We start from the raw sequence: 144,179 nt of genomic DNA, 5'->3' as shown, positions 1-144,179 counted from the left end.
TGTCCGTGAGTAATAAATAGCTTTGGGAGTTACAATAAAAGGTGGTTATTTTCTCTTTTTATTCTTCTGTACACCGATCTTCTCTTGGGGGTTCAGTTGCCAGTTCTTTGCTGACAACTGCAAAACATATCTTGTTCCCTGTCTGCCAACCTCACACAGCCATCCCATATCCTGGTATCTCTTCTAAAAATCTCTTCCAGTGGTTAGAATCCAAGGCAGAAGGGCATTATCTTTGCCTTTCACCATTCCCTGTTTTTTCTTCAGGTGTTGTTGAGCAAGACCTTGAACCATGTAGTTGTGGGCAGCAGAAATCAGAGTTGAATCTGAGTCTTTCAGAGTTTCGACTCATTTTCTGTTGCATTTCTGTACAGTAGGACTTAAAACTGATCCGAAGGTTGTTTGTTTGTAGGAAGGCATAAGAGGAATGGGGATTTTAATCTATTAAGTACAAGATTTAAGCCACTGCTCTTGCTGTACCTCGTTTATTTTCACTTCAAATAAAACACAGCTATGAAAGTAGTTCATGTGAGATTTGCAGATCAGCATCCAGGAGTGAGCTGTGCTTGCTGTGTTCCTGGATCTGTTGGCAGTTGCACCCAATGCCCAGTTGGAAGAATCGATGGGGAGCAGACTTTTATATGTTTTGAGGAAAGGCTGTTATTCAGCGTGACAACAGTGTATCCAGTAATTACCAGAGATTATGCCTGTTCTCAGGGGCTTGGACAAAACCCTTGCTGAAGAACACTGGTGTGATCATGGTAATCCACTTTGTATGCCCATTTCCAGCAGTTTGAAATGCAGATTGAGATGAGTCTTTCTTCTACCCAAACCCCCCACCCCCCACTTCAGTTTCTGAATATAAGTGATTGGTAAATTTTCAGTTTGTTTGCTTTTTGTCCTTATGTCTGTTTCCTTCCTTGGCTCCTTCTCTCTTGCCTTGGGAATGCTGACTAGAATTGCTAAAGAGGGAGGCAACAGTTTTCCAGTTGCAGTTCATAAGCAATGCGCGTATCCACCACAAGAAAACTGCAATGTTTTCAGTCACACAGACTTTGCTATAAATAGCTCTAAGCTCTTCATAAGTACTTCTCTTTAGGTTATCAGGGGATGTATTTCAAACAAGTTCAAAGACAGGGAGGGCAGCAGGAGTCTCTCTGACAATTCAGGGAGAAAAAGATACTTTGGGAAAGTTGTTACCTGCGTGGCTGTTGAATCATATTTCATGAAAATTAGTTGTTCATTTGCATATGCAAAAATATATTAATTTATATTTATCGAAACTGTGTCACCTTTAGTCCATCTGAGTTATGTGAGTAGCGCAGTAAAAATTACTTTGGAAAAAATAGCAATTTTGAAGACAGTCATGCTCCTGTGTAGAGATGCCTAAGGTACCTTTTCAAAAGTATCTTAGGTACCAGGACTAGTATAGTTTTGAAAGCCCATCTGAGCTCTCACACTGTGCCGAGAAGTGTGGTCCTATGTGGTGGCAGGCACTGAAGTCCTCAGTATAGACATCACTGTAGTTTGGGGCTGGCTGTATCAGATCAGATGCTCTCCTGTGGCATGTACTCATCAACATATGGGTTTGCACCATCTGCTAAGAATAAAACAAGCCAGACAAAATCAAAATAAAATCCTTCTGACTGGATTCAGCGGAATGGTGTTGGATCCCAACTAACTGCAATAAAAAATATTAATAGCAATGCATAAGAATGAGCACACCACTTCCCCAAAAGGTTTAATTAGTGTTACAACTGGGAGTGGGAAACTTCAAACTGGGACAAGCTAATAGTGATGCTTAAATAAAAAAAGGATAGTGGTTTGACTAGTTTTAAGAGTATACAGATAGCTTCATTTTTGCTTTCAAAAGAAAGTACAAACTATCTAATTAAACTGATTTTTGTCTGTGAAAATTGTGTGAGTGCTAAAGCCACATTTTTGAGGTTGGCTGTATGCTTGTACATAGAGAGAGGCTGCCAGTAGTTATGGTTAGGGTTGTTGATCCTGTATAATTAGGCCTGGGAGCTGAGTGTTTTGAGGAGAGGAAGCATTTTGGTCTTTCATTGTGTCTCTCCCTAATTTTGACAGAGCCAGAACTTGCCTCTCAGGAGTTTCCTTCCAAGACAAGAAGGCTTAGTTTTGAGGTGCTGGTACTTTCTCATCCTCTTTGAGCAAGATTTCCAGTTCCAGTGTGTCTGTATTATTTGTTTCCATTTCCCTGATGGGATGGGATTGCTGTGTGACGGCAGCTCCATTCTTCTCCCCCACCTAGGCATGGAGAAGGATGAGTGCACCCATGTTGTGCAGTATTTGCCCATCTCCAAAGAGCAAAGAGAAGGTGTTTTTGAGCCAACCGTGATGAGGGACAGGAGAATAAATGGGGAAAGCAGAGCAGGGCAAGGTTAGAAACACAGTTCCCAGGCCTCCTACAGGACCAGTGCAGAGGCCCAGCAGCCTGCTACCAAAATACCTCAGCCCTGGAGGGGCAGAGGCAAAAGGGGAGAGACTCCCCTCTAGAATAGAGTAAGAAAAGGCCTCCGTCCCATGGGCCTTTTGCAGCCACATGTTGGTGCCTTTTGGGTTCTGGTGTTCTAATAGTGTGTGGGGATTGATGTCACCCTTGTTCAGCTCCCTTTTACCATTCGTGTACTCTTCCTAGAATGTCCTTCCTTCTCTTAACCTCCATTGACTCTGTTTTGCCGCATTGCTCCACCCCTGTTATCCCCTTGGTTCTCCCAGCCCTTATCCACTCCCCTGCACCACTTTTCCCTACTGGACCTCAACCCTGAGGTCCACCCCTTTTTCCCCATATTTAACCCTGTGCCCTGAGCCCAACCCTAGGTTCTTGTCCCTGCACCTATTTGAGGCTGTGTTCAATAAAGCAGTTGTTGGACTGCCAGACGAGAACCCATCCCTTCATCTAAAATTGTCAGCATTTCCTACGGTGTGCTTGGGGCTCAGAGACGCAGGTCAATCTCTGGGGTCTCACTGCAGCACTCACTGTAACAGACCAGGGTGTTCATTTTCATATTTAGTATCACGCATTTCAGCTCAAGCTGCATCTGTAATTACATTGCGGTTCATTGGGCATTTAGTTAAGCTCTAAAACATTGTTTCTTCCCTCAGTTACTGCAGAAACCTCATATCCATCACGGTTTTATTCCATGATGTTCAAGTTTCTGGCATTCCCACCACAAATTGTTCAACAATATTGGATTTCAGTCTAATGCTTTGACATTAAAGTTGAAGTCATGTTGATGTCATCTTCCAGATGTTCATGTCTACTGAATAAAAATTTTGTTTGTTTGTTTTATTTCAAATTACAAAAACACATGGGGAATTCTGGATGTGATCCCTCATGCTATACAAAGGCCTGTGTGTGTCCTGTCAGAAATCAAACAAAACTTTTCTTCATGGAGTGGCAGCAGAGACTTCAAAAAGCTGGAAACATAGGTGGATTTCTTCACCCACCCGAACAGAATGGCTTTGTTACGTGCCTGAGCTTTGTTGTTGCAGCTGCAGTAGCTGTGCAGAAATGAGATGTGTGGCTTCTGCCTGAAATGACTTGTGTTTTGCTCTGGTGCCACACCAGTTCTGTGTTGGTGTGTTGTTTTGACTTGATAGTCAGGAGCGCCTCACTTGTAAAATGAACTCATAACAACAACAACAAAAGTCCACACTTTGTCCTCCAGGTATGCAAAGATATATTTTGACGTGTAAAATAGATTCAGGTATACTGTGGGTCTTCTCTACTGGGATGCTTTAGCAGCAAGGTCCATGGCTCACATCTGAGCTGTTGTCTTTGTCTCAGCTTTCTCCCAAAGGCAGGGGTTTGTATTAACCCATGTTTCTTGTGTCAGCATGCTACAGGGGAATTGAAGTTCAAATGCCTCTGAGCTACTGAAGGCTTTGAGAGTGGTTTTAAGTGTTAACATCTTCAGACCCAAGGAATCAGTTCGTACTTATCTAGTAGTGTTTTAGCACAGACAGGAGAGACGTGTTTAAACTCATGGTCCTTGCCAGTGCTTGTGTTTTGAAAATTATCCGCTATTTTTTTGATGAAACTTAATTGACTGTGTTTTGTAGGTGGAAAGCAAAATAAAACTGTATCAAAATAAACTAAGCAGTTACACTGAGAGATTCACTCTTGGGTTGAATGAAAAACTGTTCAGACCTTTCTGCTCTATCCTGTTTCAAAAGTTGAGAATGTGATTGTGATTGTTTAATATTACTGCTAATTGAAACAAATCTGGTCAAAATGGAATTACGGAGTTTCGGCATAAGTGGTGTACACAGGGTGGCATAAAATACACTCCTCTCTGCTGTTTGCCACATCCATATACAAATGCCTTTTATGCAGACTCATTAATGTGGCATTTCTTGCTTTCAGTGTATCAGATTAGAGTTCCTGGATTGTTTCTTCATCTCAGTTCAGTAAAAGTTTGCTTTCATTTCTACTGGAGTTGCAAGAAACTATTTGTTGTTAGTTCACAGTAATCATGGAGGAAATAATTCCTTAGACACTGGATTCACTGAGTCAGAAGACATAAAAAAACTTTTTTCTGCTGATAAATGACAATTATTGTTTCCATTACAAACCAATTTGTTTTCTCTTGAGATGTTTGTTGATTTACACCTTGGGAATAATGGGGTGTTTGTATAATTCACTTTGAGAAAAGTAGCATCCTTTCTTTTGTCTTTTCTTGTTAACCAATTGCATATTCCACCTAGGCGTAGAGGCAGAGAAGGATACGTGGTTTTTCAAGTAAGTCAGGACAAGTTTGATTTCTAGAAAAAAAGACCATCCTCCATCATTGATAACTGTCTGTCTTGCTCGACTTGTATCACACTAACAAGGTAATTGCATATTAAAATAAGGGGAGTATGTGGTTTAATTCTATCATGTTCAGCCATTTCCTCTTGCCCAAATTAAAACTGTTTTGAAATCTTGCCTTCCCACCTGCTACTGTAACTGGAACAGCTCTGCTTCAGCCTCTCCTTACCCTGGTGTCTCTGAATTTCCTGTCCCTGTGGGTTTGTCAGTCCTTAGCACTGCTGTGAATATTCCTATTCCTGTGCAACCCAATATTCGAGTCTGGCCTTGAGCTTGCAGCATATGTTTCCCACACAGTCCAAATTTGGTGCAATATACTGTAAGTTAATCTCCAGTAAAGCACAGCGCAGAGAAAAACCTGGGAAGAAAACAGATGGAGAAAGTAGAGCAAACAATTTGCATATATATGATATGACTCTTAGTTAAGATTAGCATTTCCCACTTTGCCTGAAAAGCCCTTAATAAAAATCCAACTTCATGTTTGCCTCAAGTCAGCAGAACTGGAGGAGATGCCCTAATGGCAGAATGGCCCCTCAGTCCAGGGACAGCCCAGCACAGGGTAGGAGGGAGCTCCAGCCCTGTGTTGCTGATACATTTATGGGATGCTGTAGGCAGAGGGTCAGGGAGGAAACTGCTGTTTGTGGGATATTTGCTCCTCATAGTCTTCATACCTCTGAACCATCACCAGGGTCCTGAGTTACCCTGCATGGGTGGCTGGTGGAGGAATGTGGCCATCTTCCTATTTATTTATAGTCCTTCACGGTTCTTTCTGAGCATGCAGGTACAAGAAGTGCTTGGCAATGGACTCGGTGACTTCTCTGCACTTGAGATGTGTAATACAAACATGTATCTCATAGTAATAATTTCTTTATTTATTTAGAAACAAAAAATCAGTTTCCCATTTGCAAAAATGGGACTCTGAGATTCCTCTGAAATTTCCATACATGTGTAGCTCCATCCTCATATCTGTCCAAACCTGCACAACACTAAGATGTTGAGGTGGTCAGTCGCAGCAGTATGCCACCTTCATAAAAGGGAAGCATTGAAAAATATTTAAATTAAGCTATGCAGTAAATAAATAAATTACAAATCTCTTTTGTTTCAGCAGTTAAAAAGGCATAGAAGTTTTCTCACACCCACAAGCTCAAGAGTGCTGTATTTAGAGTGCTGAAAAGCAAATTCCAGTACTGAAGCTCGCTTCTCTGGCGGGCTACATTTGGGTATAGTGCCTAAGTCCTGGAAGCAGTGACTAAAACATACTTATTTTTGACATGTACTCTGGTACTGCCTGTCTTTCACAGATTGCATATGTGCATATGCACAGATAGTGGAACTAGATCGTGATTCACATTTGTGTTAGTGTAAGAAAGGCTTTACTACTCGTTCAGGTTTCAAACCTGCATGCTGAGTGTAAAGTTTGCTCTTAGTGGACATGGCTTGCTGTTGATAGAAGTTGCTTATAAGGAGATATCTGCTTTCTTTTGACCTTTTAACAGCTAAATAAATAAAATCTCAGATCTTGATATGTGTTTGTCTTTGTGAACTTCTGCAAAGGTGAGAGGTTTCTGGGGTTGTAAAGGCTGCCCAGGTCAGTTGTAGCAATCCTGCAAAGTCACTGCCATGTAGCTGGAAAGATTTCCCTCACTACTCCCAGATGGCTGTGCTGCAATTGCTAAAAAACTCAAGCTTTGAAAAATGGTAGTATGGATGTAAGTTACATTGCTAGATAAGACATTCAGAAGGGTTGTCAGGGTTTTTTTTCTTTACTTGATGATGGCAATCCAACTAGTTACCAAAATAACTTTTCATATGTTTGAGGCAGAGCATCTCCTGAGGCTGGCTGCAGGGGACATCCTGAGGAAAGCCAGTTCCCAGCCGCAGTCTGAATGGCTGTGGGGGTGATTGCAGCTGGGCACGTGGTGGGAATTTGTGATTTATGGAACGGCGGAACCAATTGGAGGTCATTTGCTTCTTTTGCGTCTCTGCTTTAAGAGGGACGCTACAGTAAATAATGTCTGTGAAGAGGAGGGGAAAGCATGCTGTGGTTGGTTTGACCTCCTTCTCCTTTTGCATCCCTTTGAAGCTGGTAAGTAAATAATTTGGGCAACAAAATCAGCACTCCACAGTATTGCTTTGTTTCTTCTGCTGCTCTACCTTCCCTTCCTGCTCTTGGCGCTCCTGCCAGTCACCACTTGGTTAGCTTGGGCAGCAAAATTAGTGTCCTTAGGAACTGCTGGAGCACAAAGGATAAAATGTTTCCTGACTTCCTAATGGAGTTAAATTAAAATGCAAGTCAAAGAAAATATGTACATGGTATTTGTTTTTCCCTTTTGCAACAGGGCATACTGTGATGTGGGAGACCTTTTCCCTTAAAAAGATATTAATACTAATTGGAAGGCCATGGAGGATGACAGTCACTTTTTTTTTTTCTTAGACTTGCCTTAGTTTGTAATGGTTTCTTTCATTTGAAAATAGTTTTTTCTGCATTCACAAAATACCGTGAAGGATATAATGCTGGACTTCTGAAAAAAACCTGGATTTATATACTTTTGAAGCAGGGCTCAACCAGTTGATTGGCTGGTGTAAATGGCATCTGCCTTGAATCCAGGGGCTTGTGAAATCCCCAAATGTGTGTCCATTTCTCCCTCTACCTCTCCCATGGTGACTGTGGCTCTGGAACACCACACTACTTCAGGGGAGGACTGGGGTTCCTCACCTGCCCACCAATGCCTCAGGGCTGTGGTGTTACCCTTTGTTTGAGCTCACTGCCAGGGAAAGCACAAAGCTCTCACCATTCTCTGTAGAAGTGATGGGTTTAGGTCCTGGTTGTGCAGAGGTGCCTCTTCTGTTATAGTTGCACAGCAAAGAGCTGATGCCCTTGACCCAGGTTTGGCAGCAGAGAGGTTAGAGGTGAAGCACTTAACTCTGCATTTTACTCCATCCCCTCAGAAAGCAGTGAAGGCGTGAACCCATTTGTGTTTGCAGCGTGCATGGTTCTGTTAGTGATGAAGGTTAAAGCTGCTGTATGAAAACAAAGTGTTTTCAGACCACACTGGTGGATTTGGATGGCATCTGGCAAGAAAACTTGGATTTTCTCTCTTTTCTCCTATCCCATGTGAGCAGAGAGGGCACAGGTTTGACTGGAAGAAGTTGTTTGTTTGGTTTTTTTTTTAAGATACTTAACTGTTCTTATGCATAACTCAAATCTTATTTCAAGCACAGATGCAAAGCTCCTTGACTCAGTTATTATTGTATCTTTTAATAAGCTGGAGTTATTATTTCAGTGGAAGCAATGTGGAAGATGAGACAAATCTCTTTTTTTCCTTGTGATGCTTCTCATCAGAGCTCTCAGAGCCATAGCCTTGACTCAATGGCATTCTGTTCCCTTTGACTATGTCCATTTGCTGCAGTGGCTCTTCAGAAAATGCTGGGTTTTTTGGCTGAATTCAGTGTTTAGGTATTCAAATCCAGTTTTTTTGGTCTCCTCTTAAAGGAAGGAGTGTAAAGGACAGGCCGTGAGCTCCCAACAGCTCTATTCCCTGTCCTCCATGTGGAGTAGGAGGAGCTTGCCTTCTCCCAAGCACCACTGTGAAGCTGATCTTCAAAAGGATGAAAAAATGGGAGAGAAGAGGCAGGGAGGGAAATAAGCTTGCTTTGGAGGGATCTCCATCCTGGTGGAAAGAGTGGGCAGCCAAGGGACACCAGGTAGCAGTAGTCTGTAACCAGGGAGACCAAGTGGGAAATGTTGGGGCCCCACAGGGCTCATCCAGTGGAATGGAAGAGGGCAGGGTGCCGCAGGCTGAGTGCGTGATCACGCCTAGGTATAACACGTATTTAGCACTGGAGTGAGTCCAAGGCTGTTATGAATTGCTTCGGGAGGGTGAATCAGAAGGATGAAAAAGGCAGCTGTTTGCTGCCAGGATATTGTAGCAATGCTTTTGAAAATGCTTTGATATCATACTCTGTAGCTGTTTTGGAGTTGGCCGAATCAACATGTTTCTGAAAGGTGCAGCACGTGGAAACTTTATATAGCACTGATGTGAAAAACTGTAGCCTTTTCCCTATTCAGAAAGGAATGTGCTGAGTGGTTGGATGAAGGCACTGTGCGCATCCACATGTGTGTGCAGCCAAGGGCTGGAAAAGCCCAGGGAGCAGAGGAGTGACACACCATGCACTTGTGTGCTGGGCCTAGGAGGGGATGGAAGGAAAGAGTCAGTCCAGTCAGGTGGTTGTGGGTGATAGGAGGGTACCTGAAGGAACCAGCATCATCTTGTGTGCTGCTTCTGGCACTACCACCATTTTGCTAAAGCTCAGGGGCTGTGTCCCAGGCAGCCTCGCAGGATGGGGCCAGAACTTGTTTGTGGGCATTGGTTCCATCACCTCTGTCCTTCCTGGCAGGTTAGATCCTGGAGGGGGCCCTCCTCCCTGTGTGCCAGCAGCCATGGTCAGACCTGGCCCAGACACAGGTGCTTGGAGATACTTCTCCACCTTAGCCCATCCATGTGTGTCTGAGGGTGGGGATACCTTCCAGCCCCTTGATATCTCCTCTTGCCCTCTCCACATCCACATGTGCTGGTGTCTTCTGGTGGGCTCCTGGGTTTGGGTTTACAAACATGCACTGACTGCTCTTGGTGAGCACCCTGTGAGAGAGGGCAAGGTGTGAGTGGCGTGCCGGCTGCTGTGGCAGAAGATGCCAATTGTGTTTCTTTCTTCTTGGGGAGTTCTTTCCATCACCTGCCATGGGAGATTATTTTTATCTCTGGTAAACAGCCTTAATTTCAGCGCTGTGTGATCTTTGGTACAACCTACATGTAGGCCAACAGGTGATCGCCCACAATTCGGAGATCGTGATCTTGGTTTTAATTCAAATGCCCATGGGAATGTGCTCTACAAAACATGTTTGATGTGTTTTCAATACCTCCTGGTGCTGGGGGAAGATTTTATTAATCTGAGTAGGTTTAGATTCTGTGGTTGTTTAGTACCTTTGTTCATAAATATGTTGCTTTGCTCCTGTCCAGTGAGAAGTGACAAAACCTGGATGTCTGAGGCAAGGCTGCCAGCTTCTTGCCAAATGGGGTGATAGAAAACAGTTCTCAGAAGTAATGATAAGTGAAAATTTAGTGTCAGCAAGAAAGTCTGTGTCAAACTGACTGGTTAAATAAACATATTTCCATGCAGAAGGGCTGTGCCTATAGAAAAGAGTGTGACATCAGGTGTTGAAACTGTAGGTTTCATAAGGACGAGGAGTTGTGGTTTTGACTCAGTGTATTCTAAGTTTGGCCAAGACATTTCTACTGAAAATCAAAATTTCCTGTGGAAAATAATAACAAAAATAATGACACTATTGTTCACTTTTTACATTTGATAATGTGACTAGGGATATACTTTGAATTCCTTACAACTTGCCTCCATTTCTGAGCCCTTGTTATTCAGTGATATTTGTGAGTTTTTTACTAACATTTAGTCATTAATTCACTCCTTGAATTGTCAGATCCTGAGCTTTATTCTACCTTCCCTCTATACCTTCTGACCCTTTCTTTAGGGTGTGCTTTCCAGCAAATTTCAGTGCACCAGAGCAAAGAAAAATCTTAATCTTGCTGAGAAACTCAGAATTCAGAGCAGCCAGCTTTCTTTGTAAGAAACAATAGTTACTAGGATTTGGTCTGACTTTTTGGACCTTTACTTTGGATCTTGTGGCAAACAAGCTTTTATCATTAGGTTTTGCTTCATGGCAGGCAGGCAGAACTGAGGCAGCAAGGGACATTGCAAGTTGATGCTGAGCCTTCCTCTCCTCAGCTGGAGTGTTTGGATGGCCATGCTCTACCAGTGGAAAGTCAGAAAATAGCATTTATGCTTTCTTAGCACAAAAGACATTCTGGTGTTAATGCTCACACTCAAAGGCAGATTTAACACACACACACAAAAAAAAAAAAAAAAAAAAAAAAAGGAGTTTCCCTAGGAACAAGACCTTGTATAACCTTAACAGAGGAGGATGGCAGGCTGAGGTCTCTCATGCACAGTTTTGCCTGCACACTTTCTGCAGAAATAGAAGGCTCTGTGACACGGACAGTCGTCAGGGTCTTATCATGATAGCAAGGTCTTTACAGTCTTTTGAGCAGCATTTTGCGCCACATAAGATCTTTGGTGTTGTACAAAGGTGACAGAGGCCAGAACATAGCCCAGTAAGATGAAGTCTATGTGAACACTGGACTTTCCATTTTAAGGAACTCATCCCCATGTGGTTCTGTAACTTTCCCTTTGTTTTTCCTTTGCTTCCCTAATAAGGATAAGTTGCAAGCAAAGCTCAATATTGTAGTTTCTTTATTGCAGCTAAAATAAATTCTCACACTTAGAAACATGCAGTTTAAATTAAAGGCCATGGGCAGTTCTTTTTTTACTGCACAGCAAGCAGTTGGCTACATGGGCATCAAGGTTTGTCCTGTGTCCTGCTGGAAGTGATCTGGTTTTGCACTGCCTAGACCTCTATTGACTCACCTCTCTTTGTTCAGAAAGTTGACAGCTCATCTACTATAATATTCTTTATATCTTCATTTCTGTTGCCAAAAATTTCCATTAAAAGGTGCTTTTCTTGTAAGGCCAGCTTGCCTTTCTTTCATCTTGAGTATTTTCCTAGGCATCCTAAAATCAATAGTGCTCGGTTAAAAAAATCTGAACAACAGATGTTTCTAAAGCATGTGAAAAAGTAAATCTGAAAAATACATATTGAATATGTTTTATGGTGATACAATTTTGGATCTGTGTCTTCTATTCACCTCTATTCCCAGCATGAACCCATGACAAAAATAAATAGCAGGCAACAAAGCTAGTAGTAATGCCAAAGCTTCAAAATAAATGTGGTTGCTTGTGAAAAAGCAGTTGAGTGAGTTGGATGAAATGGCAGTGTAATTATACGGTAGCAAGTCAAAGTTTGATAGCTTGGAGCTTATCTTAGCACAGCATGCCACTTTCCCCCCCCCACCCTTGGTATGGCATGTTTCTTTTTCAACACTTCATTCCTAGTTGTTCCTTTCTAAATAATCCTATCAAACCTTAAGTTTGTTGTTCCTAATGATTTTGGAAGGAAATTCAGATAGTAAATAAAATGGCACAGACCAAAACAGTTTAACCAAGATATCCCCAAAAGGAAAATTTGGGGTAGTTAAAGTGAACATTATGAATTCCCAGCTCTGCAGGTTTCTTTATTTTATTAACACTTCTCTGATTAGCTTCAGTTTTGCCAAGATAAAGGATAACAGTATGCAAGACTCCTGTGGAAAGTATGCCTATGCCCTAAATGACCTGAAACTGAGGACTGCCTGTTAAATATCTATGTGTATATGACACTAGTCCACTGTCACAAGTGTTTCCATTATTCGGAAGACTGATCAGAACAAAATGGCTTAAGCTTTGGTAAACAAATTTTAAGTTACTAGTACGCTTTTAAATAGTTCAGTAAAAATTGCTTCCTTTAGTAGTCAAGGTCTCTTATCTGATACCTGCTTCCTTCCCTCTCTGTGGATGCTTCCTGTTTTCCATGTCAGTCCACACATCCCCCTGTGTATTTCCATGTGCCTTTTCCTGTTGTCCTCTGATCTGCTGCAGCTGCTCCTCAGATGCCTCTCCACCAAGGAGAGGTTCCAAAGCTGGGCTGGCTCCCATACAGTGCCGTGAAGACACACTTTGAGGACCCCTACTCTCACCCCTTGAGCAAAGAGGCAGCGGCACATGCATTTCTGGGCATGCTGCTGCAAACTAGCCTGTGTACCATTAACAGTGCACACTCCACGTTGGAGGTCCCTCTTGTGTCTTCACCTGGTCCCCTGTGCTGTTAGTATTGTGTAAGAGGCACGAGAAAAGCAAGAAGAAAATAAGATGTGTCAGGTCTGTGATAGTACGCAGTTAAATCATGTCTGTGCTTTCAGGTATGACTCAGTTAACCTCTCTGTGATGGCTATTACTATGGAAATAAAATGCTGACTGATAAGTGGGAGAAAATTACTTAAGGAAGGATCCTGCTTCTTATAGGTGGAATTGCATCTTCAGGGATTTAGTAGGGTTTGGCTATAAAGCAGAAAGCCAGAGAGATAAATGTCTGTACATTGCTGTCAAGTACACTCTAGTTCATGAGTGTTTCCAACCCCTGTTTCTACTGTTTTACAAGAGGAATCTGACTATATTTATTTCAATTACCTATGTTCCAACAACAGGAAAACTGAGGTGGAATATTGCAAAATACTTACTTAAAAGGGAAGAGCGCACAAGACATTATATAGACAGTATTTTCTTACATTTTTTTAATTGAGAAATTCATTCTGTTTCTCTTCCTTTCTGTTCTCCTTCTGCAGGGGATGGATGTGGGCACACAGTGATGTATCAAGACAGTGGGACACTGGCATCCAAGAACTATCCTGGGACATACCCAAACTACACTCTTTGTGAAAAGAAAATCCAAGTGCCTCCAGGAAAACGCCTGATCTTGAAAATTGGAGACCTGGATATAGAATCACAGAAATGCGAGTCCAGCTACCTTACCATCCAGAGCTCTTCAACATTGCACGGTATGTAAGAGACAAGGCCATGGTCGATGCATGAACTGGTAAAAGTGTGAGTAAAAGGCAGCTTAGCAAAATGCAGGTAATGTCAGCCTTTGTCCTCTCCTTTCTGCATCCAAGTGTTCTGTTCTCTGTGTGGGAAGTCGTTGTCCTGCTGTGTGTAGTTCTGCCAGGGCTGAGGTGCTGCAGAGGGGCTGCTGGGGCTCTGGCACAGCAGTCCTGAGAGCTCTGCCTCCACACCTGTGGGCCATCGCAGTTTTGGTACAGCGAGTCTGTGGATCTGTATCAGCCCTGTTCCCTTCTGTGTAGGGGAAAAGCTTCCTCACAAACTAGCCAAAGATGGGAAATTGTGTGTCTCTATTCCTAGGCAGTCCATGGCTCAGAGAGGAGATAACCTTTACTGTTGCTAGCTGTTAGCCGCCTTACTAATGTACAGGCTTTAATACTTGCAGATATTAAATGCATACAGCCAGACTGCGCTCCTGTAAGAGATTTGCACAGGAAGATAAACAAATAATCTGCTACAGCTGTGCACTTAAAACAATCATAATGGCAACAGGATTCTCCCCAGGGAGAACCTGAGGCCTTCCTCAAAATGGTTTTCCCAGCCAATTGTCACTGAATTTTTTGATCTGCACTTTCTAGAAGAGTCAAACTGATTTTCAAGTCATGCACCCTTTTTCAGAAATCCAATTTAAATTCAAAGCTGCAAGGAGTTCTGCAATGTGGGAATGAACTCCTGAATTGAAAATTCATAAATTTTTTTCCTGCTGGGAGTGGGCTGTGCAGCCCTTCAGTCAGCTGAGGCTAAATGTGCTGTACTGGACTTAGCAAGCAGGATTCAAGGGAAAAATGTGATGAAGATATGAGCTGCACAGAGCCTCTGCAGGTTTTCCACCTCACTGCTTGGCTCAGAAAAGTATGTGGTTCTCCAAAGATGAGATCTCACAGGATATCTTAGTAGTAAGGAGGGTTGATTGCCTTCCATTTATCAGCATGATAGGCTTATCACTCATCTGGCAAGGGAAGATCAAGTGAGGTATTAAAGGCTTGCTCACAAAGGAAGGTAAAGGTAATTATTGTTCTCATGGGGGAGGTATTACAATTTGAAACAACCTTCACTAAGAGTGGGCAGTGACATGCTGATATCTAAGCCTGCACAGAGCTTGATTTGAGGCATAAGGAATATCTCTGTTCATGTGTGCTGGGATTTTTTAATGTTATTTATTTCTTTCTTCACTGTGAGTGCGCTGAGGCACTGGAACAGGCTGCCCAGAGAAGTTGTGGATGCCACATCCCTGGAAGTGTTCAAGGCCAGGTTGGATGGGGACCTGACCAACCTAATCTAATGGAAGGTCCCTGCCCATGTCGGGGAGGGCTGGAATTAGATGCTCTACAAGATACCTTACAATCCAAGCCATTCTATGGTTCTGTGATCAGTTTCATAACTAAGAAATGAGTTGTGTTCACCTGAAGCCGTCTGTCTCTACTTGGCAGTAAGAAATAGGTGGTTATTATTGTTATTATTGCATTAGCATATGTTTGAATAATTTTTATTGATACTGCCTTAACATTTCTAATCTAAGGATCTTCTCAGTAACAGGGAAAAATCAATATATTGTTTTTTGAAGTGAAAAATGAAGCTTGGATGTTGATTGAAATTCTGGCTCCTCACAGATCAGCCTGAAGGCATCATCTTCACATCGTTTATACTGCAGTTATTCAGCCTATAAGCACAGAATAGCTGTGTATTATGCAATCAAGTTCACATAATTAATTTTTTTAAAGTATTCCCACACCCATTTTCAGATCGGACTGGTAATGTCTGATGCATGTGGACTGTCATTTGCATTCTCAGTAGTGAGCAGCACAATTAGCAGATTTTGCTCCTATCTGATTAAACTAGTTTTATAATTTAGGCAGATCTACCATCTGTAATGGTTTTTGTGGTCTCACTGTAGACTTTCCCACCAGCATACCTATAGAGTGTCTATGCTACATTCAGGCAAATCCATGCAGAATGGATGTGGCAATAGTTCTGTAGGCATAAACTCATGATGTTGCTTATGTTTTAAAAGACACGTGAATTCTTAGATGAGATTAGAGCTTCTCTAAGTCATGTTTTTCAACAGTCTTGTTATAGCTTTGGGTTTCAATATGCATATATGCAAGTAAAAGAAGCCCCATGAATAAACACTGCTACATCCATTCAGCCTGTGTCCTTTTAGACAGCTGTTTCTGAACTCAGATCTCTTTGCAGCCCTTCCCTCTTCATGAACATCTACAGGCAGGTCAACATCTTCCCTCTGGCCAAGGAGATACTGACCTTAGACATCAAAATTCTTCCAGGGGATGATGGAGAGTTGAAAATATTTTTCAAGCACTGAAAACATCTGAGCAATTAGAAACTAATCTTTGTGTGTTTTCTGTATTTGACCTGGGTTTAAAAAGGAAAACCTAAAAAGCAAAGTATGAAAGCTGGCAATGTGAATACTGCTTATGTTTCAAATTAGTCTGAGCAGCCTTTGCTCTTTATTTAGGAGGCTCGCAATTACAAGACAATAAGGTCCAAAGGGAAATATGTTTTAAATATCATGCTGATTTCTTCAGCTCCATAGAAGACAACAGGATAAATGTCAGTATGAGTACAAACATCTGTTGAGGAGTATATCTAAAGCTTAGAAAATTGGTCAGAGGCAAAATACTAGATTATGCATACAAATATAAAATTAGTGTGAAGAAGACTCCAGATGATAAAGTATTGTTTTCCTTTCAGATTTCTTCCAGTCTTTACATTTAACTGTGATTCATTCATCATTATAACCATCTGCAGGGGTTCTTGCAATACAGCAAGGAGTAACTCAATTTGTCTTTGGGGTATTTGTGTTCCATTCAGCAAAGGGAATCTTTGAAATACAAGTGAAGGGATTAATTGATTTATATTAGCGGGAACATTGATGCTACTTTTGTAAGTTGGTGACTACAGATTAGAGCACTTGCATGCCAATTTTATAAAAGTTCAGGATATTCCTTGAATTCTGCAGATGGATAGAAGAGTATGATTCATTCCTAGAAAAGCGTGCAGTGTTGTTGTATATGCTGATCTACTGAAGCCCTTCTCAGTCTCAACTAATACACAAATGTGACACTACAGTTCTTCTCACCTTTGGTACTTCTCAGCTGTGATGGACCTGTGAAAGCAGCTATTGAATTTAGATTTCTCCAATATTGCAATTAAAATATGACAGTTAAATAATCATAATGCAGCTCTGAAACCAGAGTCATAAGGCATCTGAACACTGTATCTTATTACTCTGCAAATTATTTTCTTTAGTGTTCACCGAAGAAAGGAACCTGCAGAAAGCCTTTTCTTTCAAGCTGTTAGCTCTGTATCCAGACATAGCTGTGAAAATATTAATCATCAGTCAGCAAAGGGAGTCTAACACCCGTTTTGGTGAAACTGAGTCACCTTTGTCTGACAAACATTTAAATATTAGCACAGCTTTGCACGGGTTGTCTCTAGGAGAAATAAATAGATGATCATGGTCTGTTTCAAAGGCACAGCTTTTGACTGGATTAAAATGTGTTTTTTGTCCCACAGAAAATTAATATGAGCATAATCTCACAGTGCAGACAAGGTGCAGCCTCTACCGAAATGCTTTTCTTCTCGAGTTAATTGCATTATCTGAGCATATTAAAAATACTGAGCTCTGAAGTAGAGCTTCTGATTTTTTAATTAGTTAAAGGGATATGTGAAAACAAGATTAACCATGTCAGCCCTGTAGTTCTCAAGAACAAAATTTGCACTACTTACGAAGGTGGATCATAAATGTTTAAAAAGTTTGACAGGAACTGCTTTTAGTCTGCTTCTTTTCATGTCTCTATCAGATTTCTGTACCTGTTTTGACCCCCTTTTTTTGCTTTTTTCTATCTCTTCCCCCTCTAATGGCTTGGTATTTTTTCCCTTAATTTTGTGAGATGATTATCAGTCTTGACTGGAGAGAAAGCCAAAAGAGGAGATAAGTGCCTACTTACTTCCTCATTCACTTGCAGTCAGTAGGAGGTTGATGTGTTCCTCTGGGGTGGATGTCAGAGCTGCTGAGTGACTAGTAATAATTTGGAGAGTTAGTGCAGTTGACTTGTTCTTGCATAATTTACAGCTGGTAACTAACGTGAAATAGAGGATTTACTGAAAAATGCTTTCTTCTCCCCACACTTCATCACTGAAGGTACAGAGTGCCTTTGGATGCCTACTACCTGTCATTATGACTTGAGGGGATTCATCAAACCAGTCTCTCCTTGTTATGTATTGAAATAAATATCTTGTTTGAATAAAGGGTGTGTCCAGATTTCTTTTTCATCCCTCAAAGGAAACTTGTTATTACTGTATTGTTTCTGGTATTTCAGGAAACCCAGAGAAATGCCCAGACAAGTTCTTGCTGAAGATCAAGTTGAGCAGTTTCTTAACAGTCAAAACACTTTTAACAGTTGGGTTTCACCTGAGTGGTTACAGTAGCCTGAGTTTTTAGCTTTGGAAGGATTGATGCAACAAAGAATGTCAGCGTTTTGTTTTCTCAAATGGACCTTTTTTCCTGATAGCTGCATACATACAGTGAATTAGTCTCTGTTTTTTGTTAAACTACACCCATGATTCCTAGTTGTTGCTGTGTTTCTGCCTTTGGATTTGGCTAAAACCACAGTAAGTGTTAAAAGGAGGGGATCTCACCTGAGGTAAAGCAGGCAGACCAGCCCAGATGCTCCATTTTAAAGTTGTGATTCCTTCCCCAACGTAACTCAGATGCCTTTTTCTTTCCTTTATTGCAGTCTTTGGCAACCCTTTAGAAACGTTGACCGAATGTTATATTTGTGTTTTTCTAAAACAAGAAGTGCTTACCTCTCAGCCGTTGCACAGAGTTAAATGTTGAATAACCAGGCTGTCTCATGCTGACTGCTCTGTCATCTCGTATCTGCAGTGTTAAACACCACCTTCCCTGCATCCTGCAAGGAAGGACATAGAGCAGCACTTTCTGTGTCCTTGCAGGGTCCTGCTGGTTCCCACTCAACATGTGCGTGTCAGGGTTGGAGCAAAGAGGACCTCTCTTGGTAAGGGGGCGAGAAAGAGTGATTGCTTATCGAAGTATTTATGTGAATGTGGGATGGAGATGAGTTTTGAGACTGAAGATGTTTTCATAGATCAACAGATCCTTGCTGGTTTGGTTAACTACTTGTGGAAGACTTGCACTCTGTATGAGTTTCCAGCTCTGAAATGAAACAAGTGTAATCTGTGTTCATTTTATCCCCTGTTCTTCCCCAGATACTGAGGTAATTCCAAATTGATTTAGTTGAGAAAATACTACAGTTTAAAACAGTTTCCCCCAAACAAATGCATTAAGACAAGATAATCCTTTAGAGGCACATCCATGGGTTGTTGCTCGTCTTGCCTGCTAACCACGGCTTACTCTGCAAGACTGAAAAAAAGGGAGAAGATTCTCTGTTGAACAGAGGACATCATTATTTAATATCCAAACCAAGTTTCTTAAAGACCTCTGCAAATGTCAAGCTGCAAATGAAGTCTGCAGCTTCAAATCTCAAATGAAGTTGAGGAATTTGAAAGCAGAATGAGCACAGTGAACCAGCCATTCAATAGCTGAAGAGGGAAATAGTTGCTTCTAAAAGGAAGCAAAAGCCATACAGAAGAGGCAGAAAGTATTAAGAATTAGAGAAACAAGCACCATGTAGGCATTGCCAGCTGGTGTGAAAGAAGAGTCTCCTCTGGGCACAGTACTTCTTAAGGGAAGTAGAAAAAAATAAAGGAACATAATTCAACAAAGAAAGCTCAGGAGCTGTGCCAGATCCTGGTTGACAGTAGAAGTAAACTAGACCTCATAAAACCAGACAATGCTATAAAGATCATCAGATTTGCAAAACAACACTGTTATGAAAAAAGACAAAAGCATTAGGCTATTGCTAACATTTAAAAAATAAACAACATGTAAAATAGTCTCTTCAGTTTCCAGTGGGGGCCAGCCAAAGGATATCCACAAGACAATTTACTGTGTATTTTGCAGGATGTTAATATTGCTTGGAGACAAAAGTGTTTTATTTAAGCCACCTAAACCATACCAATAGATCAAATGTTCTGCATGAAAGGCATTAGAAGTTACTTTAATTATGGAGAATATTAAAATTAGTATACTTGAAGTCCTTAGACCTCTAATATCTCTCCTGCAGAATTTTTATAAATATGTATAAAAGGAATCTGGAGTGAACAGACGGAACCACAGTTGGGTCAACTTCTTAATGAGACACGGAAAGAAGAAAAGGCCCTGGCATCTCGATATAGTCACATTGAAATATGGAGAACACCTACTCAGCTTCATCACATGTAACACATCTGTTTATTAAATCAAACTCTTTCCTTTGTTCTTATAAACAAACCAAATAATCCTGCCTACGTACCCCAGCAGAGCTCCAGCCAAGTCACTTTAACAGGAAGCTGAGAGAGATCAGCATTCATGACTCGTTTTTCAAGCCGAATATGCAAAACAACCCACCTCACAACTAACATTAGAAGATGAAAAACTGATAACGTGATCTGGCAGTTCTCAAAAGGGATCTTAAAAAACTTCTGGCTAAGTCCCAGGTTTAGGAATTAAATATTTATCCAGAGTCAAGTCCAAATGCTGCAGTAAAAATTAACAGGCCCCTATAAGCATGTTTCTCATTTTCATACCGGGGTTTTCTCCATCGTCTCTCATCTTCATTATGGTTGTACAGTATTTGTAGACAGCCCAGGGAAATCCATGAATTTCAGGTGGAATGGACAGTCAAAATGGGGAGCACATATGAGTTTTAAAAGTAAACAGTGAAAGCATTTTTGTCACCTCAGTTGCAAATGGAAACTACTGAGTAGATGAAATACATTTTCAGATGAAGTCTAACGTGTACAGATGCTGGCTGGGTTTAGTCTTCTAATGTCTATAAATTCTCATATTAAATATATGTATTTGAGGTAATTGTGAGTCAATAGAAAGCAAACCTACCAGACACTACACTGGTAGCAAGTGCATCTAACCAGGCACACCACAAGCCAAAATGCAGAGAGCCTGGGACACTGTCCTGTCTCTGGCTTTGCAATGTGAAGGGAAATAAGAGGATTGATGTATGGAGGTGCATGGGAAGAGAGTACATAAAAACAAAGATGCTACTTTCCTAAAGAAAATTTAAAAACAGATGAAAGCATGTCTCTCATCAGTCAAAACTGAACCCAGAGAATTGTCAGAAAGGCCGCTCTGCAAAGACTTGGCAAAATGGGAGAGAGATGCTGCTTAACCAAAACCTGTATTATCAGATAAAGCAAATCTGATGGGTGCTTTTACACTGGTCATTCTAAACACTTTAAGCACTAAAAGAGTGGATTAACACCTTTTCCTAAAAACCAGACTGTACACGTCTCTAGTTCTTTCAGGGAGTAAAGCACCTTGGAGTCAAACTGGTGTCTGATCAGTTTCTGTAAGAGTTGCAGTTTAGGGGTGAGATAATGCTTATACTTTTTCCTGAACCCTCCCTCTCAGCACTTATTTCTGTATTTGATAACATGGAAATAAACTCTGCCAAATCCCAGGCAAATCTGAGGACCTGACAGTGTAGTGCTGATATGGTATTACCTGAATTACTGAGAGTGAATATATTGAAATGTTTTGCAAGGCTTCCTCAGTTTACAACAAACAAACAAGTGAACCCATTTTTTTCTTACAAATTTTTGCAGAAAACTTAGAAACCTTTGGAAAATATTCCTTCCTTGAGTATATACTTTTGCTTCTATATCCTCCAAGGAATCAATCTTAGGCTCCCTTTATTTTGAGCTACCCATGGGAATCTCTTGGTTCACCAGAGCTGCTCTCAGCAGAAGATAACCATAGCCTGGTAACATTTTTGGATTTATTACTTGACAGTAGAAACTTGTCTTTAGACACTGAATGTTGATTTCTTAAACTGATTGCTTCTGAATTTCTTGCTTTAATTTGGATTATACAGTTGTGTGTGAGTCTAGACTATTTCGTATTTTATTTTGTTTTGTTGGTTTTGCTCACGATGTATGATTTGTTCATATAATTATCTGGAACGTATGTAAACTTGCTCCTGGAAGAGACACTCATCCCTGATCCAGCTGATGTGTGGTTGCATGAATCAGCCATCTAAATTATACCTCCAGAGTAGATAGGTCAGTGCCAATTGCTGCAAGGGAGAAAGCCAAAGAACACTTGTGAGAAAATACGTAGAGACCGTCCTTGAGAGAAGCGAAGGACTAAAGCTTTCTCAGGTGTTTTATTTTGAAGACGTGTAATGCTCTCTGTCTTTTCCCCGTTTTTCTCTCTCTCTCTAAAAAATATCTAAGTTAGCACTTCTCCCACTGCAACCTGACACAAAAGACCTTCTCAAATAAATCACTCGTGCAGTTGTCTGGTATGACACGGTGTCAGATGCTGTCTTTTTGATAAGTTCATTTCCTAAGCAATTTGTTTAACCCTTTTTATAGACATTGTTTTCTCTGACTAAGTCGTGAGTCATTTTTCGACACATGAGTACTCCAGGGAAATGTCACACTTGTCGCTTGTTTCTCTGCCTGCCTGGCTTCACCGTTTGATTTTTATAAGCCAAAAGGACAAGAGTTCCTTCTTTTGTTTGACCCATTCTGCTGACAGCTGGCTGTTGTTGGCTCTGATTGGGCTCCTCTATAGGCTGACCTTATAGTTGTTATAAGGCAAATGAAGTATTTGGAAAAGAGCCCCTTCCCTAACCCTGAGTATCAAACAAAATGAAAAAGCTTTTATGAGCCTGTTATGATGGGTATCACTCATCAGATTTGTGTCATGATGTGAATGCAATTTCTGGCGTCTCAGAAGTAGTTCCAAGTTGCCCTAAAGTAGCCACAACCACCAAGATGAGGCTGTTTAGGAAAAATCAAAGTAATCATTTTCCATTCCAAAGACTTGCTTTAGGACACAAAAGCTGTCATTCACCTCAGCAGAACAGATGGGCTGAGGACTTGTAAAGGGTCATTTGGATTTTTTTTTCCTCTGGGGAAAAAAGTCTGTTTGCCATCTTACAAAAACCTCTTCTTTTCAGTTTATGTTGTAAATAGACTCATAAATTTGAACAAGTATATCCAAACTGATTTGAATTTTCTGTATTATCTGTGCCTGAGGGCAGCTAGGGACAAGTGTTTGCACCCAGGTATGGTGACAGAAGGCAAGCGCAAAGACTGTGGCAGTCTCAAAGGAGCACTCCCCTCGGGAACTGATTTTTCTGAGGAAGCAAATGTAATTACTAGGAGTCCTGAGCACGCCTGCTGTCACAAGAAAGGAGTGTCCCAAAGACTGTTCCAAGATACTGCAGCTGATAGCTATAAAACCCTTATCTAATTCACTGTGAGCACGAGGCTGTTGTCGCTCTGTCCCACTCCCTTCATCTTTCCCTTTTTCTCCCTCTCCTTTTTTTGCTTAAAACTCTAGAGACTTGAACCGTATACTTCCATGGTCTAATGGTGTTTTTAAATGGAAAAAGATTAGGAAATGTTCTAAGGGAAACATTACTGCCTGGTTGTACAATTCAGCTTGTGGCATGCGGGTCCTTGAAAAACCAGGTGCTCTGCTTCTGATCTTAATCCTTTCTGACTGGCTGCTGTGCCACTGTGGCATGAGCTGTGTGTGTTTGGAGGGTTTATCTCAGGGACCCTGCCTAGATTCCTTGGATTGCTTCTGAATGTAGTGTCATTTTCTCTAATGAGTTACTGCTGGTTGTAAGCATGCTGTACTTCAAAGGTCGAAGGGCATTAATCTTTCTCTTAAGGCTTATGCGATGAGAAATGTGGATGCTGGAATTGCTGCCATGCAGAGACAACTGGATCCTGGCCACTCCATGTCAGGGTAGCTTTAGAGCTCATACCCATAAAGGACTAAAGCCAAAACCCTTTTGTCAACATTTGGATTGATACTGAAAGAGAATGAGTGTGTTATGAAATTCTTTCCTAATCATGAGACTTTCCCAGCCTAATTATGTCATCTAAGCTTTTGAAATCTTCTTTGTTCTGTCTGTAGGGCCGTACTGTGGTAATGTGATGCCTGTCCCCAAAGAAATCATTCTAGATAGCAATGAGGCAACTATTCACTTTGAGAGTGGATCCCACGTGTCGGGACGAGGCTTTCTGTTGTCCTATGCCAGCAGTGATCATCCAGGTAAGGTGATGTCCAAAAGTAGTAGAAGATGAGTGGCATGGTTCCCCCTATTTAATTATCATCTCTACACACATAGAGCTTTAGCCTAAATGTTTGTTCCTAAATATTTCCAGGTTAGCATGAGCCATGGTATTTTTAATAGCATGTGTGCTATAACAGTTGTAACATTAACCAGAGATAATAGCCGCTGAAAGCCTACCTAGACCATTTGCAATACAGGGCCCATGGAGGGGAAAATAGTGCCCTCTCCTTGAAGCTCCACTGTGTTTTGAGCTCTAGCATCCATCACACTGTGATAGAATGGAGGAGTAGGAGGGATTAAAGTTTTCATTCCCACATTTAATGTTCTAGAGGTCTGTAAAACTTTGAAGAAGGTGTAAAGCATAAGAAGGGTAGAAGAGGGAGTTGAAAAGAATGAAAGAAAACCATAGCTGTTGCTTCCAGTCTAATAAAATTGCTCAAGTATTATACAGAGATGTTTTTAAATGTAATTTCATGTTCTGGGAAATACTTGTCTGTATTTTTACATTATACAATGGGAATTGACATTTGTAAACTTTTCACAGATCTAATCACCTGTTTGGAACGAGCAAACCACTACACAAAGGCTGAATTCAGGTAAAGAGGATTTGCAGCTCTCCATTCTGGCTTGCTTTACAGAATCTGTCAACTTATTAAATTGTTAGAAAATGTTAAACAGTCTTGGTTTTCTGGAGAAGTGAATTTTTTTGAGCTCCAGTGCTCAAATGGTCTAATGCTGGTTGTGAGAAGCAGTAGTGCAGAATGGAAGACTGTGGCCCAGAAAAATGATAGAATGGAGTTGCAGAGCTCTCAGCAATTCTCATTAGGTGCATACATATACATGGTATATGCAAAAAGAGTTTCCACTTTGAAATTCAAAGTAGCCTCAAATTCTAGTGCTTCCTCTGGGAGCAGATCACGTCCCAGCTGATACAAGATTATCTGAGGACAAGCTATAATTTCTCGGTTCCTTGAACTTTGTGATAGGTTTGAAATGGTAATAACTTGTGCTCTTCTGGCTGCTGTCTGGATATGCATATAGGCTTCTTATCTTACTCTGAAGAGTTGTGTGGTAGCATTTCTAGAACAAGAGAATTAAACAGAAATAAATGCCCTTGCTAAAGTGCTTTTCTGGTTCTTTGTTTGCTGCTGTGTTCAGTCCACCTAGGAACTCAAGGGCCCATTTATTTAGCTAACAGAGCATCAGCCAGAAATTACTGCTAAAATACTTATTGTTTTGAGAACATTTCTTTTGTAGGAGTTTGTTTGTGTGTATTGTCACTACAGTTCATGCCTTAAACAAGCCTTTCTTCTCTCACTACAGCAGATACTGTCCTGCTGGCTGCAGAGACATAGCAGGTGACATTTCTGGGAATATTGGAGAAGGATACAGAGATGTAAGTACACAGGATAATGGGGGAAAGATTATAAAGACAAAAGAAACAAGAATAGAAAAACTTGGTTTCAACTTTTGATGCTTGACTTTTGTTAGTTATTCTTCTGGGCTGTTTTGCTATACCTTTATTATCAGTATATAAGTAAGTTATCAGTATATAAGCACACAGAGACACTTTTCAAACAGACAAATCAATTGTGTGAGAACAAAGTCCACTGATTGTCAAATATACCTACTGACTTGTGGTTTCTGACTTTCTGGAAAAAGCCTACCTAGTGTTTGTCCTTCTTGAGGCAGTGTTCATCCATGTATGAAATATTTCTATGATTTTAGCTTTTACTTGTTTGGTGTCCATGTGTGAAAAAGATACATCTCAGTAACATGTGGGTTTTCTCTAAGATTATGCCTGCACTATCCTAGCATGTGCTCTGAGATGAAATAAATATTACACACTGCCTAACCACATCCCACTGGTAAGTACCAAGCTTGTGGGTTGTTTTAACTTCTTGTTCTTTAAACTGAAGAAGTTGAAGTGGTTGCATTTATCCACAGTTCATGTCACTCAGAGCTCTGCCCTCTCTGTGCCCCTCGCCCTGGACTCTCTTCTCCTGTCACGTCTGTGAAATCTTTACCTCTCTCCTGGAGGAGTAAGCCTAATCATACCACTGAAGAAAAATCCCACCCTATCACAGTCACTGAGTTTCCAAAAAGTCAGTGCTCAGGTTTAACCTGTTCATCCGGTTATTCAAGTGTGCTGGCTCCAGCCTGGAAAGTGGCAGTGCTGAAGAAACAAAGAAAAGCCACATTACATTCTCATTAGCTGGAGTTATTCTGCCCTTGGTTCCAATGATTAGGGCAGAAAAGCAGCACATGGCATGACCTCATGCAGATTTTATCTGCACTGAGGAATTTGCAAAAGAAATTTTCCCTCCACCATTAAGGAGGATTTTCTGATGGGAAGAACCTGCAGGGCTCCCCTGGAGATGTGTTGCCTTTGTGCCTCCACTCTCCCCACCCTTCCCTGGAAGGGACAGCTCAGCACTCCAGCTTGTCCAGTAGCACAGCCCAAACTGGGCCAGTGTGAACCTGACCAGCCTCTGCCTGCAGCCCCTAGGAAAATCTCCTTTGTACCTTTCTCTGTCCCTTTCCTGCTTTGCCCTAGTCCTGTTTTTGCCACCTACTTGGCACATGAGGAGTTGTCCTGCCTGTATTTTTCAGCACTATCCCACCTAAGATACTGGGAAAGGGGCTGCACCTAAAACCCAGCAGCAGCTACTCAACACATAGCCAAATCCCCTAATGTACACCATAACTCAGATCCTAAGGTGCAGTAATAGATAGGTCTGCTTTCAGGCAAGAACAGCAAGGAATTATTGATTTATCTTCCCAAGGAAATGTTGCCTTGCCTTTGACTTCTTTTTCCTGATAAGTGACAATCTTACAGCACCTTCTCAGAAGCAGATTATTTGTTTTTTCACTTGAAAAGAAAAATTACTTTGAGAGATGTATATTTTTCAAAGATTACGGTTCTTTCTCCCTCCCTTGCCTCTTATTCCTCTTGAGCTTTTGCTGGATTTTATGAGCTGTAACACCTGTATACCAGTGGCTTGGAAGGGAAGGCATTAGCAGTCTGTCAGATTGATTTCCTGAGCCTTGGCTCCTGCCTTTCAGACGTCTCTGCTGTGCAAATCCGCGATCCATGCTGGCGTGGTGGCGGACGAGCTGGGCGGCCAGATCAGCGTCACCCTGCACAAGGGCATCAGCCGCTACGAGGGCGCCGTCGCCAACGGTGTTCCCTCACTCGAGTGAGTACCACGGGAGGGGCTGGCACCGGGGAACAGGGCTGTGGGAACACCCTTTTGAGGAGGAAAAGATGTTAGGTGTGTTTCTAGGGCTTTATTAAATCAGTATTGGCAGTGGAGATAGAAAGAGGTTCCAGGTTTTCAGTGGCTCCATACCATGTAGGGTGGTATTTTCTTTCTTTTTTTTTTTTTCCCTTCTGTTCCTTCCAAAACATATTTGCAAATTACTTTGTTAGCAGATACATAAGAGTATGATGTTCTGCAACAAACAGCTTTAATCCTTCTGCTAATAAATCATGATAAATTCCCGTTGAAGTTTAAAAGAAGCTAGGAAAAATGAGTAAGTAAAAAGTGCCATTGAGCCATAGGGGACTTAATGAACAACTTCTTAAACATTGTGCTTTTGACATGTTCAGAGTTTTTCTCTTTTAGAATATTTATAGTAAGGGTGTTATATTTACCACTTATCTTCTGACTTTTAATTGTACTGCTGTTGAAGTAGAAATAAATCCTCTAATCTCTAGCCGGCACAGTAAGACCTTCCAGCAACTGCTTCTGTCATTCCTGTTGGTTTATAGTTTTTAATTTTCAAATGTTATCTGGATTTTACATGAGGCTTTCTTTATTCTTTTTTAAGAAGGGAAATTTCCATCCCATAGCCTATGACAGCTAAGGCAATATGTATTTTTTATACTGTTCTCTCCATGATTTCTCACACCCTCCTGAAAATTTTATAATCATGGTTTCATTCATTAAAAAAAAGGCATTCGTGTGCTCTGTTGCTGTGCTTAAACTTAAGCACAGACTGAAATGTTTCAGGTTCAATGGCACCAGAGTATACAAAGCTGGGTAGTGTGTACATCCTGGGTAGAACTGTGCATCCTAAATATTTTTGATTTTTCTTGAAAGTTAGTTGCCAAAAAAAATTAATATAAACTTGTCTCAAGCAAAGCAGGACTGAAAACTGGTCTTGTTTGATGGAGGGCACCAATACCTTCCATAAAACAAATAGTACAAATCCTTTCCATCACAGGTGCCAGCTTAATGAAACCCTAAATTAAATATTTTGTACCTTATCTAAAGATGTTACAGAACCATTCACATACATTCGTATTCTTGTGACCCTTGATAATCCCAGTGGAGTAACTCGGACAGTAGCACATTAAATTTTATAACGAAAGGGAGCTGTGATTCCCATTTGTATTTTTTTGCCCAGTGGGCAAAGAAGTGTATAAAACTGCAAGTGTACACATGCTGGGGGGTTTAGCCCATTTAATGTGAGGCCCCTGAGAGAGCACCCGAAGGAGAAGCAGAGCCCCTGTAGCTCTCCTGCCTACAGGGGCAGACGGAGGCACTGCTTGAGCATGGTGAACATCTCCAAGGAACAGAATTGCCCCCAGGAGAGAACCATACCTTTCTGCAGGTTATACAGGAAGCCACAGGCTCACACTGGTCTGGATGCCTACAAACTAGATGGCACAGGATATGAGAAAAATAGGAGTGTCAGCACAGCGATTTGTGGGATGTGTCTGCCACACCTGGCAGCTGGGACAGTCTCTAGAACAGAACTCTTGCTGTGAGCCCAGGAGAGGGAAACTGGAGTATGTAGGGAAATGCTTTTGTTACAAAACATGAAAAAGCGCTCCTACAAACAGCAGGCCTGTTGACTAAGAAAATGAACCAATGCATTTTGTGCTTTAAAAAATCTTTTATAAGAGGTATCTACAAAGCCGCAGGGCTTCCCAGTTCTGCAGTAACTACATGCTGAAAGAAAATCCTGCAGATGAGCCAGTTCCCACAAGAAAAAATTGGTGCTTGAGCAGCAGTGCCTTAAGAGCTTTTTAGATGCCCTTAAATAAGAGGTTGCTCAAGCTTTTAAAATCTCATTTATAGTGGATTTCAGTATTAAAGGTTCAAATTATTTAGCAACTTTAGCTGAAATTGACCTCATCTAAAGCTGCTACTGGAGTGCATCGAGCTGTTAAGTATCTGTGTTGTTAACGTGAAGTTATGTCTCGCTCACCCACCACCCTGCAAGAGCTGACCTTGGCCTGCCCACTCCATTTCTCAGTGTGTTTGTTAACGTTCCAGCATCTGTGAGGTTTCCACTTCCCATGATCCATGTGCAGACCTGCATCCCCAGATGAGTGGCTGGATTTATTGGGCAGTTCTGATAGCCCACTGCAAATACACAGGGTGTTGTGACATGGCCTGGCCTGTGACTACACATCTGCACACATGAAATCATTTGCCTTTGAAAATGCGAGACATTTGTGTGCTTGTCAACAGTGAGAGATGGGATTCGAGGTTAACCTGCACTGCTTAGGAAAAGTTTGCTTGAGACCAACTCTGGCAAAAAAAAATAAATGGTGGGATCCTGAATGTTGTCAGGCAAATGATGAACATGGGGCGATACCCTTCCTTAAAGGACAAAGTTGAACCTGTGAGACAAATTCCAGCAGTCACATTAGGAAACTGATGAATTACCACTTACTGAATTGGCTTGTTCTCTTTAGTGAATTACAGCAGAAATTTATCAGCTTGATTTCATAGCTTTGTAGACCGTAGAAATGCTAACTTCCTCTATTTGCTAAATTTGCAGCCCTCTATTTGAAAGGGTTCTGGTAGACTTTTTTTTCATTTTAAGTATTCAAGGAGCACTGTGATTGCTGTTTTGGATATGTTTTACTGATGACGTAGGTATTTATTTTCTTCTTTTTCTTTGAAATTAATTGCTTTGCATTCACTAAGAAATCAAAAACCGTTTTGGCTGTGATGTCAAACTGGTTTGAAGTGAGCATAGTGCATCTGATCGCCCCTGAGGATTGCCTGTGGGGAAGATGTGGGAGGGAGGGCTTGTGTTTCCCCTTCTAGCTACTCAGCTGCCTACATGCCCAAATAAATCAGCTCCCACCCAGAGCTCTGAAGGGCTTCGTTTGCCTGTAGTCATTAGTTTTCCCTCAGTGACAAAAAAAGGCAGTGTTTTTATTGACCTTGACATGGGACTACTTTGCTATTCCCCATTTGCAGAGCTCTCAAAACACATAGCTGTGCACACTATGCTAAGGCCAAAGACAGTACCTTGGGGGAAGTTTTCCTGGCCAAAAACAAAAGGCAGCCTGAAAGGGAACTGTCTCCATGCTTAGTGCAGAAGTTGTTTTACTGCTTAGTCACGCTGGCCAAGGCTTTTCAAAAGGGGCCAGTGATGCGTGCAGCTAATCGAAGTGACAGCGGAGGGGGCAGGTTTTCAAGAAATCCAAACTAATTTCACGTTAAAACCCTGGCTCTTCTTTTTATTAGGCAGCCAGTTGGAGTCATTGCTTCTGGAATGAAACCTCAGGGGCATCTCCTTGAGAATTAGAAAGCAGCTCCCTGAGAGGCCAAGGAAAACTCAGCTTTCCCTTAGAGTGGTGATTTTATCTTGTCCTGCATTGTGCAGGGCTGTGTGGAGTGGCCCAAGAAACAGCTTTTCCCCTGAAGCAAAACAGTCCATGTCAGAAGGAGGAAGAAGAAGGGAGCCATAGATGTGGTTAATGGAGCATAAAGAACCATTCCTGATGGGAGATGTTGGCCCTGGTTATAACAGAAGTGCTTCCCACCCAGGTTAAGACAAGGAGTAGTTTTCATCCCATTTTCATCCTATGACACACCTGTAGCCCAAGTATGGCCAGGGCTGGTGTGGTTTAGTCTCCATCAAGTGCAACACTTTCACAAGCAGCAGGAGTTCCATGATGCAATGAGGAGTCACTTTAAAGATTTAAAAAATGCTCAAAACCATAAAAAAATTACCCGAATTCCGTCACAGTAAGAGACACACTTGAGTGCTCTTAAAGGGGTCAGTATCCAGCCAGCAGAGAAAGTGGCTGTCTGGCCAGAGATATTTTACTGGATAAACAGTGATTCTGAAGCTCTACCTTGGCACTCCTGTGAGCACCTTATGAAAAACTGAATTACCTTCTTCTTTTCTTACAGTGGTTCTCTATCAGATAAGCGGTTTACATTTACTTCAAATGGTAAGAATAATTGCTTTCTTTTTAGCTATTCAAATATTTTCTGTGAAAAGTTTTAAAAAATAATCAGGAGAATGTCAGGCTGTGTCTAGGAAGGATATTTTAGGGCAGCAGTTTTTTAAAATTGGCAAGTGGATAAAAAAACTGAAGGGATGTGAAGTGAGCTAGAAAAAAAACAGAATATGTGCGGTCATACGCACATAGATGAGAAACAGAAATAGTATTCTGCTGTTACATTTCTGGTGCCAGCATATGAAAAATGACAATCAGATAATCCCATTTTTATGTACTTTAGGCCATAGAAAATAAAAGCAGTTTTTCTCCAGACATTTGTAATTTCCATCTTCATCATACAAGCGGAGAAAGAAAACATAGGAGAAATGAAAATATATTTATGTTGCAGTGATACAGAAGGAGTTTTTGTTTATGGCTTTCCAAGATGCAAAATCCTCTTTTAATCTGTCAAGCCATTAATTTGCATAAAACACAGCAAAGAGGGGGGAAAAGTTCAAATTCGTTCATTTGAATTATATTTCACTCATTTGAGATAAAATCATTTACTATTCTACTGAAAACTGTAGAGCATGTATAGGCCTTTGAATCTGCCAAGGAATTATTTTTAACTTCATTGAACCATATTCCACTGGCCTGTTTTCTCTGAAGAACCTTGATGTGCAGAGACTTTGTGGGTTCTTTGGTGCAGTTTGTAGTACTTACCCACAGATATTATCTTCATGATATCACATCTTGGCAGCAGTATCAAGGAGTTTCTCTAATGAGTAACTTTCCTAGCCCTAATTGCAGGTGGGAATCATGAAATATTTACAGTAAAGTATTCCTCTCAGTACAGTACCTTTATCTGTGAAATGTTTTTTCAGCAGAATTAGTTAATGCCAATCTCAAAACATAAATATTATGTTTCAGAAGGAAAAATTTAAAAATAAAAAATGTCTTCACAGGAATGAGACAAAAGTGCAGAGATTAAAAAACTAAATGGCAAAAATAGCAGATGTAGTCAGAAGGTGTCATGTATGTAGGAGTTAGACTGGTAAAGGATTGGGACTGCAGCACTCTGGTACTGGATCATACACTACAAATTGACTGGTAAACACCACAGCTAATGGAGAGCATCAGGCTAGCACTAGATTCAGCAACGTCTGACTTTGCTGTTGTGGGTGGTCTTCAAATGTTGCTAGCCTAATATAAAAATATCCTGTGAAAATGCAAAATAACTCCTTCTGCCTGTCTGTGTGGGGACTCCTAGGCTGCAACAAATCTCTCAGCCTGGAAGAGGGATTCCTCTCCAAGAGCCAGGTTACTGCATCTTCCTACTGGGAGGAGACCAATGAGTTTGGGCAACTACTCCTGTGGTCCCCAGACAAGGCTTGGCTACAAGTCCCAGGATGGTCTTGGGCCTCTAACCACAGCAGCAACCGTGAATGGCTGGAGATAGACCTGGGAGAGAAAAAGAGAATAACAGGTATGTCCCTCTCTGGTTATTAGAAATGAGTGTTTCAGCTGGAGAAGAAACTGAATGTATCTGAAAAGCTGATAATGCACTAAGGCAATGTTTCTTTTGTTAAATGTAATGAAATGTTCTGCACTCAGAAATATTATGTTCCTATTTAAAACATCATGGCTATTTACAAGACTGGTCTTTCTATGGGGATATAGGATTGAACTCGACTGTCATGCACATCTGATCTGTAAACATGCTGACAGGACAAAATACTTACACAGGGAGCAGTGGAGTCTGGGTGGATGATCTGGAATCAATAAGAAACATGAAAGTCACAGCCTTTGAAACAAGGCCGAGGTGAAAGAAATTCCTGTTTCCATCTCCTGGCTTAGTTGTAAAAATGTAAATTACAGTTGCTGTAAAAGATGTAAAGATGGCCGATACAGACCATAATATCAAAAAGTAATTTTCATTTTGGAGTCACAGAATCACAGAAGGAGTGAAAATGGAAGGCACCACAGTGGGTCATATGGTCCAGCCTCAAGCAGGGTGATCCTCGAGCACACAGCACAGGATTGTGTCCAGATAGTTCTTGGATATCTCCCATGAGGAACACTCCACACCACTCTGGGCAACCTGTTCAGTGCTTGGCCACCTGCACGGTAGAGGAGTCCTGACTCATGCTCAAGTGGAACTTCCTGTGCATCAGTTTCTGCCCTTTGCCTCTTGTCCTACTGCTGGGCACCACTGAGCACAGCCGGGCTCCATCCCCTTGTCATGCCCCCTTTTAGATACTGATGGACATTGGTGAGGTCCCCTCAGTCATCTCTCCTCAAGGCTGAACAGACCCAGCTCCCTCAGCCTTTTGTGCTCTGTCAAAAATATCTGTTGCTCCAAGTTTACAATTTAAAACAGAATTTTCCATTCTTCATCCAACTTTTAAACTCAATTTCAACAGAGTTTGAAAAATAAACACCTTGAAGACCAAGTTTTCTAAATTGTTTTGGCTTCTGTGTTTGTGTTTGAAAATGTTCCTTTAAAACAGGCACTTAGCTAATGAAAACGTTTCTTGCATTTTCTTAAAAGGGATTAAGACCACTGGTTCTGGATCCATGAATTTTAACTTTTATGTGAAGACATTTACAATGAACTATAAAAATAACAACTCAAAATGGAGAACTTACAAAGGGATTCTGAGCAACGAAGAAAAGGTAAGGGAAAGTGGGAAGGGTAGGAAAACACAAAACGATAATGCATATGCTGCCTTGACATTGAAGGGCAGACTTTCACTGTTAAGAAAGATTAGGAGTTTCAAACTTGTCTAGACTTGGGCTGTCTTCACCAGAGTAATTTATGGCTACAGAGTAGATAGTGAGCTTGTCGAAACAAGGAAGTTATCCAGGGATTGGTGAAGCTGTGGGACACACACAGGGAGGCGTGTGTATGTCTGCACCCATCTTTTAAAAAAGCAGAGTAATTGGAGCTGTACAGCAGCTGTTGGGGCAAGTCCTTAGCTCAGCTCAGTGTTTGTGCCAGGGATGCTGTTGGTATGGCACCAGCAAAGCTGAGCTCCAAATGCATCAGGATAGTCAAACCATCTCCCTCTGCCAAGTGAAGCAACCCCTCAGGTGAAGGGCGGAGCTGCTGGTGGAGTTTGTCTGAAAACATTTTCCCCTAAAAAAACTCATGTTTCCTTCCAAACAAAAGAAATTCCAAAAGCCTTCCTCCCTGACCCCACAGGAGCAAGTTTGATATAGCAAACAGACCATTTTACTAAAATGTCTAGAAGTGGATCACCTCAGTTTTTAGTTTTTATGTTTCTACCCTCATATTTCCAAGAAAGGGTGCTGCAGTGCTCTTAAATAAAAAATGATAGCATTAAACCAGCATACATTAGCTGGAAATTACACAGTATTGAAACGGTGATAATCTTTCTCCACCGAGCTAACAGAAAAATGTGATCATCTGGCACAACTAAAAAGATTATTTCATTCCAGAACTCTCAATTCCTAAAGTCTTGCAGCTGAATCCCAGGTTATCAATGTGTTAGTCTTAGGATGAAAATCTTTGAAATTTGATGTCAGGAGCACTTTGAAGAAAGAGACTTTTAAAACAGGGCAAACAGTATGTGCACTTTTTGTTGCAGGTATTCCAAGGCAACTCCAACTCCGGTGACGTAGTGCGCAACAACTTCATCCCTCCAATAGTGGCTCGCTATGTGCGGATTATCCCTCAGACCTGGAACCAAAGAATAGCACTGAAGCTGGAGCTGATGGGCTGTAGAATAATGCCAGGTATGGGGTAAGCAGTGCATGGTGCCCCTAAAGCCCACTGTGCTGCCCCAGTGCCGCTGACCCCCCCTTCTCTCTTGCAGCTAACAGCTCGTTCACACATTCAATGTGGCAGAAACCGAGTCAGAGCACAGAAACCTCCCTTGGAAAAGAAGACAGGACTGTTACAGAGCCCATCCCCTCCGAAGAAACTAACTTGGGTAATGCTACCTAGTGCTGCATTTTCTGTAGGATGCATCGTGCCTTCAGCCCAGTCTGAGTGAACTTTAAACTTTCTCACAAATCAAAACTTTTATTTTCCCTTCAGACTTTATTAATGACAGAGAGAAGAGGGAGGAGCAATAGGTTCTTTTTGTATTAAGGCACAGAAAGAGATTGAAAGCCTTAATTTTCCTTGATGTGTTAAACATTGGGCTTTGGTTTCCCTGTCATACTGGTTGATGTGCCATGCTTGGTGGGTGGCTCAAGGGAATACAGTGAGCACTCAGCAGCAATTTTTGGGAGAGTTCTTCCTCACTCTCATCCTGTATTTTAGAATTTTTTAGTATGTGAAGTAGTCATCTCACAAAAGTGTTATCATCTCTCCACACAAGCATGACTCCTTCTAGAGTGAGTTCCCAGCTGAAAGCAGCATAGAGTAGTGCCTGATTGTGTAATTAAACACTATTCCATAATGCCTGCATTCATGGGGGCTCAGACGACCTCAGTTTGTGTAATTCTCCCTGATTTTGCAGTCTTCATCCTTTAATGTTGTGGAGCTAACTTCTTAGACTTTAAAAAGCAAACAAAATTTGGTATACTGACTGTTTGGTGGGCTCATAGCCAGGCAGGAATTGCCAGACCCACAAATGCTAGTACCCACTAGGTAGCTGATAGTTGTAGAAATGCCTCTGTGAAAAAACTGGTTGTAAGAAGCAATCCATGGAAGAAAAAACAAAATTCTGAAACTGCTTGCCAAGAGGAAAAAAGCTCAGTTCATCTGTGCAGCAGTATGAGTAAACCATATCCATGTTCACTGAAAATGAAATCTACTGAGATTTCATCTGCTAAACTGTAAATGTCCTGTGGACACTTATACTGCCTTATTCTCACAGCTGGCAAGTGTCTGTAGAAATGGAATGGCACACTCCTGACACAAGAGCTAGCCCACTGCTAATTTTCAAATCCCTGCTCTAAAGCATGTTAGAATTTAAGAGTGGCTAAACAGGTTTTTCCCTAGGTTCCCTCATGGAAATTTTTGAACTATTTTGACTGAAATGTTTCAGCCAGTTCAGCACGAGCCATGAGATACTTGGCATGTAAAACTGCAGTCTCCTCTGGCAGATTTATAAGCAACTGCAAACAGTGTGTATGAGTGGCTTTTTAAAAGTCATCTAGTGTGTAATAAGAAAGAACTGCTCTTTGTAATGATGCATATAGATGCCAAGTCAAGTGTAACCCTTGAGAAAGGACCTTCAATTATTCTGTTTCAACATTGTTCCACACAGGTACATGGCATCCAACCATGGCTGAGGAATGGTCTTTTTGTTTTATAACATTTAAAAAATAAATAAATGTAATATAAAGTACATTTTCATGCTTTCTTCAAGAAGCATTCCTGCAACATTATCTACCTTTTGTTATAGTAAAAATTACCAGCTTTAGAGTACCTTTTAAACTTTTATCCCTTCTTTTTTTCTCATGCAGGTTTAAAGCTTACAGCTATAATTGTCCCCATCCTCATCGTGCTGTTTCTGTTTTTGTTCTCTGGAATTTGTATCTGCGCAGCCCTACGCAAGTAAGATACTGTTTTTGTCAAAGGAGGCATTTGTGGGTACCTAGCTAGCATGTCCAACTCTGTGCCTTCTTTCCAGAGCCTCCTTACCAGGGAGCTGGGAATTGATCCTGTTTTTCCGTATTTCTTTTAAGTAGTCTTTAACCTGTCTTTGTAAATTGTATTTGTAAATTATATTTCTTACTGCATGCCTCCCCTAGTCAGAGAAAAATGAAGGTAAAGCAGGTCAGAACTGTGCATAACCAGCTGTTCTCTTCACCCTACATGTACTCACAAGCACTGAGGTGTAAAGCAATCAAAAACAGGATACTTTCCACACCAAAGCCAAGTAAAAATTCAGTGAAGGGAAGATTTGAGCTATCTATCTGGATAATTTTCTTTAATTTCCCTCCTGTTGTGTTTCTGCTTCCCAGTCCCTTAAGTCAGAGCACTTAACCTAGCAGGCTGAAAGCAGAGCTCAGCTCTGGAGTCACACATATACACTGATGTAAGCAGCTAAAAGTAAGCTATTTTAGCTCAAAAGACTGGAAGAAGCGCTGCTAACTGTGCTTCCTGCTAGATGTCCATTCCTATGAATCTGCACTTTCATGTTGAACCAGGAAATTCTTCTGTCAGCAGATGGGGATTTGGAAGTGTAAGCAATGCTCTGGTGATGCTGCTTCATCACCAGTGATACTCAGCTCTGCCCGGGATTCCCAGTAAATCCATAAAATAGCCAAAGAATTGAGAAGAGCAGACCCAAACATAGCCTGGAGTGACACATGTAGGCATAGACACATCAAACTGATGAGTGCCAGCCCCAGAAATGTGAACCACCAGCATTCACAACCTGCACATGGATGGAGGAAAAGAAAATGTCGAAGTGCTGGTTTGCATGCCTGATGTTCTGGTCAACAGCAACCTCCAGGAATTTGAAGTGAAGTCTTGTCCTCAGCCACTAAGTAAAATGGCTCTGCTGGAGCTAAGGCATGAAGCTGAAATGCTGTAAGCACTGATGTTCATAAATCCTTTCCTCTCCTCGCAGGCGAGAAGCCAAAGGACTTTCCTATGGATTATCCAGTACTCAGAAATCAGGTTAGTGGAGAATCAGGCACTTTGTCCTGTCCTGTCCCCTGGGCCAGTAGGAAGGAGTATATGCAACTAAGTATTTAATGCTTGTGAAATAGAATCCACATTTCCTCATTCAAATTCACCTCTTCATACCAGGGAAACAGCAAATGATAATCCCACTTGTGTCATCCTAGCACAGTGCCCTGAGAAACAATATAATTTAGTTTCTATGACAGAAAGGCAATTAACAAAAGATCTATTATACAGAGTGCATAAGTTAGCATGTAAGAGTGCTCCCAGGTGCCCTCCTTTTCCTTCCCACTTCCAAAATACCTATTTTGCAGAAAATTGCTCGTTTTCTTTTCCCCACAGCAGAGGGGATTGCCTTTCTCTAAGAGAACAAGGGATAATAATTTTTTACAGCTTTAATATTTTCTTCTCACTGCCCTCCCTGGTTGAAACTGTGTTTATAAAGCCTAACAACAGTGAACTGTATTGAATGAGGGATTGGCCTAAGCACACTGCTTTAGGAGATGACTGCAAAACCCCAATAAAATATTTTCTTTGTCTTGCTCAATAACATTTCCTAGAGTGGGGTTCCTGTCAGCTTGGTAGCTGGGGTGTTTTTCTTGGCCAGACAGTTCTGTGAAGGAATATGCTTCTGAAACTCTGTTTTCCATAAAAAAACCAAACCACTAAGCACTTCATATGTCTCTTGACAAGTCTCTTGCTCAGCTCCAAAATTTCATCCCTCAGCAGGTGCTGACGTCAGTGAAAGGAACGCTGTTACCCACTGCAGCTCGCCCTCATTAGAAAATTAATTTGTACTTAACATCATATTTGCTAATATGATTTTTCAAGGTCACATCATAATCCTTTCTCACTTGCTAATGAGGACAAATCCCAAGAAATTGAAGATAGCCTCTTACCCAGTCAGTTCATTTGTTGTATGTCTGCTTCATTATTCAAGCTCCTAAGCCCTTGTGAACCAGGCTTGGGGCTTAGGAAGCTGTGAGTCAAACTCACCTCTCCACAGACCTCCTGGTGCAGGCTCCAGCAAGTCCTTGACACTGTGGATTTTTTTTTCTTTTCTGTCTTACAAGGATGTTGTGAGAACAAGCTAATGGATGAGTGCAGGTGCTCAGATACCAATGAAATGGAAGCCACCCTAATCTACTGAAAAAAGGAGAAATTATAAGCATTATTTTTGCCACATATTCAATGCCAAAACTTAACTGACTTAAAGCTGGTATTTTATCAATATACTTTGTTAAGGCATCACTGTAGGCACCTACAGAGTTTGAGCCCTTCTTGCCAAAAAATCTTATATAAACTTGGAAATCCCAGTTGATGATTCACTTCTTCCTTCACCCTCCATATTTAGGGGGCTTTTTTTAAACAAACAGCCCATTTTAGTCATGTTTTTTAACTATTTCAATATATTGAGAGCAATGAATATACCAAAAATTAAACTTTTTGGTAAGTCTTCTGATTCTAAGCATTTAGCTTGCTGATAAACCTTCTATTTTTACTTCTTTTTCATAGGTTGTTGGAAACAAATCAAGCAGCCCTTTACCAGACATCAGTCAACTGAATTTACCATCAGCTATAACAACGAGAAGGAGACACCACAAAAGCTGGATCTGGTCACCAGTGACATGGCAGGTAACAGCTGCTCCCCCCTAGATGGATCCCTTTTTCTCTGTGTGCAGAGCCAGTAGCAGGGAGAGGGATGGCCCAGCAACGTTCAGCTCTTATGTAAGCTGAGGTCCAGATTTATTCATGGTCATCCCAAACATATAGTGAAGCAGCTTAATATATTAGGAGAAGAAAGACTCACTGTTTTGGATTTTTGTTTTCTTGGAGTTGTTGGAAAAATTTCCTGACTCTGAAATAGTTACAGCTGAAGGTAATGATGGAAGACACTCAGGCGTGGATGAAGTGTAAGAATGTGCCTAGGATAGGATTGGTTCCCTTCGCTGACTAATGCTTGTGCTTCTATTCAAACACAAGTGTCTCTGGAAATGGAAATATGATCAGCCCCTTGCTGCTGATCAAATAGGAAAGTTACTTAGTTGGTTTGTGGTAGGATTTCATGCCTGACTGTAAGATCTATTGTGCTGAGATCCCTGTGCAGCTTTCCTGAACTATCTGGGAGATGAGGCCTCCCAAAGAGGAGGCAGGTGGATGAGAGAGAAGAAAGCCAACCACAGCACTTCTCTCTGTGCTACCTTGGCTCCAGGTCACTGTTTGGATAGAACAAATCCCAATGAAAGAGCATCAGTACTATTTGCATCCCAAAGGGATGATTTTTTTAATTCATCCTCTTAGCACATCTTATCCCCGCCTAGTCTAGTCTGTCTGGTAAGGCCAGTGAGACCAGCCATTTCATGGGATCAGTGATCAGCACTCTTGAAGAAAGATTAGTTTGCTGTTTTCAGCCCCTAGACCTTAGAAATTCCTTAGAATTTCTTCATTGTGTTTGGCAGAGAAATACATTTATAAAACAAATGAATGGTTACTGTAATTCCATATGGTGTTGCTCTCAATATCTTTCAAAGACAGTTTCAATCCTTTATAGAAACTTCCAATATAAATATGCAGAGACCTATAAAGCAGTTTTAAGGAAAAAGAATGAATAAAGGTTCCTCACAAAATATGGTTATTTGGTTCCCTGGCCACATCTGAGCAGTCTTTGCTCTCTCCACCATCCCCTCCTGCTGTGTTGTTGGGAAGTCTGAACTCTCAGCCTGGCTCAGGCATATTCCCAGCCTTAGCATTTCACCTGCAGTCTCCTTAAAAATAAAAAACATGAAATAAGAACGTGAATGCAACCTAGAAGTGTGTCATTTAATAGTTTAACGGTAGGGAGCTCATGATCTGCATATAGGTTATCATGCTATATGAAATTCCCTCACTTGGGACCCCCAGCTGCCTGCTGGTTCCCAAAGGCAGCCAGGAGGAAGTCGAGATGCTCCATCCTATGTGAGAGAGATTTCTGGGGATGGTGGCAGCGATGCTGGGGAGAGCTGCACTACTTACTTAGTGAAATATCATAACACCTTCACCCTACATGCTGAAGTTTGGGACACAGCCAGAAACTGCCAAAAAGATTCACAGGACATATGGGATCGAATTCGACGCTCATGTCAGATGAACCGCGATGCCAGAACAGAAACCGAGCTAACTTCTTCACGCCTGCATGAAAACACGATACTTTAGCAGTGTCATTTACTAGAGCTGTTCAGGCCACTGTATGTATCTGTAAGAGATTGTCACCAGCGCCAAAGCGAGAAAGTTAGAACGTTCACTTTTCTCATAATAGTATTACTGGATTTTTCAGAAAACCTTCTCGTTCAGATCTCCTCACACGACAGCCTGGCACCTACCTTAACTAGAGGTGCAAACATGCACTTCTTGAGGCTCTGTTTCCTCCATCCCACTCCCTGCTCCTGCTCAGGCCGTTTGCCCTAGGCCAGCTCTATCCCTGCCATCCCCCTTGACTGGGTGACTGCCCAGTTCCTCTGGCAGCACCATTCCTGCTTCTCCCCCCAAGCTCATCCCCCCTGGCATGCCTGCAGCCGTGCTGAGCTGGCTTAGCACATTTCACACTTCCATTGACTCTCTTGGCTGCCGTTTTGCCTAACTTCATCCTTCTTGTCAGTCAGCTACTGTGAGATGCCTTTTAAATAAAGCCGGCTCGTTAAGAATCCTCTGGGCATTTTAATTATTCCGAAAGTGGAACACTCATTTTGGAGAACTTCTGGCTTGTGGATCTTCCTGAAGTGTCCTTTGTCCAGTTTGTTGCTAATATTTTGTTGATCTCACTCTTTTTTTTAGGGATTTCAAGTATACTCCAGAAATGTTAGTTGATTTGGGAGAGGGTAGGTAGGGAAAGGGAGGGAGGGAGTAGGAAAAAAGGTGGCAGATTGGAGCTTCTCTGTGGAAGAGTTTCTGCCATGTTGTGCAACTCTTGCTGGCTGAAGGAAGTTGAAGGATTGGTGTTGGGGAAAGGTTTCCTCACGTCCCAAATAACCACGCATTTCATAAAATAACAGTGTAGTTTTTCAACCTAAAATACCTATCTATGCTGAAGTAATATATATATATATATAAGATAACCAATCTATGCCTTATTTCATGCTTTCTTTTAGATTATCAGCAGCCTCTCATGATTGGGACTGGGACGGTAACACGTAAAGGATCTACTTTTCGCCCCATGGACACCAAAGAGGAGGGAAGAAGGGGGAGTTCTGAGTTCGAAAATCACTATCACTGCCCTCACAGAGCTAACAGGCATGAATATGCTCTGCCCCTGACCAGCCAAGAGCCCGAGTACGCCACCCCCATCATAGAGCGGCACATAGCAAGAGAAAGTAATTTCCCCTCTGAGAATGGCTACAACGTTCCCGTCGCCTCCTCTCAGATACATTCCCTTACTGCTGGCAGCTTCTCCAGTTCATGTAAAACCGACACCAGGAACGGAGACTATCAGACACCCCAGAGTGTCATAAACTACGACAAACCCAAAGTTAATGGTGTTCTGACCTCGGTGAGCTACAGCACAGACTACCAGAAGCCCCAGCAAACTGCTCTTGGGGGCGAGGGTTACTCCACGCCCAGGGACTGCCTAAAGCCCATAAGCCAGACAGCAATGACAGCTCTCTTGTGATTTGCCGAGCAGGAGCGGCACGGTGCGCAGGAACGTCACTGCACAGCTTTCTGAAGTGAAAACAGAGTTTGGAGGGACTCTGCTGTGGGAGGCAGAAGGCAAACAAGCCCTGTGTACATAATATTGCTGTCTTGCTGGGTTCTGACATCTGAAGAAAGCATATGCTGTTTATCACTGTTTATAGCAAGAGAGATGTTATCAGTGAAGACTGTACATCTTATTTTCTGTAACTGATCTCAGTGCTCCATTTGCAATGTGTGCAATTTGTACATAGCTTTTATTTAAGGAGAATTTCTTAGGTTTCCTTTTCACCTGGGGGTTTGAAAGGATTGCAGGAATGCCTATTTAAGAAAAACAGTCCTCTTTTTCTGTCTTTATCTTACCTGCTGCTGTGCTGGCAGCTGTAAATGGTGTATCTTACAGTTGTGTTGATTCATCTCCTTTCCTATGATAACTGAAGATAAGGCTGTAATTCTGACTGGGAGGATAGAAGTTAAACTACTTGCTGCATAATGTGCATGAGCAAAGGCAGCTGAGTATTTAAATGCTGTGCTCAAACACAACTTCCCAGCTGCTTTTTTAGCAGCAATTCTCACATGCTTGAATTTGATCTAGCGTACAAGCTGAGCCCATGAAACTTGCAATTCATGTTAGAAAACAGGTATAAAGGCTGAAACTGGTTTTGGGTTCAAGCCATGGTTTTCACTCCACAACAGGAAAAAAAAAAAACCCAGCAAACCTAAACCAGAAAAACAAACAAAACAACATATCCGATACCAGTTAATCTGGGGGAAGTTATTTTAATTTTTTTTTTTATTTAGGAAGTGTGTCTGTAACCAAAATGTGAATTTACAGCTGATAATTCAATGCTGTTCAAGCCCACGTTCATTCTTTTGCTGCTAAACTATAAGGAAATTTGTTCCTTGGCACAAAGCAGCAAACTTCCCGAACTCTTCATTTCTCCACTAGGTATTTTTCTGTCTTACAAATTTAATGTAACGTTTCTGCTAGAAGTATTTCAGCTACCTAAAACACAGTGTGTGTATGGGTTACTGTTGCAGTTAAATCTGCAAGACCAGCAAGATCAGCACTGTTGTTTTCAAATAGTTTTTCTTTTGCAGCTAATGTTTCCCTTAGTTCCGTTTTCAGACAAACTTGAAAAAGCCTGGGGTTGGGTGCAATGTGTCGCACAGTAGCTGGCTCCTCTTTCAGCAGGGGCAGCTTTTGGAGCAGAACAGCTTCTGGTCATGACTGGGACCGTCCACTGCCCTCCTACCTCCAGTGTTTGGGGCATTTCTTTGAATTCAAAAGCTTGTCCTAAAATGTCAAGAAGCTATACACTTCTGTGAAGAAAGAATGGTGCTATACTTAAGGCACAAGGTTGGGAAGCGAGACCAGTGAAACCTGAGCTCTGGGAAAGTCGCTCTGTGAAGGCCCTCGCTTTATTTCCTTGTACATAAACGGGATGATTTGCAAAGGATGCCACGAAGATTGATCAGTCTGTTTGCAGAGTGCTTTCAGATCTCTGGGTGGAAAGTGCTCTCAGAGGACAGAGTGGTTGCAGTGGTACTGCTCACAAATACTGCTGACTCCAGCCAGACCTGAACTTAAGGCAAGCTCTGAGTGGGTTCTTTGCATACCCTTGTTTTGCGGCCTCAGGTGGTGGCATTCCCCCGCGCTGCCGCACCGTGCATGCGATTCCCATGCAAAGAAGAAAGAGTCAAGGTAACCTCGTAGCCTTCCTGTGTTTGCTGTCAATACAGTTTCTGTGAAATGTCTAAAACACCTCAGGTCCCGAAGTGAAACAGCAGCAGCCTGTTTGTTAGACCGAGCTGGGCGGTGTTGTTTACCTTCTGTTGTTTACATGTCTGTGTAAATAAAGAACACTGGTATTTGTAAATCAGCCACACAGCCCTGCCACTTCACTCGGTGACTCGATCATCGCTGCACGCCCACTCCCGCCACATACCCTGCAGGGTGAGAAGGAAGTGTTCCTTACGCCCTGCAAAAGTGCCAGTTGCGCTGCTGCAATTCACGGCCCCAGTGTGACAGGCTAAAAAAAGATTCTCTCAGTGCCCCATTTAGCCCAGATTTTCTGTCCATAAGCTCTAGAGAAGAGCCCACAAACAAACTCCTGTGCCAAACCCCACTGCTGGTGCATATGATTGAGGAAAGGATGAGGATGCCCTCCTGATGAGCTTGAAACCAATCCTCTGCCCACACAACTAATTAGCCTGACTTGTCACTTGACAAACAAGTCAGTAATTAGGCCTACTCCCCACCTAATGAGGCAGCTAAGTAACACAGCAATGCAAGGGGACCAGGCAGCAGATGACAGTACTTGTATTACAGTGAACTTTTTGCATATTTCTGCCACATGCTAGGCACATCTGCAGCAAGTGTCAAAAGCTCCTTGGCAACATCTGTCCATTTCTGCTGTCACTCAAATCCATCTTAACACAGCTGATTTAGCCTAATGGAAAGTTTGATCTCAATTTGCACCTTGCCTTCATCCTTACCCCCCTCAAAAGAAACCCAACAAACCTGCAAAGGTGGCTTAAAATAGATCCCCAAACACCTTCAGCCTCCCTTCACAGCAGCTTAGTGCTGACAGGGACAGAGGCAGCACATCTCCTGGTCACTGCCAGGGTGCTTCATGTTTCACATCTGAGTGACTGCTGAGCCTGGTTTACACTAAGAGCCTCAGGCCTCTCCACCTTGGCCTAGGAAATTTTTAGCAACCCTAGCAGCAGATACACAAGGGAACTTCCTACTCTACGTCTCTGTATCCTAATGTGGTAGAGATACAAAGCTCTGTGTAGGAATGAAAGAGGATTTCCTGAATCTTACCAGTGCCAGTGCCCATCCATCCATCCATCCATCCTCTGAATGGTTTTTTACATACTGTTACATCAAACTCCAGCTTGTCTACATCAGCCTGTCCAAAGCCAGATGCAGATAGAACACAAGCAGACAGCCTTATAAAACATAGATTTAAAAACCTTTGTCCCACAGTGAAGGTTAGAGTATGCACCATTTTGGGATATTACCACATTCAGAAGGCCTGTTAGCTCTGGATCTCTCTCCAGCATCTCTAGAGATTGTATGAGAGCAGGGTCTGATCTGATCCTCTGGTCAATGGAGACTTTCAGTGGTGTTTTGGTACCAAACTTCTTCCCCAAGCAGCCACTCCCAGTGGGTTGGAACAGTAAAGCCAAGTCAGAGTCCACAAAAAGGTTAAATATTAACTGCTCCTGGCACTTAGGACCTGCCTGTCCCATTGACTATTGACAGCAAGTCACTGACTTTGCTGGGAACAGGGACAGCTCTGTAACTGCACGTCTGACCGAGGGAACTGAAGGAGATGGCTCTTGAGGTAGGAAAGTGTAAAACTAAAAATGGTGTCAGCTACCTACAGCTCAAACCAAAAAATGACAGCATGCATTTCCAGCTGGTGCATTATATTTAAAATACAAAAAAATTACAAAAAGCCCCCATCTACAACAAAGGTTCCAAAAATACCACAGCAAAACCACAAATTTTATCTGCCCTGACCTCCTTAGACTGGCAAATAGATCACAAATTCTTATTTCTTCTATCAAGTACCTTTCTAATGCATACAAAAGTATTTTTTCTATCAAGTGTAATCCTAAAGAGTATTTTTCTATTTCTTTTAGTTGCTAAACATCAGATAGTAAACCTTACCTTAGCACTTACCATGATGTTTACTTCCAACAGGCAATAGATTAAAAGTAGCCCTAGACTGGAATTTGGATTTCCTGGCTCAGAGTATGCCCTGGTTAGAACATTACCTGCTCTCTTTTTATGATCTTTGGCTCAACAGCCTGGCCTCACCTCCCTCTCCAGACCTCCCTCACCATCCACAGGATGGGTTCAACCAGCTCAGTAGCCCACTCATTACAGCAGCCTGCAGAGATGGGGCAGGCAGGGAAAGCCCTGAGGCCGATCTGCACCCCAGGCATCTGAGAAGCCTTGTGAGCATGGAGCTAAAATGGCAGCAGACACAGCAGTGCCTCTAGCACCTGTGTGTAATGACAGATCCCTGTCTCCTTATTTTGAAAAAACACAGGAGGTTGGATTCCCATCAGTAGAAGCAGCTTGTGAATCCCATGGCTGGTCTGCACTGTTGGCATGGCTAAAACCTGGGAGGATTAAGTTTTTAATACAGGCTTCCTTCAGATTTTTCCCACTGGCTGCCAGAGAACTGGCAGTCCTTCACTCCATGGGCAGGTTTTAGTGGAACCCTGTCTGAAGTACAAAATATTCTCTACACAGGATGGGAATATCAGGCTATAGGTCCCATTACAGGAGCAGATACATAACGGTGCTTGCCTGTTTGGTAGAACACTATCATTACAACAAAAAGTGAAAAAATGAAGAGAGTTCTAAGATGGGAGCCTGTGGTCTCACAGCAGTCCTGCAGGATCAGATGTCCACTGAAAAGTAACCTTGCAGAAATACATCTGTATTCTTCTCCACCCCCTCTCCAAAATCAGGTTAGCTTTGCTCAGCAAGTGGGCCTCTTAAAGGCTCCCCAGCCTGTAATCAGGCCAGACCGAAAAGGAATGACAAGGTTATGTTGTTGCATTCCTTTTTCCTTATTATTTTCCATAATAAAAATTGTGTACTGCCATTTTCTTTCCAATATCAGCTATGATGTAAGTTTATTCTGACCTCCAGCCTCCACTGTGATTAATACAGCGTGAAAGCAGAATTTGCCATTTCGTTTGAAGCTCATCAGTGTTGTTGATACCTGCACAGAAAATTACCCTGCCATAGCTCTGTGGGGTTAACAGGACTACCATTGCAATGCCTAAGAATTATTGAAGAGAGTTTCACAGAACATACTTATCTAAAAGGAAGGTGCCATTTCTGCACTATCAGTTTCAAACTTAAAATAGAAATCTCTCCTGAGGGCTTCCTTTTTTTGAAGCCCCCTTCCTCCCCCCAGTACAGTCCTACAATCCATTAAGGACACGCGACAAGGAGTCAGATAAAGTATTTCTAAACTAGATAAAGACAAGAGGGAAGACATCCTTAGTTGAGGAAAATTCATGCTACCCGTGATAAAGAGGATGCCTCACATCTGACTTTCTGTGCTATCTCATTGTATAGTCTGGACATGAGAATTTGGAGACTTTCTCATTCAAACGTCACCAATTTGTTTAGGCTTCGCCTCACATTAAGAGGCTGTAAGTCCTAAAAAACCTTTGCCATCTACAGTAGGCAAAGGTTATTCAGTAACCTCTTGTCCTGGGCTGAGTTAATTCATTACTTAGACACTCACAACACAGCTACTGCTCTGCCATGTGACATCCAAGATTATCATCCTGTTTATTTTTATACAGTCACAAGTATAAAAAAGAGAAATCCAGGAAGGAGACAACTTAATCAAGTTAAAACACAACATAATTTTTTACCACAGTAAAAACTAAAAGTCAACAAACATGACAGAGCAGTGTTACTAAGGCATTTGTGCCCTCAATAGTCACCCTGAACAGATCTCAAGAATCCATAATTTTGACTAGACACAAAATTTTTAACAGACTTTACTGGAAAAGCTCCCTTAATGTATTAATAATCTGCATTATTAGCTAACCCAAAGAGTAACAGTACCCTGAATACCCAGCATTTCCTCCTACTAAATCTGAGCTACCAAAAAGAATGAGAAAACTTACAAACATAAATTATTCAAAGCTTGTAACATTCTCTCAGCCAAATCAGATGACAACAGACAATAATAGACTTTAAAAACACATGTATGTTGCCTGCTAGAAGGCAGGCAAAAAGGTAGGGAGGGAGCCAAAATCCTAGGCTTAAAAGAAACACCAAGACCAATTTAAAACAAACAATATAGAAACATACAGCAATGGGTGATGCCTGAGCTGTGACAGGGAGCTTATCAGAAGTCCTCCTCCGTGAGGAGTGGCAGATAGCAGAGAAGATGGGGATGCTTGCCATAAAACAAGAGGAGAAAAGACCCAGAAAGACACCAGTATTACCCACCACCCCACCCCTGGTCTGAACAATTTAACCCCCTGAGCATATACTAGAAATCAGTCTTTACAAATGTGTTTCGTGCATCCTAATTTCTCTGGCCCGGGCAAACACCATTTCACAGATGGGCGAACTGAGATAGACAGATATGCTGCCACCTGTCCAGAGCTGTAGCAACAAATCAAACCTATCCAAAAAATGCAAAGGCCTCTGAAAACACCAGCCGCAAACCTGTGAAAAGTCCTCTGTTGAGGAGGGAAAGAAAGACAGGGGCGATAAAGACTAAGACGAGCTAGCAGACCTCACTTGAAGAGGCAGCTTTTCTTCACATCTATGGCTAAGCTTTTTATCCTTAAGTGACACCATCTGTTCTGACAGACAGTTTTATAAAATTTGAATAAGGTGACCTGGATAAAGCATGCCTGTTATATGGAAATGCCAGTGTCATACATGGATGTGGAAAGGTTGTGGATGGTTCATGCATCAAGCGCTTTCAGCATCTCATCATAAAAGGCCACACAAGCCTTTTCTGACATGCCACAACACAAAGCAAGACTTTTGATAACAATGCTGCAATAAGTTTACTACTATCTTATAAAGACCTTGCAGTTGGCATTCATACTCCTTTAAGGTAAGTATTCATGTATATAGGTAACTTTTTAACATATGAAGTCATGGTCCTTCTTCTCCTTTTTATAATACAACCACATCACTGTACAAGGACCAGCACCAAGGACATAAATATGTCTCTGCTGACAGCTCTATTGATCACCTGGTTAATGACAACAAACAAGGTTTGTGGACTGGACTATCATTTGGTGGTCTCTGGAAAGGAGCACCAGGAGAGAAAAGACAAAGGTGAGTCAACATGAACTGACCTTCCTCTTTCTCCAACCAAGAGGCTTCTGTCTGAACCTGGACTAGAGCAAAACATATCTTTTTTTCCCCACTTCTTCGCATCTGACATGACCATGGGCAGTCTCTGTTCCAGCAAAGATTCCAGGAATGTGACAAGGCTGGTTCTGTATCATGGTTGAAGGGCACCAGTGAAGCACAGGCAGGAGTATTTATGAACCTACCTGGCCATCTCACTTCACATTTTATCAGTGCATTCTGTCCCTTCTTTTGGAAAGCCTTAACCCATCCACAAACAAGAGATAAAACATCTCACTGCTTGTCTCTGAGCTTGTAAGAAAGCAGAGCACTCATTTTTTAAAGTAATTGATGGGGATAATCAAGTGGTTTTTAGCAAGACATGAGTGCAGATCTGTATGTAATTATGTATGTCTGTGTTTATATGTGTTTGGACATATGCTTCACTGATATATAAAGAGGACAATTTTTAACTGTAATATGTGCCATCTGCAAACTACTTGCTACAGGATGTCAATTAGTCTGGATGTCAATTATTTTAAGATTACATGTTTCTAGAAATAGTTCTAATGAATGAAGTTTTTCTATTTTTTTTAATTAAAAACCACAACCAACCAACTAAACCACAAAAAAACCCCAACCCATGAAACAATAGATTCCGTTTCTCAAAGGTACGTTAATGCTGAATATTGGAAGGAAGCTGCTGCCCCCTGTTGGCACCACATAGAAATGCAGATACTTTGCAGGAAAAAGATTCTGGTCACAAATTGCAATTACTAAGTAATAAACAAATTTGGACATGGAAAACTGCATAAAACTGACACGGCCCCAAGTACACTTGCCTACTTACCCAGACCACTAAATCCCAACCCCATTAACTTAGTGAGATGTGGGGGTCGTAATACACAGAATCACCATGTCTTACTTTTTAAAATAAAAGTTAGTTATATGTGACCTGGATTTAAAATAACACTTCAAATAATACTTAAAGGAGCACCCTAATTCTGCTGGCCTCCTGAATTGCCTTAAAACACCTCACATGTCTCACAAATTAGGAGAACACCTAAACTGCCACACTGGATAAAAAAAGGAAGATCAAATAAACAGGAAAGCCTGCAGCAGCACTCAATTCCCAGCTATACAATTTCTCAGTTCCAAGCCCAAACCTGCCACCCTCAGAAGCTGAAGGTAACCACTGCAGGGCTTAAACTGTAGCACCCATAGGGAATCCCTTCTCACAGAACCACAGACTACCATGCAAATTATAAATTGAACCAAGAGGAACTGGTGCCATTTATGGATGTAACTCCAAGGCCTCACTTCTATGAGAGGATCAGCACTGCCAACCTATAGAAACCTTCTTCCCCAGCCTTTAGCAGAAGAAGAGTCAACAGTGGCAAACTCTCTACAGGTTGTTCCAGCAGGGATTGAATAGGGACACTCAATTTATTATTGGAAGGGAAAGCATTCATGTCAAGGACATTCCCAGCAGTGTATGCCCAGGGGACCAAATATGTAAGTATTCCAGTTCAGTAGCATTTTATTGCTTACATTCCCCTGAAGAATTTGATGACAGACAAACACTTGGACAACAGCAAGTAAAGTAATATTAGAAAAAATATTTTCATGGGAATCTGACTTACTTCATTTGACAGAAGTAATAGCTATGCAAATATTTAGACAGTTCATAGGCAAATTAAGATTTAATCAACAGGCTGTACAGAGATTTACAAATATATTTGAAGACTTGCAGTTTCAACAGAAAAATTACCAGCTGTCTCCGAAGCACCCCTGACTTTCAGCACTACAGGCAATCAAAACATATCTGTGAATGCCTGTACTTTCACTTGTATTTACATTTTCCTAACCTCCTGATTGAGACCCAGCCATTGAAAACCAGGCAGCAGAGAGCTGATGACCCCACAACTGATGCAGGGGAAGCTGAGGAGCCAGCTAAGGCTGCAGTGCTTTAGCACTTCAAAAAGGAAATTTTAAGAAATACAGTGTGCCAAAAACTCAGAAGGGAACTATGATCGCAATTCCCAGTAAAAAGTTACAAAGAAAAACCGTAGCCAGATCTCCTGGGATCAAGAGGTGGACTTTTAACATACCTCTCACAGGGGACAGAAGAGCATAGTCCTGCAGAGCCTTCAAAACATTGGCAGCTCCAATGCTTACCTAGGTAGGGCTGGGAAACACAAGCCTTAGCACACGAGGCAGAAGGCTGACAACGAGACACCAAATAACTTGGGCAGCTGATTGAATCAAACACTATTGTACAGAGCATGGAAAATTTACCCAAATGACTTCAAGTTTTCAGCTAGGAATTGAAAATCCTTGAAAAATACTACTTGGTCTTTTTCCATTTGACTCAGAAGCAACACATCCTGCACAGCAGCAGGCATCACAAGCAGATTCCAAAGTACTTCTGAGGGAAGGGAATATCAGGTGAACAGAGTAGCTAGGACAAGGCTACTCTGAAGCATTAAAAGCAACATGAAAACAGAAAATCTATGAGAAAAGAAAATCCAAAGAAATCGAGTATTTCTCTTTCAAAGTCAGCATGTTTTCTGCTTCTCAACTCCTCGGTTCTCTTACAACTGTGAAACTTCTAAAGAACTGGAAACTACATCCTGTTGGAAAAGACACAGTGGACAAGGTGATAATATTTTCCAATTATTGTAGTGTAAGTTCAAGCTTATAAAGGCAAGCTTGAAATATGTTAGCCCATTTTTTTCAGGTCATTAAGCTGAGGTTTTAATCAGCAAAAACAGACTTCTTACACATCCTAAGTCAGGACGTGTTTCTCTTCTGTCACATGGGACTCTGGAAAAAAAACATGCAGAGGACTATTCAATGACCACAGTCACTGGAAGCAGCCTCTGAGCTCCTTCAGCAGGACACTAGAACACGAAGTAATTTTGAATCATCTTCTTTGACCTCAGGTAACAAAGTAATTTTGTTTCTTCTCTTTCTATCATCTTCATTCATAGCTGCCTCTAGTCCTCTGCCTGTTTTACAACTCGAGCTAGATTTCTCTGCTTTCCCTCTTCCTTCCATCTGCTGAAGTCACCCATATCTAAAGCCTCCTAAAAAATTTAGAGCTAAAAAATAAATAGCTAACAGTTTCAGCCCTCACCAATTGTACATTCTACATCTTTTCATCCAACATGACTCAGCCTTGTCTATTGAGACAGTTCCTACGCTCACAGTTTTCTGCCCTCTACTTACACACTCCCAATAAATCCTTAAGCACTACCATAATTATAGTACTACCAGTTACCACACATTGCTTTTCACTTGAGCTCTCTGCTCATTCAGAAGAACTTCATGCTTTAGGGTGAGATGACCACTCAAGTACAGGTGAGAGATTATTTCTTTTAAAATATAATTTAAAACACAAAACAGACATTCGGTCTGAACAAAAGGACTTCAATCAGGACTAAAAGATGTAACTTAAAGGGAAGTGTTTTGTAAATTCAGTGGAAAACTTAGAATATTTCAAAATGCATGGAAAACAAACATCAACCAAAACAAAGAGAGAGAAAGGGAAGTTCCTACACATTTTGCTAAATTACTTAACCCTTTGACAGGTCTGGGTCTTTGTAGCTCTTCCTAGTCAAGGGCTTCAGAATATTTATGGTATTGTTATACAGTCAGATACTGCAAATTTATTTTGTTTCTAACTAAAAAACATTCAGCAGAAAATGCATGTCAACGAAATTTGAGGTATGTCCTGTGTCTTTCAAAAAAATGTATTTTGCTCTTAACTATTGCCAGCCAAGACTAGATTAGAGTCAAACTTCCAATTATGCTGTTTTGGCTTCCCCCATATTAGCTTTTTGGCCAGGTGTGGACTACATGCTCAACAGACAAAAAACACACAGGATTAGGTCTTCTTTAGATATAAAAAGAGAAGAAAATGAAATACAACTCTGAATTAGGTTCAGAAATCAGTGCAATGCAGAAGAGTATATTTATTTACAGGCTAATAAAAATATATTCAGCTTAGGCAGGTGTATACATGTTTTGCAAAATGTTCTATCTGCTACAGAAATGAGAGTAACCCATGATGTAATTATGTTTGGACAAATACAATAAATACCTGTATTTTGTTTGATACAACTGTGGATTAACATATATTGAGATGGATACAAACCCTCTTCACCACCAAGAATACACTTCTACAAAGGAAATACTAGATACAACCTTCAATCAGAGTTAAATTTATTGCCGTAAAACACTTTCCTTATCTTACATGCTTTTAATTAACATTGGTCCCAGATGCCAACAAACACTGTCCACCCTTAGCTTAAAATACAATTGTCTTACTGAAGATTTTAATAGGAAAGGAATTGTATACCAAAAAAATTGCAAAATCATCTTTAGAATATTATTTTATTTTTTTAAGTAAAAATATATATACACACGCAAGTAAACTGTTTTACACTTGAAAAAATAAAAATGAAGTCTGAACACTGACTATCCTTAGAAATTTTTCCAAGTCTAACTCATTCAGCCTCTGGGATTCAGCAGGACTGAGTCTTCCAGTTACTGACAAAGGGGAGAACACACATTTGTCCATTGAATCTGGAAATCTCAACTTGCAAAACTTCTCAGTTTAAATATTAATCTCTAAGCATTTCAGTATGATTGCAAATAAACCAGTATATTAAATCTGTACTGGTAACAAGTACAGTGTACATGGAGACAGACTGCAGTGTCTGAGCAAAATCCTCCCATCCACAGCTTCCTAAGCAAGGACTATAAAAACTGCTGGGAAGAAAATGTGGTGATAATTTACTGCTACCTGATATGTCTACTCCCAGTCATTTTCCTCAGCAATTGTTCCTTCTGTTGATCTCATACAGAGATACAAATAAAGAGAAAAGGTCCAGCAGAGGAAGAAGAGAGCACAGCATCATGTGAAACTGGCAGATTAGGAATGTTAGGAAAATAACTCTAGAAACATTCTTCCACTTCAGGCTAAAACTGATCAAATCCATTGAACAGAAAATACAGTGTGCCATAAAGTAAAGAAGAAAAAATAAATAAAAAATTTCACCTTTCCCTCAAATAAAGGGAAACTATACAGGAAAATTGAAAGTCTTTTTAAAAAGTTACAAGACTAGTTGGACAAATTTCTATGAACTGCAGGAAGATTTCACACAGCAATGATTTTCAAAGGCAAGATGACCACAACTTAGCTTTGAACTGTCCCTTCCTGACAGAGAGGACACTGACTGTTCCAGGCCACAGACAGATTCAGAGGGCACTCTGCTTGAGTAGCTGTGGGAAAAACACAAATCTGGATGCAAAAGTTCTGGCAGTGGATTCATCTGCTAACACAGAGCCAATGTGTCCTCAAGTTTCTGAAGCTTCAGAAAAAGAAACATGCCTGGGGACCTGTTTCTTCTTCACACAGCTTTATTTTTAAATACTAGTTTCTGTTCGGTGAAAACTGTACAGCCTTGACTATTTTAAAAACCTTCAACAGTATGCTGTACGACAAACACTAGTATAAAAAATGAACCAAATAATGTTACTCCACTGAGTAAGTGGAACTCATACACGCACGCACACACACACACACACACACACAAAATGATCGTGTAAATAGCAAAGTTAAGGGATTCATAAATAGCAAAATCTTTGAATAAAGTATATACATTTTTAGGCTTTTTCTATAAACATATATATATATAGTGCTCCTAGGAGAGACAAGGTAACTGTGTTCTACATCACAACTTAGAACATAAGATTAATTGATGTTACTCTAAAGGCCTTTGAGGTTTTTTCTTATGTATTTATACCCTACAATTAACACTTGCAAAGATGTCTTTTCACATTAGTTCCTCTTTCAATGTACAAAACCATTTTACATTACAGTTCAACAGCCTGCAGTAAACAGGAGAGATGGCACTGCATGCTGAAATAGTAAGTGCGAAGACAATGTAGAGTTTGTCTGTGGAGTGTGCTGCACTTCACCAAGAGAGCTACAAATGGAGCATGAGAAACTGTTCAAGACACCATCCTCAACTTCCCCATCTGCAGCCATGCCAGGGGCCTTTAGATGTACACCAATAAAAAACTATTTTAAGATACACTGCTCTCACAAAGGGAGTAACATTTTGCTTCAACAGTAAGACAATTATAGGTTAACAGGACTGCCATAACATAACACAGATAGGGCCAGGCACCGTATGATTCTGAGAACCTCCTGTAAAGTATTGTGCACTCAACTTCTACTTCTTTAAGGATTATTTTAAAGTGAAATGAGTATGTTCAGTACGCATCAAAAGCACTCATCATTTCATAAGGTCAAGCTAATGATGACCAACTCAAACAACTCTACGTTAGCAGTAACCATATCCATTCAAAAACAAATGCTAAATTGATGATGCTCAGAAAAAAATACCAAAGGGCTCACATTAATTGTGAGTAATTTTTCCACTAATTTCACTTTTAAAACCCCATACTACTCTGTTTAACTACTTTTGCAGCAAGTTTTAAATGGAACAAATGGTGGTGAATTTAAATAAAAACAGAAAATCAAAAAACTTCACTCATAAAATTACCATGGGCTGAATGATCATGATTAGCAAGCACACCACTGCTTATGTGGGTTTTGATAGTCTTTGCTCAAATAAAAGCTCTCATCTTTACTATTCCAAGAAAAAAAAAAAAAAAGTGTTTTTTAAAGTTATAGTTCAAAAATCCTAAATACAAAACAAATGGATGCAATGGAACAAGTGTCCATCCCCCCACCCCCATCTGTCTAGGGTTAAAGCATGTTTCACACCAAAGTGAACATAAGTTGTCCCTTTAAAACATCCAAGGGTCAAAATGAGGCTGGTCACACGTTATTCTGCTTCCTTAGGGACATCAATGAGATTAAAAGTGGAAGTACTGAGGTTATCCACTTTAAAAATCCCACGCTTTGGTGGGACTACTCTTTTATTACTAAAAGAAATTCATTTTACATGCTGTGTGTTCAATAACTACTGTGTGTCACGCAAAAGACAGTTTTCCACATTTAGAATTGCTCACAATGAAGCCCTGAGGTAACCGCCTTTTTTCCAGGCAACAGTAATACAGTTCCTTTTGACATTTAATCATCCTTTTACAACCTACACTAGTATATGCAACTTTAAGCAGTCAATATTGATTATCAATTGTTCCCAAAGATGGGATCTGTCCAGGTTTTGTTTTTGTTTTTTTTTTTTTTGATTGTTTGTTTTTAGGATAAAGACTCAGCAGAACGGGCTAATTTGGGTGCAGTGTCTTCTAATGAAGCTTCCACTGAATTCCCCAGGTCTCCATTTTCATGTCCATCAATACTTGGCTTCTTATCAAACACTGCAAGTTAAAAAGAAAATCGATTTAAGGAAAGAAGCAATCTTGGGAAGGACAGATCAGTGATCCTTGTTTCAAAAGCTGGAATGTTTGCTCAAATGACTACTAAAATTAAAGCTGACAGGTTTTTAGCAAAACACAGTATGGCAGGAAAATAGGAACTGTTTCTTTGCTTTTCTGATTTAAAAAATGTATCTGAAAAAGCCACCAACATGCAGTGTTGAGGGGAATTAACAACTCCGAGTCAGAGGTAGGAGAAGATAAGAATAAATTTGAATTTCAACCTTTGGGAAAAGATGCCCATGAAAAAAGTTCATAAGTTAATTCAGTTAATTCAGCTGTATCTAAGTAAACCAGGCCAAACAGTGAGGGACCAACCAGATGAATTGACAGTCTATTAGTAGGTTAATTGAATTGACAGCAGATTAATTTTAAAATGAATATAAAACCAGTATTTTTCCAGATATTGGTTTACATATTGAGACTTCAGAATTAAACTGCATTTTAACACATTTTAGAAGGTTTACCTTGTGAGGGTTTGATATCCACATTTGCATCTTTCCTATTAGAACTTGAATTTGCACCTTCTTCCAATTCATCAAGATATAAACGGTAACGGTGCCCACTCTCATCCTCATATTCTACATTTTCATCATCTGAATCAACTTCTGGAGCAACGTACACTACTTCAAATTCAATTTCACCTCTCTAAAATACAGCCAAAAATACAAATTTACTTACTACTGCACAGCTATCCAGCATGATTACCAAGACGAGCTAGGTTAGTAAAACAAATACATCTTACTGTTGTAAACACATATTGTAAACAGTTGTGTTGAATATTTTGGATAGGAATTTGAATTTTTACCAACCAAAGTAGAACAGCTCTATAGCTAAGCTTTACCAAAACTACCCATCTTTCTTATCTGCCAATACATTTCAAACAGTGATTTCTAAAGAGGAAGTTTTCTGATCATTTAAACACACCTGTTAACTGTCTGAAAATGGGAAGCAAATCAGGAAGTTTCTAGACCACAAAGCATATGAGAAACATAGTTTGGCTGGAGTTCTTCAGTCATAAGAGTAAAATACATGTCACTAAATAAGTTATTTCTGTTGTGCAATGTAATAAATTGATTTTCATCAGCCTTATGGAATAATGATTAGCCAATACATGCTTAACTGAACCACTACTGACCTAGCTTTTTTCTCCTTAAATTGTAAAACATAAGAGAATTAAGTGTAAGGTGATAGAGCCTCAAGAATCACTGTAGGTTAAGATTACACTGTACTTAACAGGAAACATTAAAATTTGAGGTAATTCAGCAGGCAGAACACATGAAGCACCTAAACATGCCTATGAATAAGAGGTCCAAACTGACCTGCTGGGAAAGAATAGTTACAGCTTCTTTATGTTTGGCATCTCTTAGATTAACTCCATTTACTGCCAGAATAGCATCACCAACATGCAGTCCTCCACATCGATCAGCAGGCTGCCCAGGATGGATTTCAGAGATCAGTATTGGAACACCATGCTCCTTCCCACCCTATTAAAAAAAAAAGCAAATTTTAATTAACTGAGACGCCTTTTAACATAAAATTGACATTCAGATATAGTTCCTAAAGTGCTTATTTCAATTTCTATTTTAGAAAATTAGAAATCATTCTTCAAACAAAGAATGTTTAAGAATGTGTGAGCTGCTTCCCTTAATTCTTCTCCCCATAGAAGAATGGAAAATTTCAAATATGTACTCAAAGTCAAAGCATGCCATTCTGAATTCTAATAAAACTATAAAATCATATATAAACTAATGAAAAGCAGAAAACCTCACTAAAAAAAGCATATCAGGCACCATATTGATTTGCAAGAAACAGTATTCATATTTAGAATAAAAGTATAATAGTAAAAATTTTCCAAATTTGCTGCAAAAAGTTTACATAGCCTTTGTTAGGTGAGAGATGCCAATACAGGTACTTTAAAAAAAGTTATAATCACAACAGCTAAACTTTGGAAGTCAGGTCTCAGATTGCTTCTGCTTTTCTAATACTTACACCTGGAATCACCACTGGCTAATCTGCTAAAGTGTCTATACCTACACATTAAGCCAAAATCCTAAGTTTAACATAAAGTAGCAATTATCTGTTTCCCAATCTATCAAAATGAGTCTTAAAGTTCTGTGATCATAGTTATGGATTTGTGTATGCTTTTTAATTTGTTCTAACCATACATTTACTGATCCATATTTAATAGAAGTAGGAATACAAACTTGAATTGCTGCTTCTGTGTCAAAGAAAATAAATACAAATATTTACTGTGATTGAAATTCCTAGTCCTTCATGGTCTTCTTTAACTAGCAAAACTTTCCTGATTGGACCAACACCTTGACTCTTCTTTAAGGTATCAGGATCCTAATTTGATAAAAAACAAACACAGCACAAACATAAACGTGTGACCCAAAAACTGATGCATTTCAGCGTTTTGGGTTTTTGCAATTACATACAGGCAGTGTTACGAGCAACAGTTTCAGACTAGCTCCAGGCAGAACAAATTTACAGTACCCCTTTACAGAAAGGGAAAGAAATCAGAAAAGATTCCTCATTATGCACCCCTGATGAGAATAATTATTTAAATTACTTCACTGCTGATTAATGCAGAACCCAGAACGTAACTTCAAAAGAAGCAAATCAGCCACATATTAGTAAAGCACTACATGACATGTTATATGATGTAAACTCATCCTAAAAGTAACCAAATGGCAGAAGATGATGTAATATACTCCCAAGGAAGAGGTTGCTTGCTTGAGTTTATTTTTATTGTAATAAAAATAAACCACACCCAAAGCCATTGGACACAAATCCTAAAGAGAGACTAAATAAATCAAGGTTTGTTTTTTCCTTTTGTTAAGTCACTGATGCCATTATGCATACCTTTAAAATCACAAATATATGTATTTGTCCACCAATGTTTTATATGAAATTAGCAACATAAGCAGTAAGACCCATCTGACCAACTAAGGTATTTAGAACACATCAAAGCAAAGCACTTTGCTGAAAATGTCTGGATTTAGGCACTGAACACTGGGAAGATTAACAAGACATGCCAAGTTGGGTGAGTTCTACCAAATATACCTGTAGTGAAATGCTGTTTAAAAGTTTTGTTTCAAAAAGTACCTTTAGGAAGAACAAAAACAAAAGCCTACAAATAATTCTTTTACAGTGTCAATTTATCTGGCCTTTTAAGAAAAGAAATTAAAATCTATTTCAGTTCAATCTAATGCTAAAAACTTTATTCTTGGTTTGCAAATAAGTTAGATCCACCATTTTGAAACCTACTTTACAAAATTCTGCTGTTAATATACACATAAATATAAATATAAATATATATAAATATATAAATATATTTTAAAAAAATAATAATAAAAAATATATATATATATATATCAGAGGCTCAGTTTTCAAAAGGACTGAGTGCTCCTAGTTAAATCAAAGGAATTGTATCATTTTCCGTGGCCATTTAGAGGGATATGCTATTCAGCACAGAACTGTCCTTTAGCATACAAAAGAACAACATATTTACAAGTGACACATGAAAAAAACACAACACTGAAATGAAAGCAATCACAAAGATGAAGAAGTAACTCATGTCTGGAAATCATGGAGGAATGGCTCATCTTTTCAACTCACATGTCCTGGTGGTGCTTGCATTGGTCGTTTGAGATCATTCCGACCTCGACAAGCTCTAATAACAGTTTTGTGGCGGTGAAGGTGTATTTCTGCTTCCAGCTGATTCCACAGCTTGTCGTGAGCAGGTCCTTTCATATCCCGGCCCAGTAACTGAATCTGCTGGACCCTACATAGTGGCAAAGAGAGTAAAACAATGCTGCATTACAGCTGGAAAAGCAAGGCACTGCAGGACTCCTACACCTCAATAAGCCTCATGTGGCTACAGCAGATGGTCATGCAGCAACCTGGTGCAAGAGCCCTGGGGATTTTTTGCTCTTCCTTTTGTTAATTAAGTGGAAACGCGAGGCTTTTCCTACTTAGTACTAACCTTGAATCTGCCTTTGGGGATGCAAAGGAAGGAAACAACAACAACAAACATCTTATGCTAGGGGACATGGATTGACTTCACATACCTTCCAGCTAGCTCCTTATCTAAATACTTGGCTGCCAATCTTGCTCCATAAACCTCAGCCTGGAGCACAGCTATGTGTCTACGAAGGGCTTCATTCTCCTTCCTCAGCAACTTCACCTCAGCTTCCAGCTGAGCTTCTTTCACTTTTTCCTTCTTGTTAGCTTCAAGTTCTCTCTCCTTTACAATGACAAAAAAAACCCCAAAAAACAAACAAACAAGAAAAGAATGTTAAAAAGCTTTTATCCAAGTTAATAATGAAAGAACACTTACTGACACCTACTGTTTCTCCATACACAATCTGAAATTATTTTCCTTTGTACGAGACATGCATGCAGGAAGAGAAATTAAAAAAAAAGGTAAAAGTAAACAGGGACTCTGGCACTACAGCTAGTGGTTTGCATAGTATGCTACACAAAGGTGGTAAAATTTAAGTAGCCTGAATATCATGCTTACATTTTCTTGACTTGCAAATAGGACATTCAAAGTTAAGCAATACTGTTTTTAAAATTAAAGAGTAACTACAAAGCTAATAAATATTTCAATTTACCTAAATTCTTTAACTATGATGATGATGATGATGATGATGATGATGATGATATGGAAACATAAGCCCATATGTCCCTAAAATTAAAATTATTTTCATGCAAACAACCAAGAAATGTCCAGCCAGAGACATTTCCAGATTAGAGTCTGAAGACCACATAAATAAAGCCAAGGATTCTACACACGAAGTCCACCCTCTCAAAATTGGAAGAAAATTAGCGCAAAATAGCTGTTAAAAAACCCAAACCAAACCACAGCCAAACAAAACAAAAACAAAACCCACACTAAAACCACACTTGAAGCAAGCTATCTCCCTGTGCCTCACCCCCTGAAAAAGGTTTTATGGAAATATAAATTAGTCCCACATTGCTCCATCCCAAATGTAAAGAGACTGCATAGTCATTACCTTTTCTAATACCCAGGGTACTGCTGCAAAAGGAATTAGATTGCTAATCTACAAAATCTACTTTAAGGAGAGAATGTTTGATAGATAACTTGTATCTTTTATATCTTGTTCAGCATCCCTTTTACTAAGCGGGGGGAAACCCCCCACCAAAAACCAGGAAAATAGTAAAGACACAGGGTCTAATACTGTTTCCTTTCAAAAATGGCTGTCAACTGAAACAGCAATAAAAACTAAGTTTACCATAATGCATTTTAGAAGACATCTGGAGTACCCAAAAAACACCCCTTCTCTGTAGATGTACCAATTACATTGTTAAATAAAACCAGGAAGTTTTGCTACTAAAGAAGCAACAGGACAGATACAAAATTTTACAGAACTGGCAAGACAAATCTGTTATCAAATTGTGCATATGCAATTCACTATTCCAAGTCTGGTTATAAAACCATTAATATGATCAATTTTGCCACATATGAGAAATTACAAAAGGTTGGTCCTTCCAAATGCAGTTATTTTCACAACAGATATATGGAAGCATTTACTGACTTTGCCAGAAAGTCAACTCTGAACTTGATAAACTCTACTACCTCTCTCATCTGTTAAAAATTTCTGTTAGTTTAGAAGAAGAGAGTACATGTTGGTCAACAATTGCCCAGCACAGTGCTCAGCAGGAGCAGCTCGAGGATTGCTTGAAATCACTAGCATTTCACTTCCTGCAATTCCCATGTTGACCCACTTTCAGATCAAGTTTGGCTCCATAGGCATGTTAGAAAACATGTTACACAAAGCCACTTCTGGTCTCTGGCCTTTAGGTTGGAGTTGTCTTGTGAAAATGACTCTGCAGCAAATCTCTTTCTCAACTGCAGGATCACTCTTAAGCCAAGAATTTTGACTAATCTACATTTTAGGAACAGAGTTTCTAAGATTATACCAGTTCTTTCTATTATTATTTTGGTCTTGGGCTCTTTTCAGTACAAGAATTCAAGAGTGCCACCATGCTGTGTTGTCTCTGCCACGCACTTGAGGAGTAAGAACAGTCACAGTTCAGACTTAGCACCAGTTTTACAGCAGCTACAAAGTCCATATACAAATACAGTGTTCCTGTTAGCTCTGTTCCTACTGTCAATATTGCATTAAGGTGATCTAAATAGTAGTATAGGCTCCCTGTTTGCCCACTTTTAGAACATCTTTTATTTGACAAATACAAAGACTAGAATTTAAGATAAGCATATTCCAACTTCCCTCAGAAAAGTGAATTGTTGAAGTGATCAAAGATCCTTTATTATACCAGTGAATTTTATGCAGTACATTTTACAGTATTTATACAAATTAGCCAGCTTAAATACCCTCATCCAGACTCAGATTGTCCACTGATTTTCTCTGAATTTGATTTGTTGTTTAAATTAAACAAGAAGCCAAACGTTAAATTTCTAAGTAGGATCACTTTCAGTCATGTATTTTAAATGTTACACCAAAAATACAAGGCAAATGCCTTGTATTGTAAAACATGCTAGAAATGTTTTCTCATTTTCTCCATTATTATGACTACCCTTCTGTGACAGAGGTGCAAAATTACACCCAGAATCCGGTCTTCTATGGACTGTCTCCAACTGATCACCACATGAATTAAAAAAAAAAAAAAATACAAAATTAAAATGTTTTCAATAAAGAATCTCTGAAGATGTCCTGAAAGAGCATGTCCTGTTTGGAATGACAAAATGACATCTTTTGTCAAAAGATCTGACAAAAGTCTCAAAAATGCTTAAAAAAATCAAGGAAGTGAAGTTATAGAACAGTTTCATGCTTTACAGTGTTCATAGTAAGGCATAGGTTCTGAAAACAAAATGTATTTTCTGTTGGTAATGTAAAAAAAATAAAAGTTACAGCAAGGTTGAAGACTAAAGTTTAAAGTTACCAGCTATCCTGTGGCATTTCAAAAAACCAAATACTGAGTAATAATAACAAAGCATACAACAAAAGCAGAAAAGCTGTTTAAAAACCTTTCAAGTTTATCACTGTGAAACGATAAAAGTCAAGTTTGCTTCACTTTTTCTTCATATCTATGTATTATTGAGTTCATATGCTTCTGGCTGTTACAACAACCAGTGTAAACCATATTAAATCATGCCCATGAAAAAAATAAGGAGGAAAAAAGGTGGAGTTGACAGGATTTTTTAAAAATACAACATGCAGAATACTTCATATTACACTCATAGATGTGTACAGTGTTTAAGATTTAGCAATTGTGTAACACTTTAACATTTTTTTGAGACTCTGCCAGAACTATCTTTCAGAATGTCAAGTTGCCAGATATCACCCCAAACTAGCTGTAGCAATAATAAAGAGAATACATACAGAATTAGGAAAGAGGGATCCACATCTAGAAAAGAAAAATTAAAATGCAAAGGAAATTCTTTACACAGCATCATGCTAACTGTTGGGAAGAAGGAAAAAGCCAGATCTGTTTTGCCAGTTTCTGAGGCCAACACAGATATAAGTTGCTGCACAAAACAAAAAGCACTGCTTAAACATAAAAAAAAAGGCAATCAGCATACTTACCATTTCATCCACAGAAAGGACAGACTTAAGACAGAAGAAAAGAGTTCCATAATTAGAGAAACAGGCAATAGGTACTTCAAGAAAATGCAAAAATATACATTACTTACTCCAAAAGGACTTCACCAGCAGACTATGTATTTCATTAAATGGCATAAAGAACAAGCACACTGCTACAATTCTATTTAGCAACTATTTTAGCATTTTGCAGTCAAATTTACTAAAAATCTTATTAAAAACTTAGCTTTAGCATAGTATTGAAAACAATACCTTTTCCTAAAATACCAAGAATCTCTATAAAGAATAGCAAGATAATACAATATACATGAAAGAAACACAGAAAATCCATCCTGTAATATAATGTTATACAGGTAATAGATTTTTTTTTCTTTTCAGAAAGAACAACATAATATGAGTTACAAGAGGGACATAAAGGACAGGCAGAAGTATCAGAAAAGGCATCAAGTGCAAAAACACAAAAAAAAAAAAATTCAACTAGCCAACTTCATATTCTTTCTCACAGAGTTATTATGATTGGACTATGAAGATTCCCGACTCCTAAAAACAGATTTGGCCTGACCTACACAATTATCAATTGCTTAGCAATCTAAATATTTTAAAATGTCCTAGCTCACCACTATGTACAGTTTTACAGATTACAGAAGATACATTTACGCTAAGAGTCTAAAGACTCTACATACAAAACAAGTGTCTGTCCCTCAAGAAAGAAGGAAGTCAATTAGTAGAACTTTATTTCCCCATTGCACATTCTGTTGACACAGTTCCTCTTTGCCCTCAGATAACTTCTGAGTGCCAGAAGGTCCACACAACAGTTTCATTTACCAAACATCAGAGGTCCCATTTTATTGTCATTTAAGCAGCCTCAGTTTTGCTTGTTCTAGCTTTGTGAACTTTCATAGCTTTCTTTATCTAGAAGAGTTTAAAGTTGAGCTTCTGTCCATTAAAGCTATGAATCCCTAAAGGCAAAGTAAAACAAACTCAAAACACTAGTCCTCATATTTATACAAAGGAAAAACTAAAGGAAATTAAGCAGAGAATATCAATTTAAGCTGTTAATAAAGTTCAATTTCAACATACATAAACCTGAACCAATGTATCTAAAATGTATTTATTGTCATCTGTGGGAAAAAGACTGTGGTCAATAGCATGGGAATTTAGTATATCTTTAGAAATCATTTATAACCAGATAATGAGAAACAAGAAGCTTAGAGGTATTAGTCTCTGTGTTAGTCAGAAGTTAAGCCTAAGAAAATTTGGGGACCAAAATCTCTCACAGTGATGCATTAAATTTAAAAACTTAAAAAATTTTCTACGTGTAAACCTGTTTACACGCAGTTTAACACTTACAAAATGCTGCTGATATTTAACTAATGCTTATTTAAAAGCTATGAGAATTATTCAAAACTCTAAATAAACTTCACCATACTGCAGCCATAATTCAGTACAGAATAAATAATGCGTGGACAATCCAGAAAATGTTGCTCTTATACTGAATATACAACTATGTAGCCCTAGGAAGACATCTCTAATCAATTACAGCTTTTGAATTTGAAACACAAAGTTACTCCTGCTGTCCAGTGATTAGCCTAGACATCCTTTAAAACTTAAAGATTACTACTGTGTTTTATCGTATATTAATTAACAGGACAAAATAGCAAAAGAGACTAATCTGATGTTCAACATATGTTGGGAGTAGGTATTTGCAACAAAACTGTGAAGCAGTTGTAGGAAGTTCAGAGATAGACTTTGGTTCATACCAACAGTTAGAAATCACAACTCTACCTTTTAATTTTCAAAGTCATAGTATTAGAGCCCAAATCAGTGGTGTGGCTAGTAACAAGGCAGTCTATGCTCAGGCTATCAGTCAATGTCAACTAACTGCACAGATTAATTGTTGTTAACCTTTGGTGGGCTTTGTAAAGGTCTGAGTTTTAAAAAAACATGTAGTTTACTGAGTGCTCCTATTACAGTCTTCTTCTATTACCTTTTGCAACTTCAGTCTTCAGAAAAGCTTTATAAATCACAAAGACATTTTCTTTTTTTTACTTTCAGAAAATACTAAAAATGGTTTATTTTAAAAAACCTTCTCAAATCCTTATTCTTTATTCTGATATTATTCATCTTCTTTTAATGGTTGCTAACAAGCAACTATAAGTGTTACTTAAAAGCATAAAAGTTAATGTTTTTAACATAAAAATTTGTAATCCACTTATTCACACCTTCCAAGGAAGAACTTCAGCCAGGAGAGGAAGAAGAACAATACAATCCCACATTCAATTCCATACTCACCAGTTTCGCTTTAATAGCCCCGGAGTCAACATTCTGACCAGTCTTGGCATGCAGCTGAAGCTGAACAGCGTGCAGCTGCAAAAGCTGATCGTGCACTTCCTTCTCCAATACTGCTTTCTCTGCCTGCGTTTCTGTCAGTTCAGACTTCAGATCAACCAACTGTGCCTGTGAAGATACAACCCATCATAGTAATGAGAACAAGGATTAAATGGGGTCACCAGAGCTGTGACACATAACAGCATTTGCTGGTCCATGGATGCTGTACACGGTGGAATACAGGTTAAGAATACCTGCTGTCACACATTCCTCTGTAGCCCAGCTTTAACACTGGATCATTTGTAGGATTTTCTCCCCAGCTTCTTGCCACAAAATTCATGCAACCACAGAACTAGCACCAAATGACCATATTGCCAAGAGTAACAACAGCTGAGCTTTCCCTCATTTAGACAACGGCATGTGATACTGATATCCACTCCAAATCAAGGCAATGGCATTAAAACTATGTAGGATTTACACCCATAGCAATGTAAACACAATTTTAAATTGTAAAATTACTAAATCTTATTGAAAAAAGGTGCTCAAAGTAAAAATGACAATTATTTCTCCAATGCTGAAGTAAAATAACCCTATTTACAGCTGGTCTATTATCAATAGATTAAATGAAATAGCAAATTAGTTGGGTAAATCAGAAGCCAGGAAATGCCCCTAAAATGCAGATGTAGAAAAGAAGAAATAGCTATTAACTCTAGAAAAAAGTGGTTTTGAAACATTTCAAAAACCGTTTTCATGTATAAATCTGTAATGAAAGAACAAATACTAACATGTTTACAAGTTAAAGTTCAAGTAGTATTTTATAAGATAAGCTACATTTATATAAGTTTTAAAGCTACTATTTGCCAAAAAAGACCCCGCAGAATTTCAGGGTATTTTTAGGTAAATTCCCAGAGTATGTTTTTGCATCCAAAAGATTTGGAACTAAAGACCAAAATGAAAAAGTGACTAATTCTTAAAAAATGCCCTCTCATATTAAAGCAGAATATTCTAGGTATTTTAACAACACTGTACTAGCATCCAAATTAATAGTGAAACTTAAGTTGCAAGGCAGCTTGGTAAAAAACGTCTGTACCTGTTAATGAAAAAAAAGCAGGAAGGATTTGACTATCAGTGGCGAGGGTTTACTGGGTCTAACTTCGGGTATATCATTTAGACAGACAGCCTCCTCAAGATCCCAGAGTAATTCAGAGGTAAGTAGGCACTTCCAGAGGTGATCCAGAGCACCCAGAGTGCATCTGATGAGATGGATCAGCGTGTGGCTGCCAAGAACAATCTCCCTTCCTGCCTCTTGGCTATGCCCTTTAGTCTCACGTCTCTAGGACTGAAGAGAGCAGAACTACCTCCCTGTCCCATGAGGCAGAGCCTCAGCAGATCAGGCCAGCACTTATTTCTTGCCAAAGAAATGGAGTTGCATGCATTTTCACCTTCCAACTGCCAGAATAGCAAAAAAATCTTGAAAAATCTGCAAACCCTTGCAGAACTCTAAAGCAGAAATTGCCTTTTGCAGTAAGATGGTATTTAAAATTCTACAAAGCCAAGTAATTTCACAGAAATTAGCTACTTACAAAGCTGCATTGTTGTCCCCAGTGACCAGCCACAGTTAAAGTCTCTCTGCTGTGGTCTACCTACCTTCTAACAAAAGCAGATACACATCTGAACTAACCCAGAAAATGAAAATATCACCAGCATAAAAGCTGATGATACAGTACAGAGCATATAACAAAGACCTTAATAATGAAGGCACAGTTTGACCCAATCACAATTTCACATAGTAACAATATTTTGTTATTATTACATACTGTATATATTAAGCCTACTTTAAAAAAAATAAGACCACTACTTTCTTGCTCCTTTCTAACAGCTAACATACTTTCACTGTTTTTTTATACACACACACGCTCTCTCATCTACTCTAATTCAAAAGACCTGTAGAATGGCAAAGTGGCAGAACAGCTAAATTAGACTGATTTTATATTGTCCAGCCTCACCTAATGAAGAAGGGCAATTGGAGTTCTGGTGGGAAGAAAAAATTGAATTTACTTCCCTATGCAATTAACAAAGCAGTAAGAATGATGGCCACCAGCTTTGCAGGGTAAATGATGCCCCAAAAGTATCACAAAAAGACTGTCAAACTAACAAAAATTAAAAATAGTACCCCACATATAACCTAACATTTAAATTAATATCCTGCTGTTTTAATCATAGAATCATTGAATCACAGAATGGCCTGGGTTGAGAGGGACCTTAAAGACCTGGTTCCAACCCCCCTGCTATGGACAGGGATACCTTGCACTAGACCAGGATGCTCAGAGCTCCATTCAACCTGGCCTTGAACACTTCCAGGAATGGGGTACTTGGGACAACCTGCTCCAGTGCATCACCACCCTCACAATAATTTTTTCCTATTATCCAATCTCAAAGTACTCTCAGTGTGAAACCACTGCCTGTTCTGTCACTACATGCTCTTGTAAAAAGTCCCTCTCCCATCTTTCTTGTCACCTCCCTCCAGGTACTGTAAGGCTAGGATAAATGAAGAGCACAAAATAAAAAAAAAGAAAAATGAGAAATGCATGTATGATGGAATTAATTTGTTTAACACATTATGAAAAGTTATAAATCTATCCCCAGGAACAGATGCAGGCACAAGAGTCACACCAAAATGCAAACAAAACAAGCTGCTTTCATATCCTGTGATCTACTTCTATGAAGGCTGACAAATCTTTATTATTACTTCACAGAAGTCCTACCATGCTCAGCTTGGCCGACTCAATTAATTTTCCTTTATATTACTCTTAACAGCACTTTTTAAAATCCAAAATCCCTCAATTTATTATAAAGAAAACATACGAAAAGACTGTTAGAAATCTAACCTATCTTCAATTTTGGAAGCTACTCAGTAAAAACCAAGAATGGGGCAGAGACAGCAGATGAAATCATGAGCACAAACAAGGACTATCAGTAAGGCCATTCCTTCCCAGAGCAGCATTCACTGAATGAGGCAAGGGCTCTGCACAAAAAGATGGTGCCAGATAATGTTATATTTCAATTTCTATAAACATAATAGGATAAACACAAGGATAAACTAATGCTGCACAAGCAACTCTACTAATCCTTTAATTTGGATGTACTCTCCAACAAGACTGTCAAAGAGAGATGCCATGTATTTTGGTGGTCACCTGCAACTACCCTAAAATTTGCAGAGAAGTCACCTGGAGGCAGAAGTTACAAATGTCCACCCACAGGAGACCATTGAGCTTCATAGTTAGATGAGGCCAGGAAGAGCCACCAAACAACAAAAGCAGAACAGAAACTTTGAACAGAGAACAATGAGGGGTAGAGGTTGAAGAGAAGGTAGTGTGTTCACTTTCATAACCTCCTCTTAACTGTAACTTGCTGATTCAGCCAAAAAAAGAACCCTTCTGGGCAGAATACAACTATACAGATCAGCAATTACCACACATTAGCAAGTACCACGCTGCAAGGTTATACCTTGGTTTCTCTCTGCTCTCTCATTTGTGTCTCTGCCCCAGCCAATGCACAACAAACAGCATGACCAAACTGTGGTCATGGAATTAGTATTTAATCATGAAAACCTACACCTAGACGTATGTGAATCAAGCAGGCAGGACATGAAGCTACTGCTTCAGATTATCACCACAGGCTATTCTAAATTCTAAATACAAGTCTACAATTCAAGTAAACTGGAGATCTTGGTCAAATTCACCAAATAGCAAAACTCAGCATTTATCTTCCACACAATCTAACATCCAGATGTGATACACAGACAAAAGCCTCTCCAGCTAATTAAAGTGGTATGTTTATTACAATGTCAGGCAGCACGAGGAGTATCCTCCTAAAATCGTGTGTGCAACTCCACAAAGCTCTTGCCCTCTTTTATCTACTGAAATCTTGCATATTCAGGTAATCATTTACTATGCCTATACATATGCATTTCCTAACTCCACCTAGCCCCACTTCATATTAAAATGAGCTCAAAGTCCTCCAGTGATTGTGTAGTGCTTCTTTCTAATTGAGTTAGTGGGTCTTGAAAGGGGTCATTGGTCTTCTAAGAGGTCAGGAACCTCTTCCTCAAGTTAAACTTTTCACCTTTGTCTTGTGGGCGTGCTCTCTAGTCCTTTGGCCATAATCCAGGCCTCCCTATCCTGGTTCTGGCTGGTTTCTAGGCCCAGGTGCAGTTGTAGTTTCTTCATCTTCACAATGGCTCATCTTTCTTGTCTCCTTCTATAAACACAACTAAGTCAAGCAGGTAATATATTGCCTTAGCTCAATTAGGTCCATCTAATAATTATTAATCCTTTGCATTGTTTTGACTACCCCTCTTAAACAAAATATATTGCCTCTGCCTTGCTAGCTACATTCCTAGCTTCTAAGTTCTTTTAACCCTTTGATTCAGATGATACCAGAAAAATAGTTTAGAAAGGCTACCTAAACATTTAGTCAATTTTGGGACATATTTTGCCCTTTCCCGGGTATTTTGTATTTCTCAAAGATCTTACAGCTATGAAAATTAAATGCCAATTTCAACTGAAATAACTCAAGAATTTATAAACTATTCTTTCTATTCTCATAGGAGATAAAAGAAATAATGGCTTAAGCAATTAATATTTATTCCACAGAACATGTCAAAAAATTTAAAAAAAACCCCAAAACTCTAGGCAAAAGAGCCCAGACAATGTCCTCTTTGAAATCAACAGTTCTTATTTCCTGTTCAAGCAGTTACAAATTATCAAAAAATTGAGTTTGCTACAATTACCTTATAATGAATATGTATTTTAACCTGGCAATAAAATAAATGCCATCTTAAATGCTGGGGTTAATTGCATTTATAGTGGAGCTCCTAAAGTCCTAACTAGCGTTTTGCATCAGGAGTCTTAGAACAAAATATTAGCATTTAAGCCTCTTTCAATTAATTAATATCACATTTTTCATATGATGGTCTGTACTCTCATCTGCACTTTTTTAACAGAGAAGTGACCATTACTTATTCTACCAGAATACTTAGAGTAACTAACCAAAAGGAATTTATTTCTATTAGATCTCAGAGATATACTCAAAGATCTTTTACTAAGTTTATACGTTGTAAAGAACAAGAATGTAGACCCTACCCGGAACAGCTAACAATGTAAAGACATCAAGGAAAGGATGAATAAATGTAACAGAGAAGTACAATTACAGAGGTAGCTGTGCATAGAAGTGCTCAACAGGAAGCAGACATGCTAAAACCACAAGTTATGTATGACTGCTTGGAAGCATCACTGCTTGAATGAGGCACTAGAAGATGGCAATACTGAAACCTCTGAAGATCTAAAGCATGAGGGAGAACACACAGAAACTGAGAAAACTGCAGAAAGTGGGATGATGGTGACTTACATACCATGGTGACAGGAAACAACCTCCACTACTGATAGGGAATGCAGTTGCAGGGGAGTGAGGGGCAAACTGAGATGGCATCGTTAGATAAAATAATAACGATGGGTTTAGCTTTGGGATAGGTTTTTACATTTTCTGAGCTATCATTGCAGTAACTTCTGTGATATGGACAAGAGTTTCACTTGAGCTAATAGATATAAAAGATATCTATGACTTACACATGGTCCAGACATGAGCAGTCAAAGTGGAGCCAAGCTGTATTGGGAAGCTGGGTCATAGGCCTGAATAATACCACAGCAAGACTGGCATTATTCACCACACCAAGTAAAAATGAGAGGAAGACCTGAATTATCTCAAAGTGTAATGAATGCACTTCTTGGTATATGAATTTCTAGCTCAAAAAAAGTCTAAGCATAATTCAAACATAGTAGCAGCTCACAGATTTTTCAGCAAAGGGCAGACAGATATATACAAGAGTATCCATTACCAGCCTCAAATGACTAAAAGTCATAAGCCAAGCACTCATCAAATGCCTTTAGTTTTTGTTTAATTTCAGGTCTTTAGGGTACACCTAATTCATTCTTATATCAAGCCTCCTAAACTTATAAAGGTCTGAAAACTGTCTTTCTGAAGATTATTTTTTCCACCATATAATCTCCGATTGCCAGAAACTAGGAGCACATTTCAGAATTTTTTAGTTACCTAAGCAAGGCCATCTAGTGCCATCTTTTCATCTGTGTGTCTACATTTCTCCCTATTTCACCTTCCTTCCCTGTTGATTTGAACTGAACAATTTTCAAGATACAAATGAGTCTATTAAAAGGGTAAAGGTGTGTATCCTTAAAGTTCCTACAACATACAACTTTTGCACTAAACAGCTAGTAGTGACAGATTAGTGACCTTTCAGAGGGAGAAAAGAGTCAGATCTTTAGCTAATTTGCTTAACCCATACAGAGAGAGAAGCTGACAGCCTGGTATACAGGCAGCACACATGCAGTTCTGAGCTAAAGACTGAGCTGCTGTCTTGTGTCCAGCCAACTAACCAAAAAATGTAGAGACAAAAAGGCAAAGGAAAGGATGCTGTGATGTGGAAACTCCCAAGAGTTTCCAAGATAACAAGAACTGACTGAATCAGGAGGTCTTAGTGACTTGAGAAAGCATCCAACACTTCCATTTCCCACAAATCACACGATTTCCAAGCTCCATTGATTCTGTTACTAATAAAACACCTCTGCTGTACCTATATATATTTAATAGCTAATTTTAAAGGACAGGTCCTTATGTATCTTACAATGGGATCAAACCAAAATTCACAGACAAATCAAGTTTATGAGGTGCTTTTATTTCCTCAGCAGCATGTCCTTATGTAATTTATACTAGACTCCATAAAGTTTACCAACATATGCATTTATGTATTTCAACATTCACTCCTGATCAGGACTATTAACCTTTTTGATTTAAAGGCTGCAGGACCCAGGATCATGAAACACAACAGAGCACACACTACAATGCTACAATTACTCCATGGCTTCTGTCCTAGCATATGCACAAAAAAGCAGTATAAATATCAATATATGACACTAGCATATTCGCTTATCATTTCATTCTGGCGGCATTTTTCAGAAGACAGAAATGTAATTTGAAGGAAAATGCAGGTAAAAAAATAAAAATCTTTAATTATACTTTACAAACAAAGAAAATGTTACTCCATAGTGTTCCCATAACATTATACAAGTGCAGGGCAGAAAACAATTTTTCACAACATGACAGCTGGAGCTCCTACAGCCTGCAGATACACATTCAGACACCAGATCACAACAACAGAGCCTGGCCTGCAAAGCCCACATACTGCCAATTTTTCATGGGGTCCCCTGACTTTGCATCAACCTCTTGATGTGAAGGTAGCTGGAGCTCCTTATTATTACCTTTCTCTAATTCCTTGAAGAAAGGACTGGCTCCATATCTCACCAATATCACTTCAACACTTTGCCTACAGCTCTCCAAAAGACAAGAACACTCTACTCTTCCTCAGTCTTGACTATTTGATTATTCCAGTCTACTAAGCAGCACTTGGTGCAATTTGTCACACAACCCTATTAAGTTTAATGGACTGCTTTGAATGAGAAACCATGGAACAGTGCAGAGCCCTGTTTCATCTCATAGTGCTCCCTGCAAAACCAAACAATATGACAGCACTGCACAAAATGAGTTTCTGATTAGATGATACACTTGGAAACCGTATTTTTTATGCTAACCCCCCAATTTCACCACAGTGTTTACCACTTGTCAAAAATGAAAATGTTTCAAGATACTGGAAAAGACTGTACTGACAGATTATTAGATTATATTAAAAGCCTTTATTTCGTTATTATTGTGACTTCAAAAAGGACCTTTGTGACTTCAATTTTTAGCTAACGCTAAATTTAACAAAACAGTCTTTATCATGCAGCTAATAAGAACATGAACAACATGAAAGAAATAAGAACATGAAAATTTATGACTAATGACTCCATAAATAAACAGTATGGTAGTGTAGCTATGTAAGTAGTCTTGGTAAAAATGCAGTGTATGATGCTGAAGACCATTCTGGACATATAATTATCTTCACATTTTTCCTCCCAACAATTAAACGATAAATAATAATAGCACATCTTAAATAAAGCATCTTAAAATTTTGGTTTCCATTTACATAAATGGATACGTCCACCAACAATTTTATGCCTGTGACTGATCTTTTTCAGCTCTATCATTAAAATACTGGCTACTGTTTCTTGCTACTGTTTTACTTCGTGCTTGACTGTTTTATTCTGTTTACACCTTCACAGAAGAACAAATCACTTTTTTGCAAAATCACTTTACTGACAGGGAGAAATTTCTGACTTCCTCACAATGACTATTTTTGTCAGGTTGCTCATGCTTCTAGTTGTTTATCAGGAAGACACAAATCTGTTCTTAGAAGTCATATCAATAGTTTTACTATTATCATTATTTTGAAATCTATACTACCGATGCAACATAACTCAGTAAAAAAACCTAAGAAATATAAACTAGCATACTGGTTTCCTCTCACTTTCCCTTTGGCAGCTCCCAACAAATGAGACAGAAAAGGAAAACACTTTACCACATACTGAAAATTAAGTAGGCTAGTTAAATTTGTATAGAGGCATATAGGCTTCTGATACAGGAAAACATGAATTAAGTATAGGCATAATTGTAATTAGGAAGGGCATAATGAATCTGGTAGAAGTTACATGTATCACACTTAATGACAACTTAGTATATAAGCTGACTGAAAAAATGCATGTAAATCTCTATTTCCTTCATATGTGAAAAATGCTCACATTTTAAGATAACAAATTAGCTGGACCAAATTTCACTCCACTGATATTTCAAAAAAAGTATACTCCATCTAGTACCAACAGATCTCTATTCCAAAAGAGAAAAAGTATTAAAAGTCCAATTAATAAAATAATACCTCAGTAACTACTGGAAATACTAATGACATTTGAAAAAAAGTAAATAAGCTATTGCAACTATTCTATATGTATGTAGATACATATCTCACATCGACAAAAAAAATACCTTGGTCATCAACAAGTTCATTTCTCACTACAAAATAAAGGAGAGAGGCAGAAAAAAAAATCCAGAGAGACCTTCCTAAGAAGGTGTATAGTCCTACCTTGATTAAAATACTGCCAAACAACAGAGCAGGACTATACCTCAGCAGTGTGTCCCGTAAGATGGACTTAAATGCTTATGGAAAGTCACCACACATAAAGCCACCTACATTTAGCTTTTCCAGACTGCAGCTGGGGTTTTTAGATATGTATCTCCACATTACCCACATCATTCTATATGTGCTTTAACTGAATATGTTATGAGTTACCTACAGAAGAATTCAGCTTATAGAAACATGTTCCTCTGAACACGCTTATTCCAATTTAATCACAGACATAAAACTACATTTAACTTCTTAGACATACATGTTTTCCTTAGCTTCAGCATATACACAGGCTTAACACATCTGCCAAGATACAGGGTGTGCTTCACCAAACATTCCTTTCTAGCTTGTTCATTTAAAATTGCAGAATCAGATTGGCAGTCAAAGTCAAGCTCAGTTTTCACTGGCACATTGACCTACTTCTTCTGTTTCTACAAAACTGCAGATACATAGAACTTTTATTTTTTGAAATGGACATTTAGACAATGTCATAGTCAAGTAACAGTCAAACAGGAAAAACAAAACCGGTGAACCGCTTCTCAGTTAAACATTTTCTGAAGTCTCACACACTGACCACAGCCTGCATCTGCTGATTTATACAGTTTTCCAATACAGAATCACAAAAAATCCTTTAAATGTCTGTCACCAGCTCTAAAAGACTGAGATCCCTACTATCCTACTAACAAGATACACTTCTCCATTTGTTCAAAATGAAATGAGGCTGATCTCAGAAAATACAATGGCTTGTATTGCCAAAGACTTTTTTTTTCTCCTCTTTGACAAGCTACTTAATTCAACTCTGTCCTACTGTGACCAGCAGGAAAATTATGAAAATAAATCCTACCCTCCACATATGACTAGTTTATTTAAGACTGCAAATATTATTAGCACAGTAGTAAATTTATAAACTTTCACCATGCTAAGCACAAGTAAATTTTTTTGTATACATCCCCTTGCATCTGAAATACCTTCAGGGTCCTTCTAAAAATAACCTGGCCCAGAATTACCAACATACAGCTGCCTCTTCGGAAACTATTGTCTTCCTGGAACACTTCTTTCACTATCCAGGAACATCCTTCATGCAGTATTTTACCTAAATTCCTCTCTCTAGAAGTAGATATACAGAAAGATGGCAAAAATTTTTTTGGGGAGTCCTACAGCAGGAGCTTCCATCCACCGTACCTCAAGCTGTGCCTCTTAAAAGCGGTTGTACCCATCAGAGAATGTGTATTAAGCTGATAAAGTCAGAACTGCATTTCTTTATTCTTGCCTTCAATGTTATTATAAGACTTATCAATTTTGGTTGAGGAAATGGTATCCACAAACAACAGAATGATATTAATAACTTTTTGTTCTTTTCCTTCATGAAATAATATCACTTATTCAGTACGACAAATTCAGTCAAATGCAGCTGCAGGAGTAACCTGAGACAAATTTAGATTCAGTCCAAGTATTATTTCAATCCAAATAAAGGATTTATTTGTAGTATCTTAGTATTTCTCAAGATGGATCTAGTTTATTGGCTTGAATAAGTGTACATAAGTAAACTATTACAGAGCACATTTTTGTGACTGCGACAAAAGCTTTAAAATGCACAAGCAGTATTAAGTTACAACGGTGAGTTATTAGGAAATTATTGCAATCTTAAAAGTTATATGAAGTACAGTAACTCACATTATAAAAACTAAGTAAAACCACCAATCACATCCTAAATGCCATATTGATGTTAGTGATTTCTTCCAAAATATGTAATTGTACTCTTCATATTGGTCACTGGGGCTTTTGATTAGAAATCTGTGCACGTAAGAAGACAAGACATTCATTCTCAACAGAGCAGCTCCATCTTTTGGAGATTTTAAATGGCAGTTTTCATTTCAAGTTTATGACTCCAATAAACATGAGGTCCTCAAATGAACAACATTCAAGGCAATACTAAAGTCTTCTAAAGGTCTATTTGAAAGATAAAAATGCCTTTATATGTATGAGGCCTAATACTACTCAGAGTAATAAAAATACTTTACAAAGGAAGACCTTTTATTCACTTCCAAACTACTCACTCTACATTATCAACATCATTTTTATCAAACAACAACCTCAATCATGTAGATATACACAATAAATATAATAATTATTAACAACTGCTAACTGGGCTTTTGGCTCTTCAACTCCTAAGAGATTAGGCACAAATCTTCAGTTCTTTAGGTGCTCCTGATGATTTTAATTAGATACAAAAAAACCTTTCAGGATCTGAGTTATATAACTTCCTTTCAAAATATTAAAGCTTGAAATGACCTTTCAAAGAAATCCAAATCCATTCTCTTAAAATAACCTGAAAATTCCCTTGGCTTACAGGCCTCTACACAACAACCCACCATGCCTGTGTAATATGCAATAAATTCTGGTTATCTACCATAAACTCATAAATCTCCTTTTACTATACTTCATGAAGTCTACTTTATAGGTTGGTACTGTATGTGTGTTTGTGTGTAAATATATATATCTATATATATCTATATATATCTATATATATCTATAGATCTATATATATATCTGTATCACCCCAATACTGAAACATATAAGACAGCATACCAACACAAACACATAGAGGAACACAAACACCACTACAATAAGCATTCTGGTGAAATAAAGAATGAGATGCAAAAAACTCCTAGTCTAATGAAATTTTTGTTCTACTCCGAAAAATCCTACTCCTCTGTAAAATTCCATGGGTTCTTTTACATAACAATGTCTTCATACCAGGAAGAAACCTGAATAAAACCAAAGACAATCTACTTACTTTACTTCCTACTGAAAGGCACACCTTCAGAAGAGCACATTGCTGCTAGAAGACTCTAAAATTCTTTTATTATAATAAGTGTAACACAGAGGACTGAAAGAAGGGAATTCTGTCTATTGAAGCTCTTACACAGCCCATATTTTCCTGGTGTCTCAGAATTTCCCTTCTTATTCTTCTACCCTTAAAATTTAAAAGAACAAACAGTAGAAGTCTAAAAAGTATGGCCTACAAGAGACAATTAAGAAAATGGAAGGCTTTAGTCCAGGCAAAAGGTAACTGAGGAAGAAACATAAAAAGCCTTCTAATTGTGATTAATAGACAAGAGGGCAGCTTACATTCACACCTGCTGAAGACACCCTAAATAACCTACTAAACCAAAGACACTCGGGTTGGATAGATACAAAATGACTATGAAGTTCTCCAGAATCTCCTTCCAGAGCACTCCAGTTTTTCCACAGGCCAAAGGACCTGCAGCCCTGCCTCTCGGCAGCTTCAGGACCAGATAACTTGGCTCTGGCTTTTTTTCTTCCACTCTGACTGAAACTCTGTATCAGGCATGAAAAAAACCTTCCAAAAGGAAGGCCAGTTATTATTCTCCTCACAGAATGTGTGACCCCTGCTATTATTTTCAGTTTCTAAGCTTGGCAGAGAGCTATTTGATCTGCTTTGAAGTGTGAAGAAACAAGAGGACCTGTCAAAGTCCATCCCAAATCCACTTTTCTGTTTCCTTTACTTGTAAGGAGGAACAATATCCTCATTTTGACTACTGACTCTAAGCTTTAAGCACTTCGATCTTGCCTTTGTCCTTTCTTTTACAAGCTTTTCCAAAATCAGAGAATCTAGGAATCAATAAGGCTCAAAAAGAACTCTGGGATCATCAAGACCAACCTGTGACCAAACACCACCATGGCAACCAGACTCTTTCCTTAAACACCTCCAGGGACGGTGACTCCATCACCACCCTCGACAGCCCATTTCGATGTCCAACCAGTCTTTCTGTGAAGGACTTCTTCCTAACGTCCAGCCTAAACCCCCCCTGGCGCATCTTAAGCTTCACTCTGTCCTCTAGTTCTGACTCATTGAAAAGAGAAGACCAGTCAGCAGCATCTCTTGCCCAAGATTCCTGCTTTCACCATCACAGAGAACTCCTTTGGCACGCACCGCTCCATGCCAGAGCTGGAATTACCAAACCTAGAGGGAGGATGGCCGCGGCCAGGCCCGAATCCTAAAGCGCGGGGCCTGGTGAATCTTCCGTAGCTGTTTCGGGGCAGGGAACGAGCAGGAAGAAACCCGTGGGAGCTCCTGGTGTCCCCGGGGCAGGGCACAGCCACCCCGGCATGTCCGGGGATGCGTCCCCGGCCCGGCCCCGCCCGGCGCCACGGCAGCCCCTCACCTCCAGCTTGTGGTTGATCTGGGACACGGTCTGAGCCTTGTGGCAGAGCTGGGCGAAGCAGGAGCTCAGGCTCGTCATCTTCTGCCGCCCCTCGTACGTGATGTCGGCCTGGTCGGGGTCGATCTCGCCCAGCAGCAGGTCCACGTCCACGAACGCCTTGTCGAACTCCTTCTCCAGCACCTCCAGCCAGCGGAACATGGACACGCCGCCGCCCGCCGCCGCCGCCGGGCCGGCCGCGCCCGGACCGCAGGGACCACCGCCCGCCGCCGACATGGTGCCGCCGCTGCCGCCCGCTCCCCTCACACGGCACTGCCCGCGCCGCTCCCGCCGCGCTCCCGGCCCCGCTCCCGGGGCAGCCACGCAGGGAGCGCGGGGACGCGCGTGCGCGGCGGCCGCGGGGCCGCCTGGTGTTGTGGCAGGCAGCGCCGGCCGAGCGCCGAGCCGCCGAGCGCACCGCCCGCGCCGGCAGGGGGCGCTGCGGGCCGGCACGAGCTGGCTGTGAGGGGATGGGGCGGCTCGTCCTGGCCGGGGGGATCGGGACTGTCCCCGTGTCCTCCCCGTGTCCCCCTGTCCTTCCTGCGGCCCCGTCCCGGTCACGGGGACCGTCCTCGAGCACATTATTGTAATTATGGCCGTTTTTATGTTGACATATAGTCCATACAGACATATGCTAAGTTGGTACATAGTAAAGAATATGTACATAGTGCGGGCCTTCCCCTGAACAACTTACCATGTAAGTACATCAAGGGAAGGAAGAATAACAGCGAAGTACAATTACAGAGATATCTGTGCACAGAAGTGTGCAACAGAAAGCAGATAGATGCCATGCTGAAAGCACAGCTTTGTTCAGAAGTATCACCGCTTGAATGAGGCACTAGAAGATGGCAATACTGAAACCTTCAAAGATCTAAAGCATGAGGGAGAACAAACAGAAACTGAGAAAACTGCAGAAAGTGGGACTTAGCATGGTGACAGGAAACAGCCTCTACTACCGATAGGAAAAGCAGTTGCAGGGGAGTGAGGGGCAAACTGAGAGATGGCATCATTAGATAAAATAATGACGATGGGTTTAGTTTTGGGAAAAGCTTTTTCATTATCTGAGCTATGATAGCAGTAACTTCTGCGATATGGACAAGAGTTTCACTTGAGCTAATAGGTATAGAAGGTATCTATGACTTTCACATTGCCCAGACATGAAGACTTTGAGTGGAGTCATGCTGAGTTGGAAAGCTGGGTCATTTTTTAGTATATATAGTAATTTTTATGTATAAGGGAGGGGGAGAGGAAAGAGAAGTCTGCACTACTCTATTCACCAATGTGCTGAGCATGTGCAAACCACACATCAGGATTTGCAGTGACACATCCATTGCTTGTGCTCAGAAAAGACGCAAGTTTGCAAGTATTGTATGAAATCATAGAAGTAATGTTCATTAAGGGTTGGAAGGGACCTTAAATATCATCTAGCCCTAAGCCTCCTGCCATGTGCAGGGACAGCTCCCACTTCAACAGGTTGCTCGAGATCTTATCATGCCTGTCCTTGAACACTGCCAGGGATGGGGCTCAACTTCTCTGCGCAACCTGTACCAGTGCCTCATCAACCATTTACCAGAGTAAAGAATTCCTTCTTAATATCTAACCTAGTCCCAAATGGACTGCTGCCAGCACTGTTGCATCTCTAGAAGCACCAATGAATGCAATTGTAACCACATGAAATGTATTTGCTTTTTAAGCTCATCGTGGTTCTGAAAATGAAAACAAATTCCAGGGAATAAGCACATGGTTGCTTTCTCCAAGGCACTCTCCTTGGTTACAGCTCATTTCCCTTGAAATGCTGCAGCTCTGATGTTGATTTCAGTGGGAGCTTTATTACGTTTATTTCTCTTGTGGAGAACACATGCAGGCTGTTTTCATTGCACTGAAGTTGTAATTCCACCTCAAAAGAGAAAGCGGATCACTTCAACCCAGACCAGGGCCCTAATCCTGCCTACACAAACTGCTCTGCCAGCACCAGAGAGGGGGAGCACAGGGACCCTCCAGTCAGCGGAGGTGATACCAAAATAACAGTGAGGACACCAGCACCCCTCACACATAGCCCTGGGTCTGAAGGGCATCCCAGGATGAGCTTCTTTCCTTGCTCCACTTTACATAAATAGTTGATTGGAACACAGATTGACAGAAAGATGTGGATGCTAAATTCTGACAGTGCCTGTACAGATTACAGGCCGCACAGTCTCAGGCTGGCCCTGAGAAAGTAGTCTGGGAAAAACATGAGAAAGAATTAAAACAATCCTCAGGGACACAAAACAGCCTTGCAGGTGTTGTTATGTGTTCCTTGTTTTCCTTGCAAGAGAAAGTCAGGGGGGTGGTGAACCCCACTGACCAATGATGGTAATGTAGCAGTTTACTAACCAATAAGAGTTTCCTTTCTGTACTTTCCACGTATCTGTCTATAAAGCAGGCCTGCAAGCAATAAACTGAAGGATCCTCTTGTTCTGGCTCCCTCGAGAGTCTATGTCGTTCCTTCCGGCCGTTCCCAATCGGAACGACAGAAAGATACCACTTATAGCTTAGTGCTTAGACCAGTCACCTGGAATACGAAGAGATATGTCAGAGCAGGAAGGAATTGTACTTCCATCAATCTATGCTTTCAGAAGAGCTTGATAAATGCAAACTTCACCACCACCAGTAGGTATCACATTTCCTCTGGGACCTGCTATTGTAGCTCTGACAAGGAGCTAACAGTGTTGTTACAAACCCATTCACTTGCCCTTTACCGTTTTTTGTGGTTTCACCACAGCCCCATGCAGCCACTTGCTCACTGCCCCACCAGCAAGACTGGGGACAGAAGGAGGGTAAAAGGTAGAGAGCTCGTGGATTGAGACAAAGATAGTTGAAAAATAGGGAAAGCAAAAGCTGAGTAAGCAAAAAATTAATTCACTGTTTTCCATGGGCAGACAGGTGTTCAGCCATCTCCAGAAGAGCAGGGCCCCATCATGTATAATGGTTACTTGGGAAAACAAGCAGCATCACTCCAAACATCCCCCACTTTCTCCTTCCCGCCACTGATATACTGAGCATGATGTCATATGGCCTGGAATATGCCTTTGTTCAGTTGGGGTCACCTGTCCTCGTTGTGTCTCCTCCCAACTTCCCATGTACTCCCAAATTTCCTTGCCAGCATGGCAGTACAAAAGGCAGAGAAAGCCTTGGCTATGTGTAAGCCCTGCTCAGCAATAACAAAACCATTTCTTCATTATCAACTCCGTGCTCAGCACAAATCAAAAACACAGCCCCACACTAACCTCTGTGAAGAAAATTACCCCAGACAAAACTAGCTCACCACTCAAATTGTCTGCGCTGCAACTGAAGGAAGGTGGTAGGTGAAGGTAACAAAATGGGCAGCTAATGGGGGATTCTCTTACTGTTAAGCACATCCATGGTGGAAACAAAAGCTGCAGACACCTTTACATAAACCTACAGAAAACATTCTGGCTTTGTAAATCAGAGTATTCAGAACAGGAGCTGAGAAAAGGCTGCAAGTGCTTTAGAGGGAGTCCAGCTGCACAGAGAATTTGCCTGACCTTCATCCTGATTTTCATTCTTCACAGCTGTATCAACTGTCTGTTGAACTGATTTTCTGTTGGATGCTGTATCAACAGCATCCAACAAAAAATCAAAGTATTTGCTGGATCAAAAGCCAAACTAATTTTATTGTTTAAATTAGTTCAGCCACACAAGAGAATTAATTATTTCAGGATTATCAGTTTTTATGTTAGCTTTGACTTGGAGTCTGGTACTGCACTGGAGAAGTACCTATAGAATTCTGTTACGTGTTTTGCCTTTTTAAAGTGGAACAGTAATGTATCACTTAGCCAAAAATTGGCAGTTTCTGCTCATATATCTCTGTCATTCATTTGAACAGTATCTCCTTATCCTGACAGAGAAGTTTCCCATAGTTACTATCAACATATCTATCAAATATCTAACAAATGCTGCCTTCAAGAACTTAGACATGTAGTTTATGTATGACTGCTTCTTTTTAAAGATATACTTATTCTCATTTTTTTAGTGTCCTTTTCCTTTAGCTTAGGGGTTAGTCCCACTCTATCTTTAATTGTCTTTACCTACAATGCTATCAGAGTTCTGTGGTCATTACTTTTAATTCTTTCATCCCTTATCAGTGCTGCCGTTGCTTTGCATGTCCTTACATCTCACCACTCAAACAAGGTTTTGTCTCTACTTACTCCACTCAAAGATTAGCTTCACAAATACAATCCTTTTAGAAGCTTACCTGCAATATAATATCTGTCTAATACTGGCTGGCTTATGGATAAATGAGAAAAAATGCTTTATATTTTAAGAAAAATCAGTAAATGTAGCTATCATTAACTACTATTCATATTCCTCACCAGAAATACTGTGTAAAAGAGGGGTTGAAAGCAAAGCAAGCATCACTTGCTTTTAAGAGTAAACACATGAAGAATTTAGTTATCTCAAAACTATGCTTGCAGGTCCCCTAGAAAATTCTGATAAATTCCAGTTACCCTTGAAATGCCTCCCAAAATCCCCTAGAGCAACTGTAGCTCTGCTCTGTAAAGAAATTCTGCAGCAATTATGGAATTGAACCTAAGAAAGGCTAGTAATTTTGGCCTTCAATTAGATTAAATAAATTTAGAGTAAACTGTAGCATACAGCACCCTGATAACATCAACAAAGTAATTGAAGAACATTTAAAGAACAGCAGTATTCTGAGTCAGCTGGTCTAGCAGTAAGAATCATTTCTACAAGGCACATTTTAAATAATCAAATAGTTGAAGCAAGTTATATGTCAAAAAGATTTTGGATTTGCTGCCTTTAATGTCAGAGATTTCACTGAAAGCTTTGTGATCTGCTCCTTTGACCTTATGTATGAAGTGATAGAGTTGGTGAAGCTAATCACCAGATAATTCCTCCACATGTAATTTATGTACATAATTTCAGTTATTTTAGACAAGGTATAGAGAACATGAGATCTCCTCATTACACTGCTATTAAGTACATTTAAGTACAAACAGTCCTTCATAAATTTAAACCTGCATACTTTAACTGATTGCTGGAGTACCTAATTAATCATCTGAAAACTTGCTTTGAGCTTAAAGAGCAAATGACCTTAAGCATGAGGAGGGCATATTTTCAGACAAAAAAAAAATGTAAAGTAATACTTGAGTCAAAATTTAAAAATAAATTACTTGGATTGACATCTCCACTGCTGTAGATTTCATATCTAGTGTCCATGCCTAGACTGAAAAAGTGTTGTGTGAGATACAATGCAAACCTTTGGTTAGCCCCAGCCTGTGCACAAAGAATTTACAATATAAACACATGTGTTTGCACACAAGGGTCAGCTCACCCTCTGTAATTGCAGCTGCCCAGCTGTGCGTGCCAGGCTGCAGCATCAAGGCCACCTCCTGTGTGGTTTGTGCTGAAGCACCTTGTGTGGTTTGATTGCCTGGGAGCTTGTGCAGTCACAAGTGGGGGCACCAAAGGGGAAATGGAGAGCAAATGGGTAATATCTAACACTATCAAAGTGTGGGAGGAAACAAGAGATGGTAATGCAAAATTTTCATGTTCTAAAAGAAGGAATTAGAGAAGATGACTAGAATGTGCCTGTCTGGAGCACACACCTTTCTGAAAGAGAGGAAGGAGCTGGCCATCTGCACTGATACTCGAAGGGCCATACATTTTCAGTTGTCATTCCAGAAAATTTCTGCTAACAAACCCCAGAGATTTTAATTTTTATATTTTAGGTGATTCCTGCCTTGCAGGCCTAGCTAGTTCAGAGTTGGCTGCATTTTACACTCCATGGATGAGTCTATGGATACAACTGTTTACTGACGACTATTCTGAATATTCATTCTGTATTGGTCTTACAAGTTACTTTTGTACAAGTTACAGGTCAGATTTCCTTTGTTAGAGTGCTATTGTGATCTTAGTCTCATGCTTATTTCTATATATACACTTATGATTAGCTATTTTCATTCTGAGTTTTTGTTTTGTTTTAAGAAATGAATAAAAGACATGCCAAAAATGTTCAGCTTTACAGCATACAAGAACAAAACCCTCTTTCCATGCACACAGTGTGTATAATTTGGAAAACTGCTGTTTCAGAGTGCTGCGCCTTGCAGTTTGAACAGCAGACAATTTTTACAGTTTAAGCTCCACTCTGATTCTGTTGGACACGCAGTTACAAGCAGGCTGCCTTAAAAGCTAGAGATATTCACAGGAAATAGAAAGGCCAGAACTAACTTGTTTCCTACAGGACTAGCAAAGTTCCATAGATTTTTTGGTTCCCTTATTGACTGGATAATCCTTCCCTGATACTTTACTTTCAGAACTGTTCACATACAAAAGACCTCTGTGTTTAATTCTAGGCTGAGGACAGACTCAGCCATCAGATCTACTGTTCCTTTTTGGGAATTACTTGTAATGTCATTTATAGGAAACTGTCATTATACCATACCCTAATCTCTTGTTTCATGGGCAGAGCTCTCTGTGGTGCAATTAATGACAAACATTTACTCCATCAAGTGGATGCTATTGCCTACAACATTTGAAGACCTGTTACAGCATTATTAGTGGCATATGTGTATGAAATTATTTAAATTGACCTCTTCCAGGTGGGTTGTTTCTTGTGGAGTGCCTGCCCCAGATACATCTGATCTGGGCTAGAATCCCTTAGCACTCATAAAACTGGCAATGAGTAAAACTCCTCAATATGTGAATTGCCATTTAATAAAATTTCATCCCTTTCAATCTGTTTCACCGTGCTAGTTCCTCTGGAATGCAAATGTGCCCTGGACAAGTGAAATGTGAGAGATTCCTAAGGGGTTATCACTTGCATCTCCTCTATGTTGCCAGCATGGAGGGAGAAAAGGAAATCTTTTTGTGTGGAAGAAAAATCTGCTTTAGCTCATCCAGCAGCTGTTTCCACTGTATGAAGATGACCTTGCCTGGAGTTAGAACACACCTTCTCCACATACTATGAAAATGGATAGAAATAGTTCTACAAAATTCTTGGCTTAAGAAAATTGAGAAATTTTTTTTCCAGACAGGTCTCTGATTGTTCTTGTGAAACTCTTCTTTGTAGGATTAAAACACAAAATAATTCTTAATAAATTTATAATCTGTACATTAATTAAGTCTCATTAATTGGCTTAGAATCAATTTGCTGACATTCTTGTTTCATTGTAAGGCTCTGAGGCTCTTTGTTTAGGAAACATTTCTGTAAAGCATTTCAGGATATTTCAACAGATGATTAAGGGAAGCAAAACGTTTTGAAAAACAATGTTATGATTGTTTCCTTTAGCAGCTTGATCCACTCTGAAGAGTTGTGCTTGATTGGAGGTAACCTTTGCAGCAGACAAAATGCCATTTGCTGTCCCTATGAAAAACTGGTCCAAATCCAAATTAAAAACCTCCAGCAAAAAAAATAATTATAAATTCACATGTACTCAGTGGCAGGCACTTGATAGCATATGGCACCTAAATATGCCAAGGATTCTTTAGAGCATACGCCATCACTTAGCAGTTCCTACTTGCCAAACTCCTTCTGCTTGTGACATCCCTCAGGGATCAAGCTCCTGTCCATGCCCTGTGCAAGCCCTAAGCTGTTTTTTTGCTGCAATTTTTCCTTTCCATAGACAAGGGACACCCCAACTACAAGAACTCAGCTTTTCCAGGTCTTTTGTGATAAGACAGCATCTTCCTTTGCATGGTCTGTGCCACCAAGTCCATTACAAGGGATCCACCTGCAGGTTTTAAGGGCTCTCTTCAGACATTTCTAAACACTCCATGACAAGAGTTTTGCAGGTTCATTGTTCCTATTTCCCATTCCTTCCATTTTAATGTCATCTTACTTTTATGTCATTTTCTGCATCTTAGGTTAAAAAGTTATGTCTTGACCTAAATATGTATGCTTTTGTCAAACCTGTGACTTTGGTGAAGAAAAGGCCCATTCACTACTACTGCTGAAATATTGTATGAGGCAGGGCTGGCAGAAAAATAGCGTATTTTTATTTGGCTAACTGATATATTTGGAAAAAATCCACCAAACTTTGCAGTCCTTTATGAGCCCTACTTCAAATGTGAAATAAAAGCAGTAATCCTGAAATATCTAAATTCCAGTAAATCAAGCTTATGCTTTATCCACATTTGTCCAATATATTTAATCAATGTCCTTATTAGGTGCCAGCAAGACAATGTCTGACACAGACCTGGGATTTTGCAGGTTTTGATCAGAAGTGTTTACCCTTGGTTAAAGCACACACCATGTAGGATGTCCCTGGGACTTCTCACACGGGAAGGTTTGGGTGCTATTGCTCATTCTTTCTGACACAGAAGTGATGGAGTGCTATATCATGCCCTTAGTCCTGCACAGGAGTCCCCATCAAAAGCAGGGGAGAGTTTGCATAAAAACTGCTGGCAGGAAATGGCCACTGATTCACCTTCCTAATAGTGTGCTGTGAGATTGTGGAACTCATGGGTCAGCAGTGCTACATCCACTACTGAGATTCTGGAATGTTTATAAATGTTTTTTTTTTTGGGGAAGTTTGTTTTGGTTTTTTGTTTGTGTTTTTTGTTTGTTTGGGTTTGTGGGGGTTTGTTTGTTTTTTTAATTGTTGCATAGCTCACAACTGCCTGCTAAGCTTAAGCTCATACGGTCCTTGGGACTCTTTGTCTATTCTGTTACCATCAGGTCTCCTAAAGCCAATAAAATGCCTGCAGGTCATAATTTTATGCAACAGCACAGTCATCAGCTCTTGTGTGAGAATTTGTACGATATAGGTTTAATAGGACATCATCTTTTATAGCTATTGCTTTAAATTACCTAGCTGCCAAAAGCAGACATATATGAGAAATTAATGGATACATAACATCATTCTCGATTAAATAATTTTTGCAAGTATAATGGAAATGAACTATTAAACCAATAACATTTCCTTTCATTAGTTTGAAAAGACCAAGGATAAAGACATTACACAAAAATGCCAAGAGCCAAGATTATTGCACCTTACTACGGTGTAATTACCTTCTAACCACATCTGGGAATTCTGACATCAGCTGACTGACCTAAAATTTACAAAATAGGAAAGGATGCAATCTATGGTTCTTACAGGGGTTTTCAGATTGACTGCAGTACTCTAGAGCTCTCAACTCCAAACCACAGGGTTGGATCTTCATTTCCTTTGATCGTCCAGGAAGAGAAAGCAATTGTTTTTGATGACATTTTTAAAGAAGACAAATTCCTACATAGGATGCTAGGAATTACTGTCTTAGTTGCATCAGAATGTAAACCCAAGTCAGTGGAAAGGTGGAAACAAAGAAATATACCACAAGTAGCTGTCAGTATGCAGAAAGGATTTACTCTTTTGTCTGAATACTTTGACTCTTGCAGGGGGGAAAAAAAAAGTCAAAGCCACAAGCCAAGTATCAAACCCTGAGACTGAGATACACTAAAACACTTCTTTTAATGCGCAGTTGCTAAAGCTGCCCACTCACTCATTTTTGCTCAAGTGATCGCTATGGCATAAGTCAGGCAGGATTTTTCTGCATAGCTTGTTAAACATGCCAGTTTCACAGGCTGCTTTTGGAAAAGGTTTCTGCTCTTGCTGCTTGGTTTAGCAGATGCTGGTTTGCAGTTCTGCACTCACAGTATAGAGGATTAAGGAGACAGAAGGATCTTCAGGAAGGAATATGGCAATTGTCCAGTGTAAGCCCAGCTGCATCCAATAGGCATTCCCATCAAGGACTACCTCCAGGTCTGTTATCCATTTGTCAAATCTACTTGACATTATCCTCTGCTTGGAAAAATAACTAGCCTAGTGTACACCTAAGGAATAGGATTACCTGCTTCTGAAGATATAATGGAAACGATGGAGGCAAGCAGGTAACAGTGCAAAGCAGATCAGTGTGGTAAGATACAAAGGTTTCAAAAGCACACTGGTTTGTATGTTGTAAACTTCTTGAGTGCAAAGGAAAGTGATCACAACCAAAGCTGTATGCTTTTCAAAACTTTACATCTCCAGCTGGCACAACTATCAGATATGTCAGAGAAGCACTAATAAGCAGAGAGAAAACTCTAGGGGAAATATTTCTGTTCTCCATCTGTCATTGAGTAAATAGGTCTTATTGATTATCTACCACTTGATTTACACCAAATCCTTTCAAGCATTTCCCATTTATAATTTTCAAATACAAGAATAATTACATTTTGATTTATGGGAATTACACAAGAAGAGGTGATTTTTTGTAAACTCAGAAGCACTCAGCTGTACCACAGATGTTAAGAAAACTAGTAGAATGTTTTAGCTTTAAAATAATAGCAGCCTGAGTTTTGAGGTTTTGGGTGGTAGTCTGAGTAATGCAAGAGGAAGAGCAAAAAGGCTTCAGTGCTGGCTGCAGTTGTGTTTTTACTGTTTCTAATACTGGGTCACAGAAGATACAAAGGTTTTACAGCCCCACTATAAAACAGCTCTTTATCTTTTCTCTACTAATTCTGTGGTGTCACATTTAACAAAACGAGGAAACTGAAGATAATATGGATGTTTGCAGATTAGCTGTCAGGTAATAAATTACACTAATTTCACATACCTACAAATGCAAAGGCACCTTATCACTGTTTAAGTTTCTCACTCTTTGTAATGCCTGCCAACATTTTAACCCAGGCAAATTACAGTATTGTTTTTGCTGTTTTTTCACTGGGATAAAATACACAGTCATAATATCCTTTTATCAGATTTCATGGTATAAAAGGGCTTTGGTGCTTAATTCAAGCTGTATGTTGCTGAGGCAGTTCCAGAGTTCCTGTTTTGGAAGATGTATTTGTCTTACCTTTTAGTAGCCTTGTCTTTTCACAGCGCTCTAAATACCATTTGCCCGAGAAGATGCAGCTGTGACCCTGCCCAGTCAGTGCAATGCTACAGAGCTACAGAGATCCCCAGAGAGATTCCTTTTACCACCAGAAGACTCTACATCAGCCACAGCAAAATTAAACAACTCCAGGTAAGAAAACCCAGAAAAAGTACTTTTTGCAGTGCACCATAACTGAAAGTTGGATTTCCCAGATGGTGATGGCATCTAGTGAGGAGAGAATCTTATTCCATGTCCTAAAAACTGATGAAGTGCTGCCAGATCTGGTTTTATTTTTACTTACTCTTTAAGGATATGTAAATATATTCCTGTAGTGTTTCCATGCTCCCACAGTCTCCAAGCACTAGTTCACACTGTCACAATGATATTTTGTATGAAACTCAAAAAAGTAGTATTTTACAACTAGCAACCAAAGGTTGACTTGTTTTATATATGGTCAAATAAGCATTGACTTTCAGAGTAATTTTTTAACCTGTTAAAAGCTTTTTCTGTTTTTGATACAATATAATACTTTTTCACAGAAAAATGAAAGGGTGTATGCCATTAAAATAGTTTCCCTAATTAATGAAATTGAAGCTCTTTTTCCCCTCTGAAGCTGCAAATGTCAGGTAAACTGATATTAGAAATGGCAGAGGAAGTAAGTTTGAGCCTAAGGCACAGCAAGAGACGTTTCTAAGAGCAAGGCCAGGCCTATCTGATAACCCACATAAGTGAGAGCAGCTTCTAACCAAAGATACCAGCTATTTGTTCTACTGAAAAAATTTATTCTGGGTTTCTTGAAGCACCACTGGTTCACATTACTAAAGGCTTATGCTCATCTTGTACTGCACTCCAAAATGGTGCTTCTTTGTTTCCTACCCCGAAATATCTTTATATAATAAATTCACCTTGTATAGATAGACACAAGGGAAATAAAACCACCTGTATTACACATGCTTGCTGTGCTTCAATTTACTACAAATAATAAGAGATGTGCAATTCAAATGAGATACATTTTCTCTTACAAAGAATCTTACTGCTCTGAAATGCCTCTGATTTTGCTCTCAGGACTAAATGAAATAGGCTGGAAGGCAGCTTAGAGCAGCATCTAGAATATCTGTTGCCCACTGAGAATTAGTCAGTGACTGTACAGTTTTCCTCTGAGAAAGTTTACTCTTTTAGCTGCTACTAATATCTCTGGTTTTCTTGTTTTATCTCACACACCCACAAGAGTCAAACATTGGTGTGATTTAGCTATACTCAGGGTAAACAAAAGATTTGTCAAATGAATTCTGTATTAGGAAATACGTTTTCTGCGCAAATTCTTCCCTCCTCCTCCCCATTATTTTCTTTCCAAGATAAGTAAGATGAGCCATATTCCATTTCTTAAGCTAGCTGTCCATACCTGTCAGCAACTCCTCAGTTACAAGTGGCCTTAGGTTCTGACTAGAGAAAAAGACAGGTGTCATAAAGCATCTAAATGCTGGATATAAGTGAATGGAGTGGTGGGATAAATGTTTTATGACTGATCAAAACGAATGGTATGTGAATCTAAGAAGAGAGTTTTTCATTTTATACATTAATTCCACTGGCTATGAGTTTGCCATACTGCTAGTGCTGACTTTGCACTCAAGCCTTTCACACTGTGTCCTTGTAGTTACGAGAGCTGTTTCCTTGAGATTATACTGGGTCTTTAGATATGTTTTTCACTTTTTTTTCCCCCATGCAACAAATTATACTTCTGAGGTCTTGACATCATAAATACCTATGCTTAATTTTACACAGCTGAGCAATTCCACTGGCACATATTATAGCGCTTAGGGAAACATTTCTGATTGTAAAGTACATGTCTGCAAGCTCTGAAATAACTCTATAGGATTTTATGGTTTAAGTGTGGGATTTTTGTTCATTTGGCAGGTTTGATTGGGGTTTTTTTTATTTGCTTGGTTTTTAAAGTTCCTTTATTTACCTACTTATAGAGAAAATGCCATACTTTCCTAAAAAAGTTGAATGGAAGCCTAGAGTTCCCACAGTCGACCTCCAAGAGACTTTCATGTGTAAGCATTCATAAACACTATGGTTTGGTAATTAGCTGCCTCAGAACAATAAAAAAAATATTATTTCAAATACTTCTGCACCTTAATTTGCATTGATTATTATTAAAATTGTGAAGAAATAATAATTTAAAAAAGAATATATGTTTTTATGCTAAATCCAGTATATTTAAAGAAACCCAAACAAACAACAAAGTAAAATACTAGATCTTTTTTTTTACCCAGGTTAATTTTGTATTTGTTCTGACTGGGCTGATCAGCATTAAAAACTTCAGGTGGGATTTTTGCTTTTAGTAACTTTATAATAACGAAACTAGATTAATTTCAGCATCTTTTTTCAATATTTTCTCTTCCTCCTTGATTTTAAGATCAGGTATAACCTGTTTACTCTCAATTTAAAATTTATTTTATTTCTAACTATATTAATAAATCAGGTTATATATGCTAAAAGAAAATAATCTACCTTGCCTCCAGGATAAGGGACTGTTTTAAAAACAACTGCTTATAACATATCCCAGGTACAGCAACTCAAAAAGCAAAAAAAACCAAAAACCAACAAACAAGTAATTAAAATGACAAATTCCTGAAAATATTTGTATTAAATAAGAGCACATTAGATCCACTTACAGGAGATCAATGCTTTAAAATAGAAAACTATAATAGTATAATTTTACAGATGATCCAGTTAGAGGATAAAACACTGCTTCCTAGCAAAGAAAGAGCTGGCGGGCTTTCAAATATGTTTTGATTGGTATCAGAAAGACTGGGTGGTTTATGAAAGCATGAATAGATATATGTTTAAGTCTCAAAACAGCATGGTCACAAAGCTTAGCAAAAGCATACCAAATAGGTGGAAAATAGAAATTATAATAATCCACATTAAGAAGCCTAACATCATTATTAAGCAAATGTCTGTCCATTGACCTTCACGTAGCTCTTTGTCGCTTAATAAGATGAAAATTAAGCCTCTTAGAGACATACAGAAATCAACTAAGGAAAAGCAGAAAATATTGCTTTTGAATTTATAGGAGAAAATGTGTTATATTATGAACATTCATAATTGTTTCAATATCCATAAGATGGTTTTATAATTACATGTGATTATGTTTTTGTGCTCTTATCTAATGCAGGTCATTTCTATGTACAAGATCACCTTCCTAATCATGATTAAAACTGGACATCAGCAGTTCTGTTATTACTATATAGCTATATATACACAAAACACTGCATTATAGAAAAATAAAATTACATAATTTGGATAGCTTTGTTGTTTACTGTTGAGTATATAAGGTTTTTAATGGAGGTACATTCCCTCACTGAATTTAAATATAATTGATGGAGAAACCTGCTTCAATAGAGGTTCCATATCTATACTTTCTCAGTAATGGTATCAAATTTTGCAATTCAGAAGTTGCTTTGCAAGACAGAATAAAGTTAATCAGAAAAATAAAGTAAGGATACCACAGCAAAATGAAATTAAATGACTTGTCTTTCACAGCTGTGCAGGCTTTAATTTTAACAGAAGCTAAAATGCAGAGTTTGTAGCAAAGATAAAGAGATACAGCCCAAAAATATGCAAGAGTTGGGAAAATGAAGCTGTAAGACATCTTTTAACAGTCATCTTTATGAGCTGATTTCACTTACACAAGTATGATAGTCAAATGTATCCAAGCAGGACCATGGAACAAAATTACTAACCAGAATCTGTTCTGCAAATGGACTTGTAGTGCCCTCCACACAGATTCCTTGACTGGAATGAGGGGTTATGCTGTGGAACAGGCTGTGTAGCTTCCCCCACTGAGAATAAAATGTGCTGGGAGCTACCAAGCCCAGGGGGAAATAGTGTGAAGAACACAGTGTTGCTTTAGAGTCTCTAACTGGTGTGGTACCCCTAAGACCTGCAGTAAGATGGTTTTGGGAAAGGGAAGGGAAAACAGATGAGGACACTCCTTCCCACCACTCATGTGCAGAACACACGCTCATCTTGCTTTTTTATTTATCCCCATTTATATGGGGATTCCCATATAAATGATTTTTGAAGGCTCTGTCTCCAAGGTCAACAGGAAGCATATCTGATAATTTCAGAAAACCAGTGTTTTAGCAACTGGCCTGCATGGAGAACTCCCTGGCTCACCCTCATTGAATGCTTCCTCTTATCTCAATTTAGAGAAAGCTGTCAGATTCACTTAGGTTTGCTGCTTGAGACACACGATGGCAAGCTTTGTATACAAGCACTTTCCAACAGAGCAGAAAAATAATGAAACAATTGTGTGCCTCTTGATATTATAGTCACAGTCAACATCTAAGTACCATTTACCACTGCAAAGCATCTGTTTATTACCAACTAATAAAAACCAGGTTTCTGTGAAAACACTCTGTTCCACAGAGGTGATTTTTCAGGCCAGGCTGATCTGACACTTTTGGTTTGATCACATTACTATGTGAGGTTTTTATTTAAAAAAAAAAATTTAAAAATTTAATAAAAATTAAAAAAGGAAGTAGAGGGAGGGAAAAGTGTTGAATTTTTGTTTTCTGCCAAAACAGTAGCAAGAGGTAAAGATACCCATGTGTACTCCCTCTGGGGAATACACGTTGCAGTGACAGTACTGTTGATACATGGAAATGGCTGTATCATGAACTCAAAAGTGCTCTAGCAAGCACCATTGAGCACAATGAGCATTAACAACCATCCACTCTCTGCAAAGATTTCTGCCACTGGTGATAGTAGCTTTCCACTTTATATAGGCTATCCACCAGGAGGAAATTAAAGGAATATTCCTTCTTCAAATGTATGTGTTGGCTCAAAACCTGACACAGCATAGACTTAAACCACAAAATTCCAGAAATGTAAGTAAATACTGGCAAACCACAGGTACCTATAGTAATATCTATACCATTACCGCTTATTTTTGTAATATATTCTAAATATATTGTTTTTCAGCATATGCTAGCAATTGTCCAAGCATCCAGAAGGAGTAACCAGTGAGGATACCTATAAATGTACTACCACATTAATTTATTTTTTTTCTTTTTAAGTTTACTGACTTCAGGAGAATGTCAGTCCTTGAAGAGCTGGTCCTGTCATGCAGTGGCACAGAATCAATAGAAAACAACACCTTCAAAGCTCTGAGCACCTTGAAGTCCCTGGAACTCTGCAAAAATCAGCTAAAGCAAATACCCACCTTTCTCCCATCCGGCCTTGAAATTTTAAAACTCGCTGACAACTCCATCAGTGCTCTGCATGCATCTGATTTTGCAGGTTTGATGAAACTAAGGGTGCTCGATCTTCGGAACAACTTGATTGCAACTCTGCCTCCGAGTGCATTTTCTTCGCTTTACAACTTACAAAGTCTGATCCTGGATGGAAACAACATGGAATCTGTGTCTGCACCACTTAGGCTTCCCAGGCTGATACATCTGAGCATGGCTGATAATAAATTGAATTCGTTCCCAACCAACTTCTTTGCATCTTTCCAAAGTCTACATTTTCTCAGCTTAAGTGGTAACTTTCTGACAAAAGTGCCCCTTGACCTACCTAAATCCTTGCTGTCTCTAAAATTAGAGAAAAACCAACTTAAAATTGTGAGACTACGAGATGTGAAACACCTAGAAAATCTGTCTGAGTTCCTTCTGTCAGAAAATCAGCTGACATCAATAGATGGTGCCCAGCTTCTTCCTAACTTAACAACACTGGAGCTCTCTAAGAACCAGCTCCACACTGTGCCCCTCAGGCTGCCCAGCAGGCTGCAAAAACTTGACTGCAGCAATAACCTGATCCAAAGGGTGACAGCACAGGACTTTCAAGGACTCCAAGACCTGAAGCACTTGTTTCTCGACAACAACGCTGTCAGCACGTTTGAGGCGGGAGCTCTCCAGCAGTGTGCGCAGCTTTCCAATCTGGCACTGGAACAGAATCTCCTCAGTTCTATTCCACTGAGGCAAGTGAATCTCAGGACAGCTGGTTCCAAGGTGTCATCTCTCCTTACCTGCATTATGAGAATGAGAGCCAAAAATTGGTATTCAGACCCAGTCATAGTAGAAGTCTTTCCATACCACAAACCCATCCCTGTAACTAACACTAATTAGTGCTCCTGTTAACAGTCTCAGAGTAGAGCTGCTTTTATTACATCTCTGGCCCCACTGAATCTGCTCATTTTGCATCTGTCCCTGCCAGTGAGACCACTTTGTTTAATTAGCACACCAATAAGAAGAGCCTGCTAGGAGAATGCAACAGACTTACTATCAAGGGTATACTGCTACTTAGATTTACCTTCCCCACAAAAGAAAAATAATAGAGCATTTGATAAAAAGGATAGATAGCAATTTTAAAGCTGATGTTTCTACCAAGCCACACCAAGTTTATTATTATTAAAATATTAAGATTTCGGGAGCTGAATCTGATCAAATAGAATGTGCTTTTTCAGTGATATTGGCATTCCCAACTTCATTAAATTCACACATTACAAGGTATTTGGAACGCATATAAAGTCTCCAGCTTTAGGCCATAAGAAAAATTCCAGTCAACAGAGCAGAGGAGAAACATCCCTTGGGCACACTGTGTTCATTAATGCTCTGCTTAGAGGATCTCTCACATTCATCTGAGTGCTGGAACTGGCCATTATCAGAGATGGCATATTAAGCCAAATGGAGGCTGCTCTGATACAAAGTGGCAATTTTATTATTGCACGAGGCTGCGCAATAAAATGGCATAAAAATAGTGAAGTAATTCCATTAACATCAACTTCTTTAACAAAACTGGACTGTTAAACTTTATTTTTATGGCTTGTAGACAGGTTTTACTAGCCTAAATAAATAACACAGTAAAATTTCAATTAATTTAGCATTTTAATCTATTTTGCAACAGCTTTATAATCAGAAAGTGATTTAGTAGTGTATAAATATTTGATTTCAGTATAGCTTGACAGGAATGTTTAATGCTTTGTAGTTACTTTAGTATTGTCTAATCCATCTTATTTTACAACCCTCATAGTCAAGAGAATTAACAGGAAGGAGTTCTCTTCTAGCCTTTAAAGTATGACTTTTAAGGAGATATTGGCGACCTTTCATTCCAACAGTAAACAAAGATTTCCAGTGAGGGCTGTAAATGTAAAAGAGATGAAAAAAATGACAAGAAATAAAATTTATGTACTTAATTTGTCTGATTATGGCCAGGTGCATAGATATATAGAAAAAAAAATTACTTTTGGCTTTTATCTGAGAACTCTTGTCAGGTGTAACGGTTAAAAGATATGACTAACACACTAAAGTGAATAGGTCTTAGCAGGTTTTTGGCAGAAAAGAGAAGAAAGAAAGCTCCTTTCTCTTCTTTTCTGAAAAGAAGATAATCCACAAGTCCAAGTATTTTCAGGACTTTTGGAGAAGAGCTGTACTTCATAAAATCTGCAGGGTGTGGTGAAAATGCAGGGAAGAATCTGATGATATTCCTTAGAGTGGCAGTAGTGCAGTGTGACTGCCATGGTCAGCTCCTATTTGAGCTCGGCTCCTCTTCCAGCTGCAGGGCACTCACTCGTGGTATTATTTTCTGTAGATCAACACAGCTTGAAGTTAAACAATATAGCCATAAAGTTTAAGTTTAACATCAGTACAATAAGAGTCTTCACAGGTTTAAGGACTTGCTGGTCAGTCTTTGGACTGCAATCAGTATGGACAAACTTCTCAGGTGATTTCCCACTGCCTTTGACATCAGTGGCACTAGGGTTTTACCCCAGAGTACCCTTCTGACATTATAACTATATGACAACTATAATTGTCTGTGGTTAAGTTTCAAAACTGATTTATTGCAGTTACAAACATTTAGTAAGGTCAGATTTTGAGAAGTGAATCACCATATAAATACGTGAAATTCTCATCTCCCCAAGAAAAATAGCACAATACAGAACTGCCCTACTCTTGAAATAGTAACACTGAACTTGCCAGGTTTTCACAAATGTGGAAACCATCTTTCAGCTTAAGATGTTCAAACTCGGCTTCACAAAATACAGTGAGGGAGAGTCACTGACTAACCCATAACTTTACCAGTTGTGGTATACTGATGTTCTATTCTAAATAGATCTTGGTAATATGATTATCATTTCCCTGAGAGTTTCAGTCAAGTTTCCTTAAAATCTGTAATCTTGACTCTTAATTTCATCACCTTGCCTACTACCATAGTAAGGTGATTTTAAAGATACTTTCAAATTAATTTTATTAAAGATATTCCATGCCTATGCTTTTCTGTTATGCACTTGCCTCTAACTATATCAGAGGGAGATTAAAAAAATCATAAATGAGTAAGACTTTTGAAATTAAGGTCCTTTCATATAAACTTGCAATGTATATGAAAATAAGAATTATACTGACCTGTCTAGTATCATATCCAGAGATTATCGGCTTTTTCTCTTCTTCTAAATGCAACCAGCTCTAAGTCTCAAAAGTACTATTTTAAAAGCATTTATATTTTCCCTGTTACTGATTTCTTAACAGCTTATCATCAGATGGATTACTGCTGTGATGATTAAAGTTTGAGTCTGATGGGAGCAGGAGAACAAAATGGAAAAACTCTAATTCTTTAAAAACTAAATAACGTTTTTAAACAAATCATATATAGAAGTAGTTGAAGGCGCAGTGTTGCCATGATTGTCTAAACTTTTGATGTTTCATGGTCCTATAGTTTGGTCATTGGCATTGAAGAGTACAAAAACTGTTTTTAAACTTGACAGTCAATTAAACAGCTAGTTTTCTTCATAGCACAGCACAGGACTGCTTTTCAGTTCAGCTGCATGAACAGTCAATACAGGTCAGAACTGCAGCAATTTGGGAAAACAGTTCAAGGGTGCACAGACAGTACACCTATAATGCAAAAACAAAGAACAAACTAGCAAGCAAACAAATAAATCCAACACAAACCCAATATGAACATCTGCTTTTGCAGAAGATTGCATTTATAGTGATAACTTTATTTTAGTACATCAGATGTGCCTGGACATCAAATACCACTTACAGAAACAGTATGATGAACATAACACCTTTGTATTGTTTTATTTTTGTTCAGACTTCCAGACACCCTTGCTAGGTTGGATCTAAAAGGAAACGACATAGAGGATGTTGGAGAACAAGAGCTGAAGGACTTGAAACAGCTTCAGGTTTTAAATTTACGGAATAACAAGATATCTCTATTGGATCGCAAAGTCTTGGAGTATTTACCTCGTCTTCGTTACCTGTATTTAGATGGAAACCCTTGGAACTGCACCTGTGACCTTCTCAGAACCAGAAGAGCACTGGTGGCCAAAGGGACGGATGTCCGGGGAGGGCAGTGTGTAGCGCCAGCACAAAGCCGAGGAGAAAGTTGGATGTCTTCCAAAAAGATTCTGCAGCAGTGTGAAGACAATCTGTCTTCCATGGAAAGAGGCAAAGAGGACAGAAAGAAAATGAAACCAAATGAAGCCTCCAGCATTGGAGTGAACACAGATGAGGATTACTACGATTATGAATTAGATTAATGTCACGGTTCCATCTGTAGTGAACCTTAAAGCTGTCTGGAACTGCCCACTGACACCAGTGTCTCTAATGATAAGCAGTCCTCTCATCTGTCATTAGCTTTTCCTGCCCTATTTGTACTACAAGAAGTAATAGCCAGTGACAGAAGGGCTACAATAAGGGTGCTATTGTGAACTGAATATTGTAAAAAAAACCCAATTTGTTTCTTTATACCATTAGTACTATGTAGTTTGAGGGAAGGAAGAATACAATTACTGTCTCTTAGAAAAGCAGTCTGTAACTCTGTATGGACCTTTTTATAGTAGAACATTTCTTATAGTTGCATAAAACCCCCACAAATAAAATTCTGTGATACCACAAGACCCTATTACTAGCACTGGCATTCAGCACACTTAAACTCAAGGGTCTGCAGGTTGACATGGAGAGTTACATTGATGTGAGCAATTTCTTGGGATTGTTCAGAAATTCTTGTTTTTGAGAAATTGATTTCAGTTTTCCTGAAACATTTCCTTTATTTGTTTATTTTAGACTATTTTAAATGTTGTTAGACTAAATTAGCTGAGCTGCAGGGAAAACACAGAAGGCTTATCTTCATCACAGTAAGTGAAATAAACAGAAGAATCAGTGTCCTGGTTAATGAGATTTAATAGTAGTTCTTAATTAAGAGTGAGGAATAAAAACACTGGCGTCAAGTTGACCTGTTTCTGCTGTTGTAAACAAAAGAAGAGAGTTTCTCAGGAAATAGATCCTGGCAAATATTAGGATAAGATGAGGTGAGGTGAAGCTTTTGTAGGAGTTTATTTTGGTAACTGAATAGCTAATTTACTAGAATATAGCTCAAGATACCATGTGTATACTTTTAGGTTAGGTATACTTAATGTGCAAGTACACACTGCAAGTGTCCCCCTTCACTAGCCTAGAACTTTCCAGACTTTTGTGCACATACACACAAAAAATGACTAAATGCTATATAATTAATGCATTAACTCTAATGTATGTACAAATTTTATCAAGCAGTTCCCAAAGTGCTTGAAAACTAAACAAAACTGGATTAGTGAGACCACTAAAACCGCTGACTTACAGTCACTTAAGTTAGTTCATGATCTCAGGTGATAACTGATGAGTAATTACATCAGCAAATTACTTTTCAAAGCAAACAGCTTCTATTATTTTTTATCTTATGTTGGCATTCAGTAACTCAGTAATCACTCATCTCCACTGAGGATGATTTGTCAGGTGTCGGAGTGCACCTATTTGCTTATGTCTCCTGTGCAAATGCATTTCCTAGGTCCCCCAGCACATTGGGGGCTATGCAATTGGACAGCTTAATGCACAGAGACTTGAGCTCATTTTTCTTTACATTCCCTTGTCATCAGACTCTGCAGAGGGATCTGCATGGGTTGGATCAATGGGCTGAGGTGAAATGTGTGAGTTTGAGCAGGGCCAAGTGGCATGCCCTGCCCCTGGGTCACAACAACCCCCTGCAGCTCTACAGGCTGCGGCAGAGGGGCTGGAAAGTTGCCCAGCATAAAAAGACCTGGGGATGCTGGTCAACAGCTGGCTGGGTAGGAGCCAGCGTGTGCCCAGGTGGCCAAGAAGGCCGATGGCATCTGGTCTGTATCAGCAATGGTGTGGCCAGCAGGAGCAGGGAAGCAATTGTCCCTCTGTACTCGGTACCTTGAATACTGCACTCAGTTTTGGGCCCCTGACTACAAGAAAAGACATTGAGATGATGGAGTGTGTCCAGAGAGGGGCAATAGAGCTGGTGAAGGGCCTGGAGAGTGAGTCCCAGCTTAGGGAGCTGGGGTTCTTTAGCCTGGAGGAGACTCCAAGGGGACCTGATCATTCTCTACAGCTCCCAGAAAGGAGGTGGTAGCAAGATTGGGGTCAGTCTCAGGAAACAAGTGACAAGACCAGAGAAGATGGCCTCAGGCTGCACCAGGGGAGGTTTAAATTGGATACTATGAGAAAATTTCTTCATGGAAAGCATTGTCAAGTGTTGACACAGACTTCCCAGGGAAGTGGTGGAGTCACAACCCTGGACGTGTTCAAAATATGTGGATTTGGCACTTAAGGACATGGGTTAAGCAGAGGACTTGGCAGTGCTGGGCTCACAGTGGGAATTGATCTTAGAGGTCTTTTCCAACATTAATGGTTCTATGATTCTAAGGTCAGTCACCTAAATTTTTGATAACTAGAGTTAGATATTTTTGAAATAGCACAATCCTTCCTTGCAGCTCGACTGTGTTGTTTTTGCTGGCTAACGCTGGTTTGTATTAGAAGCCAGGAAAGCAGTTATTTTCTGAGCAACAGAAATATTTTCGTGATACAAAATTCTTCATTCAATTTTATATCCGCAGATTCTTTTAACAGACTGTTTTAAACATCTCCGTGCCAATCTGTCTGACAGCGGTGTTTCCATCTCGGACCCGTGGGCCGTTTCAAGCCCAGGTAGCCACAGCCGCGGCTCTTGTGGAAGGCTGGACGTGGGGGTGTGCGGCCCCAGGCCGCGCTGTCTCGCCGCGGGTCGGGGGCTGCGCTGTCCCCGTCCCCGAGCCTCTCGGAACCGCCCGGTGAGCACTCGCAGCGCGCTCTGAGGGTGAAACCTGCATTTCACTGAACACACCCCTGAGGCTCAGCTGCTTCTGTGCCGTTCAGATGCTTCCTCCCCCCATCTCTGCTTCACACACCAGCGTGAAGGAGGCGCTGCGGGCACCAGGCACAGCAAGGCTGGGATAGGCAAGGTAGCGTCTGCAGATGGGCTCCCGAAAGAAGCGGGGATGATGGGCAGAGCTTGGTTGGGTGTAGCTCTCGCCCCGGCCCCGCCCCGGAGTCCTCCCGCCGCCGGCCCCGCCCCGGAGCCCTCCCGCCGCCGGCCCCGCAGGGCCATCGCCAGCAGCGGCCGCCAGGGGGCGCGGCCCCGCCCCTCACCGTTCCCGTCCCCGCCCCTCACCGTTCCCGGCCACGCCCCCCACCGTTCCCAGCCCCGCCTCCTGCCCTGGCCCCGCCCTCCCCTTCTCTCGCGCCACGTCATTCGTCGCTCCGCTCCGGAAGCGACGTTGTCCCGCCCGGCGGCCAACGGGTGGCTCGCGTGTGGCGGGTTGAGAGGTGAAAGATCAGGCGGGGCGGCGGGAAGATGGCGGCGCTGGCGGTTGCCGGGCGGGGGACGCGGGCTCCGTGAGAGGATGGCGAGGCGGGCGGCGCGCAGCGGCTGAGGCTCCCCCGCCGCTCCCCCGCGGGCCCCGCGCGCTCTTGTCGGTCGGTCCCATGAGCGGGGCGGGCGGTCTGGCGTGGCGCGCGCTGCACGCGCTGGTGCGCGCCTTGCTCTGCTTGCAGCGCGCGCTACTCGCGTGCCTGCGTGGCCGCGCGGCCGCCGCCGCCGCCACCTCTTGCGCGCTGCTGGCACCCGCCGCCCGCGCGCTCGGGTTCCGCGAGGCGCGCGCGGCCTGGCGGCGGCGGGGACCCGCGCACGGCGCGGCGGCGCGCGGACGGCAGCGGTGGCGCGCGGACGGGCGCGCCCTGCGGAAGCTGCCGGTGCACGTGGGGCTGGTGGTGACCGAGGATGAGCCGAGCTACGCGGACATGGCCAGCCTGGTCGTGTGGTGCATGGCCGTGGGCATCTCCTACGTCAGCGTCTACGACCATAACGGTGAGCGGCGGCCGCGGTGCCCCAAGTCCCCGTCCCGGGCGGTGCCCGTTCTGGGAGCGCTTCCTGGCGTGGAGCCCGAGGGCCGCGCTGTTCTGGGGTCTTCTCAAGTCCGGTGCTAACCTCTCTGCTGGCAGCTCCTTTCCCATCCGCTGGAACTGTTTGGCCACTTCAGAGCTTCTGTCACTGGGGGACCTGGGACATGGCCCAATGGCCCTTGTGGCCCGGCTCCCGTGTCGCGATGACCCGCGACCCAACCACAGCCTGGGGTTGACAGGAACCGCTGACATCTGAAAGTGTAGGGCAGGGACTGTCAGTAGGGAAGAGCTTCAGGCTACCTGCTCTTATGAGTGCGGTTTATGAGCTAGGGCTGAACCTCCACGAGTGGATGAATGAAAGTAGCCTTCTATTCTCATGTACTCCTGTGTGAAGAAACAGGATGGATGAATGGTTAAACCTAAGCATGTATGTCCTGCGTGCTGTCTGTATTGTGAAGTTAAATTACGTGATCCACATTTGGTGCTGCTTGGCATTTGAGTTGACTCTTGAGTTGAGCCAGTGTTTCTGGAAGCTCTGGTGTTTTTTCAAGTCTGCTGTGTGATTTTATTTATTACTGGGTCTCAGGTGTAAGACCATTGAACTCTGGCTCTTGGAGGTAAGTTGATTCCACGTCACTGACTATCATAAAGATAAGCTCTCAGAGTTTGGATTTCACATACTGTGAGGAAATCATGGAACAAATCTGGCTTCCTCATGCCTATCCTTTCCTAGTGGGGAGTTAAAACAAGCCATATTCAGGATATTCTTTGGTGATACTCTCTGTCAAGCTGTTGAGATAGGATCTCTAACTTGTATTGGACAAGTTGTCAACTCAGAAGGGCTAGCAATATATGACATGGACTGTGTCCTGTTTCTGTCCTCTGCAGAGGAAAAAAAATCTTCATTCTGAAGATCCCTGTACTCTTGCTGTGAGGGGTGAGACTGTAGGAGACCAGGCGTCAACTTGTTTTGAGCCACTTCCAATGGCTGTTTAGAGGTGTCCTGCAGGTCAGGTGAACTGTGTAGATTTATGCCAGGCTACAAGTACAGTTGTCTTCTAGTACTCTTTAAGAAAATGCCCAGCAGTGCATCCCACATAAGTAGGTGAAATCTTTTGTCATCAAGTGTGCAAAAGCATCTGAGGTCTACAGGCCTTTCCTCGAGCATAGACATTTGTGATTTTTTTAAAATTTTTTGCTTTGTTTCAAACCATCACTACTTGTAGTTCTGTTTCATGTTTGATCCTGCCTATGTGATAAAAGACTCAGAAGACTTGACTTTCACTAAATTCTCTAAGATCATTATGAGAAACTGGGCTTATTACCAGTCACTTAGCAGTTTAAACTGACCATCTGTGCAGGGCTGTTGTGGAGCTCGGTTATGTTGTATTTCAGAGGGAGAGCACTTCCTCGTTTGGAAGTCAAAGAATGATATAAACTATTTGCATAACATCTCAAGCACACAGAGAACAGCACCTTCTGAGAAGTCATTTATATGTTGTCAGTTTTTACTCCCAATTTGGAAAGCATTCAACCAGGTGAAATGCTGCAGAGCTAGCAGTACCAAGGAAGAGAGAGAGAGTTTCCCTTATAGCTTGAAGAGAGACATTTTTATTGTACGGGATATTTAACTTGTGTCAAACCTCAAATAAGCTATGGGCAATATTGCCTAAAATCTTACATATGTGCTTAGATCCTTTTTAGATTCCAGCACTGTGCTCCACAAATTATACGTATGAGAACTGAACTGATGAACAGATCAAGCTGAGAATCATGTTTCTTGGTCGTCTTGGTTTTCATCTTGCTTACTGTGCAACACTGAGGAGGGAGAAGGCACCAGACAATGCTTAGGTAGCCCCTGTTGCTGAGCTCCTGTCTCACAGTAAGGAACCAGAGGAGTAGCAGTGTCTGAAACATTCTTTTTTGAGAACCTACTACTGCTTCTCCAGCATGTGTTGAAATTTAGTTTGATCTAAGATTGACTGTTAGATGACTAAATATGATGACCAGAAATTACAAGGCTTTGTCCCCTGAAAAGCTGATACTCTTAGCAGTTCAGAAAAAAAAAAAAAGGGTCATTTGCTGCTGTATCCATGTATTGTTTCATTCATTCTAAAGTCACATATGTAAATTGTTCACTTTTGTTCCATGTTGTGATGATGTTATTTTTTGTTTTGGTGTTGGGATTTTTTTTCTTTTTAGTTTGGTTGTTTTTGTTGTTCTAAGTGCAAGTTGTGTGATGAGTGTGGATTTCAATTTTGTATTCTAAAGTTACATGTTAAGAGATTTTGTTGTCACCTCTGAGATCTGAAAATATCGCTATTACCTCATGATTTCAGTATCAAAACACATTTTTCAGTAGCTTGTTCTTCTGTTTTTCTCTGATACCAGAGTATGCTAGTTTAACTGCTAGCTTGATTTTCAGTTTGTTGGAGCAAAATTGAAGAAGGCAGAGCAACTGAAGTGTTTTAAATCTGTGTCTTGTACCAAATTTCCAGGGTTGATTAGAATAGCCTGCCTTTATACATCATGTTCCACACACGTGTTCAGTGGATTGTCCAGGATAGCAGCCACAACTGTTTTGTGCACAGCTGAGCTTTTTAGACTGACTTCAGTTTCAGAGAGCAGTATATGGTAACTGCTGGTAATAGCACATATGCTGCCTTTCTTTTGGTGCTAAGCTCCTTAGGGTGTCTTGATTGAGCATACAACATTTCCATTGTCATTAAGTAGGATGTTGCAGCTGTTGCTAAATCCGGTGCTCAGTGGTGGTGGAGTCTGTAACTCTCAGCACTAACACTGATAATAGTGAAGGTGAATAAAGTCAGGTACAGCTTGTCCTTATCAGTAGCAGGGGATGACCCTTAATTACAGTGTGCACTTGTTTCACTCCAGATAGTGAGTGGTGCTTTTGGGCTGCTGAGCTGCTTCTGTTGAGGGTTTGTGTTCATACAAATGTACCAACTATTGATTTGTCAGAATCCCCACTAGTGCTGGCTGTGGTGGAGAAGGAAAACTAATTATGAGTGCTCTGGATCACTGTTAGCTGTGGTGAGGTGTATGTTTCTTTTCCTTCAGTGCGTATCTGTATTACTGAGATTCTTTTGATTGCAACAGGAAACCTTGTTTACAAGCATGGGCTTCCATGGTTTCCTTCTCTGCAAGAATCCTTCCTGCAGAAGGATTAAATTCAGAATATTTTCATATAGTAGTTTAGGTTAATTGCCTCTTCTATAGGAGGAAAGGGAAGCATGAAGTTCTTCACAGAAGTGCTAGATAAGATTTGTTTATAGTAATGAATTTCTATATTTGTTAAAAATTACAAAAGAGAAGGTTGTTCATGTATTCTGCAGCATCAAAATAAGTAGCTGCATTCCATCTAACACTATTCTGTTGCAGCAGCTGCACCAGTAACTGTAAAGGCAACTTGGCTGGAGTTGTGCAGGGCTCAGAACTAAGACTTTCTCTGTTGCCTCAGCATGCTTAGGGGCCCAAGGAAGCCTGGCATTACTGCCCCTGGTGTGTGGAAGCTCTTTCAATTTTCATTGATGTGCAGCATGACAAAGCCATAATAAACTTAATGCTGCTGTGCGCACCTGGGTTAAATGATGCAAACTAAAGTTTCAGGCTTTTGATCAAGAATTTATTTCTGTTGACTTTGGTATTGCCAGTCCTATTACTTGGCAGAAATCCAGCCATCCTTGTCAAGACCTTATCTCTGAGGAAATACTGCAGCATTGTTGCAGTCAGAAGACATTGATAATACAATCATATAATAGCACTTAAAATACCTTCTGGGGAGCAGAAGCCTTTACTAGTGCTATATACTTTAACTTCCTTTTGGTAGTTGTTTTGCCATTTGGGAGAGTTTGATTGAGTATTACTTCTGTGAAGCTTTCCTGATGTAGTTTAGGACAACTCTAGAGTGTTTTTTGGGAGCTTGCTGAATTTTGACATATGGGTACTTTGGACTCCTAGATAGATGCTTCAGGCTGAAGGTTTCTTAAAGCCCACAGTGTGACTGTATTGAAAATTTGGAGTTACTCATCCTGGCTATAGCTTTCTAGTGAACTGCTTTGCTTCTGACTGCTTTTATCTTAAAAACTCTTTGGAAGGCTAGAGTATGCAAAAGAAATTATTTCATTAGCCACAAAGTAGGCTTCTAGTCTCTTCTAGATTACTTGGTAGTTCAGCTGATTTGATCAATCGATAAAATCTTTTGTGTGTGCAGCATGTTCATTTTACTGGGCAAGATGACTGTGTTGTGGTTTTATGTCACTGGAACACTTGTGAGATACCAATGTCACACGGCATCTACTGTGGGCCTTCATCCATGTGAAATTTCACATTCAGCAGTTGCATTTTGATGTTGAGTTGAGAGGAGTTATCAGACCACATTTATTAAAGGGATAACACTCATCTGTACAGGTAATCTGCTTAAAGGAATGGAAAATATGAAAGAGGTGTAGTCTCCTTCAGTTGCTGATGAGCTCCTATTCTCTTAGTGCAGAATGTCCCTCCAAGAAGAATGTGGAAGGAATGGTCACCTGTGAAGTTCTCAGTTCTAAGTCAAATTCTTTGTTTGGTTAGTGCTGTCTTAAATGGCTTTAATCTGACTGAAATTTAAGTGACTTCAGCTACATTCAGAATCAGATTGCTTTTTTTCCTAGACTCTTGGAATAAAGGAGGTATTTGTTTGTAGCTTTCCTTATCGTGTGAGGTCCAGTGTAATGGCCATGCTTTCCTCTGTTATCAGCCAGCATGATCCAACAGGATGTAGGCAAAAGTTGTTCGTGTATTAAAACAGTTTCTTGCATGTGCATTCTTTGAAGTGGCTTATTATTTGATGTTCTTAAAGTGTTAGTACATGATAACAATTACAAGTTCTGATTACTCTTTCCTTGTCAGCACTGCAAAGAAGTTGAGAAAGCAAATAACTGAAATGTTGTGGAGATAGGTTCTTTACTAGACTCCGCTTTGGTAAGCGGAGTTCTCTTGCAAGGAAGAGCTAATTCTTTTTCTGTGTTTTACCAGATTCTGCTGCTTTAAAAAGCAAGGCAATTAAGAATGTGCAACTTTGAGGCCTTATTAAGGGCGTTAGCAGGTGGTGGCTGTGGTAGTTTAGTCAGACAAACAAATGGTTGATATCACTTGGTGTTTCTTCTTCTCTGATACTTCTTGTTGTGTCAGTTTTTCATTTCCAATTCAAGATCCTTGTCACCTCAACACCTGCTGAATTTGCAATATCTTAATTACAAACTTAATTTGTCAATATCTAACCCTAAAATACTGCAACACTATGGTTGCAAGCAAAGGGGCATGGCTTGTAGCTGAGCTGCTGTAAATCTGAACAAAAGGTGTGTGCCCTGGAAAAGACCTGTGTAATGAGGACTGCTGCAGGAAGCTGTAACACTCCTGGTTTGCCTCAGCTCTAACAGCAACAAATGACTGACACCATGCTTGCAGTTTGTGTTACAAAAACAAGTAGTATTCCTGAAAACAGCTCACAAATTCTCAGTAATTAAAAGAAACCAGGACAGGAAGTTTTATACCCTTTTGCTTTGGGAATTTTAGTGCTTAAAATACATGTAATTCTTAGAACACTTCATTTGCAGGAATTTGCACATTTGCACCAGCTTGCAAAGCTGTAAGTGTTCTGACTGAACAAACGTTTCTGCTTTTCAAAACCAGAAAATCTTCTGATAATAATAGTGACAATTTCATGTTTATGTTCCATATTAGAAATAAGAGTAGTGCTGCATTTTTTTTTCATTTAACAGCAAACAGTTGTTGCTAAAACTTAATGGACCTTTGTCAAACCATAATTTTTTATAATGTTAAAATTACATTATGGACTTGCTTTCGCTTGTGTGGAAGGCTGTGAACAAAATTGAAGGGTAACAGTGAATCAAGAGTTAAATTTCACTGCCGAGGAACACATAATTCTGCTACTGAGTTGGCCTACTCATGCACTTGTTTGCTATATTTGTCATGTTTAAATTAAGCAACAGCATCTCCCAGAACTAACTTGGGTGCATTTACAAAGTTTAAAAAAAAAAATGAGTCTTGTAGATAAATGGGGTTTTGAGTTACTGTAAGGGAAAGGAGAATATAGCTGAGTCACGACCATGTAAAATTATTGAAGTTGAATATGAATTTGGCCTGTGAACGTTGCATTTGGCAGGACTGTGTTAGCAGTGATGAGCATTCATAAGTCTCTTGTGCACTGACTGAGAGACAAATGTTGAAGGAGTATTCCCAAATGCTGTTGGTTTTTAATTAAGATCTGAGTTAGTCTGAATTTTTACTGCCTTCTGCTGTGCTTCAGGATCTTCTCTTCAGGAAAACTGTGTATGTGTCAAGGTTGGTGGATCAGTGGGAATTTAGGTGTGGAGGCCTTTTCCAAGGAAGGCATACTGCAACTATGTGGTACAACTACAGTAGCTTCCTATTTGTTAAACCACTATTCCAAGAGCCATGCAGTCTGTAAGTCTGAACAGCTGAGGGGGTGGGTGAGATAAATGAGCAGAATAGAAGGGTGATACTCAGATAAATCTTAAGAACACATTTATTTAGCAAGTCTTCTGTATCTGTTGTGTGTGTTAAGAACCTTCGCTTTGGAGCTGGACTCATTCCATTATCTGATGTCTCTTTTTACTGAGAAGCAAACAGGTTGGTCAGTTCTTCTACTTGTCCTCAGTGTCTTAATTTACTTAAGAGCTGGAGTGTGGAATCTTAAATTAGTTCTTCCAGTCTTTGTCAGGAGTAGGCAAAAACCTTGCACGAGAAGGGATTTGATACCATTAGTGTTGGGTGGAAAAGGAGAAGAAGAGCAGCAGCTTATTTCCCAGGTTGGGAGCCTTTCATAATTATGTCACATGTTTGTCTGGATATTGAACATAGTTTTATTTCTCATGTCTAAAACTGTATGGAAGTCAAGTGACTCTTAATGGTGAGGCACATGCAGCCTTGTTCAGATTTTCCTTGAAGAGGGTGCAGGATTAGCACTTGCAGTGGCTGCACTGCTGCTGACCTTGGGAGTAAGGAAGACAATCTTTGCTAACCCCAGCACAAAACAGACTAAGCCAGAGTTGTATGAAACTATATTATTTAAAGGAGCATCCTCAGTTTCTGTTATGTATAAGTATACCCCAGAAAGCAGGAACACAAAGAGCAGCAATTTAACTTTAGTTTAAACTTAGTGAAAGTATTCTAACACACTTTTTTTCTGTAGAGGTTTGTGCCTTACCACAACTTGCTTTTCCATAAACACGTGAAATCCATTATAAACATCACTAACACTTCTGTAATCAAATAGTTTATTTTTACAGGCAGTATCCAGGATGAGAGGAAAAATACTTTGCCACCTATTAAAACCTCTGATGAAGCCTGTAGAAAAGTTCTAATTCGTTAGGCCTAAAGGCTAGCATATTAAATAAATTAATTGTATCACTTCACATGGCAAACTAACTCCTCGTGTATTATGGTCTTAATCCAGTTATACAGTTTGACCAATGTGGGAACTGCTGTAGCAGTTCCAGATCCTATAGTCAGGTTGTGGTACTGAATCCTAAGTCTGATCATGAAATTGTGTTTCTTACATTGTCTTTTGTACTGTCTGCATTGTAAGATTAGTTTGCTAATTTGTGGGCATTTTTAGACTGGTCAACGGAAGTGTTTGACATAAGATTTCTGAATGAAGCTCAGTAAGAAACCTCTGAATACATGTGATAAAAGCATTATGCAGTTCCTGAGTGAATATACCTAGCCATGCTTTTGGATTGTAGATATTTAAGCTGTAATATTTAGATTTTGCTGTGGCAAATTTTTTTATTTAAAAATTATTATTTATTTTAAAAAATTTATTTAAAATTATTTAATTAGAAATAATAGAATTATGTTTCTCAAAACCTAGAATTTATTTTAGTACCAAAATCCAAGTATGTTTGAAGCAGGCTTTTGTGATTTCATGTATTCAAAATGTGCCTAACTTAAATATGTAAGTATAAAAAAGCTTTGGGGACTGCATGAACTCCTTGAAACATACAGCTTGCAAAATTCTCTTATTAGGAAATCCAAGCTTTTGGATGGCTTAAGAGTGGGCAGTTACTGAGATCAGAAATGCTGATTTAGTGGTGATTTGCTTTGCTAGCCTGCAGCCTTAGGGATGTGGCAATAAGTACTAGGAGACTAAAGCAGTGTGGGCATTAAAGAAATTTGGTGTTTATCTGGCTTGGTCATTCTTTGCTGATTATTGCTTTCTCTATTTCTAGGATAGTAAGGACAATGAAGTAAGTCTTAAGCTATCCCTTACGCAGTTGCAAGTTGCTGTTTAAATCAGGCTGGGTGAAAGAAAAACAAAAGCACATGTTGTCTTTCCAAGGTCACTCAAATTAGTCATGTGCAGTAGCATTCACTTTGAATTCTTATCTGCACTTGTGAACTCCAGTCTGAAACCAGTACTGGCTAGTTTTTTTCTGCTTGTCTAGTGTCAGATTTATTTTGTAACATCCATTATAGGAGTTGGCTGACACGCAATGTTGGGTTTTTTTTAAAAGGTATTTTCAAGAGGAATAATTCAAGATTAATGGATGAAATTTTAAAACAGCAGCAAGAACTCTTGGGACTAGATTGCTCCAAGTACACCGTGGAATTTGCAAATCACGACAAAACTGGTCAAGGTAAGATGAACTACAAGAGGGGCTTGGTATGCCTCTAAATACCTGTATACCAATGATAAATCTTCTATGTACAGTGACCTTTTTCTTCATTAAGAACTGATTACCAGAAAACATGCAATCTTCCTGGTCTAGTATTAAACTTCCATTGTGCTTTTTTGTTGTTAACTAACAGCAAAGCATTGATCTCTCCTTGCTGTAATAATCATTACTGGGTGGTCTGATCTTTCCTTCAGCCTGACTGTTGTGCCACAACCCCTTCAGTGCATCAGTGTGGCTCTGCTCCCCACTGTTTCAGTGAAATGAATTCTTTTGGTGAGACTTGAAAAAGCATTGAAGTGTAAGGGGACTAATGTCAAGTTAACAACGTGTGTGCTTCCATCTTTCCAAACGTACACCTCAAAGTGGGAAGGTGAAAGGGAAAGAGCAGGACTGCTGGTTGTCATGGCAAGGTGTAATATCATCAGGAGGGTAAAGGGCACAAGTTGAAAAAATAAACTTGGTAATAATAGCTTTTGCACGTAGTTAGATGTGGAAAGCAGGAGTAGGTTTCAAGGTTGATGTTCCTTATACAGTAATATCTGCTGCAAGTACTCATTTGCTTATCTGCTGCCTAAGACAAATCCTAGAAGTCTATTCAAAATATAATAAATCACAGGCAGGTGCTTGAATCAGGCCTTTGTCTTAAAGGGATGAGCTGATATAGCTCTCCTAACTATGACTCATAATATTTAAGTAGATGTTGTAAAAAAATACCTAAACAACGCTTACGTTTTAAGATCATCATAGTTCAAAGACTTACGAAAAGACTGCGCAAGTTGTGGTACATTTAGCTGCATTTAAAATGTTGCTTGCAAGTTTTGCCTCTCCTATGAGACCTGACCAGATACCAAAATCCTTTGTGCCAATTTTCCAGTATAAACTATAATATTGTAACATGAACTTGTGTTATGAACAACTTAGCTCTAGATGCTAGCATTTATGTGGAAGAACCAGGTTTCATGCTATTTTTTTTCCTTCCTGTGAAGGTTGAAATAACCAGCAGAAAATGGGGTAGACAGGCTATTAATGTCTTAAACTCCAGCATACTTAGCTATACTTACCTAAGATGGGATATTTATGTTCACACCAAACAAACTACTGAAAGACTTCTCAGACTTGCTGATGTAAAGAGTGCGTTTAAATCTCAGGAACCTTTTGTGCTGGAAACTGTGAAAAGCAGAGGTGTTTGCTGTTCTCTTTTAAAATTCTTCATTCTTTTTTAGGAGCTTTCACAGTCAGATCAGATGCTTCATGTTTTCAGCTAACAAACTGACATCTCTCCAGTTTATTATTATCTGCAACTTTTCACTTCTGAAAAACAAAATTATAAGTATTACATTTAGGCATACGGTTAAATATTTTTTTAATGTAGGACATTTGATGCAAATTTGCACATCAAACAATATTAAGGAACAAATATTTTCATTGTTGGGGCTTAGGCTAGAGGTGTTTTAGGTGTTCTTATGAATCTTGACTGTGCTATGTGGTCATTTGCAGTCAGGTTCCGCGGTTTGAAGAAATGTTATTTTTAAATATCTGGTTATAACTATCAAAAGTCTGGTTTCAGCCTAAAGTGTTGACACTTTGGTGTTTAACCCACTTAACTTCAAGCCAACTTCAAGTCAGTTTCTGTGACCTTCAGCTTCATTGGCAAGTTTACCTCTTAGGTATCTTACCAGAACTGACAATGATGCAAGTCATGTAGTATGGGAAGGCTCTTGCCTCTCAATAGTGTAGAATTAAGATAATTATTGTTGTGAAATGTCCTCTTTAAGTCACACATATAATTACAGATGAATAGATGAATTCTGGATTATTATCTTGTTCCAAGCTTCAGTGTAGAAATCTTAGATGCTTACTGTAGCTCTTGCATCAAGATGCTGTGATCAGATTGAGAGAGGCCCCCAGCTTAATCATTGCGTCACTCAAATGTACACAGTAGCTGTTAAAAACACCTTCCTCTTCTAGGGTAGAAATTAGTTTGTTGGGTAATTTTTCTTTCTCTGAACCTCTTTAAGTTACTATCCTTAAGGAGAAAAGCACCTTTCTTCTTAGTGCTTTGCCTGACAGCATAAGAACCAATCCAGATTTCCTGAAAAACTACATTTCAAGACTGAATTAAACCCCTTCTCACAAGATTTCTCAAAGCAGTTGTCTTAAACTTGTGCTTTAGTAACACAGCAAATCCAGAAAATTCTTTCTCAGTTCTCTTAAGAGACAGGTGAGGTATATCTGTGACTAGTTGTAATATACAAATTAAACTACAAGTTACTTTTAACTGTATCTGTGACTAAAGCACATGCAAAACAATTACATTTCTGTTGCTTTTAAACTATGTTTTGTACTTTCAGTTTTAAATTGCCAATCTACATTGAAGGTGCTGTCTCCGGAAGATGGAAAAGCAGACATAGTCAAAGCTGCTCAGAACTTCTGTCAGTTGGTAGCACAGCAGCAAAGAACACATTCAGACCTGGATGTGAATATGTTAGACAACTTATTAAGTAGTAAGTATAATATGGAGGGGAAAGAGGACTCAACTAGTAACAATTTGGGTACTAGTAGACTTATTGCTTGGAATGTATGCATTTTGATGCTTAGTCTATTAGAGTAAGTTATGATTATTGCTTTTAGGTTTCTGTTAAGAATTTCTTACTTGTTCATTGCCTTTTGAACTGTTTTTTTTAAGCAGAAAAAGTCTTTAGCAGAAATCTTAAGCTAAATTGCAGTTTTGGCTTTTCAGAGTTTACAGCCTCTGTGGTATGTTCTGCAGTGAGCTTTTTGAAAAAGTACTGTTGGGATTACCTAAAACTAGGCTATTCTAACTTAGGTTAACTACCTGCAAGTTGCAAGCTGCAAACATGGATGGGCAGAGTTTTCTCCAGATCTAGTTACAGTGATTAAAGCTGTTCCTGCAGCCTGACTACTACTTGTAGTGGAAATGATACAGTACTTGCTGTTCTCTTGCTGCTGTATAACACACACTAGCTTAGTTGTCTTCATTACTAATTCATGCAGATTACTGACTCTGCAGTGAGATGTGTGGCTACATGCAATAGCTGTGAAAAGAGCAGGACTGCCTGCCTTAATATCACACCTGTGAGAAGAAGTTTAGAATTAGCATCCACTTTTCTAGTGGTGCTATGGAGCTGTAATGAGTTGCTTAGCTTTCCTAGGTGATCCATGCATGTTAGTTGCAGCTGTAATTAGCTCAGCAGGGTTCAGGTTTCAGATTGCACACTTGAACCTGGATGTCTTTTGGCATGTTACTGTAGTGTGGTTCGCATTAATTGGACTTCAGAGACTGATTTTTTTCATGTGGGTGGTCAGATGAATTGTTCTGTGGATGGACCTCCATGGCAGTTTGGCCACTTCAAACTGAATTCCATCCCTGTAGGAATTGCACCTTCCTATAATGGAACTATTGAATGTATTTAATAAGGCACTTGAAGAAGAACTTGGGACATCTATTCCGTTATACCCCAAAGGCAATTAAAGGAAATTAACAATTGCTTCTTCAGAACAGTCACTAATCTAATGGAGAACCAGTGACAACGGTTACCTGTTGTATGTATTTTGGCCAGTGATCCTTAACTGGAGCTTTTCAAACTTGTTGGGGATCTTCTGTCTGGATATATTAAAAGTATTAGGTCCAATCTATAAATCAGCAGATACCTTTTTTAAATATTGCATGCAAGCTGAGAACAGAAAGATTTAGTCTGTCAAAATGATGAAGTTTGAAACAAGCTGCTTCATGTATTTGGTTAATAATTAAGGATAATATCTATAACTAGTGTGCTACTTACTAATTTGTTTACTTAATGTTTAGGACATTGCTGGAGGTGAAGTATTGTTTCATGACTTACTTAGCAGCAGCTTTTGAAATTTTGTTTTACTTATAGGCAAATTTAGTTTGGGTGTATTTTTAATGGAACAGTATTGAAAGTAAGCATCTGTGCATTACTGAATTGAGAGCATGTTCTGAAAAGCAATACTTGAACAGTTATATTCTGAGAGTTTGCATTCATAGTGTCTTATGTAAATCTCTGGAGTTTTACATTTTTATTTAAATACCTGTTAATGTAGTTTTTAAACTTTTTGTTCATGTTTAGGGTGCAGTTATTGAAGCCTAGTCCTAAAATGGTATGATTCTAGCTTGTCATGTGGCTTTTCTTGTTCTTAATTCAGTTGTGCACTTAATTCTTATAGCTTGAGTTTTCTGCAGTGTAAGAGTACTTTCTTCTGAGCAATGCCTCAGCTAACCAGCTTGTTTTCAGAAAAGTAGGTGCCAGCTGCATTTTAATATTGTCTCTGCTTGCTGTCTGTCTCCCTTACAGCAAAGAACATGACTATCAATTAAGGCTACTCAAGTTGCCCAGTAAAATCTATGTGGAGAAGAGTTATCAACTCTAAAATTCCTTTATTTTCCCCTTGCAGAGCTCCTGACCTAGCAGGGATGTTGCCAGATTCCCATCCTTTGAGTGTGCAAGTCTTTTGGCCTCCTTTGTCTTTTAAAGTCTGCTCCCAAATCCTTGTATCTTGCATGTGCTAAACTTGACTGCTGTAACTCTAGCAGCTCTGAGGGAGCTTCCACATGTAAATTATCTGTAGCTCTGCTACGTTTAGGTACACAAATGGATTCAGAGTGGAAAGTACATTACTGTGTTGTTTAGTAGGCTGTTCTGGCAGTAATACTACAGTGTGCATTTTCATTTTCCTTCAGATAGGAAATGTTACCATTAACTGGGCTCTCTGAAGGTCATTTCCTGTTTGAAAAGCCATTGCAGTGTTGAAGATCCTGCCACTGTACCAGCTGAAGAGTACTCAACTACTGAATCAGCTGATGAGTAAAGCTGTCCACTTTCTCCAGAGTCCCCACTTCTAAATATTCACAGCTTCCCTGCAAAGCTCTTTCATACTAACATGCTAGCTTCTGAATGCATAAGCGGATTTTGCTTTGCAATTTTTTTTCTTAACTTGGAGATAAGATTTGGACTGTGGCATAAGACACTCCTATATAAAAACGTCATCCTTCCTTTGAAATGCACGTGCCTGGGAAAATAGCTTCTTTACCTCTGATAAAAGGTATCATCACTATTGTGGTGATGCTGTGGGGAGGGAGGATGTGAACTTTTTGAAAAATCTCCAGGTTCAGTTTCAAAACCTGGGTGGAGCAAAATCTGACCTTAGTTTCCTTTTCTGTTATTCCCGAAGTTAAGTTTCTCTACAACTAATCTGAAAGTTGTAAAACTCTCTTGTGTAGTGGTTTATTTTTTTTAATTCAAGAAAACAAAGAAAGAATTGAGAAGTAACATTGGAAGTTTGGAGCAGGTATTTAAACTTTATCTGCTAAAGGTAGTCATTACCCACTATAAGCACTCTTGCATTTAACCTGCGGAACTGATGGATAGTGGAAGGGGTGACAAGAAATTACCTTCAATAATCATGACTAATTGCAGCATTATAGCAAAATAGGGTTATGATTGCTAGAATGCTTTTCCAATGAGCTAGGTAGGTAGGTGCAAGAGGAACAGTTTAGCTTCTTGGGTCCCCTTGGGGTGCTCTGCTGGTTTTCACATGTTGCTCTAATCAACTTGCTAGAATTAGCAGGGAAAGCTGGACTCAGACTACTCATTCTAAGCCTATTTCCTGTCTGTCAATTTTAGCCTGGAGTAGCTTAGGCACTACAGAAGTATATGGAAGGGAGACAGAGGTAGTGGTGTTTGGTCCCTAATTGCCTTCACCCTCAGAAGATGAGTAGGATGATTTCATGAGGGAAAGAACTGGCTGGGGTTTTAAGGTATGGGTAGTGAGAGTGTAGGCACCTAGTAGAATTCATCGATATTATCTATCTCTGCCCTAGAATGTGTCAGGTTGTCCACACAGTAACAGAAAAAGGCATACTATTCTATTCTTCCTCATTCATCTAACCAGAAAGCAATTCCAGCTGCAATAGTTTCCTTGAAATTTTATAGTAAGTTGGTTTTAAAATTTCTGTCTAGTCTCATACTGAGAGAGACAAGTCCTCTAACAAGGTGTTTTTGTTTTTTTACTGATGGTCTGTAATACCAAGGTGTTCTTCAGTGAAACTTTAAGCTTAATAGTCCTTTTACTCTACTTGACTGCAGCTCCACATAGTTAAGTAAGCACTGTAGTAGACAGACTCAGGGTATAGCATGTTCTGTGCTACTAAAATGGAGTTTGCCAAGGCAAAACTAGCACAAGTCAGATAAAACAGGATTGTTTTATCTGATTGCTGTTACTCAAAATAATGTAACTGTTGCTGTTACTTCCATAGAAAGTCTTTGAAAACTAGCTGACATACAAATAACAGTCCAGCTGGGCCTGCAGTGGCTGTCTAAGCTTTTGCTCAGTTGGTCTTTCAGGTGTTGCAAGACCAGTCTGTCCTCTTGGGCTTTTAATTGTTAACTTGTCCTTGGGACCTTCATTTTTTAAAAAAAATGGCATTTAGTAAAAAAGCAGAGTGCCTTAATGTTTAGAGCTGAAACAAGTCCTCTGATGAATTTAATAAAACCTAATGTAACTTGTTATTGCAGGTACAAATGGATTTCCTGATCCTGATTTAGTCTTGAAGTTTGGTCCTGTGGACAGCACATTAGGATTCCTTCCATGGCACATCAGACTGACAGAAATCATGTGAGTTGCTTATAAATGTTGTGAAACACACTGGATTGAAAAATGTCTAGCTAACCAAGTCTTTATGACATAACTTATGGAACTGGCCAGAAGAGGAGATCCAGCTAAACAAGTATCTGGAGATTGATTTGAGGGTATTTTACAATTATTAAATGAAACCTGTTAGAAATTCATTGTTGGTTTTTTAGCCCTGACTGGGCAACAGCAGGCTTCATGCCTCAGGTTTAAGGAACAACTTAGGGCTCCATCTAGGCTGTGGTCCAGTCCCACTTGGCAGTGTTCCTTACATCACTGTTGGTTTTCTGTGGCTTACAGATTTCTGACAGGGAAGCTAAGGATGTAAGGGAAACAGGTTAATACAAGAATATCGCACCTTTGGATTACTTTTCAATTTTAGTAGTAACTGAACTGACTAGATTTGCTGAACTCCTTAAATCTGAGAGCATTTATAACGCACTGAAATGTGTGGGCACACCTGTGCTGCTCCAGCTTTTCACTGATTTGAAGGGCCCTGTGTGCTTTAATGGGAGGCTTTGGTTTAGAGTGACTGGTTTAGTTGTTAGAGTTGAATGATAGTAACCATGTTGAGAACAACTTCACAAGGTTATTCAGACAGTAGCTTGCTTTTAGTGATAATCCTGAGTGGCTGTATGACTAGTATGGTGTTTATAAAAGCTAATTTTAATGTTTCTAACTTGCTTTCTCAGTTCTTTGCCTTCCCACCTAAACATCAGCTATGAAGACTTTTTCTCTGCCCTCCATCACTATGCAGCCTGTGAGCAACGCTGGGGAAAGTGACTTCGGGCTGAGTGCATGGAGTTAGGCTTTCTGTGGGAAGGAATTGATGTCTGTTTACAAGCACCTGCGACCCATAAGTCTGGCTCATAGTCCTTTCTTAATTTATCAAAAAAATTCAATAAAGTGTCTTACCTTTCTAGAGAGTCTGTGTGAATGCGTGAGAATCTGTGGGGAGGGGAATTCACAGATTTCCTCTTTGAAAAAGACAATTACTAAAACAAAGCTGAATTGCCCTCACTTTGACATTCAAGTGTCAAAATGAACGTGCAAGAATTAAGTGCTGTAAAATCTACAGGACAATGTAAATAGGAGTTCTGTGCCGTGAAGGTCCTTAAAACTAAGAAAGAACTCCCATCTTTGTTTCTTAATTCTTCATGGTCAGGCATTTCAGAGCTAATGGTTTATCATCAGATATATTTACTCTGTAATATGTGAATTCTAGAGAAGCTGATTTGGTTAACTGAAAATAGGGACTGCAACTTGGCTGGGATGACTAAGCCAGCTGTAGGTGTTAAGGTCTAGAAATACTGAGAAGATTCCATAAAAAGAGATGGAAGCTTCTATGGTAAGTGGAATAGGCAGTCTGTATTGCACTATCCAGGTTTTTTGTTTTGTTTGGTTGTTTTTTTTTAAGTGGTGGAATGAAAGTATTTCTGCAGCCCTGAGTGAATGCAGCATCTCTCAGCATCAGGTCAGTTTTCCATTGGGAATAAGCATAAACAGTACTATGTATTGTTTGTATACCTGTTCTCCCCATAACATGCTCACACAAGGTAACAAGCAGGATGAGGCTCTGGCATCGTTTGCTGAAAGATTTGAAAATGGGCTGAGTCAGCTACCATGGCTAAATGTGATTTGCTGCTTGTACTTGTGTGCCCAGCAAGGGAGTCCGCTTAAGCCTTTTATTATTTTTATTTGTTCTAAACTGAGCATTGGAAGTTTGAATGGGAGTCTGAAGCGGACAAAGAAGGAAGATGAAGTAAAGCTGCCCTACCGTACATCAGCACTGAGATAATGGAGCAGAAATATTGGCTAAATGGTCTTCGTCATGGAATGGCATGTCTGAGTTACATTCCTATTGTTGGAAGCAGTTTAAAATTGCAAGTTTATAGCTGCATTTGGATAAAGCAATATGTATTAGATCTGTATTACTGAAGACAAACATTAATACTGCAGCCTTCTACCCTGCAGGCTGCAGAACTGTTGAATGCTTCATTCTGGAAGTGTTTCCTGTTTCCCCCCCACTACTCTTCAAACTGAGCCTGGCTTTATCTCCTTTGGGATAGCCATGTCACTACAAGGGAAAACAACTGTTTTTAAAAGGGAATTGCCAGATTTTAAATGAATGTCTGCCTCATTGTGAAATGGTGTATTTTAACTTGTTGTTGCTTGATGTAATGTTATAAAGCAGATTGCATAAACTCTTAGCTGCGGTTTTTCATCATACTAAGGTTAGATTGCAGTTACAGAAAGAGATCTGTGGTAAATTTATTTCAGAAAAGAGCAAGGGATATTCAATAAATTAACTAAGGGTTTTAACATACAATAGTTTTTCATAGGAGCTGGAATACATAGAATACACTTTGTAGACTGGTCTCTTGTGTGTGCCAGGTCCTGTATTGCTGAGAAGGTGAACAGTTGTGCAATGTTTCCTGGGCTCTGTCATTGACATGGGCAAGTTTACTCACTGAGTGTTAAGTTCAACTTCTTTGTGGGGAGTGGGTAGCCTGTTGAAGGGTATCTGGAGTATTGATGTTCATCTGTAATAAGAATTTTGTTTCATTAAAATGCAAGGTTGTGTTTATGTTCCAATATGTAAGTGTTACTGTGTCATTGAAGCAGTTCTGGTGCTGGCAGTAATGGGAAAAGCTTAGTTTAGCCCTCAAAAATAATGTATTTTTTATATTTGTATCAAACTGCCAAAGACTACTTCTCATACCTGAGTTCCCTCAGTCCTCAAACTTCTGCATATCTCAGCTAAAAAGCTGTGTTTAATATTGGAGACAGATCTCAAGGCCTAGAATTTGTCTATAGAGGTTTGCTTAATAAAACTAAAATGATTAGTTCAGCTGCATTTGATTCAACTTAAATCTCTTCTGATGGCTAGTTTAATTGTGAATTAAGTGTTCCTCCTGGAATTAATGTAGTTGAACTAATCCACGTTATCACTTAGTTGGGATTATTTTACTGTCCCTGTGTGGGCAGTCTTCAGTGAGGTGTGCCAAAAGCACTGTGCGTATTCTCGACCTGCTCTCTGAATGTACGTCCTTGCCCTTAGCGCCTCTCTCCAGCTTGTTCTGTGTGAAGGTCTGTGCTATCGCTGTGACATGTTTGGGTACCTGTACATAATGTGTAAAATGAGTTTTTATGATTAGGGAATCGATTTATTGAACTTTATTATTGAAAGCTGAATCTGTAAAACAATAAATCAATAAAAGACTATAATCTTTCTACAGGCTTTGGTGATACATGAATACTTTTGGAAGTTCAGCTGGGGTGCTGTAGCCTGATTCATGTTACTACATCACTCTGGGGAAATACAGAATTTCAAATGTTGTATTTTGTGCTCTTCTTTATTGCTTTCTGTAGTGTTAACAACTGGGAAAATTTTTCATCTACCACTTCCAGCTTCTTAGATGCTTTTGTGAAAGCTTTCATAGTAAAACATTTACTCTAAAAATATTTCTTTGATAGCCCTGTGAGCTTGCTTAACTTGTTCCTGGCTACTAAAAAGCTTGTTTCCTCTCCCTGCTGCTGAGTCAGTCCTGAGCCATGAGCTGTGCTGGGTCTCCTGCCAGCCCTGTTGTGGAGCAGGGTGAAGTGAGTGTGTGGTGCGGAAGAAGCCTTTGCAATCTGAGTGATGCCTGGATGCTCAGCAGGAAAGGGGAAGCTTGTGTCCAGGTGAGTTTTGGAAATGCACTGGGAATCATGGTGCCAAGATGACTTAGATCCAGCCTACAACAAAGGCCAGCAGTCTCCCAAGCTGTGTTAGGAACAGTGTTGGCACGTCAGGGGAGGTGATCCTTCCCTCAGATCTGGTGAGACATCTGGAGTGCTGTGTTCAGAGCTGGACTTCCTTGGTACAGGAGAGACGCAGATTTAGTGAACATGGTTCACCAAAAGGATGTGATCATTAGGAAGTGGAGCATCTGTTGTACAAGGAGAGGTTGAGAGTTAGAACTGCTCAACCTGGAAAAGGAAGAGGAGGGACCTTACCAACACACAAATGCATGATGGAAAGGGGAGTAAACCCTGGAAGGGGGAGTAAACCCAGCCAGGCTCTTGGTGATGCTTAGTGGCAGGCTAAGATGCAGTGGACATAAATTGAAATACAGGAGAATGTTGAAACATCAGGAAGACGGTTTCCTATGAGGGTGGTCATAGGCAGTGGAGCAGGTTGCCCCTAGAGGCTGTGGAGTCTCCTTCAAAACCAGTACTTGTGCGTGGGGATGAGTGCAGGACTAGATCACCTCCAGAGATGTCTTCCAACCTCAGCTGGTGGTGGCAGTAGAGCAGTGTTAGGTGTGGTGCTGCTGGGCTCCCCTCTCTCAGCTGGATTTTAGTACTCAGCAGTGGCGGCTTGCTGCAGTTAATTTGCCATTTCAGTAGCAAAGAATATTAGAACTTTCTGTATTGTGGAAAATTTTTCAATTGCACCAGTGTGAGAACTCTCTTTCACAGTAACTGCTACTTATTAACAAATTATTCACATTTCTATGTATTTCTTCTTTTTTTCCTCTTCCAGTGGTATTTGGTAGTTGATCTGGTAAAGGAGCTAGATGAGATTCTGAAATAGTTGCTTTGTAGCGAGGAATTTGGGGACATGGATAATAATCCAGCTGTTACAGAAAATAGGCCTACAAAGCAGTTCTTGAAATTACAGTGCTTTTTAGGACTTCTTGTATGAAGATGCACTAAGAAACTGTACAGCATAGCATGCTGCACTGAGTTGAAGACTGGTAAGCAAGCAGAAGGTAAAGTGAAGGTCATTCTTTATAGAAGAGTATGCTCTTACACATTTGCACATCTGTAAGTGCTTCCTGAAGTACTTGACAAAAATGACAAGAAAATATAACCTGGTGATTTGATTTCCTGTGTATTTCATGAATTCAGCTTTTATGTGAAATCATAACTGCCCTGAATAGTCCCATATATTTAACACAATGACATCTTTTTGTCTTTACTGTTGAAATAATTCACTATTATTCATGCTTATTCACTAGTAGTGACAGATAGGTATACCTGTAAACTCAGAGGGTGGGTGCAGAGTTCTGGTCATTGCTGATCCCAAGGTACCAGCTGCCTTGCAGTTAGGCTTTGTCCTGCATTGCCAGCTGGACTGTGCTGCCCAGCCAGTGCTTGTGCAGGAGGAGCTCTGGGGGCATGGGGACAGGTGCTCTGCTTCATGCTGGCTTCCATGCTGTCATCTTCTCTAAGGGCACTCCTCAGTCATCTGCTTCTTGGAAAGACCTTCTCTTTGCTGCTCCCGAGCACTTAATGCAGCAACAGCAGCTTCAGCTCAGGGGTGAGGAAGGTACTGGAGAGCAAGGCTGAGTGGTCACCCATCCTACACAAAACCTTCTGACCAGTGCTGCTGTGAAGGTTACTATTTGTCCATTTTTCAGCATACCATGAATGAGTGTAAACAACTCCTAGCTGTCTTCTGTGAGCTAAGCTACTTTGATAAGCTTGAAATGTTCAAGCTAATGAATCAAAGTCCATGCTTTAAAGCCCACAACTTTTTTTTTTCCCTCAGATCTGCCAAATTAAAAGGGAGAGACTTGCAAGCCCTTCCTCTGCTGTATGTTTGTGTTAAATGATGTGAGACCTCCTTGGATTCCATTGAATCACTGCTGAGAGATGTAGGATTATTCCCTAATTGCATCCAAAACAACTTTTTTAGATGATAAATAATATCATGTATTATACAGAAGCACGCCTCAACCTAAACTTTGAAGTGCTTCACAAATTAATGTTTAATGAAACTGTTCGCCTGGAGGTTTTTGCTGTACTGTGTAACTGGCTGAATACACACAAGCCAGGGCTCTTTCATCTCCCTGAAAAGCTTTACTGCTTTTATAGAGCATATTTTCTCCAACTGTATGCAGTCAGTCAGTTCTCAGTTTTCTATACATTTCTCTGGCCTGTAAAAATACTACCTTGTCCCCCCAAAAAGCCCACACATAGCAGGAGACCCTAATGGATGGATTGTATAGAGGATACGCTTTTGGGGGAATGGTTAATTGAACAAAACATGATTCATAAATGGTTTTGTAATACAATGCATTGTGGTAAACTATACTATGTTATTGTATAGTGGGGGTGTGGTTGACAGCTAGACATGAGCAGCATTCACAGGTGGCTAAGAAGGCAAGTGGCTTCCTGGCTAGTATCAAAAATAGTCTGACCAGCAAGACCAGGGCAGTGATTGTCACCCTGTACTCAGCATCTCAAATCATGTGTTCAGTTCTGGGCCCCTCACTACAAGAAAGATATTTGAGGTGCTGGAGTAAGTCCAGAGAAGGGAAACCAAGCTGGTGAAGGGTCTGGAGCATAAGTCCTGTGAGGAGCAGCTGTGGGAGCTGGGATTGTTTAGCCTGGAGAAAAGGAGGCTCCAGGGACCCCTTATTGCTCCCTGCCCGAGGGGAATAATACCTGCCTGCAGCTAGGTGGAGGTTGGACTCTTCTCCCACATAAATGCAATAGGACAAGACATAGCCTCAAGTTGTGCCAGTGGAGATTCAGACTGGACATCAGAATAAATTTCCTCACAGAAATAGTGGTTAAGCATTGGAACGGGCTGCCCAGGGAGGTGACAGAGTCACTATCCCTGGAGGTGTTCAAGAAATGATTGAATGTGGCCTTTAATGCTATGGTCTAGTTGACAGGATGGTGATCTGTCAAAGGTTGAGCATGATCTCAGAGGTCTTTTCCAACCTCAGTGATTCTGTGAACATTAGAAGCCTAGTAGCTACAAACTGGAACAAAACATTTGTCTTACTACTTGGCTGCAGGTGTTTGTTGTGATTTTAATGGAAAATTTCTCTCTGAGTCAGCTATCAAAGTTAAAAGCTTCCCATTAGGCTTTATATTCTATAATTCTGCAGAAGCTGCCACTTTGTTGGTAGGGTGCCTAGTATGTTTTTGCAAGCACAAAGGTGCCTGAAAATGAAATTTCCAAGGGGCTCTCTCTCTCTCTCTAAATCTGGCAGTGCAAGGATGTTTTTGTTAAACTGGTATCATGAGTCATTCTGCAATTTGCAGTATTTAAAGTTCACATCCAAATAAAATCTCTTTTTAGTGTGACAAAAGAGTCACACTGTTGGGATTGGAGCCCTAGGAGAAGATATTTGCATTATAAAAATAACAATGTTTTACACAGAATAAGTGCTGTGCTGGTCCTGATTCTTGGTAGTACAGTGACACTGAAAGTAAACAGATATGCCGATGAAAATTACAGAATAGCAGGAAAATTTTGCTCAGGAGGAAGGTGGCTGGAGATCACCTAGTCCAACTTGGGTTGCAGTTTTCATGTTCCTTTTCCAGCGCTTTATCCCTGCTAAGCCTCTTGCAGAGCTGGCTGCTGTAATTCAGTACCCTGAGCTGGCAGCTTTAAGGCGTAAAAGGAAACTCGGGAAGGTTTCAGAAATAAGTCCAAGTGTTTTGCCTTAGGCACTGTCAGATTACATACTTCAGGGTTGGAGAGGAAACATCAGGGAAGCTGCCCTGGAGAAGGCCCTGGCAGTCTCATTCCAGCAGAAGCTGCTCCTGGTCCTGTACTATCTTTTAGAGCAGAAGCTTGGATTCTCACAGTCTCAACTTGCAAATTTTATTTTATGTGTGGCTTATATATTTTAAAGGAATTTTAACTGACCAAAACATCTGTAGTGTCTTTCATATAGCAACTGGGAGCCCATGCAGTCTGTCTCAGGAGCTTCCTGTAAAACCCTGTGTCAGCTCTGGGCTTATCTAACTGCCCATCCCATTGCTTCAACACCAGGGATGGTGGCACCACACTTGCAGGACTGGCAATGTCCGGCAATGGCGAGAGCGTTTCCGAGCCCTTGGCATCATTGCTGAAGCCCTGCTCAGTCTGATGAGTCTCTCTGTGCAAGCATATTCAGGAGGCATAAAACAGAATCTCTGATGATCATCACTACCTTGCAATTATCTCCGTGTAGCTGCTTCTGACCACGTTTTATTTAGCTGGCTGCCTAATCTCTGCTCTGCAAGCCTGCAGCCTCCTCAAGCTCAGAGAAATTCCTCTGAACGTTGTGTTGACCTAGTGCTCTGACTTGCTTGTGTCCAGGAGAGAGCAGGGCAGGGCCTGCCCATTGTACCTCAGGAGGAAGGCAGAGGTGGGGCAGTGCCTGCCAGTGCATCAGCAAGGAGCCCTTCATGGCAGCGCCTTGTGTCCCAGCCACAGCTCCCTTCCCCAAAACCACCTGTTACCTTTCCCCACCTCTGCAAAACCCCACTTTTCCTGTGTGGGCAGAAAGTCTCTGCTGGTCCTACATGTCTCTTCTGCTCTCACGGGACTCAAACCTGCTTGACAAGACAACATGATGAAGGCCAGCTTCTTTCCTTGGAGCCCCCCCATCCTGCAGGAACCCCTCATGCAGACAGACTTGGGAGGATGCTCCTCTCCATGCAACAGGTTCCCTCCCAGTAGCAGCCTCTCATACTGCAGCTGCAGCTCTTGCTAGTAAGGCTTTCAAGTTCTCCCAATTAAGAAGTCTACCCTCATTAAGAAGCTTTTTTTATTTTTTCAAAATAAATCAAAAGTTGACTTACTTTGATTGTGTGTGTTTTTATTCATAGTGAATCTTTAAAATATGTGAAATGTGTGGGAGGTGACAGCAATGCTGGAAGATGAGTTTTTGGGGGATGTCCTTCTTTTCAATTGAAAGAGACAAGAAAATTAAATTTCAATTTATGCATCATCTCTAGTATGAATTTAAAAGTGCATAGGAATGGGAGTAAAAAGATAAAACTTATTATACTGACACCAGCTCAGCTGCATTGCACACATTGTCTATGTGCAAAATGAGCTCATTAATACCACAACAGTTGTGCAATATAATGAGTTTAATACTGCTGAGTTTTATTGCTTCTTGCTCTTCCTCATTTCACTGCTAGTGGCATTTAAATCCTGATGCACTTAGATTGTGTTTACCCAATTTGTCCTGTGGGTTTATTGTGACCAGGTCAAATTAATCCATTTTTCTTCCAGTAGAAGCAAGACCTGATTAGTGTGGTTGAGACTGCTTACAGGGTGTTTTGCTTTTGCAGGGGATGTACAGAGATGGGAACAATGGTTGCAGCTGTTTTCATTGCACACAGGCTAGGGCAAGCATGTGAGGAAGGTTGTGGAGACCTTCAGTCACATGAGACAGCGGCTTTCTGCACAAGAGTTTTGCATGTACATTTGGAAACCTGTGGCACATCTTTGCTGGCAGTGTGCTACTGACCACAAACCTGAGATCAGCTTGCTCCTAATTTCTCTGCTTTTTCAGGTTTGTAAAATGGTGGTTTTCTAGGGGACCAGGAAGGTGGAAGTCACTTTGAAAACCAAGCTCCTCAGAGGTGTTAGGTTGTTCTCTGTATGGACTAAAAAACAGATTAGAAACAAAGAATCACATAATCATTAAGGCTGGAAAAAACCTTCAAGATCGTCAAGTGCGGCCTTTGACCAAACACCATCATGCCAACTGAATCATAGCTCTTAAGTGTTGTGTTCAGTCATTTCTTTAATGTTTGCAGGGATTGTGACTCCACCAGTTCCCTGGGCAGCCTGTTCCAATTCTTGACAACACTTTCTGTGAAAAAATTCTTCCTGGATTTAAATCTGAACCTTCCTGGTGCAGCTTGAGGCCATTTCCTCTTGTCACTAATTGTCTGGTAGAAGAGGCTGAACCACACCTTGCTACAGCCTCCTTTCAGGTAGTTTTAGTTTTAGAAGGCCTTTTCTAAGCCTCCTTTTCTCCAGGCTGAACAACCCCAGATTCCTCAAATGCTCTGTACATGATTTATATTCTAGACCCTTCACCAGCTTCATTGTCCCACTTTGGACACTCCAGTAACAAAAGTGCTTCTTTTCTTCTTGAAGTGAGGGCTAGATAATCAGTGAAACACCTCCTAGAGCCTTGGTAAAAGTAATTGTAGACATCTGTGTCCGTGGACAGCAAAGCTGCTATCCCAGTCATAAAGCAGAAGCAATGCTTTCAGCTCTTAAGGCACTCTACCCCACTTCCCAGCACTTGCTATTTGCCCTGCTGTGCTGTAAACCTGCGAGGTCAGGGTTGTATATGAGGATAGCAACACAAGAAAGGAACCATCAGCTCTGAAAAATAACTGCAAGCTTTTAGAAAGCTCCTTGCACATGATGTTTGTAGCCCTTGGCAAGGCACCAATACATTACTGTAATAGCTGTGTTATACTGTGGGAAGATAACAATAGGAAAAAAGAGAGCATACAAATCTCAGGGTCACTTGCATTTTATTCATGAAATTAACTCTTTCTCTGTTTGGATCTGAGGATGTGCCATGTTTCAAAATGTGCACAGCTCCCAAACCCCAGACAGGCTGTTTATCTCAGGACTTTCTTTACATGATATCATGAGTTGATTTTGTTATAGCATCTTATAAAGCCCTGGAAATGGCTTTAAGTTTTGGAGATTTTTTTCTTCACCCCGCAGTATGCAGCTAAAACAGGTTTTGGGAAGGTGTGAATGCTATTTAGGCAAAGCTCTCCCATTTTGAACACTCTGCTAGAATCTGGCTGAGCCATCACAACCCTTGTGGCTCACTGTGGTATTGTTTTTGGTGTGTGGGCCAGGTTTATCCATCTTTTACAGTTTTTAGGGAGCTTGCTAATGCAGCTATGTGCAGCCTAATCATAATTCCAAATCACTGTGTTATCAGTTCCTATTGCTTTCAGTAACAGCCTCCTACATCTTTAGGTACCTAAACTTGTTGCACATCTGATCCCAAACCTTGGTACAGTGAATAGGAATGGGTCTGCTTGTAACAAAACTTGATAGTTGTTTGCATTTTTCGCCATCTGAAGAACTGGTATCAGTGCCTGTAAGGGTATTATATCTATTTTTATTGGAGAAATGTGAAAAGGAGTTGTCATGTTTTTCAGCTGGAATCCCATTTCCTCACACTACATCCACAGTACCACCAGGGCAACATAAACTGCTTGATGGCCTCTGGCTGCCACCTTTCTGCCTGGCATCTCTCAAAGCATTGGGCATGCCTGGGGAAGTAAGCAGCCCTGTATTCCCAGGAAGTATTGGTGCTGTCACCTGCCACTTTGTGTCCATGCTTTCTGCACTGACCAGAAGGGCAACCCTGGCTGCAAGCCCAAGGCTTAATGCAGCTTGCAGACACAGGCACAGCAAATCTTTGTGATTCCATGTTTCATGGAGGCATCATACCTGTTTCTATCACCTAGGACAGCATCTGGTATGAATTACTAGGCAGTAGCTCTAGGGTGAAGGTCACTGGTTCAGAAAAACTAGGCAGATGGTAGAAGTGTCCAAATTCTGCTGGGACTAAATACCCAGAGGAAAAAAATAGGGGCACATTTGGAAAACTTACATGGGTAGACACAGTCCTACTGTATCCCAAAGGATCAGCTCTTGCTTTGACCCAAGGAGAACATCTCTTCAAGTCCTCAGCATTTTGCTGTGCAATGTAGAAGAATCAATTCCACCGTCAATTATTGTGTTGTAAGCAACTAACAGCTAGAAAATATAGGTCACCAGGACTTTTACAGTAAGACATCCACCACCAGATAGCATCAGCTTTGACATTAAATCAGTCATATGGGATGGGAGACATAACCTACTCTTATTCATTTTTATTATGGCTGTAAAAGAGATGGCTCAGGTAACTCAAATCTCCATGGCCAGAACACATTATCTGACAACAGGCCCACAAATGACCGATCATAACATTATTTTGACCTTAAATTGTTCACAGACTTATTCTTCAGGGCATTGTGTCAGCTTATCTTCATCATTACACCTCTTGAATTGGGAATCAATTAAATGTCATCTGATCTCTCTGATCTGTAGCGCACAGTTTATTTTTATACAGGAAATTTATACTGCGGCATGATCATCCTGCACTTTCAATTTTCACTGTATATAAATACTGAATAAATACTGCTGCTTTGACATGTTCAGAGCAATACTTCCCAAAAATATATGTTTATTTTCAGTGGCCTAGCCCAGTTGTCCAGTTGAAAAAAAGGTTGTACATTTATTGAAGCAGAACTACAATATTCCCAAACAGTGTGATAACATATTCTTATTAGTAGAGCTGATTATCTATCTAAGAATATTAAGTTTGAAGGGCCAAACAGTAAATTGTTGTGCAATTGGGTTTTTTTAGAAAATTACTTTTAATTGTTTTGATATGTTAGAGTACAGCATATGCTAAGCAAAACTCCAGCTTTTTAAGGAAAAGACAGTTGTGTAGAAAGAAGTGCTAGTGTTGAAGAGTTAATGTGAACATAGCCATAATATGCTGAGAAAATCTGTCTTTGGTTTAAATCTGTATCATTTTTAAGACACAAATTTCTGCAGATTTCAGAAAAAAAACACCCACAAAAAAACAAAAACCAAAAAAACCCAAACATAAACCAGCCAGAACAAGGCTAAACAGAAGGTACAAATGTTCAGATGTGAAACTTTTGTTATCTGACTTTGGGGAAGAAGCAAAAGGCTGCAGAGCATCCACTGCTGCTCCAGAGGGAGCAGGATCTCTGCAGAGGTGACTGTGAAGGTTATGGTATTGTCAGACTGAAAGCTGCAAAGTGAAAAGCAGGAAAAGGAAAGAATAATATCTTATTGATTCCAGATCGTGTTTGGGGATTTTTTTATATATCTTTTTAGCAAAAGACCCGTGATGAAAGTCCACCTGGGGTCGTCCTGTGGGAACATAACATTACATATGTGAGCTTAATTCAATCATCTCTAGGTTTTTGCAGTCAAGCTCCAGTGTTCTAGGGGATAGTGTCCAGTCCCCAGACTATTAAAAAGTGAATCTGGCTTCCTCTTCCTTTCATCCTTAAAGCCTCTTTTGTTGTTTGCAGGCTGATAGAAGAAAGTCACTTGCAAAGGGATGGAACAAATTTCTTAACATCAGAAAGAAGGGCAACAGGAGGGCATCCTATGCTGCAGAATCTGCAAACATGCAAAAAAAAAAAATAAAGTTAGTGATACTTAAAAGGGAAAAAAATAAGGAGTAGGTTCAAAGCAAATTGCTCAGTAACACTTTTTTTTTTATCAACAAACAATTGTGAGTGGGAATGAGTATAGCAAGGTGTTAAGTTTAGAGATAAGACAGAAATTTAAATTACAAAAGAATGAAAATTTTCTGGCTGAGAAAAGCTGCAAATCTTGTACATCCCATCCCCATTCCCATAAATAAATAAAATGGAGAAAAACCCCTAAAAGGTAAGTTTTTTACATGACTAGAGCATAATACGATTTTTTATGTTTTGCACAATGCTGAGTTGGCATCCAAAAAAACCCTTGCTTGCAAGAAATGAACTTCCAAGATTCATGCTCACTTCCTCCCATTCATGCTCTCAGGGACACAGCCTGAAATAAATATGGGTTTTTAAGAAGCACTGAGCATCTTCTTCCAGAAACTCAGGCCCTCTGGGACAGTAAACATTACTGACCATTTTTGAAAAATTTGTGTGGAGCCTTGGCTGTCCTTAACACAGTGTCTGCCTTTATACTGCCCAGAGCAACAGCAAACCTGAAACCACAAGCATCAGAGTGCTTTGAGCAATTTTCCTTCTGCAAGGAGCTGCCAGCTTTGGGTCCTGCTGCTACAGGTCCTGTGGTTTAGCCAAGATCACCTATTATGCAGTTGTGGTCAGCAAAGGGTTGCAATAGTAAAATATAGGAAAAAAAAAAAAAAGATTGCCCAGTGCAGCAGATTTCAAAGCCATGGAGAATGTACTGGGTGTGGGGAATGTACTGACTGTACAGGGAGTTTTGGGAAATTTCTGACAGTCCTGGTTTCAGCACTAAAATTTCTAACATTGTAAATCAACACTGATAAAACCAAAGGGTTGCTGTGGGTGTAAAGGAGAATGGAGGCTGTTGTTTGGTGTATCCCTATTGTATACAGTGTTAGAAAGTCTCGGCGACTTGTCCTGCAAAAAAAAAGGAAGCTAAAAACTGGCCATGTGCTCCCACTTTATACTGGAAAAACCCTAGTTCAAAGTGGCTTTCAGCTTCCAAAAATAATGCTTATGGAACATAAACCTTACTGGAATTCAGATGCCAATAGAAGATGCCCTTTCTTTATGCAGTCACGTCCTGTCCTCCAGCTGGGCATGCCTACTGCGGTCAGAGCTCAGCAGTTTCCTAGTCCCATTTTGCCTCTGAGTCACACTGAGTTTTGAGAGAGGCAATTTTGTTGACCTTGCTGTGCCTCAGCTCAGCCATTCAGGGACTTGGTCTTCCTTACCTGGCCTAAGGTCATTGTGAAATTTAAAACCCGCCTCCAACTTCTGAACAAAAAATTCAAAGAAATGCAAAGAAAACTCCACTAACTCAGGTGTTGAGTACAAGCAGAGGCTGGAAGTGTGCCATATACTGTCACACAGGTCTTCCCTTGTCACCTGCTGTAGGCCATTGTCAACTTTTGAGTGACTTTGGGTCTGACCCAGCAGTGCTGTTCTTAGGTTCTTATTGCAATAAACCTAGAAATCTCCTTAAGCATATTAAACATTTGGCTGACATGCTCTGCCCCTCAAGGGCCAGAAAAACATCTCAAGTTGTAGCCTGAAGAGCTGGTAACATCCTGAAGGACTTTGAGTATTTTGCTCAATTAGGACAATCCTATTCTCAGTGACTAAACATTTGGGTAATGACTTCTTTTCAAGGTGTTTGTTGAGAGCATATTGCATTTACAACAGAGCTGAAAGCTCTCCAGTAATTTTTTATTTTAACCTTGGGGACTGAAGTTTGCACCACAAGAGGTGCCTGTCAGCTGGATAACAGCTGGACCATTTGGGGTGAGATGATACAGACTGGCTCCTTCAACAACTGCTTCCCAGGTGTGCAGACATGTTCTTGAAATTTTTCTGGAATTTTTGTGTGGAATTTTTCATATAAAAAAATTATATTGAGTTTGGCTGATATCTGGGCTCCACTGGGGAAAAAAAAATCCATTTTTTATTTGAAATTATGTTCAGAAATTTATCAGCATCTCTTTTTACTTGAACCTCTTGAACTGAGGCAACAGAGGAAGGAAACTTAAAAAAAGCAAATGAACAACAGAGGAAACCTTGAACATTATTTATGAAAGAGCAGGAGACAAAAATAATATCCACATACTTAAGACACTTGATTACATTATGTTTCTTATGCTGTGTAATTTTGCCTCTAAGCTCCCTCACCTTTCCTTCCATCTGCATTAAGAAAAAACTTAGTATAAATGTTTCTAGGACATACAGCTCTGACAGATGTTCAAGTGATAAATATTTGCAGGCAGGGTAATTTTCAAAATCGGTGTCATTTTGTTGATTTAGGATTTTTATGTACTTTGTATTTTTGTGCAAACACAGAACTCTGGGAAATAAATTTGTCTTAATCAAAGAAAATAATTAAAAAGATTGTAGCTGAAACTGCTGATGTTGCTTCTGAATGTCACAAAAAATGGGATTTCAAGTGAGGCATGATGCTTTTCAAGTAGATTTAGGATATACAAAATGGATTGAAAATTTCTCTGAAATTATTAATGCACTGGAAATCATGGACACTAATTTGCTGCAAAAATTAGTAAAGCAGAAAGGAGAAAAATATAAGTAAAGCAAACAAAGATAGAGATTGAAAGAGATGAGTAGGCAAAAAATAAACTGCATTTGAGAGACAGTGCTCTGAAGTCAGGAAAGCAACTTATACACAGCTGAAAGAAACGTGTTAGGGGATGGCATCACTGCTGCAGTGCACTTCCCAGGGCACTTCCAGGCCAGCAAAGACACAAACAGTGCAAAAAGGAATTTTATTTTACCAGATTTTTAACTTTTTTTCTTAAACTTATTTGACAAAAAAAAAAAAAAAAAAAAGTGGGGAGAGATATATTTGTGGTCTTATAAAAGTAAATAATTCCTGTCTAGCTGTTCCAGAGACTGGAAATGGTTGGATGGTTGGGTAGAGTCCAATAAGATGAAGCCATGTTTTAGTTGAGGTGTTTAGGGCTGGGTTGGACTCCATGATCTTGTAGGTCTCTTCCAACCTTGTGATTCTGTGATTTTGTGATTCTGTGATTGTTCCTGACCCTCCAGACTTCTGACTCAGGGTTAAGCAAGAGTGTGTACAGCAGCTAAGATCTGGGTGAAGAAATTTTACCTAAGCCACTGGCTGAAACTTCATGTGGACTTTATCACTGATTGGGAATATTTCTGTGCACTAGAAATGAAAAGCCAAGGAGCCTCCATTTTCAACTTCTTAAATTTTAAAAACCTCTTTTATTTTGGATCTATTTGCTCCTGGAAAAGCAAACACTAGCAGATTCATGCTGTGGTGAAAAGCAAATGTGTTCTTCACCTTTTCTTTGCCAAAGTGCTTGAGTTTAGAGGTGATCAAGGCCACACAGGCAGAAAACCTTTGCATTCACAAGGGAAACAATCCTGCTGTGGGAAAGTAATGGAAATGAATTAAAACCACCTCAAAGGGATAGAAAAATCTATATTCCTGGCAGCAAAGAGCACATTTCCTGCCTGACACATCTGAAACACTGTGTGAAGTGTGGTAAGGAGGGAAGCCTTGGATAGCGATGTCTGGACCATCAGCAGGCACCACTTTTTAGCAGAAGAGGGAAAACTGTTTTGGGAAGGATAATGCCAGCAGCAGTCTTTGCTGTGGCTTTGGTCTTGTCTTCTGAACAGGGAGAGAGGGCAGGGCCTGAATTACTTTGCAGACTGTGGATGGCACAGGAAAGACAGCACAGAGAGGTTTCCATCAGGAACCCAGAGTTCCTGTACAAGAGGCAGCTCCTTGGAGGAGCAGGTCCTCCCCAGGCTGCCCTCCACCTGATGCCATCCCACTACTTGTGGGGAATGCAGGAGCCATGATTCCCCCAGGGCTCCCACAGGAGACAACCTCCTCCTTCCCAAGTGTCCAGCCCCTGGCCCCACTGCTTCTGCATGGCTGGCTTTTTCTGGGGCCATCCCACCTCAGCCCAAGGCCACAATGCTTTTCCTCCTCTCCCTTTCACCCCCCACTGGCTGCTCTTCTCAACTCTGCTTCCAGACACTTTTAATCTGTTAGCATTGCCTGAGCTCTTGAGCAATATTGTGCCTTTTAGAAGGAAAAAGAAAACTTCTATTTTATTTGTGAGAATGATGTTTTAATAAAGGAATCTAATTATAAAACCACAGAATGGTTTGGGTTGGAAGGGACTTTTAAAGGTCATAGCAGTGCAGACCCTCTGTGATGGCAGAGACAACTTCAACTAGACCAGGTTGCTCAAAACTTCATTCTTGAACATTTCAAGGGATTGGGGAATCCACAGCTTCTCTGGACAACTTGTTCCAGTGCTTCACCATCTTGACATTTCTTCCGAATATCTAATTTGAACCAAACTTCTTTCAGTTTAAAGCCATTGCCTCTTGTCCTATCATTACATGCCCATGTAAAAAGTCCTCTCCAGTTCTTTTGTAGCCTCCTTTAGGTACTGGAAGGTGCTCTAAGGTTTCCCCATAGCCTTCTCTTCTCCAGGCTGAACAACCCCAGCTCTCCGAGCCTGTCTTCTCAGAAGAGGCGCTTCAGCCCTCTGAGTAACTTCATGGCCCTCCTCATGTAATGAATCTGGTTGTGCAGGTGCATGTAGGGTGGAGAATTGCACCTTCTGCTGGGTACTTCCTGAGAGGGGAAGAGTGCTCTCATCTCTTCCTTCAACCAGTGTTTTACCCAGGACTTCACTTATCCCATTGTCCTGGGCTGCTGGGAATAGCAGAACATTTTGTTAATAATGTTTATGGTATGTTGTGCTCACAGGCCATACCACATGCCAGGGCTGCACACATCTCAGCCAACACTAGGAGCCCAAAAGACAAGACACAATGAAGCAGGACACAAGACCCCTCGTTCTGGCATCTCTAGAAAGGATGCCTTTCTCCTCCAGCACTGAGCCATATTCCCCTGCCCAGGCACCCACAGCTTGTCCTGTGGGAAGAGAACCCCTAGAGGAAATCTTGGGGGACCAAGAACAATTTGTGCAGATACTTTGTGTATCTGTAATTGTGCAGATTGCCTTAAGTGCTCCTAATTTGGGGGAATGCTGCCAAAAACTGTAAGGAAAGAAAATTTACTCCTTGCATTTTGTTGATTGAAAAGAGAAAATGTGTTTTGTATCTCTCAGTTCTCAGACAAACTTGATTTATTTTCCCTGTCTTGTAAGGGCCTAGAAATAGAAAAATTCTCGGAAGTACCCTCAAGTTACAACAGCATTTGTAAAAACCCACTTCCTTTTTCTCTTTTTCTTCTCTTTGAGAGGAAAATCTTGTGGCATTTGCAATGCAGAGATTATTTTCCAGAAAGTGTTAATTCTTTAACAGGCATTCAGCACTTGTTCAGTACAGGATTTTGTATCCTTGCAATCAATGAACTCTTCACAAAAGCCTCCCTTCATTTCAGCCTTCAGACATAACTCCAAATATTTCGATTTCTGCCATAAGACAACTTGATCACATTAAATCAGAATAACACACCCAAACAATATAAATATAGTGCGCACCTATTCAGAATGGAATGCATGATAACCAGGAGGACCCAGTGGCACCCTGAACCCTCCTGGAAGTTGTGTGGGTTCATGAAAGGTTCAGGTCGTGGCAATGCTAGAGCATTTTCTGGTATCAGCACTCTGTATCAGAAGGGCTTTAGTTTCCCTAGGTTGGTGAGTGATTCTTGAATTTGAATTATTCAAGATAATATTGTAATGGCATTGGTGAGTGTAAAAATTACTGAATTAATCTGAGGCTGATGGTAAGCTGATATTTTATTGTTGTTGGCATTTAGGCAGAGAAAGCACTGCTTTGTTTTGTTTCGGTTCCTTTTTTTTCTTTTTCAGAATTAGACGAAGGAAACAAAACATTTGAAGATGACACTGCAGTTATTCAGTTACTGAGACTTCTCCACTCCTTTCCTCTGAATGAAGAGTGCTCCTGAAATTAAGTTACAAATTAGTAGTGGGCCATGGAGGAAACATAGACAGACAGACAGACCATGACAAGACCAGAGCTAAGTCACAAGATGCAGTGAAGGACTTTCCATCCACATATGGGAGAAATGGGAAAAGAGAAGTGTCAATGAGTGGGTCACATGCTGGAAACAGGGCCCAGGGTGCAGTTTTTGCAGCCCTTAAGATTTGTTACACTTCACTAAACAATGTCCCAGGCAACCTTGGGATCCCTGTGTAAGGGAATGAAGCTGACTCCTGGTTTGAATACCAAATTGGATTACATGACACCCACAGTAACATAAATTTTTCTTGGATTCAGTGGACTTTTGGGTACATATTTCTTTTATTGGCATTCTTTCCCATCTCCTATGAAAATCAAGTATTTAAAATAAAAATTTCCCCTTTCCTACATAACCTTAACCAGCCCTGTTTATCCTTTTAAGGACATAACCTCTCTCCACTTAAGGACACCCATATCATCTCTGCTTTCATCTTGTTCTTCTGGATAATAACCATCTCTTTTTGATGTGCCTTTTTCAAGTTTTGGTGCCTCTGGGCACTACTATAGCAATGAAAATGTATTTCTCCAGGCATGCCCCAAGGGGAGGACTGAGTTTGTGAAAACAAGAAGTTTTCACCAAATCTCCTGGTTCTTCTCATTCCCCATCAGACCCTGTGCTCCCTAAACTACTGCTGCTGTGCTCCCATGCAATATTTCAGCTGTGGCCCTAAGAAGGGCACAAGGGGCAAAGGATAAAGGATACCCCTAAATACCCCGTACCACAGAGCAAAAATGTTTGTATGCCTGAGAATCTCTGGGGGCTGACTCCACACATGCTGTGCTGGCATGAGGAGGACAGTTCTGATTCAACATCCCTCCCTGGGGCAGAATCAGCAGAAAACAATTTTAACAACCAGCTGGCATCAAAGCAGGTTCAGGATCCCCCTCCTTCCCTCTGGCTCAGGGATGATGGTGCAGCAGCCCCTGAGGGAGCAGGATGTGGCAAAGCTCCTGCCACACCTATCCTGCCAGCTTTTCACCCGGGTTGGTGAAAAGCACCACCAGTTTCATCTGTGTGGTGTTTCAGGGCAGGGGAGGAGGGACTGGCTGCATTCTCTTTGGCCTGTGAGAAGCAGTCCAGAAGAAACAAAGGGAAATTCTTAGAACTGACAGTGTGGCTTTGAAATCAGCACAAAAAGTCGGGTTGCTAAGTAAGGGAGATCAAGGTGAGAGCATAATGTGAAGTGTTGATTCAGCCTCTCCTGTAACAAAGAGAAACAGCCTGTCAGTGCCAGCCAGGAATGCTCAAATCACCTGTACCTCAATGAAGCCAAAACACAGAAAGCATCCAACAGGTTGAAAAAGGCCATTAAAGGTATTTATGCGTGCTCACCTTCGGCTTGGTGAAATCTGTTCATGCCAATGTTCAAACTGAGCGTAATGTGTGTGCAAGGCCGCTTCCAGCCAGCTGTGACACAATTGCTAACATCAAAATAATCACAGAGGCTTTTTGCTCTTTGAGATCTGTTGGGTGCTGTACCTGTGTTTCCCAAATGTCTTGTGAAAGCCCTGGTTCTCCTTCGAGAACACGGGAAAAGGAGGTCCAAGGAGGGGTGTTTGCCTTGGGTGGGAGCCCGGGCACATCTGCCCTGCAGTGCTCTGCTGGCCACTGCCCCAAACCCGCCCAGCTTTCATGGGAACCAGATCGGAAAAACGAGTTCGTCCCACATTTTCCAGAAGATGGAGCTCAAGAGTCTCCCATGTGAAACAGTAAAAGGTTGTCTATGTCTGGGGAATACGGGGAGATAGACATTGCTCCTAGGGAGCTACCTGAATAATGATTTTGTAGCAAAAGGCTTAAAATATCTTCTTGTGAGAAAACGAAGTATAGTCGCTCCCCCTGCCCCCCAAAAGCGTGTCTAGAAATGATACAGAAACGGTGAATATTAGTCTATGGTAAAAAATGAATGAAAAAGTATAGTTTATCTGTGAGAGAAACAAGGTAGGACCTAGACATTTTCTAAAGTAATTTTGTGCCCTACACCTCCTCCCCCCACACCCTTTAATATTCTTACCGGCCAGAAACTTCATTCCCCGGAAAAAACACAAGAAAACAAGGAGGAGATTCTTATTTTCTTAAGACTGAACTTGCCACTAAAAGTTGATTTCCAGAATGGCTTAAAACATTTTCCAAGTGCTGCAAGAGGAATTACAGACGAGGCAGATTGAACCACCTCCTCAGGATAGAGCCATGCACGTACAAGAGGTCAGCAGGAATTTGCAGAGATTAACAACTAAAACCATCTGCACTCTGGAAAAAATCAAACCCGTACCATACACTGTGTGGGAAATCCATGCAGTAACACAAAAATCCCTGGGGGTCCTATTAGTCAGACCACAAGATAGCCATGAGAAAACAGTCGAAATGAAAATTATTAGCAGCTTGCTCTCTTCAGGTCCACCATAGAGCAGTCTAGTATAGCTTTTGAAAGAAAAATATGAGGTAATTCTCTGTTAAGCTCTTTGGGCATTGATAACAACTTCCTCCAAACCCAGATGGATTTTTATATCCAGGCTCAGCTGCCCAGTTCCATACTTAAGTATACACACTCCCAATCTAACTGAGATGATGTTGATGCAAAGCAGTTAATATTTATTTGTATGCTGCAGTTATGGTATTCATGTACTATTCTATAATACATAAAGAAAAATTTCTATAACTTAACTTTTAAGTAGATCTGTGTAAACCTGAGCTAATAAAGGTTGGAGTGAATTCTGCTCCAAGAAGTCTGAAATCTCACAGTGTCCATTTTGCAACTGTGAAAAATGCTATCTATATATCCATAAATCCATAATGACAAATAGACTGCTTTTAGTGCCTGAGGTTAGGACATTCCCAGGCCTATTAAGTCTTGTTTCCTTCCCACTGCCAGACAGAGAGAACATAGGAGTCTCTGATAGGTCAGCTCTCATTCTTTCCTCCAATTCCTTCCTCCACTGGGTTTTCCCATTATAAAAGACCCAGTGCACCTGCCTGTTTTCTCTCTTGGAGGAGATGTGAGTGCACACTGCCAGGTCGTGTCCAGCCTTTCATCCACCAGTATCCCCAGGGTTAACCAAGACCATGACTCGGGCATAGCACTGTCCCACTGTACGACGGGCCTCTCTTTTCAGCAATATTGCCTCTATGACTTTGATCGGAATTCCTCCCAGGTGAGATTTGTTAGAATGTCTTAGGACTTTTAATGCATATCTTTACACAGAAGGAGCTAATGGAATGAATGAAACAGACATCAGCCACTTCTTTTCAAAGAGAAGTGCAGACACTGCCACTACAGAGAAGAAATATCCGGCACTAGGGCAGTGAATTGTCCACTGGAAGCGCTCTTTGCTCAAGGCTGCACACAAGCAAAGTCCCAAGTACTGACTGAGACAACCAACCTTTAGATATTCAGTGCTGGTGAGCAGAGACCCTTCTTTTTTTGGTCAGAAGTGTCCTTTTCCATGTTTCAAGAACAATTTTTATGATGCACATTTATTATTGGACCTTTTCTAGGCATCTATTTGATCCAATGTCATCTTACAAGTCAGTTTTTGTTACTTTTGTAACAAATGGTTTTTGCTTGACTTTGCTACTAACCTTTCTATTTCAAAATCAGTGTTGAAGTGCAAGATTTTCAACAAACTTCTTAAATTTGCTGGCGGAGGCCAATTACTGTGAGTTTATGCAGAGATCAGTGCAGAAGCAGACTATTCCTGAGATACTGAATAAGCAGTGCACTTTCAGGAACACTGAGTAAAGATGATAAACAAGGCTTAAAGCAGAGAAAAGCCTGAGGATGATTTTGCCTGCTGAAAAGGGGTGTGGAAGGGGGAAAAAGTATAGCAAAAGTATATTATTTATAATAATAAATTAAAATATACAAAAGTATAAAAAGTATAATAAAAAGAGGTTTAGTGAATTCCTCTTTTGTAACTTAATGATAAAATGAACAAGACACATACATCCATTATCAAAGAAAACATTAAGCTTCAGACTATGCTGAATCAGAAACTGACAACTTGGAAAGCAAATTAGGTGAAGAAAACTGCTTTTGTCTTGCTGAAAAAAGATTTGTGTCAGATATTTATTAAAGCACAGACTCAGGATCCTGCCCTTGTTGTGTGGAACTGAACCTCCCTCCACTCCCTAAACCTGCAGAGATAAATGTATTCCTGAGATTTGAAAACAAAGGTAAAACCAGATTCTTCCAGAGACTTGACCATCTTCACCTAGTGCTCGTAGAGAGGTACAGACTTTTCCCCGTAATTCACAGGTGTTTGTTGAAGTCCAGCCACTGAAGTGTTAATTATGTGCCCCAAAAAGCGGCAGATTAGACCTGTGGGGGCAACTGTGTTTAAGTGGGTAAAGATAAAACATGATTTACTACTCTGCGATAGCTTGTACCTTGCAGAAATTTGCAGCTGATCATGCCTTTCATGCAGCTAAGGACAGACACTCCTGTTATTCAAGCATATTTCTTCAGTTTCTTTTTTTTTTCTCCTTTTTTTGCCTTTTTGTTTTTATGGTAAAATTTATGTGGTTTGCTTAATGACACCCAGATTGATAATCTGTGGTACAGACACACCAATAGATAGATTCTTAACACCAGATATAACAAGCCCTTAGATGGACACAGGCAGTAGCTCTGCCTGCACAGTGAAGACCACAAACTCTTCACTCACATCTTGTGCTGAGGGACATGGGGGTCAGAAGAGCAATATCTTGGACTAACTGTCTCTGAAACTACTTCAAATTTCCTGTTAGTGTGTCCAACATGACAGATAGCTTCTCTCCTTTTCAAAATGATGACCTATTTTTCTACTGTCATTGCAGAATACATTATCATAAACTACAGTTTTCAAATTTATTGCTCTGGACCCTAGAATCATTATTTATAAGAATTATAAGGTTTTCTACATGCTTTATTTTTAGCATTAAATGTGATTGAAGCTTAGAATGAGCTATTTTCCATTCTTACCTTATTTTGTAGGCCAGAAGTGCTGTGTGTGGGTTTCAAAATACAAAAGGTTTCACAGTTTTTGAAATTACAGCATTTTCCAAACTATTTCTAACGTTAGGCTTTGAAATAAAGCGGAATACCACTTCACATACATTTATTTCCTCTCTTAAAATATAAAACTAAAATAATATCTGCCTGCAGGGTGAAATAGCTGTAGACTAGGTCTTTAGGTTGGAAAAGACCTGAACACTACAGCCAAACCAGTAATTCTGTACTGTACAGAAAATGTTTTCAAAACAGTCTTTGAAAGAAGCATGCCATTTAAGCTATGCATCTTCATGTCCTTGAAGTATTCAAACAGCCTCACCTCTGTCTTTTTTGCAAGGTCAAACTTTTTTTCCCTCCTTCAGATATGTTTGCCTGTGATTTGGATACATGTTTTTCCCTTGCAGGGAAAGAGCTCTCCCACTGAATGACCTCTAGACTAGAGAAAACTTGGCTTGGAATTTGTCTTCATTTGCTGGCAACTAATACTAAAAGAAAGCCTGAAGCATGAGTCTTGCTCTTTTCTTGGGAGAAAGTGGAGAAGGAAATATCTAACTCCAAAATCTAACTTTCTTTGTCCCAGTGGTGTTCTTAGGAAAAAAAAAAAAATCCTCTTGTCTAGTTCAGCGTGTGCATTTTGAAGCTGTGAGTCAAAGCTGGCTTGGAGGCTTCCTTTGCAGCCAAAGAGAGTTTTACACCAATGGGATGTGGCATCTTTTGGAAGTGCCTGAATATCCATACACACACTGACTAGAGGAGGAGCCTATTAACCACAAATAGGTGTGTAAGACAAAGTCTTCCTCTGCCCTCAGGCTAAATGAGATTTGTTTGTAAAGGAACAGCAATGAACAGGCTTTCTCCCACAAATACTGTTTCTGTGAGTGAATAAATGAAGGAAGTGTTTCCAGATGATTTCTCTGGAGACAGAATTAGAACAAGTTCAAACCAAGTGCTTCGTGGTCACTGACA

At 40.2% G+C, this 144,179-nt stretch overlaps 4 protein-coding genes and 1 long non-coding RNA gene across 6 annotated transcripts in view; 3 read left to right on the top strand and 2 right to left on the bottom strand.

The window, feature by feature from the left end:
• Positions 1-44,002, top strand: part of DCBLD1 (discoidin, CUB and LCCL domain containing 1) — a 46,613-nt gene extending 2,611 nt beyond the window's left edge. Inside the window, exons 2-15 of the mRNA XM_015623355.2 lie at positions 13,180-13,392; positions 23,487-23,624; positions 24,191-24,242; positions 24,970-25,042; positions 26,713-26,846; positions 30,816-30,856; positions 32,118-32,333; positions 33,399-33,523; positions 34,459-34,606; positions 34,687-34,803; positions 36,290-36,380; positions 37,402-37,451; positions 38,973-39,092; positions 41,582-44,002. Coding sequence (XP_015478841.1) covers positions 13,180-13,392; positions 23,487-23,624; positions 24,191-24,242; positions 24,970-25,042; positions 26,713-26,846; positions 30,816-30,856; positions 32,118-32,333; positions 33,399-33,523; positions 34,459-34,606; positions 34,687-34,803; positions 36,290-36,380; positions 37,402-37,451; positions 38,973-39,092; positions 41,582-42,099 — 2,036 coding nt within the window. The 3' untranslated portion in view covers positions 42,100-44,002. The remainder of the gene's footprint in view (positions 1-13,179; positions 13,393-23,486; positions 23,625-24,190; positions 24,243-24,969; positions 25,043-26,712; positions 26,847-30,815; positions 30,857-32,117; positions 32,334-33,398; positions 33,524-34,458; positions 34,607-34,686; positions 34,804-36,289; positions 36,381-37,401; positions 37,452-38,972; positions 39,093-41,581) is intronic.
• On the bottom strand, positions 34,466-38,958 carry LOC107202534. The gene is made up of 2 exons (XR_004496430.1): positions 38,454-38,958; positions 34,466-34,550 (listed from the first exon to the last, which is right to left on the bottom strand). It is a non-coding gene; the product is annotated as an uncharacterized LOC107202534 (long non-coding RNA).
• Positions 44,003-52,930: 8,928 nt separating the features above from the next.
• On the bottom strand, positions 52,931-80,015 carry GOPC (golgi associated PDZ and coiled-coil motif containing). Of its 2 annotated transcripts, XM_015622973.2 has the most exons (9): positions 79,650-80,015; positions 66,294-66,458; positions 63,987-64,010; positions 60,483-60,658; positions 60,031-60,196; positions 58,660-58,755; positions 57,729-57,893; positions 56,874-57,054; positions 52,931-56,349 (listed from the first exon to the last, which is right to left on the bottom strand). In XM_015622973.2, the coding sequence occupies exons 1-9, from the start codon at positions 79,920-79,922 to the stop codon at positions 56,231-56,233; spliced, it is 1,365 nt and encodes a 454-aa protein (XP_015478459.1). In that variant the 5' UTR covers positions 79,923-80,015; the 3' UTR covers positions 52,931-56,230. The 2 variants fall into 2 exon arrangements, with proteins under 2 accessions (XP_015478459.1, XP_015478460.1); XM_015622974.1 differs by lacking the exon at positions 63,987-64,010 and having other exon boundaries at positions 79,650-79,937.
• A 10,468-nt stretch (positions 80,016-90,483) lies between these two features.
• On the top strand, positions 90,484-100,856 carry LOC107201274 (nephrocan-like). Its single transcript, XM_033512825.1, has 3 exons — positions 90,484-90,689; positions 95,627-96,528; positions 99,642-100,856. The coding sequence occupies exons 1-3, from the start codon at positions 90,504-90,506 to the stop codon at positions 100,087-100,089; spliced, it is 1,536 nt and encodes a 511-aa protein (XP_033368716.1). The 5' UTR covers positions 90,484-90,503; the 3' UTR covers positions 100,090-100,856.
• Positions 100,857-103,202: 2,346 nt separating this feature from the next.
• On the top strand, positions 103,203-122,396 carry NUS1 (NUS1 dehydrodolichyl diphosphate synthase subunit). Its single transcript, XM_015622487.3, has 5 exons — positions 103,203-103,736; positions 112,330-112,452; positions 114,843-114,995; positions 119,046-119,145; positions 119,853-122,396. The coding sequence occupies exons 1-5, from the start codon at positions 103,355-103,357 to the stop codon at positions 119,941-119,943; spliced, it is 849 nt and encodes a 282-aa protein (XP_015477973.1). The 5' UTR covers positions 103,203-103,354; the 3' UTR covers positions 119,944-122,396.
• The last annotated feature ends 21,783 nt before the right edge of the window (positions 122,397-144,179 follow it).

The sequence above is a fragment of the Parus major genome, chromosome 3 (assembly GCF_001522545.3).
Source record: "Parus major isolate Abel chromosome 3, Parus_major1.1, whole genome shotgun sequence".
Lineage (NCBI taxonomy): Eukaryota > Metazoa > Chordata > Aves > Passeriformes > Paridae > Parus > Parus major.
The sequence above is the reverse complement of the archived record's forward strand: the minus strand, read 5'-3'. Positions and strand labels throughout refer to the sequence as shown.

Bases quoted from the DNA above. Each gene is read 5' to 3' on its own strand.
- LOC107201274 (XM_033512825.1), top strand. From the start codon at position 90,504: ATGTATTTGTCTTACCTTTTAGTAGCCTTGTCTTTTCACAGCGCTCTA. The intron at 90,690-95,626 runs GTAAGAAAACCC...TTTCTTTTTAAG, and splicing joins GCAAAATTAAACAACTCCAG to TTTACTGACTTCAGGAGAAT. The intron at 96,529-99,641 runs GCAAGTGAATCT...ATTTTTGTTCAG, and splicing joins CTCAGTTCTATTCCACTGAG to ACTTCCAGACACCCTTGCTA.
- GOPC (XM_015622973.2), bottom strand. From the start codon at position 79,922: ATGTCGGCGGCGGGCGGTGGTCCCTGCGGTCCGGGCGCGGCCGGCCCG. The intron at 64,011-66,293 runs GTGAGTATGGAA...TTCTGTCTTAAG, and splicing joins GGGCTATTAAAGCGAAACTG to TCTGTCCTTTCTGTGGATGA. The intron at 60,197-60,482 runs GTATGTGAAGTC...GCCACTATGTAG, and splicing joins GATAAGGAGCTAGCTGGAAG to GGTCCAGCAGATTCAGTTAC.
- NUS1 (XM_015622487.3), top strand. From the start codon at position 103,355: ATGAGCGGGGCGGGCGGTCTGGCGTGGCGCGCGCTGCACGCGCTGGTG. The intron at 103,737-112,329 runs GTGAGCGGCGGC...TTTTTTTAAAAG, and splicing joins CAGCGTCTACGACCATAACG to GTATTTTCAAGAGGAATAAT. The intron at 119,146-119,852 runs GTGAGTTGCTTA...TTGCTTTCTCAG, and splicing joins ATCAGACTGACAGAAATCAT to TTCTTTGCCTTCCCACCTAA.